Genomic DNA, 137,168 nt, shown 5'->3' on the forward strand with positions numbered 1-137,168 from the left:
CCTGAGCACTGAGCACCCAGGACCCTGAGTACTGAGCACTGAGCACCCCGAGTACTGAGCACCGAGCACCCCGAGCACTGAGCACCAAGCACCCCGAGCACCGAGCACCCTGAGTACTGAGCACCCAGCACCCTGAGCACTGAGCACCCAGCACCCTGAGCACTGAGCACCCAGCACCCTGAGCACTGAGCACCCAGCAACCTGAGTACTGAGCACCGAGCACCCCGAGCACTGAGCACCCAGAACCCTGAGCACTGAGCACCCTGAGTACTGAGCACTGAGCACCCTGAGTACTGAGCACTGAGCACCCTGAGTACTGAGCACCCAGCACCCTGAGTCCTGAACACCCAGCACCCTGAGCAATTATCACCCTGAGTACTGAGCACCCAGCACCTTGAGCACTGAGCACCGAGCACCCCGAGCACTGAGCACCCAGCACCCGGAGTACTGAGCACCCAGCACCCTGAGTACTAAGCACCGAGCACCCTGAGTACTGAGCACCCAGCACCCTGAGCACTGAACACACAGCACCCTGAGTACTGAGCACCCCGAGCACTGAGCACCCAGCAGCCTGAGTACTGAGCACCAAGCACCCCGAGCACTGAGCACCCAGCACCCCGAGCACTGAGCAACCAGCACCCTGAGCACTGAGCACCCAGCACCCTGAGTACTGAGCACCCAGCACCCTGAGTACTGAGCACCAAGAACCCTGAGCACTGAGTACCCAGCACCCTGAGCACTGAGCACCCCGCACCCTGAGCACTGAGCACCCAGCACCCCGAGCACCAAGCACCCTGAGTACTGAGCACCCAGCACCATGAGCACTGAGAACCCAGGACCCTGAGCACTGAGCACCCAGCACACTGAGTACTGAGCACCAAGCACCCCGAGCACTGAGCACCCAGCACCCCGAGCACTGAGCACCCAGCACCCCGAGCACTGAGCACCCAGCACCCTGAGCACCGAGCACCCTGAGTACTGAGCACCCAGCACCCTGAGCACTGAGCACCCAGCACCCTGAGCACTGAGCACCCAGCAACCTGAGTACTGAGCACCGAGCACCCCGAGCACTGAGCACCCAGAACCCTGAGCACTGAGCACCCTTAGTACTGAGCACTGAGCACCCTGAGTACTGAACACTGAGCACCCTGAGTACTGAACACCCAGCACCCTGAGCAATGATCACCCTGAGTACTGAGCACCCAGCACCTTGAGCACTGAGCATGGAGCACCCCGAGCACTGAGCACCCAGCACCCGGAGTACTGAGCACCCAGTACCCTTAGTACTAAACACCGAGCACCCTGAGTACTGAGCACCCAGCACCCTGAGCACTGAACACACAGCACCCTGAGTACTGAGCACCAAGAACCCTGAGCACTGAGTACCCAGCACCCTGAGCACTGAGCACCCAGCAACCTGAGTACTGAGCACTGAGCACCCAGCACCCCGAGCACTGAGCACCCAGCACCCTGAGTACTGAGCACTGAGCACCCAGCACCCCGAGCACTGAGCACCCAGCACCCTGAGTACTGAGCACCCAGCACCCTGAGAACTGAGCACCCAGCACACTGAGTAATGAGCACCCAGCACCCTGAGCACTGATCACCCAGCACCCTGAGTACTGAGCACCGAGTACCCTGAGTACTGAGCACCCAGCACAACGAGGACTGAGCACCCAGCACCCTGAGTACTGAGCACCCAGCACCCTGAGCACTGAGCACCCAGCACTCCGAGCACTGAGCACCCAGCACCCTGTGTACTGAGCACTGAGTACCCAGTACCCCGAGCACTGAGACCCAGCACCCTGAGTACTGAGCACCGAGTACCCAGGGTGCTGGGTGCTCAGTACTCGGGGTGCTCGGTGCTCAGTACTCAGGGTGCTGTGTGCCCAGTACTCAGGGTGCTCTGTGCTCAGTACTCAGGGTGCTCGCTGCTCAGTACTCAGGGTGCTGGTTGTTCAGTGCTCAGGGTGCTGGGTGCTCAGTACTCAGGGTGCTGGGTGCTCAGTGCTCAGGGTGATCGGTGCCCAGTCCTCAGGGTGCTCAGTACTCAGGGTGCTGGGTGCTCAGTGCTCGGGTTGCTCAGTACTCAGGGTGCTGGGTGCTCAGTGCTCAGGGTGCTGGGTGCTCAGTGCTGAGGGTGCTGGGTGCTCTGTGATCAGGATGCTGGGTGCTCAGTGCTCAGTGCCCAGTACTCGGGGTGCTCGGTGCTCAGTACTCAGGGTGCTGGGTGCTCAGTGCTCGGGGTGCCCGGTGCTCAGTGCTCGGGGTGCTCGGTGCTCAGTACTCAGGGTGCTGGATGCTCAATACTCAGGGTGCTGGGTGCTCAGTGCTGGGTGCACATTGCTCGGGGTGCTGGGTGCTCAGTACTCAGGGTGCTGGGTGCTCAGTGCTCAGGGTGCTGGGTGCTCAGTGCTCAGGGTGCTGGGTGCTCAGTGCTCAGGGTGCTTGATGCTCAGTACTCAGGGTGCTCGGTGCTCAGTGCTTGGGGTGCTGGTTGCTCAGTACTCAGGGTGCTGGGTGCTCAGTGCTCAGGGTGCTGGGTGCTCAGTGCTCAGGGTGCTGGGTGCTCAGTACTCAGGGTGCTGGGTGCTCAGTGCTCAGGGTGCTGGGTGCTCAGTGCTCAGGGTGCTGGGTGCTCAGTACTCGGGATGCTGGGTGCTCAGTACTCAGTGTGCTCAGTGCTCAGTGCTTGGGGTGCTGGGTGCTCAGTACTCAGGGTGCTGGGTGCTCAGTGCTCAGGGTGCTGGGTGCTCAGTGCTCAGGGTGCTGGGTGCTCATTACTCAGTGCTCAGGATGCTGGGTGCTCAGTGCTCGGGCTGCTGGGTGCTCAGTGCTCAGGGTGCTGGGTGCTCAGTACTCAGGTTGCTGGGTTCTCAGTACTCAGGGTGCTGGGTGCACAGTGCTAGGGGTACTGGGTGCTCAATGCTCGGGGTCTGGGTGCTCAGTACTCAGGGTGCTGGGTGCTCAGTACTCAGGGTGCTGGGTGCTCAGTGCTCAGGGTGCTGGGTGCTGAGTGCTCTGGGTGCTGGGTGCTCAGTGCTCAGGGTGCTGGGTGCTCAGAGCTCAGGGTGCTGGGTGCTCAGTGCTCGGGGTGCTGGGTGCTGAGTGCTCAGGGTGCTGTGTGCTCAGTGCTCGGGGTGCTCGGTGCTCAGTGCTCTGGGTCCTGGGTGCTCAGTGCTTGTGGTGCTGGGTGCTTAGTACTCAGGGTGCTCAGTGCTCAGTACACAGGGTGCTGGGTGCTCAGTACTCAGGGTGCTCAGTGCTCATGGAGCTCGGTGCTCAGTACTCAGGGTGCTGGGTGCTCAGTACTCAGGGTGCTGGGTGCTCATTCTCGGGGTGATGGGTGCTCAGTGCTCGGGGTGCAGGGAGCTCAGTACTCATGGTACTGGGGGCTCAGTACTCAGGGTGCTGGGTGCTCAGTACTCAGGGTGCTCGGTTCTCAGTACTCAGGGTGCTGGTTGCTCATTCTCAGGGTGCTGGGTGCTCAGTGCTCGGGGTGCTGGGTGCTCAGTACTCAGGGTGCTGGGGGCTCAGTACTCAGGGTCCTGGGTGCTCAGTACTCAGGGTGATCTGTTCTCAGTACTCAGGGTGCTGGGTGCTCAGTGCTCGGGGTGCTGGGTGCTCAGTACTCAGGTTGCTGGGGGCTCAGTACTCAGGGTGCTGGGTGCTCAGTACTCAGGGTGATCTGTTCTCAGTACTCAGGGTGCTGGGTGCTCAGTGCTCGGGGTGCTGGGTGCTCAGTACTCGGGGTGCTCAGTGCTCAGTACTCAGGGTGCTGGGTGCTCAGTACTCAGGGTGCTGGGTGCTCAGTGCTCGGGGTGCTCGGTGCTCAGTACTCAGGGTGCTGGGTGCTCAGTGCTCAGGGTGCTGGGTGCTCAGTGCTCGGTGTCCTCGGTGCTCAGTGCTCAGGGTGCTGGGTGCTCAGTGCTCGGGGTGCTGGGTGCTCAGTGCTCGGGGTGCTGGGTGCTCAGTACTCAGGGTGCTGGGTGCTCAGTGCTCGGGGTGCTGGGTGCTCAGTGCTCGGGGTGCTGGGTGCTCAGTACTCTGCGTGCTGGGTGCTCAGTACTCAGGGTGCTGGGTGCTCAGTGCTCAGGGTGCTGGGTGCTCAGTGCTCAGGGTGCTGGGTGCTCAGTGATCGGTGTGCTGGGTGCTCATTACTCAGGGTTCTCAGTGCTCATGGAGCTCGGTGCTCAGTACTCAGGGTGCTGGGTGCTCAGTACTCAGTGCTCGGGTTCCTGGGTGCTCCGTGCTCGGGGTGCTGGGTGCTCAGTACTCAGGGTGCTGGGTGCTCAGTACTCAGGGTGCTGGGTGCTCAGTGCTCGGGGTGCAGGGTGCTCAGTACTCAGGGTACTGGGCGCTCAGTACTCAGGGTGCTGGGTGCTCAGTACTCAGGGTGATCTGTTCTCAGTACTCAGGGTGCTGGGTGCTCAGTGCTCGGGGTGCTGGGTGCTCAGTACTCAGGGTGCTGGGGGCTCAGTACTCAGGGTGCTGGGTGCTCAGTACTCAGGGTGATCTGTTCTCAGTACTCAGGGTGCTGGCTGCTCAGTGCTCGGGGTGCTGGGTACTCAGTACTCGGGGTGCTCAGTGCTCAGTACTCAGGGTGCTGGGTGCTCAGTACTCAGGGTGCTGGGTGCTCAGTGCTCGGGGTGCTCGGTGCTCAGTACTCAGGGTGCTGGGTGCTCAGTGCTCAGGGTGCTGGGTGCTCAGTGCTCGGGGTCCTCGGTGCTCAGTGCTCAGGGTGCTGGGTGCTCAGTGCTCGGGGTGCTGGGTGCTCAGTGCTCGGGGTGCTGGGTGCTCAGTACTCAGGGTGCTGGGTGCTCCGTGCTCGGTGTGCTGGGTGCTCAGTGCTCGGGGTGCTGGGTGCTCAGTACTCAGCGTGCTGGGTGCTCAGTACTCAGGGTGCTGGGTGCTCAGTGCTCAGGGTGCTGGGTGCTCATTGCTCAGGGTGCTGGGTGCTCAGTGATCGGTGTGCTGGGTGCTCATTACTCAGGGTTCTCAGTGCTCATGGAGCTCGGTGCTCAGTACTCAGGGTGCTGGGTGCTCAGTACTCAGTGCTCGGGGTCCTGGGTGCTCCGTGCTCGGGGTGCTGGGTGCTCAGTACTCAGGGTGCTGGGTGCTCAGTACTCAGGGTGCTGGGTGCTCAGTGCTCGGGGTGCAGGGTGCTCAGTACTCAGGGTACTGGGCGCTCAGTACTCAGGGTGCTGGGTGCTCAGTACTCAGGGTGTTCGGTTCTCAGTACTCAGGGTGCTGGGTGCTCATTCTCAGGGTGGTGGGTGCTCAGTGCTCGGGGTGCTGGGTGCTCATTACTCTGGGTGCTGGGTGCTCAGTACTCAGGGTGCTGGGTGCTCAGTACTCAGGGTGATCTGTTCTCAGTACTCAGGGTTCTCGGTGCTCAGTGCTCGGGGTGCTGGGTGCTCAGTACTCGGGGTGCTCAGTGCTCAGTACTCAGGGTGCTGGGTGCTCAGTACTCAGGGTGCTGGGTGCTCAGTGCTCGGGGTGCTCGGTGCTCAGTACTCGGGGTGCTTGGTGCTCAGTACTCGGGGTGCTGGATGCTCAGTGCTCAGGGTGCTGGGTGCTCAGTGCTCGGGGTGCTGGGTGCTCAGTACTCAGGGTGCTGGGGGCTCAGTACTCAGGGTGCTCAGTGCTCATGGAGCTCGGTGCTCAGTACTCAGGGTGCTGGGTGCTCAGTACTCAGGGTGCTGGGTGCTCATTCTCGGGGTGATGGGTGCTCAGTGCTCGGGGTGCAGGGTGCTCAGTACTCAGGGTGATGGGTGCTCAGTACTCAGGGTGCTGGGTGCTCAGTACTCAGCGTGCTTTGTGCTCAGTGCTCAGGGTGCTGATTGCTCAGTACTCAGGGTGCTGGGTGCTCAGTACTCAGGGTGCTGGGTGCTCAGTACTCAGGGTGCTGGGTGCTCAGTGCTCGGGGTGCTCGGTGATCAGTACTCAGGGTGCTGAGTGCTCAGTACTCAGGGTGCTGGGTGCTCAGTACTCAGGGTGCTGGGTGCTCTGTGCTCGGGGTGCTGGGTGCTCTGTGCTCAGGGTGCTGGCTGCTCAGTGCTCAGGGTGCTGGGTGCTCAGTACTCAGGGTGCTCGGTGCTCAGTACTCAGGGTGCTGGGTGCTCAGTGCTCAGGGTGCTGGGTGCTCAGTACTCAGGGTGCTGGGTGCTCAGTGCTCAGGGTCCTTGGTGCTCAGTACTCAGGGTGCTCAGTGCTCAGTACTCAGCGTGCTTTGTGCTCAGTGCTCAGGGTGCTGGGTGCTCAGTACTCAGGGTGCTGGGTGCTCAGTACTCACGGTGCTGGGTGCTCAGTACTCAGGGCACTGGGTGCTCGGTGCTCGGGGTGCTGGGTGCTCAGTGCTGAGGGTGCTCAGCGCTCTGGGAGCTCGGTGCTCAGTACTCAGGGTGCTGGGTGCTCAGTACTCAGTGCTCGGGGTCCTGGGTGCTCCGTGCTTGGGGTGCTGGGTGCTCAGCGCTCTGGGTGCTTAGTGCTCAGTACTCAGGGTGCTCAGTGCTCGGGGTGCTGGGTGCTCAGTACTCAGGGTGCTGGGTGCTCAGTACTCAGGGTGCTGGGTGCTCAGTGATCAGGGTGCTGGGTGCTCAGTACTCGCGGTGCTCGGTGCTCAGTACTCAGGGTGCTGGGTGCTCAGTACTCAGGATGCTGGGTGCTCAGTACTCAGGGTGCTCGGTGCTCAGGACTCAGGGTGCTGGGTGCTCAGTGCTCAGGGTGCTGGGTGCTAAGTACTCAGGGTGCTGGGTGCTCAGTACTCAGGGTGCTGGGTGCTCAGTGCTCAGGGTGCTGGGTGCTCAGTACTCAGGGTGCTGGGTGCTCAGTGCTCAGGGTGCTGGGTGCTCAGTACTCAGGGTGCTCAGTACTCAGGGTGCTGGGTGCTCAGTACTCAGGGTGCTCAGTATTCAGGGTGCTGGGTGCTCAGTGCTCGGGGTGCTGGGTGCTCAGTAATCAGGGTGCTCAGTACTCAGGGTGCTGGGTGCTCAGTGCTCGGGTTGCTGGGTGCTCAGTGCTCAGGGTGATCGGTGCTCAGTACTCAGGATGCTGGGTGCTCAGTACTCAGGGTGCTGGGTGCTCAGTCCTCAGGGTGCTCAGTGCTGAGGGTGCTGGGTGCTCAGTGCTCGGGGTGCTTGGTGCTCAGTACTCAGGGTGCTCAGCGCTCAGTGCTCGGGGTGCTGGGTGCTCAGTACTCGGGCTGCTCGGTGCTCAGTACTCAGGGTGCTGGGTCCTCAGTACTCAGGATGCTGGGTGCTCAGTACTCAGGGTGCTGGGTGCTCAGTACTCAGGGTGCTGGGTGCTCAGTACTCAGGATGCTGGGTGCTCAGTACTCAGGGTGCTGAGTGCTCAGTACTCAGGGTGCTGGGTGCTCAGTACTCAGGGTGCTGGGTGCTCAGTGCTCGGGGTGCTGGGTGCTCAGTGCGCAGGGTGCTCAGTACTCAGTACTCAGGGTGCTGATTGTTCAGTGCTTGGGGTGCTGGGTGCTCAGTGCTGAGGGTCCTGGGTGCTCAGTGCTCAGGGTGATGGGTGCTCAGTGCTCAGGGTGCTCAGTACTCAGGGTGCTGGGTGCTCAGTGCTCGGGTTGCTCGGTGCTCAGTGCTCAGGGTGCTGGGTGCTCAGTACTCAGGGTGCTGGGTGCTCAGTGCTCAGGGTGATCGGTGCTCAGTCCTCAGGGTGCTCAGTACTCAGGGTGCTGGGTGCTCAGTGCTCGGGGTGCTGGGTGCTCAGTGCTGAGGGTCCTGGGTGCTCAGTACTCAGGGTGCTCAGTGCTCGGGGAGCTCGGTGCTCAGTAATCAGGGTGCTGGGTGCTCAGTAATCAGTGCTCGGGGTCCTGGGTGCTCCGTGCTTGGGGTGCTGGGTGCTCAGCGCTCTGGGTGCTTTGTGCTCAGTACTCAGGGTTCTGGGTGCTCATTGCTGAGGGTCCTGGGTGCTCAGTACTCAGGGTGCTCAGTACTCAGTACTCAGGGTGCTGGGTGTTCAGTGCTTGGGGTGCTGGGTGCTCAGTGCTCAGGGTGCTGGGCGCTCAGTGCTCGGGGTGCTGGGTGCTCAGTACTCAGGGTGCTGGGTGCTCAGTACTCAGGGTGCTGGGTGCTCAGTGCTCAGGGTGCTGGGTGCTCAGTACTCGGGGTGCTCGGTGCTCAGTACTCAGGGTGCTGGGTGCTCAGTACTCAGGGTGCTGGGTGCTCAGTACTCAGGGTGCTCGGTGCTCAGTACTCAGGGTGCTGGGTGCTCAGTGCTCAGGGTGCTGGGTGCTAAGTACTCAGGGTGCTGGGAGCTCAGTACTCAGGGTGCTGGGTGCTCACTGCTCAGGGTGCTGGGTGCTCAGTACTCAGGGTGCTGGGTGCTCAGTGCTCGGGGTGCTGGGTGCTCAGTGCTGAGGGTGCTGGGTGCTCACTGCTCAGGGTGCTGGGTGCTCAGTACTCAGGGTGCTGGGTGCTCAGTACTCAGGGTGCTGGGTGCTCAGTGCTCGGGGTGCTGGGTGCTCAGTACTCAGGGTGCTCAGTACTCAGGGTGCTGGGTGCTCAGTGCTTGGGTTGCTGGGTGCTCAGTGCTCAGGGTGATCGGTGCTCAGTACTCAGGATGCTGGGTGCTCAGTACTCAGGGTGCTGGGTGCTCAGTCCTCAGGGTGCTCAGTGCTCACGGTGCTGGGTGCTCAGTCCTCGGGGTGCTCGGTGCTCAGTACTCAGGTTGCTGAGTGCTCAGTACTCAGGGTGCTGGGTGCTCAGTACTCACGGTGCTGGGTGCTCAGTGCTCGGGGTGCTGGGTGCTCTGTGCTCAGGGTGCTGGCTGCTCAGTGCTCAGGGTGCTGGGTGCTCAGTACTCAGGGTGCTCGGTGCTCAGTACTCAGGGTGCTGGGTGCTCAGTGCTCAGGGTGCTGGGTGCTCAGTACTCAGGGTGCTGGGTGCTCAGTGCTCAGGGTCCTTGGTGCTCAGTACTCAGGGTGCTCAGTGCTCAGTACTCCGCGTGCTTTGTGCTCAGTGCTCAGGGTGCTGGGTGCTCAGTACTCAGGGTGCTGGGTGCTCAGTACTCACGGTGCTGGGTGCTCAGTACTCAGGGCACTGGGTGCTCGGTGCTCGGGGTGCTGGGTGCTCAGTGCTGAGGGTGCTCAGTGCTCTGGGAGCTCGGTGCTCAGTACTCAGGGTGCTGGGTGCTCAGTACTCAGTGCTCGGGGTCCTGGGTGCTCCGTGCTTGGGGTGCTGGGTGCTCAGCGCTCTGGGTGCTTAGTGCTCAGTACTCAGGGTGCTCAGTGCTCGGGGTGCTGGGTGCTCAGTACTCAGGGTGCTGGGTGCTCAGTACTCAGGGTGCTGGGTGCTCAGTGCTCAGGGTGCTGGGTGCTCAGTACTCGGGGTGCTCGGTGCTCAGTACTCAGGGTGCTGGGTGCTCAGTACTCAGGATGCTGGGTGCTCAGTACTCAGGGTGCTCGGTGCTCAGTACTCAGGGTGCTGGGTGCTCAGTGCTCAGGGTGCTGGGTGCTAAGTACTCAGGGTGCTGGGTGCTCAGTACTCAGGGTGCTGGGTGCTCAGTGCTCAGGGTGCTGGGTGCTCAGTACTCAGGGTGCTGGGTGCTCAGTGCTCAGGGTGCTGGGTGCTCAGTACTCAGGGTGCTCAGTACTCAGGGTGCTGGGTGCTCAGTACTCAGGGTGCTCAGTATTCAGGGTGCTGGGTGCTCAGTGCTCGGGGTGCTGGGTGCTCAGTAATCAGGGTGCTCAGTACTCAGGGTGCTGGGTGCTCAGTGCTCGGGTTGCTGGGTGCTCAGTGCTCAGGGTGATCGGTGCTCAGTACTCAGGATGCTGGGTGCTCAGTACTCAGGGTGCTGGGAGCTCAGTCCTCAGGGTGCTCAGTGCTGAGGGTGCTGGGTGCTCAGTGCTCGGGGTGCTTGGTGCTCAGTACTCAGGGTGCTCAGCGCTCAGTGCTCGGGGTGCTGGGTGCTCAGTACTCGGGCTGCTCGGTGCTCAGTACTCAGGGTGCTGGGTCCTCAGTACTCAGGATGCTGGGTGCTCAGTACTCAGGGTGCTGGGTGCTCAGTACTCAGGGTGCTGGGTGCTCAGTACTCAGGATGCTGGGTGCTCAGTACTCAGGGTGCTGAGTGCTCAGTACTCAGGGTGCTGGGTGCTCAGTACTCAGGGTGCTGGGTGCTCAGTGCTCGGGGTGCTGGGTGCTCAGTGCGCAGGGTGCTCAGTACTCAGTACTCAGGGTGCTGATTGTTCAGTGCTTGGGGTGCTGGGTGCTCAGTGCTGAGGGTCCTGGGTGCTCAGTGCTCAGGGTGCTGGGTGCTCAGTGCTCAGGGTGCTCAGTACTCAGGGTGCTGGGTGCTCAGTGCTTGGGTTGCTCGGTGCTCAGTGCTCAGGGTGCTGGGTGCTCAGTACTCAGGGTGCTGGGTGCTCAGTGCTCAGGGTGATCGGTGCTCAGTCCTCAGGGTGCTCAGTACTCAGGGTGCTGGGTGCTCAGTGCTCGGGGTGCTGGGTGCTCAGTGCTGAGGGTCCTGGGTGCTCAGTACTCAGGGTGCTCAGTGCTCGGGGAGCTCGGTGCTCAGTAATCAGGGTGCTGGGTGCTCAGTAATCAGTGCTCGGGGTCCTGGGTGCTCCGTGCTTGGGGTGCTGGGTGCTCAGCGCTCTGGGTGCTTTGTGCTCAGTACTCAGGGTTCTGGGTGCTCATTGCTGAGGGTCCTGGGTGCTCAGTACTCAGGGTGCTCAGTACTCAGTACTCAGGGTGCTGGGTGTTCAGTGCTTGGGGTGCTGGGTGCTCAGTGCTCAGGGTGCTGGGCGCTCAGTGCTCGGGGTGCTGGGTGCTCAGTACTCAGGGTGCTGGGTGCTCAGTACTCAGGGTGCTGGGTGCTCAGTGCTCAGGGTGCTGGGTGCTCAGTACTCGGGGTGCTCGGTGCTCAGTACTCAGGGTGCTGGGTGCTCAGTACTCAGGGTGCTGGGTGCTCAGTACTCAGGGTGCTCGGTGCTCAGTACTCAGGGTGCTGGGTGCTCAGTGCTCAGGGTGCTGGGTGCTAAGTACTCAGGGTGCTGGGAGCTCAGTACTCAGGGTGCTGGGTGCTCACTGCTCAGGGTGCTGGGTGCTCAGTACTCAGGGTGCTGGGTGCTCAGTGCTCGGGGTGCTGGGTGCTCAGTGCTGAGGGTGCTGGGTGCTCACTGCTCAGGGTGCTGGGTGCTCAGTACTCAGGGTGCTGGGTGCTCAGTACTCAGGGTGCTGGGTGCTCAGTGCTCGGGGTGCTGGGTGCTCAGTACTCAGGGTGCTCAGTACTCAGGGTGCTGGGTGCTCAGTGCTTGGGTTGCTGGGTGCTCAGTGCTCAGGGTGATCGGTGCTCAGTACTCAGGATGCTGGGTGCTCAGTACTCAGGGTGCTGGGTGCTCAGTCCTCAGGGTGCTCAGTGCTCAGGGTGCTGGGTGCTCAGTCCTCGGGGTGCTCGGTGCTCAGTACTCAGGTTGCTGAGTGCTCAGTACTCAGGGTGCTGGGTGCTCAGTACTCACGGTGCTGGGTGCTCAGTGCTCGGGGTGCTGGGTGCTCAGTGCTCAGGGTGCTGGCTGCTCAGTGCTCAGGGTGCTCGGTGCTCAGTACTCAGGGTGCTGGGTGCTCAGTACTCAGTGCTAGGGGTCCTGGGTGCTCCGTGCTTGGGGTGCTGGGTGCTCAGCGCTCTGGGTGCTTAGTGCTCAGTACTCAGGGTGCTCAGTGCTCGGGGTGCTGGGTGCTCAGTACTCGGGATGCTGGGTGCTCAGTACTCTGGGTGCTGGGTGCTCAGTGCTCAGGGTGCTGGGTGCTCAGTGCTCAGGGTGATCGGTGCTCAGTACTCAGGTTGCTGGGTGCTCAGTGCTCAGGGTGCTGGGTGCTCAGTCCTCAGGGTGCTCAGTGCTCAGGGTGCTGGGTGCTCAGTGCTCGGGGTGCTCGGCGCTCAGTACTCAGGGTGCTGAGTGCTCAGTACTCAGGGTGCTGGGTGCTCAGTACTCAGGGTGCTGGGTGCTCAGGACTCAGGGGGCTGGGTGCTCAGTGCTCAGGGTACTGGGTGCTCAGTACTCAGGGTGCTCGGTGCTCAGTACTCAGGGTTCTCAGTGCTCAGTGTTCACGGTGCTGGGTGCTCAGTACTCAGGGTGCTGGGTGCTCAGTACTCAGGGTGCTGGGTGCTCAGGACTCAGGGGGCTGGGTGCTCAGTGCTCAGGGTGCTGGGTGCTCAGTACTCAGGGTGCTCGGTGCTCAGTACTCAGGGTTCTCAGTGCTCAGTGCTCAGGGTGCTGGGTGCTCAGTGCTCGGGGTGTTTGGTGCTCAGTGCTCGGGGTGCTTGGTGCTCAGTGCTCAGTGCTCAGGGTGCTGGGTGCTCAGTGCTCAGTGCTCAGGGTGCTGGGTGCTCAGTCCTCGGGGTGGTCGGTGCTCAGTACTCAGGGTGCTGAGTGCTCAGTACTCAGGGTGCTGGGTGCTCATTACTCACGGTGCTGGGTGCTCAGTGCTCGGGGTGCTGGGTGCTCAGTGCTCAGGGTGCTGGCTGCTCAGTGCTCAGGGTGCTGGGTGCACAGTACTCAGGGTGCTCGGTGCTCAGTACTCAGGGTGCTCAGCGCTCAGTACTCAGCGTCCTGGGTGCTCAGTGCTCAGGGTCCTTGGTGCTCAGTACTCATGGTGCTCAGTGCTCAGTACTCAGCGTGCTTTGTGCTCAGTGCTCAGGGTGCTCGGTGCTCAGTACTCAGGGTGCTGGGTGCTCAGTACTCAGGGTGCTGGGTGCTCAGTACTCAGGGTGCTCGGTGCTCAGTACTCAGGGTGCTGGGTTCTCAGTGCTCAGGGTGCTGGGTGCTAAGTACTCAGGGTGCTGGGTGCTCAGTACTCAGGGTGCTGGGTGCTCAGTGCTCAGGGTGCTGGGTGCTCAGTATTCAGGGTGCTGGGTGCTCAGTACTCAGGGTGCTCAGTACTCAGGGTGCTGGGTGCTCAGTACTCAGGGTGCTCAGTACTCAGGGTGCTGGGTGCTCAGTGCTCGGGGTGCTGGGTGCTCAGTACACAGGGTGCTCAGTACTCAGGGTGCTGGGTGCTCAGTGCTCGGGTTGCTGGGTGCTCTGTGCTCAGGGTGATCGGTGCTCAGTACTCAGGATGCTGGGTGCTCAGTACTCAGGGTGCTGGGTGCTCAGTCCTCAGGGTGCTCAGTGCTCAGGGTGCTGGGTGCTCAGTGCTCGGGGTGCTCGGTGCTCAGTACTCAGGGTGCTGAGTGATCAGTACTCAGGGTGCTGGGTGCTCAGTACTCAGGGTGCTGGGTGCTCAGTGCTCGGGGTGCTGGGTGCTCTGTGCTCAGGGTGCTGGCTGCTCAGTGCTCAGGGTGCTGGGTGCTCAGTACTCAGGGTACTCGGTGCTCAGTACTCAGGGTGCTGTGTGCTCAGTGCTCAGGGTGCTGGGTGCTCAGTACTCAGGGTGCTGGGTGCTCAGTGCTCAGGGTCCTTGGTGCTCAGTACTCAGGGTGCTCAGTGCTCAGTACTCAGCGTGCTTTGTGCTCAGTACTCAGGGTGCTGGGTGCTCAGTACTCAGGGTGCTGGGTGCTCAGTACTCACGGTGCTGGGTGCTCAGTACTCAGGGCGCTGGGTGCTCGGTGCTCGGGGTGCTGGGTGCTCATTGCTGAGGGTGCTGGGTGCTCTGTGATCGGGGTGCTGGGTGCTCAGTACTCAGGGTGCTCAGTGCTCTGGTAGCTCGGTGCTCAGTACTCAGGGTGCTGGGTGCTCAGTACTCAGTGCTCAGGGTCCTGGGTGCTCCGTGCTTGGGGTGCTGGGTGCTCAGCGCTCTGGGTGCTTAGTGCTCAGTACTCAGGGTGCTCAGTGCTCGGGGTGCTGGGTGCTCAGTACTCAGGGTGCTGGGTGCTCAGTACTCAGGGTGCTGGGTGCTCAGTTCTCAGGGTGCTGGGTGCTCAGTACTCGGGGTGCTCGGTGCTCAGTACTCAGGGTGCTGGGTGCTCAGTACTCGGGATGCTGGGTGCTCAGTACTCAGGGTGCTCGATGCTCAGTACTCAGGGTGCTGGGTGCTCAGTGCTCAGGGTGCTGGGTGCTAAGTACTCAGGGTGCTGGGTGCTCAGTACTCAGGGTGCTGTGTGCTCAGTGCTCAGGGTGCTGGGTGCTCAGTACTCAGGGTGCTGGGTGCTCAGTGCTCAGGGTGCTGGGTGCTCAGTACTCAGGGTGCTCAGTATTCAGGGTGCTGGGTGCTCAGTACTCAGGGTGCTCAGTATTCAGGGTGCTGGGTGCTCAGTGCTCGGGGTGCTGGGTGCTCAGTACTCAGGGTGCTCAGTACTCAGGGTGCTGGGTGCTCAGTGCTCGGGTTGCTGGGTGCTCAGTGCTCAGGGTGATCGGTGCTCAGTACTCAGGATGCTGGGTGCTCAGTACTCAAGGTGCTGGGTGCTCAGTCCTAAGGGTGCTCAGTGCTGAGGGTGCTGGGTGCTCAGTGCTCGGGGTGCTCGGTGCTCAGTACTCAGGGTGCTGAGTGCTCAGTACTCAGGGTGCTGGGTGCTCAGTACTCAGGGTGCTGGGTGCTCAGTGCTCGGGGTGCTGGGTGCTCAGTGCTCAGGGTGCTGGCTGCTCAGTGCTCAGGGTTCTGGGTGCTCAGTACTCATGGTGCTTGGTGCTCAGTACTCAGGGTGCTCAGTGCTCGGGGTGCTGGGTGCTCAGTACTCGGGCTGCTCGGTGATCAGTACTCAGGGTGCTGAGTGCTCAGTACTCAGGGTGCTGGGTGCTCAGTACTCAGGGTGCTGGGTGATCAGTGCTCGGGGTGCTGGGTGCTCAGTGCTCAGGGTGCTCAGTACTCAGTACTCAGGGTGCTGGGTGTTCAGTGCTTGCGATGCTGGGTGCTCAGTGCTGAGCGTCCTGGGTGCTCAGTGCTCAGGGTGCTGGGTGCTCAGTGCTCGGGTTGCTCGGTGCTCAGTGCTCAGGGTGCTGGGTGCTCAGTACTCAGGGTGCTGGGTGCTCAGTGCTCAGGGTGATCGGTGCTCAGTCCTCAGGGTGCTCAGTACTCAGGGTGCTGGGTGCTCAGTGCTCGGCGTGCTGGGTGCTCAGTGCTGAGGGTCCTGGGTGCTCAGTACGCAGGGTGCTCAGTGCTCGGGGAGCTCGGTTCTCACTAATCAGGGTGCTGGGTGCTCAGTAATCAGTGCTCGGGTTCCTGGGTGCTCCGTGCTTGGGGTGCTGGGTGCTCAGCGCTCTGGGTGCTTTGTGCTCAGTACTCAGGGTGCTGGGTGCTCAGTGCTGAGGGTCCTGGGTGCTCAGTACTCAGGGTGCTCAGTACTCAGTACTCAGGGTGCTGGGTGTTCAGTGCTTGGGGTGCTGGGTGCTCAGTGCTCAGGGTGCTGGGCGCTCAGTGCTCGGGGTGCTGGGTGCTCAGTACTCAGGGTGCTGGGTGCTCAGTACTCAGGGTGCTGGGTGCTCAGTGCTCAGGGTGCTGGGTGCTCAGTACTCGGGGTGCTCGGTGCTCAGTACTCAGTGTGCTGGGTGCTCAGTACTCAGGGTGCTGGGTGCGCAGTACTCAGGGTGCTCGGTGCTCAGTACTCAGGGTGCTGGGTGCTCAGTGCTCAGGGTGCTGGGTGCTAAGTACTCAGGGTGCTGGGAGCTCAGTACTCAGGGTGCTGGGTGCTCACTGCTCAGGATGCTGGGTGCTCAGTACTCAGGGTGCTAGGTGCTCAGTGCTCGGGGTGCTGGGTGCTCAGTGCTGAGGGTGCTGGGTGCTCACTGCTCAGGGTGCTGGGTGCTCAGTACTCAGGGTGTTGGGTGCTCAGTACTCAGGGTGCTGGGTGCTCAGTGCTCGGGGTGCTGGGTGCTCAGTACTCAGGGTGCTCAGTACTCAGGGTGCTGGGTGCTCAGTGCTTGGGTTGCTGGGTGCTCAGTGCTCAGGGTGATCGGTGCTCAGTACTCAGGATGCTGGGTGCTCAGTACTCAGGGTGCTGGGTGCTCAGTCCTCAGGGTGCTCAGTGCTCACGGTGCTGGGTGCTCAGTCCTCGGGGTGCTCGGTGCTCAGTACTCAGGGTGCTGAGTGCTCAGTACTCAGGGTGCTGGGTGCTCAGTACTCACGGTGCTGGGTGCTCAGTGCTCGGGGTGCTGGGTGCTCAGTGCTCAGGGTGCTGGCTGCTCAGTGCTCAGGGTGCTGGGTGCTCAGTACTCAGGGTGCTCGGTGCTCAGTACTCAGGGTGCTCAGCGCTCAGTACTCAGCGTGCTGGGTTCTCAGCGCTCAGGGTCCTTGGTGCTGAGTACTCAGGGTGCTCAGTGCTCAGTACTCAGCGTGCTTTGTGCTCAGTGCTCAGGGTGCTGGGTGCTCAGTACTCAGGGTGCTGGGTGCTCAGTGCTCAGGGTGCTGGGTGCTCAGTACTCGGGGTGCTCGGTGCTCAGTACTCAGGGTGCTGGGTGCTCAGTACTCAGGATGCTGGGTGCTCAGTACTCAGGGTGCTCGGTTCTCAGTACTCAGGGTGCTGGGTGCTCAGTGCTCAGGGTGCTGGGTGCTAAGTACTCAGGGTGCTGGTTGCTCAGTACTCAGGGTGCTGGGTGCTCAGTGCTCAGGGTGCTGGGTGCTCAGTACTCAGGGTGCTGGGTGCTCAGTGCTCAGGGTGCTGGGTGCTCAGTACTCAGGGTGCTCAGTACTCAGGGTGCTGGGGGCTCAGTACTCAGGGTGCTCAGTATTCAGGGTGCTGGGTGCTCAGTGCTCGGGTTGCTGGGTGCTCAGTACTCAGGGTGCTCAGTACTCAGGGTGCTGGGTGCTCAGTGCTCGGGTTGCTGGGTGCTCAGTGCTCAGGGTGATCGGTGCTCAGTACTCAGGATGCTGGGTGCTCAGTACTCAGGGTGCTGGGTGTTCAGTCCTCAGGGTGCTCAGTGCTGAGGGTGCTGGGTGCTCAGTGCTCGGGGTGCTCGGTGCTCAGTACTCAGGGTGCTGAGTGCTCAGTACTCAGGGTGCTGGGTGCTCAGTACTCAGGGTGCTGGGTGCTCAGTGCTCGGGGTGCTGGGTGCTCAGTGCTCAGGGTGCTGGCTGCTCAGTGCTCAGGGTTCTGGGTGCTCAGTACTCATGGTGCTTGGTGCTCAGTACTCAGGGTGCTCAGCGCTCAGTGCTCGGGGTGCTGGGTGCTCAGTACTCGGGCTGCTCGGTGCTCAGTACTCAGGGTGCTGGGTCCTCAGTACTCAGGATGCTGGGTGCTCAGTACTCAGGGTGCTGGGTGCTCAGTACTCAGGATGCTGGGTGCTCAGTACTCAGGGTGCTGAGTGCTCAGTACTCAGGGTGCTGGGTGCTCAGTACTCAGGGTGCTGGGTGATCAGTGCTCGGGGTGCTGGGTGCTCAGTGCTCAGGGTGCTCAGTACTCAGTACTCAGGGTGCTGGGTGTTCAGTGCTTGGGGTGCTGGGTGCTCAGTGCTGAGGGTCCTGGGTGCTCAGTGCTCAGGGTGCTGGGTGCTCAGTGCTCGGGTTGCTCGGTGCTCAGTGCTCAGGGTGCTGGGTGCTCAGTACTCAGGGTGCTGGGTGCTCAGTGCTCAGGGTGATCGGTGCTCAGTCCTCAGGGTGCTCAGTACTCAGGGTGCTGGGTGCTCAGTGCTCGGGGTGCTGGGTGCTCAGTGCTGAGGGTCCTGGGTGCTCAGTACTCAGGGTGCTCAGTGCTCGCGGAGCTCGGTGCTTAGTAATCAGGGTGCTGGGTGCTCAGTAATCAGTGCTCGGGGTCCTGGGTGCTCCGTGCTTGGGGTGCTGGGTGCTCAGCGCTCTGGGTGCTTTGTGCTCAGTACTCAGGGTGCTGGGTGCTCAGTGCTGAGGGTCCTGGGTGCTCAGTACTCAGGGTGCTCAGTACTCAGTACTCAGGGTGCTGGGTGTTCAGTGCTTGGGGTGCTGGGTGCTCAGTGCTCAGGGTGCTGGGCGCTCAGTGCTCGGGGTGCTGGGTGCGCAGTACTCAGGGTGCTGGGTGCTCAGTACTCAGGGTGCTGGGTGCTCAGTGCTCAGGGTGCTGGGTGCTCAGTACTCGGGGTGCTCGGTGCTCAGTACTCAGGGTGCTGGGTGCTCAGTACTCAGGGTGCTGGGTGCTCAGTACTCAGGGTGCTGGGTGCTCAGTACTCAGGGTGCTGGGTGCTCAGTGCTCGGGGTGCTGCGTGCTCAGTGCTCAGGGTGCTGGCTGCTCAGTGCTCAGGGTTCTGGGTGCTCAGTACTCATGGTGCTTGGTGCTCAGTACTCAGGGTGCTCAGCGCTCAGTGCTCGGGGTGCTGGGTGCTCAGTACTCGGGCTGCTCGGTGCTCAGTACTCAGGGTGCTGGGTCCTCAGTACTCAGGATGCTGGGTGCTCAGTACTCAGGGTGCTGGGTGCTCAGTACTCAGGGTGCTGGGTGCTCAGTACTCAGGATGCTGGGTGCTTAGTACTCAGGGTGCTGAGTGCTCAGTACTCAGGGTGCTGGGTGCTCAGTACTCAGGGTGCTGGGTGATCAGTGCTCGGGGTGCTGGGTGCTCAGTGCTCAGGGTGCTCAGTACTCAGTACTCAGGGTGCTGGGTGTTCAGTGCTTGGGGTGCTGGGTGCTCAGTGCTGAGGGTCCTGGGTGCTCAGTGCTCAGGGTGCTGGGTGCTCAGTGCTCGGGTTGCTCGGTGCTCAGTGCTCAGGGTGCTGGGTGCTCAGTACTCAGGGTGCTGGGTGCTCAGTGCTCAGGGTGATCGGTGCTCAGTCCTCAGGGTGCTCAGTACTCAGGGTGCTGGGTGCTCAGTGCTCGGGGTGCTGGGTGCTCAGTGCTGAGGGTCCTGGGTGCTCAGTACTCAGGGTGCTCAGTGCTCGGGGAGCTCGGTGCTCAGTAATCAGGGTGCTGGGTGCTCAGTAATCAGTGCTCGGGGTCCTGGGTGCTCCGTGCTTGGGGTGCTGGGTGCTCAGCGCTCTGGGTGCTTTGTGCTCAGTACTCAGGGTGCTGGGTGCTCAGTGCTGAGGGTCCTGGGTGCTCAGTACTCAGGGTGCTCAGTACTCAGTACTCAGGGTGCTGGGTGTTCAGTGCTTGGGGTGCTGGGTGCTCAGTGCTCAGGGTGCTGGGCGCTCAGTGCTCGGGGTGCTGGGTGCTCAGTACTCAGGGTGCTGGGTGCTCAGTACTCAGGGTGCTGGGTGCTCAGTGCTCAGGGTGCTGGGTGCTCAGTACTTGGGGTGCTCGGTGCTCAGTACTCAGGGTGCTGGGTGCTCAGTACTCAGGGTGCTGGGTGCTCAGTACTCAGGGTGCTCGGTGCTCAGTACTCAGGGTGCTGGGTGCTCAGTGCTCAGGGTGCTGCGTGCTCAGTGCTCAGGGTGCTGGCTGCTCAGTGCTCAGGGTTCTGGGTGCTCAGTACTCATGGTGCTTGGTGCTCAGTACTCAGGGTGCTCAGCGCTCAGTGCTCGGGGTGCTGGGTGCTCAGTACTCGGGCTGCTCGGTGCTCAGTACTCAGGGTGCTGGGTCCTCAGTACTCAGGATGCTGGGTGCTCAGTACTCAGGGTGCTGGGTGCTCAGTACTCAGGGTGCTGGGTGCTCAGTACTCAGGATGCTGGGTGCTCAGTACTCAGGGTGCTGAGTGCTCAGTACTCAGGGTGCTGGGTGCTCAGTACTCAGGGTGCTGGGTGATCAGTGCTCGGGGTGCTGGGTGCTCAGTGCTCAGGGTGCTCAGTACTCAGTACTCAGGGTGCTGGGTGTTCAGTGCTTGGGGTGCTGGGTGCTCAGTGCTGAGGGTCCTGGGTGCTCAGTGCTCAGGGTGCTGGGTGCTCAGTGCTCGGGTTGCTCGGTGCTCAGTGCTCAGGGTGCTGGGTGCTCAGTACTCAGGGTGCTGGGTGCTCAGTGCTCAGGGTGATCGGTGCTCAGTCCTCAGGGTGCTCAGTACTCAGGGTGCTGGGTGCTCAGTGCTCGGGGTGCTGGGTGCTCAGTGCTGAGGGTCCTGGGTGCTCAGTACTCAGGGTGCTCAGTGCTCGGGGAGCTCGGTGCTCAGTAATCAGGGTGCTGGGTGCTCAGTAATCAGTGCTCGGGGTCCTGGGTGCTCCGTGCTTGGGGTGCTGGGTGCTCAGCGCTCTGGGTGCTTTGTGCTCAGTACTCAGGGTGCTGGGTGCTCAGTGCTGAGGGTCCTGGGTGCTCAGTACTCAGGGTGCTCAGTACTCAGTACTCAGGGTGCTGGGTGTTCAGTGCTTGGGGTGCTGGGTGCTCAGTGCTCAGGGTGCTGGGCGCTCAGTGCTCGGGGTGCTGGGTGCTCAGTACTCAGGGTGCTGGGTGCTCAGTACTCAGGGTGCTGGGTGCTCAGTGCTCAGGGTGCTGGGTGCTCAGTACTCGGGGTGCTCGGTGCTCAGTACTCAGGGTGCTGGGTGCTCAGTACTCAGGGTGCTGGGTGCTCAGTACTCAGGGTGCTCGGTGCTCAGTACTCAGGGTGCTGGGTGCTCAGTGCTCAGGGTGCTGGGTGCTAAGTACTCAGGGTGCTGGGAGCTCAGTACTCAGGGTGCTGGGTGCTCACTGCTCAGGGTGCTGGGTGCTCAGTACTCAGGGTGCTGGGTGCTCAGTGCTCGGGGTGCTGGGTGCTCAGTGCTGAGGGTGCTGGGTGCTCACTGCTCAGGGTGCTGGGTGCTCAGTACTCAGGGTGCTGGGTGCTCAGTACTCAGGGTGCTGGGTGCTCAGTGCTCGGGGTGCTGGGTGCTCAGTACTCAGGGTGTTCCGTACTCAGGGTGCTGGGTGCTCAGTGCTTGGGTTGCTGGGTGCTCAGTGCTCAGGGTGATCGGTGCTCAGTACTCAGGATGCTGGGTGCTCAGTACTCAGGGTGCTGGGTGCTCAGTCCTCAGGGTGCTCAGTGCTCAGGGTGCTGGGTGCTCAGTCCTCGGGGTGCTCGGTGCTCAGTACTCAGGGTGCTGAGTGCTCAGTACTCAGGGTGCTGGGTGCTCAGTAATCACGGTGCTGGGTGCTCAGTGCTCGGGGTGCTGGGTGCTCAGTGCTCAGGGTGCTGGCTGCTCAGTGCTCAGGGTGCTGGGTGCTCAGTACTCAGGGTGCTCGGTGCTCAGTACTCAGGGTGCTCAGCGCTCAGTACTCAGCGTGCTGGGTTCTCAGTGCTCAGGGTCCTTGGTGCTCAGTACTCAGGGTGCTCAGTGCTCAGTACTCAGCGTGCTTTGTGCTCAGTGCTCAGGGTGCTCGGTGCTCAGTACTCAGGGTGCTGGGTGCTCAGTACTCAGGGTGCTGGGTGCTCAGTACTCAGGGTGCTCGGTGCTCAGTACTCAGGGTGCTGGGTGCTCAGTGCTCAGTGTGCTGGGTGCTAAGTACTCAGGGTGCTGGGTGCTCAGTACTCAGGGTGCTGGGTGCTCAGTGCTCAGGGTGCTGGGTGCTCAGTACTCAGGGTGCTGGGTGCTCAGTGCTCAGGGTGCTGGGTGCTCAGTACTCAGGGTGCTCAGTACTCAGGGTGCTGGGTGCTCAGTACTCAGGGTGCTCAGTACTCAGGGTGCTGGGTGCTCAGTGCTCGGGGTGCTGGGTGCTCAGTACTCAGGGTGCTCAGTACTCAGGGTGCTCAGTACTCAGGGTGCTGGGTGCTCAGTGCTCGGGTTGCTGGGTGCTCTGTGCTCAGGGTGATCGGTGCTCAGTACTCAGGATGCTGGGTGCTCAGTACTCAGGGTGCTGGGTGCTCAGTCCTCAGGGTGCTCAGTGCTCAGGGTGCTGGGTGCTCAGTGCTCGGGGTGCTCGGTGCTCAGTACTCAGGGTGCTGAGTGCTCAGTACTCAGGGTGCTGGGTGCTCAGTACTCAGGGTGCTGGGTGCTCAGTGCTCGGGGTGCTGGGTGCTCAGTGCTCAGGGTGCTGGGTGCTCAGTACTCAGGGTGCTCGGTGCTCAGTACTCAGGGTGCTCAGCGCTCAGTACTCAGCGTGCTGGGTGCTCAGCGCTCAGGGTCCTTAGTGCTCAGTACTCAGGGTGCTCAGTGCTTAGTACTCAGCGTGCTTTGTGCTCAGTGCTCAGGGTGCTGGGTGCTCAGTACTCAGGGTGCTGGGTGCTCAGTACTCACGGTGCTGGGTGCTCAGTACTCAGGGCGCTGGGTGCTCGGTGCTCGGGGTGCTTTGTGCTCAGTGCTGAGGGTGCTGGGTGCTCCGTGTTCGGGGTGCTGGGTGCTCAGTACTCAGGGTGCTCAGTGCTCTGGGAGCTCGGTGCTCAGTAATCAGGGTGCTGGGTGCTCAGTACTCAGTGCTCGGGGTCCTGGGTGCTCCGTGCTTGGGGTGCTGTGTGCTCAGTGCTCAGGGTGCTGGGTGCTCAGTACTCGGGGTGCTCGGTGCTCAGTACTCAGGGTGCTGGGTGCTCAGTACTCAGGATGCTGGGTGCTCAGTACTCAGGGTGCTCGGTGCTCAGTACTCAGGGTGCTGGGTGCTCAGTGCTCAGGGTGCTGGGTGCTAAGTACTCAGGGTGCTGGGTGCTCAGTACTCAGGGTGCTGGGTGCTCAGTGCTCAGGGTGCTGGGTGCTCAGTACTCAGGGTGCTGGGTGCTCAGTGCTCAGGGTGCTGGGTGCTCAGTACTCAGGGTGCTGGGTGCTCAGTACTCAGGGTGCTTAGTACTCAGGGTGCTGGGTGCTCAGTGCTCGGTGTGCTGGGTGCTCAGTACTCAGGGTTCTCAGTACTCAGGGTGCTGGGTGCTCAGTGCTCGGGTTGCTGGGTGCTCAGTGCTCAGGGTGATTGGTGCTCAGTACTCAGGATGCTGGGTGCACAGTACTCAGGGTGCTGGGTGCTCAGTCCTCAGGGTGCTCAGTGCTGAGGGTGCTGGGTGCTCAGTGCTCGGGGTGCTCGGTGCTCAGTACTCAGGGTGCTGGGTCCTCAGTACTCAGGATGCTGGGTGCTCAGTACTCAGGGTGCTGGGTGCTCAGTACTCAGGGTGCTGGGTGCTCAGTACTCAGGATGCTGGGTGCTCAGTACTCAGGGTGCTGAGTGCTCAGTACTCAGGTTGCTGGGTGCTCTGTACTCAGGGTGCTGGGTGCTCAGTGCTCGGGGTGCTGGGTGCTCAATGCTCAGGGTGCTCAGTACTCAGTACTCAGGGTGCTGGGTGTTCAGTGCTTGGGGTGCTGGGTGCTCAGTGCTCAGGGTGCTGGGCGCTCAATGCTCGGGGTGCTGGGTGCTCAGTACTCGGGCTGCTCGGTGCTCAGTACTCAGGGTGCGGGGTGCTCAGTACTCAGGGTGCTGGGTGCTCAGTACACAGGGTGCTGGGTGCTCAGTACTCAGGGTGCTGGGTGCTCAGTACTCAGGGTGCTGGGTGCTCAGTGCTCAGGGTGCTGGGTGCTCAGTACTCAGGGTGCTGGGTGCTCAGTACTCAGGGTGCTGGGTGCTCAGTGCTCAGGGTGCTGGGTGCTCAGTGCTCGGGTTGCTCGGTGCTCAGTGCTCAGGGAGCTGGGTGCTCAGTACTCAGGGTGCTGGGTGCTCAGTGCTCAGGGTGATCGGTGCTCAGTCCTCAGGGTGCTCAGTACTCAGGGTGCTGGGTGCTCAGTGCTCGGGGTGCTGGGTGCTCAGTGCTGAGGGTCCTGGGTGCTCAGTACTCAGGGTGCTCAGTGCTCAGGGAGCTCAGTGCTCAGTAATCAGGGTGCTGGGTGCTCTGTAATCAGTGCTCGGGGTCCTGGGTGCTCCGTGCTTGGGGTGCTGGGTGCTCAGCGCTCTGGGTGCTTTGTGCTCAGTACTCAGGGTGCTGGGTGCTCAGTTCTCGGGGTGCTCGGTGCTAAGTACTCAGGGTGCTGGGTGCTCAGTACTCAGGGTGCTGGGTGCTCAGTACTCAGGGTGCTGGCTGCTAAGTACTCAGGGTGCTGGGTGCTCAGTACTCAGGGTGCTGGGTGCTCACTGCTCAGGGTGCTGGGTGCTCAGTACTCAGGGTGCTGGGTGCTCAGTGCTCAGGGTGCTGGGTGCTCAGTACTCAGGGTGCTCAGTACTCAGGGTGCTGGGTGCTCAGTACTCAGGGTGCTCAGTACTCAGGGTGCTGGGTGCTCAGTGCTCGGGTTGCTGGGTGCTCAGTACTCAGGGTGCTCAGTACTCAGGGTGCTGGGTGCTCAATGCTCGGGTTGCTGGGTGATCAGTGCTCAGGGTGATCGGTGCTCAGTACTCAGGATGCTGGGTGCTCAGTACTCAGGGTGCTGGGTGCTCAGTCCTCAGGGTGCTCAGTGCTCAGGGTGCTAGGTGCTCAGTGCTCAGGGTGCTCAGTGCTCAGTACTCAGGGTGCTGGGTGCTCATTACTCAGGGTGCTGGGTGCTCAGTGCTCGGGGTGCTGGGTGCTCAGTACTCAGGGTGCTGGGTGCTCAGTGCTCAGGGTGCTTGGTGCTCAGTGCTCGGAGTGCTGGGTGCTCAGTACTCAGGGTGCTGGGTGCTCAGTACTCAGTGTGCTGGGTGCTCAGTACTCAGGGTGCTGGGTGCTCAGGGTGCTGGGTGCTCAGTACTCGGGGTGCTCGGTGCTCCGTACTCAGGGTGCTGGGTGCTCAGTACTCAGGGTGCTGGGTGCTCAGTACTCAGGGAGCTCGTTGCTCCGTACTCAGGGTGCTGGGTGCTCCGTGCTCAGGGTGCTGGGTGCTAAGTACTCAGGGTGCTGGGTGCTCAGTACTCAGGGTGCTGGGTGCTCAGTACTCAGGTTGCTCAGTACTCAGGGTGCTGGGTGCTCAGTACTCAGGGTGCTCAGTACTCAGGGTGCTGGGTGCTCAGTGCTCGGGGTGCTGGGTGCTCAGTACTCAGGGTGCTCAGTACTCAGGGTGCTGGGTGCTCAGTGCTCGGGTTGCTGGGTGCTCAGTGCTCAGGGTGATCAGTGCTCAGTACTCAGGATGCTGGGTGCTCAGTACTCAGGGTGCTGGGTGCTCAGTCCTCAGGGTGCTCAGTGCTCAGGGTGCTGGGTGCTCAGTGCTCGGGGTGCTTGGTGCTCAGTACTCAGGGTGCTGAGTGCTCAGTACTCAGGGTGCTGGGTGCTCAGTACTCAGGTTGCTGGGTGCTCAGTGCTCAGGGTGCTGGGTGCTCAGTGCTCAGGGTGCTGGCTGCTCAGTGCTCAGGGTGCTGGGTGCTCAGTACTCAGGGTGCTCGGTGCTCAGTACTCAGGGTGCTCAGCGCTCAGTACTCAGCGTGCTGGGTGCTCAGTGCTCAGGGTCCTTGGTGCTCAGTACTCAGGGTGCTCAGGACTCAGCGTGCTTTGTGCTCAGTGCTCAGGGTGCTGGGTGCTCAGTACTCAGGGTGCTGGGTGCTCAGTGCTCGCGGTGCTCGGTGCTCAGTACTCTTGGTGCTGGGTGCTCAGTACTCAGGGTGCTGGGTGCTCAGTGCTCAGGGTGCTGGGTGCTCAGTACTCAGGGTGCTCAGTACTCAGTACTCAGGGTGCTGGGTGCTCAGTGCTTGGGGTGCTGGGTGCTCAGTGGTCAGGGTGCTGGGCGCTCAGTGCTCGGGGTGCTGGGTGCTCAGGACTCGGGGTGCTCGGTGCTCAGTACTCAGGGTGCTGGGTGCTCAGTACTCAGGGTGCTGGGTGCTCAGTACTCAGGGTGCTGGGTGCTCAGTACTCAGGGTGCTGGGTGCTCAGTACTCAGGGTGCTGGGTGCTCAGTACTCAGGGTGCTGGGTGCTCAGTGCTCAGGGTGCTGGGTGCTCAGTACTCAGGGTGCTGGGTGCTCAGTACTCAGGGTGCTGGGTGCTCAGTACTCAGGGTGCTGGGTGCTCAGTGCTCAGGGTGATCGGTGCTCAGTCCTCAGGGTGCTCAGTACTCAGGGTGCTGGGTGCTCAGTGCTCGGGGTGCTGGGTGCTCAGTGCTGAGGGTGCTGGGTGCTCTGTGATCGGGGTCCTGGGTGCTCAGTACTCAGGGTGCTCAGTGCTCGGGGAGCTCGGTGCTCAGTAATCAGGGTGCTGGGTGCTCAGTACTCAGTGCTCGGGGTCCTGGGTGCTCCGTGCTTGGGGTGCTGGGTGCTCAGTGCTCAGGGAGCTGGGTGCTCAGTACTCAGGGTGCTGGGTGCTCAGTGCTCAGGGTGCTGTGTGCTCAGTACTCAGGGTGCTCAGTACTCAGGGTGCTGGGTGCTCAGTACTCAGGTTGCTCAGTACTCAGGGTGCTGGGTGCTAAGTGCTCGGGGTGCTGGGTGCTCAGTACTCAGGGTGCTCAGTACTCAGGGTGCTGGGTGCTCAGTGCTCGGGTTGCTGGGTGATCAGTGCTCAGGGTGATCGGTGTTCAGTACTCAGGATGCTGGGTGCTCAGTACTCAGGGTGCTGGGTGCTCAGTCCTCAGGGTGCTCAGTGCTCAGGGTGCTGGGTGCTCAGTGCTCAGGGTGCTCAGTGCTCAGTACTCAGGGTGCTGGGTGCTCATTACTCAGGGTGCTGGGTGCTCAGTGCTCGGGGTGCTGGGTGCTCAGTACTCAGGGTGCTGGGTGCTCAGTGCTCAGGGTGCTGGGTGCTCAGTGCTCGGAGTGCTGGGTGCTCAGTACTCAGGGTGCTGGGTGCTCAGTACTCAGGGTGCTGGGTGCTCAGTACTCAGGGTGCTGGGTGCTCAGTGCTCAGGGTGCTGGGTGCTCAGTACTCGGGGTGCTCGTTGCTCAGTACTCAGGGTGCTGGGTGCTCAGTACTCAGGGTGCTGGGTGCTCAGTACTCAGGGTGCTCGGTGCTCAGTACTCAGGGTGCTGGGTGCTCAGTGCTCAGCGTGCTGGGTGCTAAGTACTCAGGGTGCTGGGTGCTCAGTACTCAGGGTGCTGGGTGCTCAGTGCTCAGGGTGCTGGGTGCTCAGTACTCAGGGTGCTGGGTGCTCAGTGCTCAGGGTGCTGGGTGCTCAGTACTCAGGGTGCTCAGTACTCAGGGCGCTGGTTGCTCAGTACTCAGGGTGCTCAGTATACAGGGTGCAGGGTGCTCAGTGCTCGGGGTGCTGGGTGCTCAGTACTCAGGGTGCTCAGTACTCAGGGTGCTGTGTACTCAGTACTCAGGGTACTGGGTGCTCAGTACTCAGGGTGCTCGGTGCTCAGTACTCAGGGTGCTGGGTGCTCAGTGCTCAGGATGCTCGGTGCTCAGTACTCTTGGTGCTGGGTGCTCAGTACTCAGGGTGCTGGGTGCTCAGTACTCAGGGTGCTGGGTGCTCAGTACTCAGGGTGCTGGGTGCTCAGTACTCACGGTGCTGGGTGCTCAGTACTCAGGGTGCTGGGTGTTCAGTGCTCAGGGTGATCGGTGCTCAGTCCTCAGGGTGCTCAGTACTCAGGGTGCTGGGTGCTCAGTGCTCGGGGTGCTGGGTGCTCAGTGCTGAGAGTGCTGGGTGCTCTGTGATCGGGGTCCTGGGTGCTCAGTACTCAGGGTGCTCAGTGCTCGGGGAGCTCGGTGCTCAGTAATCAGGGTGCTGGGTGCTCAGTACTCAGTGCTCGGGGTCCTGGGTGCTCCGTGCTTGGGGTGCTGGGTGCTCAGTGCTCAGGGTGCTGGGTGCTCAGTACTCAGGGTGCTGGGTGCTCAGTGCTCAGGGTGCTGTGTGCTCAGTACTCAGGGTGCTCAGTACTCAGGGTGCTGGGTGCTCAGTACTCATGGTGCTCAGTACTCAGGGTGCTGGGTGCTAAGTGCTCGGGGTGCTGGGTGCTCAGTACTCAGGGTGCTCAGTACTCAGGGTGCTGGGTGCTCAGTGCTCGGGTTGCTGGGTGATCAGTGCTCAGGGTGATCGGTGCTCAGTACTCAGGATGCTGGGTGCTCAGTACTCAGGGTGCTGGGTGCTCAGTCCTCTGGGTGCTCAGTACTCAGGGTGCTGGGTGCTCAGTGCTCAGGGTGCTCAGTGCTCAGTACTCAGGGTGCTGGGTGCTCATTACTCAGGGTGCTGGGTGCTCAGTGCTCGGGGTGCTGGGTGCTCAGTTCTCAGGGTGCTGGGTGCTCAGTGCTCAGGGTGCTGGGTGCTCAGTGCTCGGAGTGCTGGGTGCTCAGTACTCAGGGTGCTGGGTGCTCAGTACTCAGGGTGCTGGGTGCTCAGTACTCAGGGTGCTGGGTGCTCAGTGCTCAGGGTGCTGGGTGCTCAGTGCTCAGGGTGCTGGGTACTCAGTACTCAGGGTGCTCAGTACTCAGGGTGCTGGGTGCTCAGTACTCAGGGTGCTCAGTACTCAGGGTGCTGGGTGCTCAGTGCTCGGGGTGCTGGGTGCTCAGTACTCAGGGTGCTCAGTACTCAGGGTGCTGGGTGCTCAGTGATCGGGATGCTGGGTGATCAGTGATCAGGGTGATCGGTGCTCAGTACTCAGGATGCTGGGTGCTCAGTACTCAGGGTGATGGGTGCTCAGTCCTCCGGGTGCTCAGTGCTCAGGGTGCTGGGTGCTCAGTGCTCAGGGTGCTCAGTGCTCAGTACTCAGGGTGCTGGGTGATCATTACTCAGGGTGCTGGGTGCTCAGTGCTCGGGGTGCTGGGTGCTCAGTACTCAGTGTGCTGGGTGCTCAGTGCTCAGGGTGCTGGGTGCTCAGTGCTCGGAATGCTGGGTGCTCAGTACTCAGGGTGCTGGGTGCTCAGTACTCAGGGTGCTGGGTGCTCAGTGCTCGGGGTGCTGGGTGCTCAGTACTCAGGGTGCTGAGTGCTCAGTACTCAGGGTGCTGGGGGCTCAGTATTCAGGGTGCTGGGTGCTCAGTGCTCGGGGTGCTGGGTGCTCAGTGCTCAGGGTGCTCAGTACTCAGTACTCAGGGTGCTGGGTGTTCAGTGCTTGGGGTGCTGGGTGCTCAGTGCTCAGGGTGCTGGGCGCTCAGTGCTCAGGGTGCTGGGTGCTCAGTACTCGGGCTGCTCGGTGCTCAGTACTCAGGGTGGTGGGTGCTCAGTACTCAGGGTGCTGGGTGCTCAGTACTCAGGGTGCTGGGTGCTCAGTACTCAGGGTGCTGGGTGCTCTGTACTCAGGGTGCTGGGTGCTCAGTGCTCAGGGTGCTGGGTGCTCAGTACTCAGGGTGCTGGGTGCTCAGTGCTCAGGGTGCTGGGTGCTCAGTTCTCGGGGTGCTCGGTGCTAAGTACTCAGGGTGCTGGGTGCTCAGTACTCAGGGTGCTGGGTGCTCAGTACTCAGGGTGCTGGCTGGTAAGTACTCAGGGTGCTGGGTGCTCAGTACTCAGGGTGCTGGGTGCTCAGTGCTCAGGGTGCTGGGTGCTCAGTACTCAGGGTGCTGGGTGCTCAGTGCTCAGGGTGCTGGGTGCTCAGTACTCAGGGTGCTCAGTACTCAGGGTGCTGGGTGCTCAGTACTCAGGGTGCTCAGTACTCAGGGTGCTGGGTGCTCAGTGCTCAGGGTGCTGGGTGCTCAGTACTCAGGGTGCTCAGTACTCAGGGTGCTGGGTGCTCAGTGCTCGGGTTGCTGGGTGATCAGTGCTCAGGGTGATCGGTGCTCAGTGCTCAGGGTGCTCAGTGCTCAGTACTCAGGGTGCTGGGTGCTCATTACTCAGGGTGCTGGGTGCTCTGTGCTCGGGGTGCTGGGTGCTCAGTACTCAGGGTGCTGGGTGCTCAGTGCTCAGGGTGCTGGGTGCTCAGTGGTCGGAGTGCTGGGTGCTCAGTACTCAGGGTGCTGGGTGCTCAGTACTCAGGGTGCTGGGTGCTCAGTACTCAGGGTGCTGGGTGCTCAGGGTGCTGGGTGCTCAGTACTCGGGGTGCTCGGTGCTCAGTACTCAGGGTGCTGGGTGCTCAGTACTCAGGGTGCTGGGTGCTCAGTACTCAGGGTGCTCGGTGCTCCGTACTCAGGGTGCTGGGTGCTCAGTGCTCGGAGTGCTGGGTGCTCAGTACTCAGGGTGCTGGGTGCTCAGTACTCAGGGTGCTGGGTGCTCAGTACTCAGGGTGCTGGGTGCTCAGTGCTCAGGGTGCTGGGTGCTCAGTGCTCAGGGTGCTGGGTACTCAGTACTCAGGGTGCTCAGTACTCAGGGTGCTGGGTGCTCAGTACTCAGGGTGCTCAGTACTCAGGGTGCTGGGTGCTCAGTGCTCGGGGTGCTGGGTGCTCAGTACTCAGGGTGCTCAGTACTCAGGGTGCTGGGTGCTCAGTGATCGGGATGCTGGGTGATCAGTGATCAGGGTGATCGGTGCTCAGTACTCAGGATGCTGGGTGCTCAGTACTCAGGGTGATGGGTGCTCAGTCCTCCGGGTGCTCAGTGCTCAGGGTGCTGGGTGCTCAGTGCTCAGGGTGCTCAGTGCTCAGTACTCAGGGTGCTGGGTGATCATTACTCAGGGTGCTGGGTGCTCAGTGCTCGGGGTGCTGGGTGCTCAGTACTCAGTGTGCTGGGTGCTCAGTGCTCAGGGTGCTGGGTGCTCAGTGCTCGGAATGCTGGGTGCTCAGTACTCAGGGTGCTGGGTGCTCAGTACTCAGGGTGCTGGGTGCTCAGTGCTCGGGGTGCTGGGTGCTCAGTACTCAGGGTGCTGAGTGCTCAGTACTCAGGGTGCTGGGTGCTCAGTATTCAGGGTGCTGGGTGCTCAGTGCTCGGGGTGCTGGGTGCTCAGTGCTCAGGGTGCTCAGTGCTCAGTACTCAGGGTGCTGGGTGTTCAGTGCTTGGGGTGCTGGGTGCTCAGTGCTCAGGGTGCTGGGCGCTCAGTGCTCAGGGTGCTGGGTGGTCAGTACTCGGGCTGCTCGGTGCTCAGTACTCAGGGTGGTGGGTGCTCAGTACTCAGGGTGCTGGGTGCTCAGTACTCAGGGTGCTGGGTGCTCAGTACTCAGGGTGCTGGGTGCTCTGTACTCAGGGTGCTGGGTGCTCAGTGCTCAGGGTGCTGGGTGCTCAGTACTCAGGGTGCTGGGTGCTCAGTGCTCAGGGTGCTGGGTGCTCAGTGCTCGGGTTGCTCGGTGCTCAGTGCTCAGGGTGCTGGGTGCTCAGTACTCAGGGTGCTGGGTGCTCAGTGCTCAGGGTGATCGGTGCTCAGTCCTCAGGGTGCTCAGTACTCAGGGTGCTGGGTGCTCAGTGCTCGGGGTGCTGGGTGCTCAGTGCTGAGGGTCCTGGGTGCTCAGTACTCAGGGTGCTCAGTGCTCGGGGAGCTCGGTGCTCAGTAATCAGGGTGCTGGGTGCTCAGTAATCAGTGCTTGGGGTCCTGGGTGCTCCGTGCTTGGGGTGCTGGGTGCTCAGCGCTCTGGGTGCTTAGTGCTCAGTACTCAGGGTGATGGGTGCTCAGTTCTCGGGGTGCTCGGTGCTAAGTACTCAGGGTGCTGGGTGCTCAGTACTCAGGGTGCTGGGTGCTCAGTACTCAGGGTGCTGGCTGGTAAGTACTCAGGGTGCTGGGTGCTCAGTACTCAGGGTGCTGGGTGCTCAGTGCTCAGGGTGCTGGGTGCTCAGTACTCAGGGTGCTGGGTGCTCAGTGCTCAGGGTGCTGGGTGCTCAGTACTCAGGGTGCTCAGTACTCAGGGTGCTGGGTGCTCAGTACTCAGGGTGCTCAGTACTCAGGGTGCTGGGTGCTCAGTGCTCGGGGTGTTGGGTGCTCAGTACTCAGGGTGCTCAGTACTCAGGGTGCTGGGTGCTCAGTGCTCGGGTTGCTGGGTGATCAGTGCTCAGGGTGATCGGTGCTCAGTACTCAGGATGCTGGGTGCTCAGTACTCAGGGTGCTGGGTGCTCAGTCCTCAGGGTGCTCAGTGCTCAGGGTGCTGGGTGCTCAGTGCTCAGGGTGCTCAGTGCTCAGTACTCAGGGTGCTGGGTGCTCATTACTCAGGGTGCTGGGTGCTCTGTGCTCGGGGTGCTGGGTGCTCAGTACTCAGGGTGCTGGGTGCTCAGTGCTCAGGGTGCTGGGTGCTCAGTGGTCGGAGTGCTGGGTGCTCAGTACTCAGGGTGCTGGGTGCTCAGTACTCAGGGTGCTGGGTGCTCAGTACTCAGGGTGCTGGGTGCTCAGGGTGCTGGGTGCTCAGTACTCGGGGTGCTCGGTGCTCAGTACTCAGGGTGCTGGGTGCTCAGTACTCAGGGTGCTGGGTGCTCAGTCCTCAGGGTGCTCAGTGCTCAGGGTGCTGGGTGCTCAGTGCTCAGGGTGCTCAGTGCTCAGTACTCAGGGTGCTGGGTGCTCATTACTCAGGGTGCTGGGTGCTCTGTGCTCGGGGTGCTGGGTGCTCAGTACTCAGGGTGCTGGGGGCTCAGTGCTCAGGGTGCTGGGTGCTCAGTGGTCGGAGTGCTGGGTGCTCAGTACTCAGGGTGCTGGGTGCTCAGTACTCAGGGTGCTGGGTGCTCAGTACTCAGGGTGCTGGGTGCTCAGGGTGCTGGGTGCTCAGTACTCGGGGTGCTCGGTGCTCAGTACTCAGGGTGCTGGGTGCTCAGTACTCAGGGTGCTGGGTGCTCAGTACTCAGGGTGCTCGGTGCTCCGTACTCAGGGTGCTGGGTGCTCAGTGCTCGGAGTGCTGGGTGCTCAGTACTCAGGGTGCTGGGTGCTCAGTACTCAGGGTGCTGGGTGCTCAGTACTCAGGGTGCTGGGTGCTCAGTGCTCAGGGTGCTTGGTGCTCAGTGCTCAGGGTGCTGGGTACTCAGTACTCAGGGTGCTCAGTACTCAGGGTGCTGGGTGCTCAGTACTCAGGGTGCTCAGTACTCAGGGTGCTGGGTGCTCAGTACTCAGGGTGCTCAGTACTCAGGGTGCTGGGTGCTCAGTGCTCGGGGTGCTGGGTGCTCAGTACTCAGGGTGCTCAGTACTCAGGGTGCTGGGTGCTCAGTGCTCGGGTTGCTGGGTGATCAGTGCTCAGGGTGATCGGTGCTCAGTACTCAGGATGCTGGGTGCTCAGTACTCAGGGTGCTGGGTGCTCAGTCCTCAGGGTGCTCAGTGCTCAGGGTGCTGGGTGCTCAGTGCTCAGGGTGCTCAGTGCTCAGTACTCAGGGTGCTGGGTGCTCATTACTCAGGGTGCTGGGTGCTCTGTGCTCGGGGTGCTGGGTGCTCAGTACTCAGGGTGCTGGGTGCTCAGTGCTCAGGGTGCTGGGTGCTCAGTGGTCGGAGTGCTGGGTGCTCAGTACTCAGGGTGCTGGGTGCTCAGTACTCAGGGTGCTGGGTGCTCAGGGTGCTGGGTGCTCAGTACTCGGGGTGCTCGGTGCTCAGTACTCAGGGTGCTGGGTGCTCAGTACTCAGGGTGCTGGGTGCTCAGTACTCAGGGTGCTCGGTGCTCCGTACTCAGGGTGCTGGGTGCTCAGTGCTCAGGGTGCTGGGTGCTAAGTACTCAGGGTGCTGGGTGCTCAGTACTCAGGGTGCTGTGTGCTCAGTGCTCAGGGTGCTGGGTGCTCAGTACTCAGGGTGCTGGGTGCTCAGTGCTCAGGGTGCTGGGTGCTCAGTACTCAGGGTGCTCAGTACTCAGGGTGCTGGGTGCTCAGTACTCAGGGTGCTCAGTACTCAGGGTGCTGGGTGCTCAGTGCTCGGGTTGCTGGGTGCTCAGTGCTCAGGGTGATCGGTGATCAGTACTCAGGATGCTGGGTGCTCAGTACTCAGGGTGCTGGGTGCTCAGTCCTCAGGGTGCTCAGTGCTCAGGGTGCTGGGGGCCCAGTGCTCGGGGTGCTCGGTGCTCAGTACTCAGGATGCTGGGTGCTCAGTACTCAGGGTGCTGGGTGCTCAGTACTCAGGGTGCTGGGTGCTCAGTGCTCGGGGTGCTGGGTGCTCAGTGCTCAGGGTGCTGGCTGCTCAGTGCTCTGGGTGCTGGGTGCTCAGTACTCAGGGTGCTCGGTGCTCAGTACTCAGGGTGCTCAGCGCTCAGTACTCAGCGTGCTGGGTGCTCAGTGCTCAGGGTCCTTGGTGCTCAGTACTCAGGGTGCTGGTTGCTCAGTATTCAGGGTGCTCAGTGCTCGGGGTGCTGGGTGCTCAGTACTCAGGGTGCTGGGTGCTCAGTACTCAGGGTGCTGGGTGCTCTGTACTCAGGGTGCTGGGTGCTCAGTGCTCAGGGTGCTGGGTGCTCAGTACTCAGTGTGCTGGGTGATCAGTACTCAGGGTGCTGGGTGCTCAGTGCTCAGGGTGCTGGGTGCTCAGTGCTTGGGTTGCTCGGTGCTCAGTGCTCAGGGTGCTGGGTGCTCAGTACTCAGGGTGCTGGGTGCTCAGTGCTCAGGGTGATCGGTGCTCAGTCCTCAGGGTGCTCAGTACTCAGGGTGCTGGGTGCTCAGTGCTCGGGGTGCTGGGTGCTCAGTGCTGAGGGTCCTGGGTGCTCAGTACTCAGGGTGCTCAGTGCTCGGGGAGCTCGGTGCTCAGTAATCAGGGTGCTGGGTGCTCAGTAATCAGTGCTTGGGGTCCTGGGTGCTCCGTGCTTGGGGTGCTGGGTGCTCAGCGCTCTGGGTGCTTAGTGCTCAGTACTCAGGGTGCTGGGTGCTCAGTTCTCGGGGTGCTCGGTGCTAAGTACTCAGGGTGCTGGGTGCTCAGTACTCAGGGTGCTGGGTGCTCAGTACTCAGGGTGCTGGCTGGTAAGTACTCAGGGTGCTGGGTGCTCAGTACTCAGGGTGCTGGGTGCTCAGTGCCCAGGGTGCTGGGTGCTCAGTACTCAGGGTGCTGGGTGCTCAGTGCTCAGGGTGCTGGGTGCTCAGTACTCAGGGTGCTCAGTACTCAGGGTGCTGGGTGCTCAGTACTCAGGGTGCTCAGTACTCAGGGTGCTGGGTGCTCAGTGCTCGGGGTGCTGGGTGCTCAGTACTCAGGGTGCTCAGTACTCAGGGTGCTGGGTGCTCAGTGCTCGGGTTGCTGGGTGATCAATGCTCAGGGTGATCGGTGCTCAGTACTCAGGGTGCTGGGTGCTCAGTACTCAGGGTGCTGGGTGCTCAGGGTGCTGGGTGCTCAGTACTCGGGGTGCTCGGTGCTCAGTACTCAGGGTGCTGGGTGCTCAGTACTCAGGGTGCTGGGTGCTCAGTCCTCAGGGTGCTCAGTGCTCAGGGTGCTGGGTGCTCAGTGCTCAGGGTGCTCAGTGCTCAGTACTCAGGGTGCTGGGTGCTCATTACTCAGGGTGCTGGGTGCTCAGTGCTCGGGGTGCTGGGTGCTCAGTACTCAGGGTGCTGGGTGCTCAGTGCTCAGGGTGCTGGGTGCTCAGTGCTCGGAGTGCTGGGTGCTCAGTACTCAGGGTGCTGGGTGCTCAGTACTCAGGGTGCTGGGTGCTCAGTACTCAGGGTGCTGGGTGCTCAGGGTGCTGGGTGCTCAGTACTCGGGGTGCTCGGTGCTCAGTACTCAGGGTGCTGGGTGCTCAGTACTCAGGGTGCTGGGTGCTCAGTAGTCAGGGTGCTCGGTGCTCCGTACTCAGGGTGCTGGGTGCTCAGTGCTCAGGGTGCTGGGTGCTAAGTACTCAGGGTGCTGGGTGCTCAGTACTCAGGGTGCTGGGTGCTCAGTGCTCAGGGTGCTGGGTGCTCAGTACTCAGGGTGCTGGGTGCTCAGTGCTCAGGGTGCTGGGTGCTCAGTACTCAGGGTGCTCAGTACTCAGGGTGCTGGGTGCTCAGTACTCAGGGTGCTCAGTACTCAGGGTGCTGGGTGCTCAGTGCTCGGGTTGCTGGGTGCTCAGTGCTCAGGGTGATCGGTGATCAGTACTCAGGATGCTGGGTGCTCAGTACTCACTGTGCTGGGTGCTCAGTCCTCAGGGTGCTCAGTGCTCAGGGTGCTGGGTGCCCAGTGCTCGGGGTGCTCGGTGCTCAGTACTCAGGGTGCTGAGTGCTCAGTACTCAGGGTGCTGGGTGCTCAGTACTCAGGGTGCTGGGTGCTCAGTGCTCGGGGTGCTGGGTGCTCAGTGCTCAGGGTGCTGGCTGCTCAGTGCTCTGGGTGCTGGGTGCTCAGTACTCAGGGTGCTCGGTGCTCAGTACTCAGGGTGCTCTGCGCTCAGTACTCAGCGTGCTGGGTGCTCAGTGCTCAGGGTCCTTGGTGCTCAGTACTCAGGGTGCTCAGTGCTCGGGGTGCTGGGTGCTCAGTACTCAGGATGCTGGGTGCTCAGTACTCAGGGTGCTGGGTGCTCATTCTCGGGGTGCTGGGTGCTCAGTGCTCGGGGTGCTGAGTGCTCAGTACTCGGGGTGCTGGGTGCTCAGTACTCAGGATGCTGGGTGCTCAGTACTCAGGGTGCTGGGTGCTCATTCTCGGGGTGCTGGCTGCTCAGTGCTCGGGGTGCTGAGTGCTCAGTACTCGGGGTGCTGGGTGCTCAGTACTCAGGATGCTGGCTGCTCAGTACTCAGGGTGCTGGGTGCTCATTCTCAGGGTGCTGGGTGCTCATTCTCGGGGTGCTGGGTGCTCAGTGCTCGGGGTGCTGGGTGCTCAGTGCTCAGGGTCCTCGGTGCACAGTACTCAGGGTGCTCAGTACTCAGCGTGCTTTGTGCTCACTGCTCAGGGTGCTGGGTGCTCAGTACTCAGGGTGCTGGGTGCTCAGTACTCACGGTGCTGGGTGCTCAGTACTCGGGTTGCTGGGTGCTCATTACTCAGGGTGCTGGGTGCTCAGTGCTCGGGGTGCTCACTGCTCAGAACTCTTGGTGCTGGGTGCTCAGTACTCAGGGTGCTGGGTGCTCAGTGCTCGGGGTGCTCGGTGCTCAGTACTTTTGGTGCTGGGTGCTCAGTACTCAGGGTGCTGGGTGCTCAGTGCTCGGGGTGCTCGGTGCTCAGTACTCAGGGTGCTCGGTGCTCAGTGCTCAGGATGCTGGGTGCTCAGTACTCAGGGTGCTGGGTGCTCATTCCTCAGGGTGCTCAGTGCTCAGGGTGCTGGGTGCTCAGTGCTCAGGGTGCTCAGTGCTCAGTACTCAGGGTGCTGGGTGCTCAGTGCTCAGGGTGCTGTGTGCTCAGTACTCAGGGTGCTGTGTGCTCAGTGCTCGGGGTGCTGGGTGCTCAGTGCTCAGGGTGCTGGGTGCTCAGTGCTCGGGGTGCTCGGTGCTCAGTACTCAGGGTGCTGGGTGCTCAGTACTCAGGGTGCTCGGTGCTCAGTACTCAGGGTGCTGGGTGCTCAGTGCTCAGGGTGCTCAGTACTCAGGGTGCTGGGTGCTCAGTACTCAGGGTGCTCAGTACTCAGGGTGCTGGGTGCTCAGTGCTCGGGGTGCTGGGTGCTCAGTACTCAGGGTGCTCAGTACTCAGGGTGCTGGGTGCTCAGTACTCAGGGTGCTGGGTGCTCAGTACTCAGGGTGCTCGGTGCTCAGTACTCAGGGTGCTGGGTGCTCAGTGCTCAGGATGCTCGGTGCTCAGTACTCTTGGTGCTGGGTGCTCAGTACTCAGGGTGCTGGGTGCTCAGTGCTCAGGGTGCTCGGTGCTCAGTACTCAGGGTGCTGGGTGCTCAGTGCTCAGGGTGCTGGGTGCTCAGTACTCAGGGTGCTCAGTACTCAGTACTCAGGGTGCTGGGTGCTCAGTGCTCGGGGTGCTGGGTGCTCAGTGCTCAGGGTGCTGGGCGCTCAGTGCTCCGGGTGCTGGGTGCTCAGTACTCAGGGTGCTGGGTGCTCAGTGCTCAGGGTGCTGGGTGCTCAGTACTCAGGGTGCTGGGTGCTCAGTGCTCAGGGTGCTGTGTGCTCAGTACTCAGGGTGCTCAGTACTCAGGGTGCTGGGTGCTCAGTACTCAGGGTGCTCAGTACTCAGGGTGCTGGGTGCTAAGTGCTCGGGGTGTTGGGTGCTCAGTACTCAGGGTGCTCAGTACTCAGGGTGCTGGGTGCTCAGTGCTCGGGTTGCTGGGTGATCAGTGCTCAGGGTGATCGGTGCTCAGTACTCAGGATGCTGGGTGCTCAGTACTCAGGGTGCTGGGTGCTCATTCCTCAGGGTGCTCAGTGCTCAGGGTGCTGGGTGCTCAGTGCTCAGGGTGCTCAGTGCTCAGTACTCAGGGTGCTGGGTGCTCATTACTCAGGGTGCTGGGTGCTCAGTGCTCGGGGTGCTGGGTGCTCAGTACTCAGGGTGCTGGGTGCTCAGTGCTCAGGGTGCTGGGTGCTCAGTGCTCGGAGTGCTGGGTGCTCAGTACTCAGGGTGCTGGGTGCTCAGTACTCAGGGTGCTGGGTTCTCAGTACTCAGGGTTCTGGGTGCTCAGTGCTCAGGGTGCTGGGTGCTCAGTACTCAGGGTGCTGGGTGCTCAGTGCTCAGGGTGCTGGATGCTCAGTACTCAGGGTGCTCAGTACTCAGGGTGCTGGGTGCTCAGTACTCAGGGTGCTCAGTACTCAGGGTGCTGGGTGCTCAGTGCTCGGGGTGCTGGGTGCTCAGTACTCAGGGTGCTCAGTACTCAGGGTGCTGGGTGCTCAGTACTCAGGGTGCTGGGTGCTCAGTACTCAGGGTGCTGGGTGCTCAGTACTCAGGGTGCTGGGTGCTCAGTACTCAGGGTGCTGGGTGCTCAGTGCTCAGGGTGCTTGATGCTCAGTACTCAGGGTGCTGGGTGCTCAGTGCTCAGGGTGATGGGTGCTCAGTGCTCAGGGTACTGGTTGCTCAGTACTCAGGGTGCTGGGTGTTCAGTACTCAGGGTGCTGGGTGCTCAGTACTCAGGGTGCTGGGTGCTCAGTGCTCAGGGTGCTGGGTGCTCAGTGCTCAGGGTGCTGGGTGCTCAGTACTCAGGGTGCTGGGTGCTCAGTACTCAGGGTGCTGGGTGCTCAGTGCTCAGTGCTCAGTACTCAGGGTGCTGGGTGCTCAGTACTCAGCGTGCTGGGTGCTCAGTGCTCAGGGTCCTCGGTGCTCAGTACTCATGGTGCTCAGTGCTCAGTACTCAGCGTGCTTTGTGCTCAGTGCTCAGGGTCCTGGGTGCTCACTGCTCAGGATGCTCGGTGCTCAGTACTCTTGGTGCTGGGTGCTCAGTACTCAGGGTGCTGGGTGCTCCGTGCTCGGGGTGCTCGGTGCTCAGTACTCAGGGTGCTGGGTGCTCAGTGCTCAGGGTGCTGGGTGCTCAGTACTCAGGGTGCTCAGTACTCAGTACTCAGGGTGCTGGGTGCTCAGTGCTTGGGGTGCTGGGTGCTCAGTGCTCAGGGTGCTGGGTGCTCAGTGCTCGGGGTGCAGGGTGCTCAGTACTCCGGATGCTCGGTGCTCAGTACTCAGGGTGCTGGGTGCTCAGTACTCAGGGTGCTGTGTGCTCAGTACTCAGGGTGCTGGGTGCTCAGTACTCAGGGTGCTGGGTGCTCAGTGCTCAGGGTGCTGTGTGCTCAGTACTCAGGGTGCTCAGTACTCAGGGTGCTGGGTGCTCAGTACTCAGGTTGCTCAGTACTCAGGGTGCTGGGTGCTAAGTGCTCGGGGTGCTGGGTGCTAAGTACTCAGGGTGCTCAGTACTCAGGGTGCTGGGTGCTCAGTGCTCGGGTTGCTGGGTGATCAGTGCTCAGGGTGATCGGTGTTCAGTACTCAGGATGCTGGGTGCTCAGTACTCAGGGTGCTGGGTGCTCAGTCCTCAGGGTGCTCAGTGCTCAGGGTGCTGGGTGCTCAGTGCTCAGGGTGCTCAGTGCTCAGTACTCAGGGTGCTGGGTGCTCATTACTCAGGGTGCTGGGTGCTCAGTGCTCGGGGTGCTGGGTGCTCAGTACTCAGGGTGCTGGGTGCTCAGTGCTCAGGGTGCTGGGTGCTCAGTGCTCGGAGTGCTGGGTGCTCAGTACTCAGGGTGCTGGGTGCTCAGTACTCAGGGTGCTGGGTGCTCAGTACTCAGGGTGCTGGGTGCTCAGTGCTCAGGGTGCTGGGTGCTCAGTACTCGGGGTGCTCGTTGCTCAGTACTCAGGGTGCTGGGTGCTCAGTACTCAGGGTGCTGGGTGCTCAGTACTCAGGGTGCTCGGTGCTCAGTACTCAGGGTGCTGGGTGCTCAGTGCTCAGCGTGCTGGGTGCTGAGTACTCAGGGTGCTGGGTGCTCAGTACTCAGGGTGCTGGGTGCTCAGTGCTCAGGGTGCTGGGTGCTCAGTACTCAGGGTGCTGGGTGCTCAGTGCTCAGGGTGCTGGGTGCTCAGTACTCAGGGTGCTCAGTACTCAGGGCGCTGGTTGCTCAGTACTCAGGGTGCTCAGTATACAGGGTGCTGGGTGCTCAGTGCTCGGGGTGCTGGGTGCTCAGTACTCAGGGTGCTCAGTACTCAGGGTGCTGTGTTCTCAGTACTCAGGGTGCTGGGTGCTCAGTACTCAGGGTGCTCGGTGCTCAGTACTCAGGGTGCTGGGTGCTCAGTGCTCAGGATGCTCGGTGCTCAGTACTCTTGGTGCTGGGTGCTCAGTACTCAGGGTGCTGGGTGCTCAGTACTCAGGGTGCTGGGTGCTCAGTACTCACGGTGCTGGGTGCTCAGTACTCAGGGTGCTGGGTGCTCAGTGCTCAGGGTGATCGGTGCTCAGTCCTCAGGGTGCTCAGTACTCAGGGTGCTGGGTGCTCAGTGCTCGGGGTGCTGGGTGCTCAGTGCTGAGAGTGCTGGGTGCTCTGTGATCGGGGTCCTGGGTGCTCAGTACTCAGGGTGCTCAGTGCTCGGGGAGCTCGGTGCTCAGTAATCAGGGTGCTGGGTGCTCAGTACTCAGTGCTCGGGGTCCTGGGTGCTCCGTGCTTGGGGTGCTGGGTGCTCAGTGCTCAGGGTGCTGGGTGCTCAGTACTCAGGGTGCTGGGTGCTCAGTGCTCAGGGTGCTGTGTGCTCAGTACTCAGGGTGCTCAGTACTCAGGGTGCTGGGTGCTCAGTACTCAGGGTGCTCAGTACTCAGGGTGCTGGGTGCTAAGTGCTCGGGGTGCTGGGTGCTCAGTACTCAGGGTGCTGGGTGCTCAGTACTCAGGGTGCTGGGTGCTCAGTGCTCAGGGTGCTGGGTGCTCAGTGCTTGGGTTGCTCTGTGCTCAGTGCTCAGGGTGCTGGGTGCTCAGTACTCAGGGTGCTGGGTGCTCAGTGCTCAGGGTGATCGGTGCTCAGTCCTCAGGGTGCTCAGTACTCAGGGTGCTGGGTGCTCAGTGCTCGGGGTGCTGGGTGCTCAGTGCTGAGGGTCCTGGGTGCTCAGTACTCAGGGTGCTCAGTGCTCGGGGAGCTCGGTGCTCAGTAATCAGGGTGCTGGGTGCTCAGTAATCAGTGCTTGGGGTCCTGGGTGCTCCGTGCTTGGGGTGCTGGGTGCTCAGCGCTCTGGGTGCTTAGTGCTCAGTACTCAGGGTGCTGGGTGCTCAGTTCTCGGGGTGCTCGGTGCTAAGTACTCAGGGTGCTGGGTGCTCAGTACTCAGGGTGCTGGGTGCTCAGTACTCAGGGTGCTGGCTGGTAAGTACTCAGGGTGCTGGGTGCTCAGTACTCAGGGTGCTGGGTGCTCAGTGCCCAGGGTGCTGGGTGCTCAGTACTCAGGGTGCTGGGTGCTCAGTGCTCAGGGTGCTGGGTGCTCAGTACTCAGGGTGCTCAGTACTCAGGGTGCTGGGTGCTCAGTACTCAGGGTGCTCAGTACTCAGGGTGCTGGGTGCTCAGTGCTCGGGGTGCTGGGTGCTCAGTACTCAGGGTGCTCAGTACTCAGGGTGCTGGGTGCTCAGTGCTCGGGTTGCTGGGTGATCAATGCTCAGGGTGATCGGTGCTCAGTACTCAGGGTGCTGGGTGCTCAGTACTCAGGGTGCTGGGTGCTCAGGGTGCTGGGTGCTCAGTACTCGGGGTGCTCGGTGCTCAGTACTCAGGGTGCTGGGTGCTCAGTACTCAGGGTGCTGGGTGCTCAGTCCTCAGGGTGCTCAGTGCTCAGGGTGCTGGGTGCTCAGTGCTCAGGGTGCTCAGTGCTCAGTACTCAGGGTGCTGGGTGCTCATTACTCAGGGTGCTGGGTGCTCAGTGCTCGGGGTGCTGGGTGCTCAGTACTCAGGGTGCTGGGTGCTCAGTGCTCAGGGTGCTGGGTGCTCAGTGCTCGGAGTGCTGGGTGCTCAGTACTCAGGGTGCTGGGTGCTCAGTACTCAGGGTGCTGGGTGCTCAGTACTCAGGGTGCTGGGTGCTCAGGGTGCTGGGTGCTCCGTACTCGGGGTGCTCGGTGCTCAGTACTCAGGGTGCTGGGTGCTCAGTACTCAGGGTGCTGGGTGCTCAGTACTCAGGGTGCTCAGTGCTCCGTACTCAGGGTGCTGGGTGCTCAGTGCTCAGGGTGCTGGGTGCTAAGTACTCAGGGTGCTGGGTGCTCAGTACTCAGGGTGCTGGGTGCTCAGTGCTCAGGGTGCTGGGTGCTCAGTACTCAGTGTGCTGGGTGCTCAGTGCTCAGGGTGCTGGGTGCTCAGTACTCAGGGTGCTCAGTACTCAGGGTGCTGGGTGCTCAGTACTCAGGGTGCTCAGTACTCAGGGTGCTGGGTGCTCAGTGCTCGGGTTGCTGGGTGCTCAGTGCTCAGGGTGATCGGTGATCAGTACTCAGGATGCTGGGTGCTCAGTACTCACTGTGCTGGGTGCTCAGTCCTCAGGGTGCTCAGTGCTCAGGGTGCTGGGTGCCCAGTGCTCGGGGTGCTCGGTGCTCAGTACTCAGGGTGCTGAGTGCTCAGTACTCAGGGTGCTGGGTGCTCAGTACTCAGGGTGCTGGGTGCTCAGTACTCGGGGTGCTGGGTGCTCAGTGCTCAGGGTGCTGGCTGCTCAGTGCTCTGGGTGCTGGGTGCTCAGTACTCAGGGTGCTCGGTGCTCAGTACTCAGGGTGCTCAGCGCTCAGTACTCAGCGTGCTGGGTGCTCAGTGCTCAGGGTCCTTGGTGCTCAGTACTCAGGGTGCTCAGTGCTCGGGGTGCTGGGTGCTCAGTACTCAGGATGCTGGGTGCTCAGTACTCAGGGTGCTGGGTGCTCATTCTCGGGGTGCTGGGTGCTCAGTGCTCGGGGTGCTGAGTGCTCAGTACTCGGGGTGCTGGGTGCTCAGTACTCAGGATGCTGGGTGCTCAGTACTCAGGGTGCTGGGTGCTCATTCTCGGGGTGCTGGCTGCTCAGTGCTCGGGGTGCTGAGTGCTCAGTACTCGGGGTGCTGGGTGCTCAGTACTCAGGATGCTGGGTGCTCAGTACTCAGGGTGCTGGGTGCTCATTCTCGGGGTGCTGGGTGCTCATTCTCGGGGTGCTGGGTGCTCAGTGCTCGGGGTGCTGGGTGCTCAGTGCTCAGGGTCCTCGGTGCACAGTACTCAGGGTGCTCAGTACTCAGCGTGCTTTGTGCTCAGTGCTCAGGGTGCTGGGTGCTCAGTACTCAGGGTGCTGGGTGCTCAGTACTCACGGTGCTGGGTGCTCAGTACTCGGGTTGCTGGGTGCTCATTACTCAGGGTGCTGGGTGCTCAGTGCTCGGGGTGCTCACTCCTCAGTACTCTTGGTGCTGGATGCTCAGTACTCAGGGTGCTGGGTGCTCAGTGCTCGGGGTGCTCGGTGCTCAGTACTTTTGGTGCTGGGTGCTCAGTACTCAGGGTGCTGGGTGCTCAGTGCTCGGGGTGCTCGGTGCTCAGTACTCAGGGTGCTCGGTGCTCAGTGCTCAGGATGCTGGGTGCTCAGTACTCAGGGTGCTGGGTGCTCATTCCTCAGGGTGCTCAGTGCTCAGGGTGCTGGGTGCTCAGTGCTCAGGGTGCTCAGTGCTCAGTACTCAGGGTGCTGGGTGCTCAGTGCTCAGGGTGCTGTGTGCTCAGTACTCAGGGTCCTGTGTGCTCAGTGCTCGGGGTGCTGGGTGCTCAGTGCTCAGGGTGCTGGGTGCTCAGTGCTCGGGGTGCTCGGTGCTCAGTACTCAGGGTGCTGGGTGCTCAGTACTCAGGGTGCTCGGTGCTCAGTACTCAGGGTGCTGGGTGCTCAGTGCTCAGGGTGCTCAGTACTCAGGGTGCTGGGTGCTCAGTACTCAGGGTGCTCAGTACTCAGGGTGCTGGGTGCTCAGTGCTCGGGGTGCTGGGTGCTCAGTACTCAGGGTGCTCAGTACTCAGGGTGCTGGGTGCTCAGTACTCAGGGTGCTGGGTGCTCAGTACTCAGGGTGCTCGGTGCTCAGTACTCAGGGTGCTGGGTGCTCAGTGCTCAGGATGCTCGGTGCTCAGTACTCTTGGTGCTGGGTGCTCAGTACTCAGGGTGCTGGGTGCTCAGTGCTCAGGGTGCTCGGTGCTCAGTACTCAGGGTGCTGGGTGCTCAGTGCTCAGGGTGCTGGGTGCTCAGTACTCAGGGTGCTCAGTACTCAGTACTCAGGGTGCTGGGTGCTCAGTGCTCGGGGTGCTGGGTGCTCAGTACTCAGGGTGCTCAGTACTCAGGGTGCTGTGTACTCAGTACTCAGGGTGCTGGGTGCTCAGTACTCAGGGTGCTCGGTGCTCAGTACTCAGGGTGCTGGGTGCTCAGTGCTCAGGATGCTCGGTGCTCAGTACTCTTGGTGCTGGGTGCTCAGTACTCAGGATGCTGGGTGCTCAGTAGTCAGGGTGCTGGGTGCTCAGTACTCAGGGTGCTGGGTGCTCAGTACTCACGGTGCTGGGTGCTCAGTACTCAGGGTGCTGGGTGCTCAGTGCTCAGGGTGATCGGTGCTCAGTCCTCAGGGTGCTCAGTACTCAGGGTGCTGGGTGCTCAGTGCTCGGGGTGCTGGGTGCTCAGTGCTGAGAGTGCTGGGTGCTCTGTGATCGGGGTCCTGGGTGCTCAGTACTCAGGGTGCTCAGTGCTCGGGGAGCTCGGTGCTCAGTAATCAGGGTGCTGGGTGCTCAGTACTCAGTGCTCGGGGTCCTGGGTGCTCCGTGCTTGGGGTGCTGGGTGCTCAGTGCTCAGGGTGCTCGGTGCTCAGTACTCAGGGTGCTGGGTGCTCAGTGCTCAGGGTGCTGTGTGCTCAGTACTCAGGGTGCTCAGTACTCAGGGTGCTGGGTGCTCAGTACTCAGGGTGCTCAGTACTCAGGGTGCTGGGTGCTAAGTGCTCGGGGTGCTGGGTGCTCAGTACTCAGGGTGCTGGGTGCTCAGTACTCAGGGTGCTGGGTGCTCAGTGCTCAGGGTGCTGGGTGCTCAGTGCTTGGGTTGCTCGGTGCTCAGTGCTCAGGGTGCTGGGTGCTCAGTACTCAGGGTGCTGGGTGCTCAGTGCTCAGGGTGATCGGTGCTCAGTCCTCAGGGTGCTCAGTACTCAGGGTGCTGGGTGCTCAGTGCTCGGGGTGCTGGGTGCTCAGTGCTGAGGGTCCTGGGTGCTCAGTACTCAGGGTGCTCAGTGCTCGGGGAGCTCGGTGCTCAGTAATCAGGGTGCTGGGTGCTCAGTAATCAGTGCTTGGGGTGCTGGGTGCTCAGCGCTCTGGGTGCTTAGTGCTCAGTACTCAGGGTGCTGGGTGCTCAGTTCTCGGGGTGCTCGGTGCTAAGTACTCAGGGTGCTGGGTGCTCAGTACTCAGGGTGCTGGGTGCTCAGTACTCAGGGTGCTGGCTGGTAAGTACTCAGGGTGCTGGGTGCTCAGTACTCAGGGTGCTGGGTGCTCAGTGCCCAGGGTGCTGGGTGCTCAGTACTCAGGGTGCTGGGTGCTCAGTGCTCAGGGTGCTGGGTGCTCAGTACTCAGGGTGCTCAGTACTCAGGGTGCTGGGTGCTCAGTACTCAGGGTGCTCAGTACTCAGGGTGCTGGGTGCTCAGTGCTCGGGGTGCTGGGTGCTCAGTACTCAGGGTGCTCAGTACTCAGGGTGCTGGGTGCTCAGTGCTCGGGTTGCTGGGTGATCAATGCTCAGGGTGATCGGTGCTCAGTACTCAGGGTGCTGGGTGCTCAGTACTCAGGGTGCTGGGTGCTCAGGGTGCTGGGTGCTCAGTACTCGGGGTGCTCGGTGCTCAGTACTCAGGGTGCTGGGTGCTCAGTACTCAGGGTGCTGGGTGCTCAGTCCTCAGGGTGCTCAGTGCTCAGGGTGCTGGGTGCTCAGTGCTCAGGGTGCTCAGTGCTCAGTACTCAGGGTGCTGGGTGCTCATTACTCAGGGTGCTGGGTGCTCAGTGCTCGGGGTGCTGGGTGCTCAGTACTCAGGGTGCTGGGTGCTCAGTGCTCAGGGTGCTGGGTGCTCAGTGCTCGGAGTGCTGGGTGCTCAGTACTCAGGGTGCTGGGTGCTCAGTACTCAGGGTGCTGGGTGCTCAGTACTCAGGGTGCTGGGTGCTCAGGGTGCTGGGTGCTCAGTACTCGGGGTGCTCGGTGCTCAGTACTCAGGGTGCTGGGTGCTCAGTACTCAGGGTGCTGAGTGCTCAGTACTCAGGGTGCTCGGTGCTCCGTACTCAGGGTGCTGGGTGCTCAGTGCTCAGGGTGCTGGGTGCTAAGTACTCAGGGTGCTGGGTGCTCAGTACTCAGGGTGCTGGGTGCTCAGTGCTCAGGGTGCTGGGTGCTCAGTACTCAGGGTGCTGGGTGCTCAGTGCTCAGGGTGCTGGGTGCTCAGTACTCAGGGTGCTCAGTACTCAGGGTGCTGGGTGCTCAGTACTCAGGGTGCTCAGTACTCAGGGTGCTGGGTGCTCAGTGCTCGGGTTGCTGGGTGCTCAGTGCTCAGGGTGATCGGTGATCAGTACTCAGGATGCTGGGTGCTCAGTACTCACTGTGCTGGGTGCTCAGTCCTCAGGGTGCTCAGTGCTCAGGGTGCTGGGTGCCCAGTGCTCGGGGTGCTCGGTGCTCAGTACTCAGGGTGCTGAGTGCTCAGTACTCAGGGTGCTGGGTGCTCAGTACTCAGGGTGCTGGGTGCTCAGTGCTCGGGGTGCTGGGTGCTCAGTGCTCAGGGTGCTGGCTGCTCAGTGCTCTGGGTGCTGGGTGCTCAGTACTCAGGGTGCTCGGTGCTCAGTACTCAGGGTGCTCAGCGCTCAGTACTCAGCGTGCTGGGTGCTCAGTGCTCAGGGTCCTTGGTGCTCAGTACTCAGGGTGCTCAATGCTCGGGGTGCTGGGTGCTCAGTACTCAGGATGCTGGGTGCTCAGTACTCAGGGTGCTGGGTGCTCATTCTCGGGGTGCTGGGTGCTCAGTGCTCGGGGTGCTGAGTGCTCAGTACTCGGGGTGCTGGGTGCTCAGTACTCAGGATGCTGGGTGCTCAGTACTCAGGGTGCTGGGTGCTCATTCTCGGGGTGCTGGCTGCTCAGTGCTCGGGGTGCTGAGTGCTCAGTACTCGGGGTGCTGGGTGCTCAGTACTCAGGATGCTGGGTGCTCAGTACTCAGGGTGCTGGGTGCTCATTCTCGGGGTGCTGGGTGCTCATTCTCGGGGTGCTGGGTGCTCAGTGCTCGGGGTGCTGGGTGCTCAGTGCTCAGGGTCCTCGGTGCACAGTACTCAGGGTGCTCAGTACTCAGCGTGCTTTGTGCTCAGTGCTCAGGGTGCTGGGTGCTCAGTACTCAGGGTGCTGGGTGCTCAGTACTCACGGTGCTGGGTGCTCAGTACTCGGGTTGCTGGGTGCTCATTACTCAGGGTGCTGGGTGCTCAGTGCTCGGGGTGCTCACTGCTCAGTACTCTTGGTGCTGGATGCTCAGTACTCAGGGTGCTGGGTGCTCAGTGCTCGGGGTGCTCGGTGCTCTGTACTTTTGGTGCTGGGTGCTCAGTACTCAGGGTGCTGGGTGCTCAGTGCTCGGGGTGCTCGGTGCTCAGTACTCAGGGTGCTCGGTGCTCAGTGCTCAGGATGCTGGGTGCTCAGTACTCAGGGTGCTGGGTGCTCATTCCTCAGGGTGCTCAGTGCTCAGGGTGCTGGGTGCTCAGTGCTCAGGGTGCTCAGTGCTCAGTACTCAGGGTGCTGGGTGCTCAGTGCTCAGGGTGCTGTGTGCTCAGTGCTCAGGGTGCTCAGTACTCAGGGTGCTGGGTGCTCAGTGCTCAGGGTGCTCAGTGCTCAGTACTCAGGGTGCTGGGTGCTCAGTACTCAGGGTGCTGGGTGCTCAGTGCTCAGGGTGCTCAGTACTCAGGGTGCTGGGTGCTCAGTACTCAGGGTGCTCAGTACTCAGGGTGCTGGGTGCTCAGTGCTCGGGGTGCTGGGTGCTCAGTACTCAGGGTGCTCAGTACTCAGGGTGCTGGGTGCTCAGTACTCAGGGTGCTGGGTGCTCAGTACTCAGGGTGCTCGGTGCTCAGTACTCAGGGTGCTGGGTGCTCAGTGCTCAGGATGCTCGGTGCTCAGTACTCTTGGTGCTCGGTGCTCAGTACTCAGGGTGCTGGGTGCTCAGTGCTCAGGGTGCTCGGTGCTCAGTACTCAGGGTGCTGGGTGCTCAGTGCTCAGGGTGCTGGGTGCTCAGTACTCAGGGTGCTCAGTACTCAGTACTCAGGGTGCTGGGTGCTCAGTGCTCGGGGTGCTGGGTGCTCAGTACTCAGGGTGCTCAGTACTCAGGGTGCTGTGTACTCAGTACTCAGGGTGCTGGGTGCTCAGTACTCAGGGTGCTCGGTGCTCAGTACTCAGGGTGCTGGGTTCTCAGTGCTCAGGATGCTCGGTGCTCAGTACTCTTGGTGCTGGGTGCTCAGTACTCAGGGTGCTGGGTGCTCAGTACTCAGGGTGCTGGGTGCTCAGTACTCAGGGTGCTGGGTGCTCAGTACTCACGGTGCTGGGTGCTCAGTACTCAGGGTGCTGGGTGCTCAGTGCTCAGGGTGATCGGTGCTCAGTCCTCAGGGTGCTCAGTACTCAGGGTGCTGGGTGCTCAGTGCTCGGGGTGCTGGGTGCTCAGTGCTGAGAGTGCTGGGTGCTCTGTGATCGGGGTCCTGGGTGCTCAGTACTCAGGGTGCTCAGTGCTCGGGGAGCTCGGTGCTCAGTAATCAGGGTGCTGGGTGCTCAGTACTCAGTGCTCGGGGTCCTGGGTGCTCCGTGCTTGGGGTGCTGGGTGCTCAGTGCTCAGGGTGCTGGGTGCTCAGTACTCAGGGTGCTGGGTGCTCAGTGCTCAGGGTGCTGTGTGCTCAGTACTCAGGGTGCTCAGTACTCAGGGTGCTGGGTGCTCAGTACTCAGGGTGCTCAGTACTCAGGGTGCTGGGTGCTAAGTGCTCGGGGTGCTGGGTGCTCAGTACTCAGGGTGCTGGGTGCTCAGTACTCAGGGTGCTGGGTGCTCAGTGCTCAGGGTGCTGGGTGCTCAGTGCTTGGGTTGCTCGGTGCTCAGTGCTCAGGGTGCTGGGTGCTCAGTACTCAGGGTGCTGGGTGCTCAGTGCTCAGGGTGATCGGTGCTCAGTCCTCAGGGTGCTCAGTACTCAGGGTGCTGGGTGCTCAGTGCTCGGGGTGCTGGGTGCTCAGTGCTGAGGGTCCTGGGTGCTCAGTACTCAGGGTGCTCAGTACTCAGGGTGCTGGGTGCTCAGTGCTCAGGGTGCTGGGTGCTCAGTGCTCAGGGTGATCGGTGCTCAGTCCTCAGGGTGCTCAGTACTCAGGGTGCTGGGTGCTCAGTGCTCAGGGTGCTGGGTGCTCAGTACTCGGGGTGCTCGGTGCTCAGTACTCAGGGTGCTGGGTGCTCAGTACTCAGGGTGCTGGGTGCTCAGTCCTCAGGGTGCTCAGTGCTCAGGGTGCTGGGTGCTCAGTGCTCAGGGTGCTCAGTGCTCAGTACTCAGGGTGCTGGGTGCTCATTACTCAGGGTGCTGGGTGCTCAGTGCTCGGGGTGCTGGGTGCTCAGTACTCAGGGTGCTGGGTGCTCAGTGCTCAGGGTGCTGGGTGCTCAGTGCTCGGAGTGCTGGGTGCTCAGTACTCAGGGTGCTGGGTGCTCAGTACTCAGGGTGCTGGGTGCTCAGTACTCAGGGTGCTGGGTGCTCAGGGTGCTGGGTGCTCAGTACTCGGGGTGCTCGGTGCTCAGTACTCAGGGTGCTGGGTGCTCAGTACTCAGGGTGCTGAGTGCTCAGTACTCAGGGTGCTCGGTGCTCCGTACTCAGGGTGCTGGGTGCTCAGTGCTCAGGGTGCTGGGTGCTAAGTACTCAGGGTGCTGGGTGCTCAGTACTCAGGGTGCTGGGTGCTCAGTGCTCAGGGTGCTGGGTGCTCAGTACTCAGGGTGCTGGGTGCTCAGTGCTCAGGGTGCTGGGTGCTCAGTACTCAGGGTGCTCAGTACTCAGGGTGCTGGGTGCTCAGTACTCAGGGTGCTCAGTAATCAGGGTGCTGGGTGCTCAGTGCTCGGGTTGCTGGGTGCTCAGTGCTCAGGGTGATCGGTGATCAGTACTCAGGATGCTGGGTGCTCAGTACTCACTGTGCTGGGTGCTCAGTCCTCAGGGTGCTCAGTGCTCAGGGTGCTGGGTGCCCAGTGCTCGGGGTGCTCGGTGCTCAGTACTCAGGGTGCTGAGTGCTCAGTACTCAGGGTGCTGGGTGCTCAGTACTCAGGGTGCTGGGTGCTCAGTGCTCGGGGTGCTGGGTGCTCAGTGCTCAGGGTGCTGGCTGCTCAGTGCTCTGGGTGCTGGGTGCTCAGTACTCAGGGTGCTCGGTGCTCAGTACTCAGGGTGCTCAGCGCTCAGTACTCAGCGTGCTGGGTGCTCAGTGCTCAGGGTCCTTGGTGCTCAGTACTCAGGGTGCTCAGTGCTCGGGGTGCTGGGTGCTCAGTACTCAGGATGCTGGGTGCTCAGTACTCAGGGTGCTGGGTGCTCATTCTCGGGGTGCTGGGTGCTCAGTGCTCGGGGTGCTGAGTGCTCAGTACTCGGGGTGCTGGGTGCTCAGTACTCAGGATGCTGGGTGCTCAGTACTCAGGGTGCTGGGTGCTCATTCTCGGGGTGCTGGCTGCTCAGTGCTCGGGGTGCTGAGTGCTCAGTACTCGGGGTGCTGGGTGCTCAGTACTCAGGATGCTGGGTGCTCAGTACTCAGGGTGCTGGGTGCTCATTCTCGGGGTGCTGGGTGCTCATTCTCGGGGTGCTGGGTGCTCAGTGCTCGGGGTGCTGGGTGCTCAGTGCTCAGGGTCCTCGGTGCACAGTACTCAGGGTGCTCAGTACTCAGCGTGCTTTGTGCTCAGTGCTCAGGGTGCTGGGTGCTCAGTACTCAGGGTGCTGGGTGCTCAGTACTCACGGTGCTGGGTGCTCAGTACTCGGGTTGCTGGGTGCTCATTACTCAGGGTGCTGGGTGCTCAGTGCTCGGGGTGCTCACTGCTCAGTACTCTTGGTGCTGGATGCTCAGTACTCAGGGTGCTGGGTGCTCAGTGCTCGGGGTGCTCGGTGCTCAGTACTTTTGGTGCTGGGTGCTCAGTACTCAGGGTGCTGGGTGCTCAGTGCTCGGGGTGCTCGGTGCTCAGTACTCAGGGTGCTCGGTGCTCAGTGCCCAGGATGCTGGGTGCTCAGTACTCAGGGTGCTGGGTGCTCATTCCTCAGGGTGCTCAGTGCTCAGGGTGCTGGGTGCTCAGTGCTCAGGGTGCTCAGTGCTCAGTACTCAGGGTGCTGGGTGCTCAGTGCTCAGGGTGCTGTGTGCTCAGTACTCAGGGTGCTGTGTGCTCAGTGCTCGGGGTGCTGGGTGCTCAGTGCTCAGGGTGCTGGGTGCTCAGTGCTCGGGGTGCTCGGTGCTCAGTACTCAGGGTGCTGGGTGCTCAGTACTCAGGGTGCTCGGTGCTCAGTACTCAGGGTGCTCAGTGCTCAGGGTGCTCAGTACTCAGGGTGCTGGGTGCTCAGTACTCAGGGTGCTCAGTACTCAGGGTGCTGGGTGCTCAGTGCTCGGGGTGCTGGGTGCTCAGTACTCAGGGTGCTCAGTACTCAGGGTGCTGGGTGCTCAGTACTCAGGGTGCTGGGTGCTCAGTACTCAGGGTGCTCGGTGCTCAGTACTCAGGGTGCTGGGTGCTCAGTGCTCAGGATGCTCGGTGCTCAGTACTCTTGGTGCTGGGTGCTCAGTACTCAGGGTGCTGGGTGCTCAGTGCTCAGGGTGCTCGGTGCTCAGTACTCAGGGTGCTGGGTGCTCAGTGCTCAGGGTGCTGGGTGCTCAGTACTCAGGGTGCTCAGTACTCAGGGTGCTGGGTGCTCAGTACTCAGGGTGCTCAGTACTCAGGGTGCTGGGTGCTCAGTGCTCGGGGTGCTGGGTGCTCAGTACTCAGGGTGCTCAGTACTCAGGGTGCTGGGTGCTCAGTGCTCGGGTTGCTGGGTGATCAATGCTCAGGGTGATCGGTGCTCAGTACTCAGGGTGCTGGGTGCTCAGTACTCAGGGTGCTGGGTGCTCAGGGTGCTGGGTGCTCAGTACTCGGGGTGCTCGGTGCTCAGAACTCAGGGTGCTGGGTGCTCAGTACTCAGGGTGCTGGGTGCTCAGTCCTCAGGGTGCTCAGTGCTCAGGGTGCTGGGTGCTCAGTGCTCAGGGTGCTCAGTGCTCAGTACTCAGGGTGCTGGGTGCTCATTACTCAGGGTGCTGGGTGCTCAGTGCTCGGGGTGCTGGGTGCTCAGTACTCAGGGTGCTGGGTGCTCAGTGCTCAGGGTGCTGGGTGCTCAGTGCTCGGAGTGCTGGGTGCTCAGTACTCAGGGTGCTGGGTGCTCAGTACTCAGGGTGCTGGGTGCTCAGTACTCAGGGTGCTGGGTGCTCAGGGTGCTGGGTGCTCAGTACTCGGGGTGCTCGGTGCTCAGTACTCAGGGTGCTGGGTGCTCAGTACTCAGGGTGCTGAGTGCTCAGTACTCAGGGTGCTCGGTGCTCCGTACTCAGGGTGCTGGGTGCTCAGTGCTCAGGGTGCTGGGTGCTAAGTACTCAGGGTGCTGGGTGCTCAGTACTCAGGGTGCTGGGTGCTCAGTGCTCAGGGTGCTGGGTGCTCAGTACTCAGGGTGCTGGGTGCTCAGTGCTCAGGGTGCTGGGTGCTCAGTACTCAGGGTGCTCAGTACTCAGGGTGCTGGGTGCTCAGTACTCAGGGTGCTCAGTAAGCAGGGTGCTGGGTGCTCAGTGCTCGGGTTGCTGGGTGCTCAGTGCTCAGGGTGATCGGTGATCAGTACTCAGGATGCTGGGTGCTCAGTACTCACTGTGCTGGGTGCTCAGTCCTCAGGGTGCTCAGTGCTCAGGGTGCTGGGTGCCCAGTGCTCGGGGTGCTCGGTGCTCAGTACTCAGGGTGCTGAGTGCTCAGTACTCAGGGTGCTGGGTGCTCAGTACTCAGGGTGCTGGGTGCTCAGTGCTCGGGGTGCTGGGTGCTCAGTGCTCAGGGTGCTGGCTGCTCAGTGCTCTGGGTGCTGGGTGCTCAGTACTCAGGGTGCTCGGTGCTCAGTACTCAGGGTGCTCAGCGCTCAGTACTCAGCGTGCTGGGTGCTCAGTGCTCAGGGTCCTTGGTGCTCAGTACTCAGGGTGCTCAGTGCTCGGGGTGCTGGGTGCTCAGTACTCAGGATGCTGGGTGCTCAGTACTCAGGGTGCTGGGTGCTCATTCTCGGGGTGCTGGGTGCTCAGTGCTCGGGGTGCTGAGTGCTCAGTACTCGGGGTGCTGGGTGCTCAGTACTCAGGATGCTGGGTGCTCAGTACTCAGGGTGCTGGGTGCTCATTCTCGGGGTGCTGGCTGCTCAGTGCTCGGGGTGCTGAGTGCTCAGTACTCGGGGTGCTGGGTGCTCAGTACTCAGGATGCTGGGTGCTCAGTACTCAGGGTGCTGGGTGCTCATTCTCGGGGTGCTGGGTGCTCATTCTCGGGGTGCTGGGTGCTCAGTGCTCGGGGTGCTGGGTGCTCAGTGCTCAGGGTCCTCGGTGCACAGTACTCAGGGTGCTCAGTACTCAGCGTGCTTTGTGCTCAGTGCTCAGGGTGCTGGGTGCTCAGTACTCAGGGTGCTGGGTGCTCAGTACTCACGGTGCTGGGTGCTCAGTACTCGGGTTGCTGGGTGCTCATTACTCAGGGTGCTGGGTGCTCAGTGCTCGGGGTGCTCACTGCTCAGTACTCTTGGTGCTGGATGCTCAGTACTCAGGGTGCTGGGTGCTCAGTGCTCGGGGTGCTCGGTGCTCAGTACTTTTGGTGCTGGGTTCTCAGTACTCAGGGTGCTGGGTGCTCAGTGCTCGGGGTGCTCGGTGCTCAGTACTCAGGGTGCTCGGTGCTCAGTGCTCAGGATGCTGGGTGCTCAGTACTCAGGGTGCTGGGTGCTCATTCCTCAGGGTGCTCAGTGCTCAGGGTGCTGGGTGCTCAGTGCTCAGGGTGCTCAGTGCTCAGTACTCAGGGTGCTGGGTGCTCAGTGCTCAGGGTGCTGTGTGCTCAGTACTCAGGGTGCTGTGTGCTCAGTGCTCGGGGTGCTGGGTGCTCAGTGCTCAGGGTGCTGGGTGCTCAGTGCTCGGGGTGCTCGGTGCTCAGTACTCAGGGTGCTGGGTGCTCAGTACTCAGGGTGCTCGGTGCTCAGTACTCAGGGTGCTGGGTGCTCAGTGCTCAGGGTGCTCAGTACTCAGGGTGCTGGGTGCTCAGTACTCAGGGTGCTCAGTACTCAGGGTGCTGGGTGCTCAGTGCTCGGGGTGCTGGGTGCTCAGTACTCAGGGTGCTCAGTACTCAGGGTGCTGGGTGCTCAGTACTCAGGGTGCTGGGTGCTCAGTACTCAGGGTGCTCGGTGCTCAGTACTCAGGGTGCTGGGTGCTCAGTGCTCAGGATGCTCGGTGCTCAGTACTCTTGGTGCTGGGTGCTCAGTACTCAGGGTGCTGGGTGCTCAGTGCTCAGGGTGCTCGGTGCTCAGTACTCAGGGTGCTGGGTGCTCAGTGCTCAGGGTGCTGGGTGCTCAGTACTCAGGGTGCTCAGTACTCAGTACTCAGGGTGCTGGGTGCTCAGTGCTCGGGGTGCTGGGTGCTCAGTGCTCAGGGTGCTGGGCGCTCAGTGCTCCGGGTGCTGGGTGCTCAGTACTCGGGGTGCTCGGTGCTCAGTACTCAGGCTGCTGGGTGCTCAGTACTCAGGGTGCTGGGTGCTCAGTACTCAGGGTGCTGGGTGCTCAGTACTCAGGGTGCTGGGTGCACAGTACTCAGTGTGCTGGGTGCTCAGTGTTCAGGGTGCTGGGTGCTCAGTGCTCGGGTTGCTCGGTGCTCAGTACTCAGGGTGCTGGGTGCTCAGTACTCAGGGTGCTGGGTGCTCAGTGCTCAGGGTGATCGGTGCTCAGTCCTCAGGGTGCTCAGTATTCAGGGTGCTGGGTGCTCAGTGCTCGGGGTGCTGGGTGCTCAGTGCTGAGGGTGCTGGGTGCTCTGTGATCGGGGTCCTGGGTGCTCAGTACTCAGGGTGCTCAGTGCTCGGGGAGCTCGGTGCTCAGTAATCAGGGTGCTGGGTGCTCAGTACTCAGTGCTCGGGGTCCTGGGTGCTCCGTGCTTGGGGTGCTGGGTGCTCAGCGCTCTGGGTGCTTAGTGCTCAGTACTCAGGGTGCTGGGTGCTCAGTACTCGGGGTGCTCGGTGCTCAGTACTCAGGGTGCTGGGTGCTCAGTACTCAGGGTGCTAGGTGCTCAGTACTCAGGGTGCTCGGTGCTCAGTACTCAGGGTGCTGGGTGCTCAGTGCTCAGGGTGCTGGGTGCTAAGTACTCAGGGTTCTGGGTGCTCAGTACTCAGGGTGCTGGGTGCTCAGTGCTCAGGGTGCTGGGTGCTCAGTACTCAGGGTGCTGGGTGCTCAGTGCTCAGGGTGCTGTGTGCTCAGTACTCAGGGTGCTCAGTACTCAGGGTGCTGGGTGCTCAGTACTCAGGGTGCTCAGTACTCAGGGTGCTGGGTGCTAAGTGCTCGGGGTGTTGGGTGCTCAGTACTCAGGGTGCTCAGTACTCAGGGTGCTGGGTGCTCAGTGCTCGGGTTGCTGGGTGATCAGTGCTCAGGGTGATCGGTGCTCAGTACTCAGGATGCTGGGTGCTCAGTACTCAGGGTGCTGGGTGCTCATTCCTCAGGGTGCTCAGTGCTCAGGGTGCTGGGTGCTCAGTGCTCAGGGTGCTCAGTGCTCAGTACTCAGGGTGCTGGGTGCTCATTACTCAGGGTGCTGGGTGCTCAGTGCTCGGGGTGCTGGGTGCTCAGTACTCAGGGTGCTGGGTGCTCAGTGCTCAGGGTGCTGGGTGCTCAGTGCTCGGAGTGCTGGGTGCTCAGTACTCAGGGTGCTGGGTGCTCAGTACTCAGGGTGCTGGGTTCTCAGTACTCAGGGTGCTGGGTGCTCAGTGCTCATGGTGCTGGGTGCTCAGAACTCAGGGTGCTGGGTGCTCAATGCTCAGGGTGCTCGGTGCTCAGTACTCAGGGTGCTCAGTACTCAGGGTGCTGGGTGCTCAGTACTCAGGGTGCTCAGTACTCAGGGTGCTGGGTGCTCAGTGCTCGGGGTGCTGGGTGCTCAGTACTCAGGGTGCTCAGTACTCAGGGTGCTGGGTGCTCAGTACTCAGGGTGCTGGGTGCTCAGTACTCAGGGTGCTGGGTGCTCAGTACTCAGGGTGCTGGGTGCTCAGTACTCAGGGTGCTGGGTGCTCAGTGCTCAGGGTGCTTGATGCTCAGTACTCAGGGTGCTGGGTGCTCAGTGCTCAGGGTGATGGGTGCTCAGTGCTCAGGGTACTGGTTGCTCAGTACTCAGGGTGCTGGGTGTTCAGTACTCAGGGTGCTGGGTGCTCAGTACTCAGGGTGCTGGGTGCTCAGTGCTCAGGGTGCTGGGTGCTCAGTGCTCAGGGTGCTGGGTGCTCAGTACTCAGGGTGCTGGGTGCTCAGTACTCAGGGTGCTGGGTGCTCAGTGCTCAGTGCTCAGTACTCAGGGTGCTGGGTGCTCAGTACTCAGCGTGCTGGGTGCTCAGTGCTCAGGGTCCTCGGTGCTCAGTACTCATGGTGCTCAGTGCTCAGTACTCAGCGTGCTTTGTGCTCAGTGCTCAGGGTCCTGGGTGCTCACTGCTCAGGATGCTCGGTGCTCAGTACTCTTGGTGCTGGGTGCTCAGTACTCAGGGTGCTGGGTGCTCCGTGCTCGGGGTGCTCGGTGCTCAGTACTCAGGGTGCTGGGTGCTCAGTGCTCAGGGTGCTGGGTGCTCAGTACTCAGGGTGCTCAGTACTCAGTACTCAGGGTGCTGGGTGCTCAGTGCTTGGGGTGCTGGGTGCTCAGTGCTCAGGGTGCTGGGTGCTCAGTGCTCGGGGTGCAGGGTGCTCAGTACTCCGGATGCTCGGTGCTCAGTACTCAGGGTGCTGGGTGCTCAGTACTCAGGGTGCTGGGTGCTCAGTACTCAGGGTGCTGGGTGCTCAGTACTCAGGGTGCTGGGTGCTCAGTGCTCAGGGTGCTGTGTGCTCAGTACTCAGGGTGCTCAGTACTCAGGGTGCTGGGTGCTCAGTACTCAGGTTGCTCAGTACTCAGGGTGCTGGGTGCTAAGTGCTCGGGGTGCTGGGTGCTCAGTACTCAGGGTGCTCAGTACTCAGGGTGCTGGGTGCTCAGTGCTCGGGTTGCTGGGTGATCAGTGCTCAGGGTGATCGGTGTTCAGTACTCAGGATGCTGGGTGCTCAGTACTCAGGGTGCTGGGTGCTCAGTCCTCAGGGTGCTCAGTGCTCAGGGTGCTGGGTGTTCAGTGCTCAGGGTGCTCAGTGCTCAGTACTCAGGGTGCTGGGTGCTCATTACTCAGGGTGCTGGGTGCTCAGTGCTCGGGGTGCTGGGTGCTCAGTACTCAGGGTGCTGGGTGCTCAGTGCTCAGGGTGCTGGGTGCTCAGTGCTCGGAGTGCTGGGTGCTCAGTACTCAGGGTGCTGGGTGCTCAGTACTCAGGGTGCTGGGTGCTCAGTACTCAGGGTGCTGGGTGCTCAGTGCTCAGGGTGCTGGGTGCTCAGTACTCGGGGTGCTCGTTGCTCAGTACTCAGGGTGCTGGGTGCTCAGTACTCAGGGTGCTGGGTGCTCAGTACTCAGGGTGCTCGGTGCTCAGTACTCAGGGTGCTGGGTGCTCAGTGCTCAGCGTGCTGGGTGCTGAGTACTCAGGGTGCTGGGTGCTCAGTACTCAGGGTGCTGGGTGCTCAGTGCTCAGGGTGCTGGGTGCTCAGTACTCAGGGTGCTGGGTGCTCAGTGCTCAGGGTGCTGGGTGCTCAGTACTCAGGGTGCTCAGTACTCAGGGCGCTGGTTGCTCAGTACTCAGGGTGCTCAGTATACAGGGTGCTGGGTGCTCAGTGCTCGGGGTGCTGGGTGCTCAGTACTCAGGGTGCTCAGTACTCAGGGTGCTGTGTACTCAGTACTCAGGGTGCTGGGTGCTCAGTACTCAGGGTGCTCGGTGCTCAGTACTCAGGGTGCTGGGTGCTCAGTGCTCAGGATGCTCGGTGCTCAGTACTCTTGGTGCTGGGTGCTCAGTACTCAGGGTGCTGGGTGCTCAGTACTCAGGGTGCTGTGTGCTCAGTACTCAGGGTGCTGGGTGCTCAGTACTCACGGTGCTGGGTGCTCAGTACTCAGGGTGCTGGGTGCTCAGTGCTCAGGGTGATCGGTGCTCAGTCCTCAGGGTGCTCAGTACTCAGGGTGCTGGGTGCTCAGTGCTCGGGGTGCTGGGTGCTCAGTGCTGAGAGTGCTGGGTGCTCTGTGATCTGGGTCCTGGGTGCTCAGTACTCAGGGTGCTCAGTGCTCGGGGAGCTCGGTGCTCAGTAATCAGGGTGCTGGGTGCTCAGTACTCAGTGCTCGGGGTCCTGGGTGCTCCGTGCTTGGGGTGCTGGGTGCTCAGTGCTCAGGGTGCTGGGTGCTCAGTACTCAGGGTGCTGGGTGCTCAGTGATCGGGATGCTGGGTGATCAGTGATCAGGGTGATCGGTGCTCAGTACTCAGGATGCTGGGTGCTCAGTACTCAGGGTGATGGGTGCTCAGTCCTCCGGGTGCTCAGTGCTCAGGGTGCTGGGTGCTCAGTGCTCAGGGTGCTCAGTGCTCAGTACTCAGGGTGCTGGGTGATCATTACTCAGGGTGCTGGGTGCTCAGTGCTCGGGGTGCTGGGTGCTCAGTACTCAGTGTGCTGGGTGCTCAGTGCTCAGGGTGCTGGGTGCTCAGTGCTCGGAATGCTGGGTGCTCAGTACTCAGGGTGCTGGGTGCTCAGTACTCAGCGTGCTTTGTGCTCAGTGCTCAGGGTCCTGGGTGCTCACTGCTCAGGATGCTCGGTGCTCAGTACTCTTGGTGCTGGGTGCTCAGTACTCAGGGTGCTGGGTGCTCCGTGCTCGGGGTGCTCGGTGCTCAGTACTCAGGGTGCTGGGTGCTCAGTGCTCAGGGTGCTGGGTGCTCAGTACTCAGGGTGCTCAGTACTCAGTACTCAGGGTGCTGGGTGCTCAGTGCTTGGGGTGCTGGGTGCTCAGTGCTCAGGGTGCTGGGTGCTCAGTGCTCGGGGTGCAGGATGCTCAGTACTCCGGATGCTCGGTGCTCAGTACTCAGGGTGCTGGGTGCTCAGTACTCAGGGTGCTGGGTGCTCAGTACTCAGGGTGCTGGGTGCTCAGTACTCAGGGTGCTGGGTGCTCAGTGCTCAGGGTGCTGTGTGCTCAGTACTCAGGGTGCTCAGTACTCAGGGTGCTGGGTGCTCAGTACTCAGGTTGCTCAGTACTCAGGGTGCTGGGTGCTAAGTGCTCGGGGTGCTGGGTGCTCAGTACTCAGGGTGCTCAGTACTCAGGGTGCTGGGTGCTCAGTGCTCGGGTTGCTGGGTGATCAGTGCTCAGGGTGATCGGTGTTCAGTACTCAGGATGCTGGGTGCTCAGTACTCAGGGTGCTGGGTGCTCAGTCCTCAGGGTGCTCAGTGCTCAGGGTGCTGGGTGCTCAGTGCTCAGGGTGCTCAGTGCTCAGTACTCAGGGTGCTGGGTGCTCATTACTCAGGGTGCTGGGTGCTCAGTGCTCGGGGTGCTGGGTGCTCAGTACTCAGGGTGCTGGGTGCTCAGTGCTCAGGGTGCTGGGTGCTCAGTGCTCGGAGTGCTGGGTGCTCAGTACTCAGGGTGCTGGGTGCTCAGTACTCAGGGTGCTGGGTGCTCAGTACTCAGGGTGCTGGGTGCTCAGTGCTCAGGGTGCTGGGTGCTCAGTACTCGGGGTGCTCGTTGCTCAGTACTCAGGGTGCTGGGTGCTCAGTACTCAGGGTGCTGGGTGCTCAGTACTCAGGGTGCTCGGTGCTCAGTACTCAGGGTGCTGGGTGCTCAGTGCTCAGCGTGCTGGGTGCTGAGTACTCAGGGTGCTGGGTGCTCAGTACTCAGGGTGCTGGGTGCTCAGTGCTCAGGGTGCTGGGTGCTCAGTACTCAGGGTGCTGGGTGCTCAGTGCTCAGGGTGCTGGGTGCTCAGTACTCAGGGTGCTCAGTACTCAGGGCGCTGGTTGCTCAGTACTCAGGGTGCTCAGTATACAGGGTGCTGGGTGCTCAGTGCTCGGGGTGCTGGGTGCTCAGTACTCAGGGTGCTCAGTACTCAGGGTGCTGTGTACTCAGTACTCAGGGTGCTGGGTGCTCAGTACTCAGGGTGCTCGGTGCTCAGTACTCAGGGTGCTGGGTGCTCAGTGCTCAGGATGCTCGGTGCTCAGTACTCTTGGTGCTGGGTGCTCAGTACTCAGGGTGCTGGGTGCTCAGTACTCAGGGTGCTGTGTGCTCAGTACTCAGGGTGCTGGGTGCTCAGTACTCACGGTGCTGGGTGCTCAGTACTCAGGGTGCTGGGTGCTCAGTGCTCAGGGTGATCGGTGCTCAGTCCTCAGGGTGCTCAGCACTCAGGGTGCTGGGTGCTCAGTGCTCGGGGTGCTGGGTGCTCAGTGCTGAGAGTGCTGGGTGCTCTGTGATCGGGGTCCTGGGTGCTCAGTACTCAGGGTGCTCAGTGCTCGGGGAGCTCGGTGCTCAGTAATCAGGGTGCTGGGTGCTCAGTACTCAGTGCTCGGGGTCCTGGGTGCTCCGTGCTTGGGGTGCTGGGTGCTCAGTGCTCAGGGTGCTGGGTGCTCAGTACTCAGGGTGCTGGGTGCTCAGTGCTCAGGGTGCTGTGTGCTCAGTAATCAGGGTGCTCAGTACTCAGGGTGCTGGGTGCTCAGTACTCAGGGTGCTCAGTACTCAGGGTGCTGGGTGCTAAGTGCTCGGGGTGCTGGGTGCTCAGTACTCAGGGTGCTCAGTACTCAGGGTGCTGGGTGCTCAGTGCTCGGGTTGCTGGGTGATCAGTGCTCAGGGTGATCGGTGCTCAGTACTCAGGATGCTGGGTGCTCAGTACTCAGGGTGCTGGGTGCTCAGTCCTCTGGGTGCTCAGTACTCAGGGTGCTGGGTGCTCAGTGCTCAGGGTGCTCAGTGCTCAGTACTCAGGGTGCTGGGTGCTCATTACTCAGGGTGCTGGGTGCTCAGTGCTCGGGGTGCTGGGTGCTCAGTACTCAGGGTGCTGGGTGCTCAGTGCTCAGGGTGCTGGGTGCTCAGTGCTCGGAGTGCTGGGTGCTCAGTACTCAGGGTGCTGGGTGCTCAGTACTCAGGGTGCTGGGTGCTCAGTACTCAGGGTGCTGGGTGCTCAGTGCTCAGGGTGCTGGGTGCTCAGTGCTCAGGGTGCTGGGTACTCAGTACTCAGGGTGCTCAGTACTCAGGGTGCTGGGTGCTCAGTACTCAGGGTGCTCAGTACTCAGGGTGCTGGGTGCTCAGTGCTCGGGGTGCTGGGTGCTCAGTACTCAGGGTGCTCAGTACTCAGGGTGCTGGGTGCTCAGTGATCGGGATGCTGGGTGATCAGTGATCAGGGTGATCGGTGCTCAGTACTCAGGATGCTGGGTGCTCAGTACTCAGGGTGATGGGTGCTCAGTCCTCCGGGTGCTCAGTGCTCAGGGTGCTGGGTGCTCAGTGCTCAGGGTGCTCAGTGCTCAGTACTCAGGGTGCTGGGTGCTCAGTACTCAGGGTGCTGGGTGCTCAGTGCTCGGGGTGCTGGGTGCTCAGTACTCAGGGTGCTGAGTGCTCAGTACTCAGGGTGCTGGGTGCTCAGTATTCAGGGTGCTGGGTGCTCAGTGCTCGGGGTGCTGGGTGCTCAGTGCTCAGGGTGCTCAGTACTCAGTACTCAGGGTGCTGGGTGTTCAGTGCTTGGGGTGCTGGGTGCTCAGTGCTCAGGGTGCTGGGCGCTCAGTGCTCAGGGTGCTGGGTGCTCAGTACTCGGGCTGCTCGGTGCTCAGTACTCAGGGTGGTGGGTGCTCAGTACTCAGGGTGCTGGGTGCTCAGTACTCAGGGTGCTGGGTGCTCAGTACTCAGGGTGCTGGGTGCTCTGTACTCAGGGTGCTGGGTGCTCAGTGCTCAGGGTGCTGGGTGCTCAGTACTCAGGGTGCTGGGTGCTCAGTGCTCAGGGTGCTGGGTGCTCAGTGCTCGGGTTGCTCGGTGCTCAGTGCCCAGGGTGCTGGGTGCTCAGTACTCAGGGTGCTGGGTGCTCAGTGCTCAGGGTGATCGGTGCTCAGTCCTCAGGGTGCTCAGTACTCAGGGTGCTGGGTGCTCAGTGCTCGGGGTGCTGGGTGCTCAGTGCTGAGGGTCCTGGGTGCTCAGTACTCAGGGTGCTCAGTGCTCGGGGAGCTCGGTGCTCAGTAATCAGGGTGCTGGGTGCTCAGTAATCAGTGCTTGGGGTCCTGGGTGCTCCGTGCTTGGGGTGCTGGGTGCTCAGCGCTCTGGGTGCTTAGTGCTCAGTACTCAGGGTGCTGGTTGCTCAGTTCTCGGGGTGCTCGGTGCTAAGTACTCAGGGTGCTGGGTGCTCAGTACTCAGGGTGCTGGGTGCTCAGTACTCAGGGTGCTGGCTGGTAAGTACTCAGGGTGCTGGGTGCTCAGTACTCAGGGTGCTGGGTGCTCAGTGCTCAGGGTGCTGGGTGCTCAGTACTCAGGGTGCTGGGTGCTCAGTGCTCAGGGTGCTGGGTGCTCAGTACTCAGGGTGCTCAGTACTCAGGGTGCTGGGTGCTCAGTACTCAGGGTGCTCAGTACTCAGGGTGCTGGGTACTCAGTGCTCGGGGTGCTGGGTGCTCAGTACTCAGGGTGCTCAGTACTCAGGGTGCTGGGTGCTCAGTGCTCGGGTTGCTGGGTGATCAGTGCTCAGGGTGATCGGTGCTCAGTACTCAGGATGCTGGGTGCTCAGTACTCAGGGTGCTGGGTGCTCAGTCCTCAGGGTGCTCAGTGCTCAGGGTGCTGGGTGCTCAGTGCTCAGGGTGCTCAGTGCTCAGTACTCAGGGTGCTGGGTGCTCATTACTCAGGGTGCTGGGTGCTCTGTGCTCGGGGTGCTGGGTGCTCAGTACTCAGGGTGCTGGGTGCTCAGTGCTCAGGGTGCTGGGTGCTCAGTGGTCGGAGTGCTGGGTGCTCAGTACTCAGGGTGCTGGGTGCTCAGTACTCAGGGTGCTGGGTGCTCAGTGCTCAGGGTGCTGGGTGCTCAGTACTCAGGGTGCTGGGTGCTCAGTGCTCAGGGTGCTGGGTGCTCAGTACTCAGGGTGCTCAGTACTCAGGGTGCTGGGTGCTCAGTACTCAGGGTGCTCAGTACTCAGGGTGCTGGGTGCTCAGTGCTCGGGTTGCTGGGTGCTCAGTGCTCAGGGTGATCGGTGATCAGTACTCAGGATGCTGGGTGCTCAGTACTCAGGGTGCTGGGTGCTCAGTCCTCAGGGTGCTCAGTGCTCAGGGTGCTGGGGGCCCAGTGCTCGGGGTGCTCGGTGCTCAGTACTCAGGGTGCTGGGTGCTCAGTACTCAGGGTGCTGGGTGCTCAGTACTCAGGGTGCTGGGTGCTCAGTGCTCGGGGTGCTGGGTGCTCAGTGCTCAGGGTGCTGTCTGCTCAGTGCTCTGGGTGCTGGGTGCTCAGTACTCAGGGTGCTCGGTGCTCAGTACTCAGGGTGCTCAGCGCTCAGTACTCAGCGTGCTGGGTGCTCAGTGCTCAGGGTCCTTGGTGCTCAGTACTCAGTGTGCTGGGTGCTCAGTATTCAGGGTGCTCAGTGCTCGGGGTGCTGGGTGCTCAGTACTCAGGGTGCTGGGTGCTCAGTACTCAGGGTGCTGGGTGCTCTGTACTCAGGGTACTGGGTGCTCAGTGCTCAGGGTGCTGGGTGCTCAGTACTCAGGGTGCTGGGTGCTCAGTACTCAGTGTGCTGGGTGCTCAGTGCTCAGGGTGCTGGGTGCTCAGTGCTTGGGTTGCTCGGTGCTCAGTGCTCAGGGTGCTGGCTGCTCAGTACTCAGGGTGCTGGGTGCTCAGTGCTCAGGGTGATCGGTGCTCAGTCCTCAGGGTGCTCAGTACTCAGGGTGCTGGGTGCTCAGTGCTCGGGGTGCTGGGTGCTCAGTGCTGAGGGTCCTGGGTGCTCAGTACTCAGGGTGCTCAGTGCTCGGGGAGCTCGGTGCTCAGTAATCAGGGTGCTGGGTGCTCAGTAATCAGTGCTTGGGGTCCTGGGTGCTCCGTGCTTGGGGTGCTGGGTGCTCAGCGCTCTGGGTGCTTAGTGCTCAGTACTCAGGGTGCTGGGTGCTCAGTTCTCGGGGTGCTCGGTGCTAAGTACTCAGGGTGCTGGGTGCTCAGTACTCAGGGTGCTGGGTGCTCAGTACTCAGGGTGCTGGCTGGTAAGTACTCAGGGTGCTGGGTGCTCAGTACTCAGGGTGCTGGGTGCTCAGTGCCCAGGGTGCTGGGTGCTCAGTACTCAGGGTGCTGGGTGCTCAGTGCTCAGGGTGCTGGGTGCTCAGTACTCAGGGTGCTCAGTACTCAGGGTGCTGGGTGCTCAGTACTCAGGGTGCTCAGTATTCAGGGTGCTGGGTGCTCAGTGCTCGGGGTGCTGGGTGCTCAGTACTCAGGGTGCTCAGTACTCAGGGTGCTGGGTGCTCAGTGCTCGGGTTGCTGGGTGATCAATGCTCAGGGTGATCGGTGCTCAGTATTCAGGGTGCTGGGTGCTCAGTACTCAGGGTGCTGGGTGCTCAGGGTGCTGGGTGCTCAGTACTCGGGGTGCTCGGTGCTCAGTACTCAGGGTGCTGGGTGCTCAGTACTCAGGGTGCTGGGTGCTCAGTCCTCAGGGTGCTCAGTGCTCAGGGTGCTGGGTGCTCAGTGCTCAGGGTGCTCAGTGCTCAGTACTCAGGGTGCTGGGTGCTCATTACTCAGGGTGCTGGGTGCTCAGTGCTCGGGGTGCTGGGTGCTCAGTACTCAGGGTGCTGGGTGCTCAGTGCTCAGGGTGCTGGGTGCTCAGTGCTCGGAGTGCTGGGTGCTCAGTTCTCAGGGTGCTGGGTGCTCAGTACTCAGGGTGCTGGGTGCTCAGTACTCAGGGTGCTGGGTGCTCAGGGTGCTGGGTGCTCAGTACTCGGGGTGCTCGGTGCTCAGTACTCAGGGTGCTGGGTGCTCAGTACTCAGGGTGCTGGGTGCTCAGTACTCAGGGTGCTCGGTGCTCCGTACTCAGGGTGCTGGGTGCTCAGTGCTCAGGGTGCTGGGTGCTAAGTACTCAGGGTGCTGGGTGCTCAGTACTCAGGGTGCTGGGTGCTCAGTGCTCAGGGTGCTGGGTGCTCAGTACTCAGGGTGCTGGGTGCTCAGTGCTCAGGGTGCTGGGTGCTCAGTACTCAGGGTGCTCAGTACTCAGGGTGCTGGGTGCTCAGTACTCAGGGTGCTCAGTACTCAGGGTGCTGGGTGCTCAGTGCTCGGGTTGCTGGGTGCTCAGTGCTCAGGGTGATCGGTGATCAGTACTCAGGATGCTGGGTGCTCAGTACTCACTGTGCTGGGTGCTCAGTCCTCAGGGTGCTCAGTGCTCAGGGTGCTGGGTGCCCAGTGCTCGGGGTGCTCGGTGCTCAGTACTCAGGGTGCTGAGTGCTCAGTACTCAGGGTGCTGGGTGCTCAGTACTCAGGGTGCTGGGTGCTCAGTGCTCGGGGTGCTGGGTGCTCAGTGCTCAGGGTGCTGGCTGCTCAGTGCTCTGGGTGCTGGGTGCTCAGTACTCAGGGTGCTCGGTGCTCAGTACTCAGGGTGCTCAGCGCTCAGTACTCAGCGTGCTGGGTGCTCAGTGCTCAGGGTCCTTGGTGCTCAGTACTCAGGGTGCTCAGTGCTCGGGGTGCTGGGTGCTCAGTACTCAGGATGCTGGGTGCTCAGTACTCAGGGTGCTGGGTGCTCATTCTCGGGGTGCTGGGTGCTCAGTGCTCGGGGTGCTGAGTGCTCAGTACTCGGGGTGCTGGGTGCTCAGTACTCAGGATGCTGGGTGCTCAGTACTCAGGGTGCTGGGTGCTCATTCTCGGGGTGCTGGCTGCTCAGTGCTCGGGGTGCTGAGTGCTCAGTACTCGGGGTGCTGGGTGCTCAGTACTCAGGATGCTGGGTGCTCAGTACTCAGGGTGCTGGGTGCTCATTCTCGGGGTGCTGGGTGCTCATTCTCGGGGTGCTGGGTGCTCAGTGCTCGGGGTGCTGGGTGCTCAGTGCTCAGGGTCCTCGGTGCACAGTACTCAGGGTGCTCAGTACTCAGCGTGCTTTGTGCTCAGTGCTCAGGGTGCTGGGTGCTCAGTACTCAGGGTGCTGGGTGCTCAGTACTCACGGTGCTGGGTGCTCAGTACTCGGGTTGCTGGGTGCTCATTACTCAGGGTGCTGGGTGCTCAGTGCTCGGGGTGCTCACTGCTCAGTACTCTTGGTGCTGGGTGCTCAGTACTCAGGGTGCTGGGTGCTCAGTGCTCGGGGTGCTCGGTGCTCAGTACTTTTGGTGCTGGGTGCTCAGTACTCAGGGTGCTGGGTGCTCAGTGCTCGGGGTGCTCGGTGCTCAGTACTCATGGTGCTCGGTGCTCAGTGCTCAGGATGCTGGGTGCTCAGTACTCAGGGTGCTGGGTGCTCATTCCTCAGGGTGCTCAGTGCTCAGGGTGCTGGGTGCTCAGTGCTCAGGGTGCTCAGTGCTCAGTACTCAGGGTGCTGGGTGCTCAGTGCTCAGGGTGCTGTGTGCTCAGTACTCAGGGTGCTGTGTGCTCAGTGCTCGGGGTGCTGGGTGCTCAGTGCTCAGGGTGCTGGGTGCTCAGTGCTCGGGGTGCTCGGTGCTCAGTACTCAGGGTGCTGGGTGCTCAGTACTCAGGGTGCTCGGTGCTCAGTACTCAGGGTGCTGGGTGATCAGTGCTCAGGGTGCTCAGTACTCAGGGTGCTGGGTGCTCAGTACTCAGGGTGCTCAGTACTCAGGGTGCTGGGTGCTCAGTGCTCGGGGTGCTGGGTGCTCAGTACTCAGGGTGCTCAGTACTCAGGGTGCTGGGTGCTCAGTACTCAGGGTGCTGGGTGCTCAGTACTCAGGGTGCTCGGTGCTCAGTACTCAGGGTGCTGGGTGCTCAGTGCTCAGGATGCTCGGTGCTCAGTACTCTTGGTGCTGGGTGCTCAGTACTCAGGGTGCTGGGTGCTCAGTGCTCAGGGTGCTCGGTGCTCAGTACTCAGGGTGCTGGGTGCTCAGTGCTCAGGGTGCTGGGTGCTCAGTACTCAGGGTGCTCAGTACTCAGTACTCAGGGTGCTGGGTGCTCAGTGCTCGGGGTGCTGGGTGCTCAGTGCTCAGGGTGCTGGGCGCTCAGTGCTCCGGGTGCTGGGTGCTCAGTACTCGGGGTGCTCGGTGCTCAGTACTCAGGCTGCTGGGTGCTCAGTACTCAGGGTGCTGGGTGCTCAGTACTCAGGGTGCTGGGTGCTCAGTACTCAGGGTGCTGGGTGCACAGTACTCAGGGTGCTGGGTGCTCAGTGCTCAGGGTGCTGGGTGCTCAGTGCTCGGGTTGCTCGGTGCTCAGTACTCAGGGTGCTGGGTGCTCAGTACTCAGGGTGCTGGGTGCTCAGTGCTCAGGGTGATCGGTGCTCAGTCCTCAGGGTGCTCAGTATTCAGGGTGCTGGGTGCTCAGTGCTCGGGGTGCTGGGTGCTCAGTGCTGAGGGTGCTGGGTGCTCTGTGATCGGGGTCCTGGGTGCTCAGTACTCAGGGTGCTCAGTGCTCGGGGAGCTCGGTGCTCAGTAATCAGGGTGCTGGGTGCTCAGTACTCAGTGCTCGGGGTCCTGGGTGCTCCGTGCTTGGGGTGCTGGGTGCTCAGCGCTCTGGGTGCTTAGTGCTCAGTACTCAGGGTGCTGGGTGCTCAGTACTCGGGGTGCTCGGTGCTCAGTACTCAGGGTGCTGGGTGCTCAGTACTCAGGGTGCTAGGTGCTCAGTACTCAGGGTGCTCGGTGCTCAGTACTCAGGGTGCTGGGTGCTCAGTGCTCAGGGTGCTGGGTGCTAAGTACTCAGGGTTCTGGGTGCTCAGTACTCAGGGTGCTGGGTGCTCAGTGCTCAGGGTGCTGGGTGCTCAGTACTCAGGGTGCTGGGTGCTCAGTGCTCAGGGTGCTGTGTGCTCAGTACTCAGGGTGCTCAGTACTCAGGGTGCTGGGTGCTCAGTACTCAGGGTGCTCAGTACTCAGGGTGCTGGGTGCTAAGTGCTCGGGGTGTTGGGTGCTCAGTACTCAGGGTGCTCAGTACTCAGGGTGCTGGGTGCTCAGTGCTCGGGTTGCTGGGTGATCAGTGCTCAGGGTGATCGGTGCTCAGTACTCAGGATGCTGGGTGCTCAGTACTCAGGGTGCTGGGTGCTCATTCCTCAGGGTGCTCAGTGCTCAGGGTGCTGGGTGCTCAGTGCTCAGGGTGCTCAGTGCTTAGTACTCAGGGTGCTGGGTGCTCATTACTCAGGGTGCTGGGTGCTCAGTGCTCGGGGTGCTGGGTGCTCAGTACTCAGGGTGCTGGGTGCTCAGTGCTCAGGGTGCTGGGTGCTCAGTGCTCGGAGTGCTGGGTGCTCAGTACTCAGGGTGCTGGGTGCTCAGTACTCAGGGTGCTGGGTTCTCAGTACTCAGGGTGCTGGGTGCTCAGTGCTCAGGGTGCTGGGTGCTCAGTACTCGGTGTGCTCGTTGCTCAGTACTCAGGGTGCTGGGTGCTCAGTGCTCAGGGTGCTGGGTACTCAGTACTCAGGGTGCTCGGTGCTCAGTACTCAGGGTGCTGGGTGCTCAGTGCTCAGCGTGCTGGGTGCTAAGTACTCAGGGTGCTGGGTGCTCAGTACTCAGGGTGCTGGGTGCTCAGTGCTCAGGGTGCTGGGTGCTCAGTACTCAGGGTGCTGGGTGCTCAGTGCTCAGGGTGCTGGGTGCTCAGTACTCAGGGTGCTCAGTACTCAGGGTGCTGGGTGCTCAGTACTCAGGGTGCTCAGTACTCAGGGTGCTGGGTGCTCAGTGCTCGGGGTGCTGGGTGCTCAGTACTCAGGGTGCTCAGTACTCAGGGTGCTGGGTGCTCAGTACTCAGGGTGCTGGGTGCTCAGTACTCAGGGTGCTGGGTGCTCAGTACTCAGGGTGCTGGGTGCTCAGTACTCAGGGTGCTGGCTGCTCAGTGCTCAGGGTGCTTGATGCTCAGTACTCAGGGTGCTGGGTGCTCAGTGCTCAGGGTGATGGGTGCTCAGTGCTCAGGGTACTGGTTGCTCAGTACTCAGGGTGCTGGGTGTTCAGTACTCAGGGTGCTGGGTGCTCAGTACTCAGGGTGCTGGGTGCTCAGTGCTCAGGGTGCTGGGTGCTCAGTGCTCAGGGTGCTGGGTGCTCAGTACTCAGGGTGCTGGGTGCTCAGTACTCAGGGTGCTGGGTGCTCAGTGCTCAGTGCTCAGTACTCAGGGTGCTGGGTGCTCAGTACTCAGCGTGCTGGGTGCTCAGTGCTCAGGGTCCTCGGTGCTCAGTACTCATGGTGCTCAGTGCTCAGTACTCAGCGTGCTTTTTGCTCAGTGCTCAGGGTCCTGGGTGCTCACTGCTCAGGATGCTCGGTGCTCAGTACTCTTGGTGCTGGGTGCTCAGTACTCAGGGTGCTGGGTGCTCCGTGCTCGGGGTGCTCGGTGCTCAGTACTCAGGGTGCTGGGTGCTCAGTGCTCAGGGTGCTGGGTGCTCAGTACTCAGGGTGCTCAGTACTCAGTACTCAGGGTGCTGGGTGCTCAGTGCTTGGGGTGCTGGGTGCTCAGTGCTCAGGGTGCTGGGTGCTCAGTGCTCGGGGTGCAGGGTGCTCAGTACTCCGGATGCTCGGTGCTCAGTACTCAGGGTGCTGGGTGCTCAGTACTCAGGGTGCTGGGTGCTCAGTACTCAGGGTGCTCGGTGCTCAGTACTCAGGGTGCTGGGTGCTCAGTGCTCAGGGTGCTGGGTGCTAAGTACTCAGTGTGCTGGGTGCTCAGTACTCAGGGTGCTGGGTGCTCAGTGGTCAGGATGCTGGGTGCTCAGTACTCAGGGTGCTGGGTGCTCAGTGCTAAGTGTGCTGGGTGCTCAGTACTCAGTGTGCTCAGTACTCAGGGTGCTGGGTGCTCAGTACTCAGGGTGCTCAGTACTCAGGGTGCTGGGTGCTCAGTGCTCGGGGTGCTGGGTGCTCAGTACTCAGGGTGCTCAGTACTCAGGGTGCTGGGTGCTCAGTGCTTGGGGTGCTGGGTGCTCAGTGCTCAGGGTGCTGGGTGCTCAGTGCTCAGGGTGCTGGGTGCTCAGTACTCGGGGTGCTCGGTGCTCAGTACTCAGGGTGCTGGGTGCTCAGTACTCAGGGTGCTGGGTGCTCAGTACTCAGGGTGCTCGGTGCTAAGTACTCAGGGTGCTGGGTGCTCAGTACTCAGGGTGCTGGGTGCTCAGTACTCAGGGTGCTGGGTGCTCAGTACTCACTGTGCTTGGTGCTCAGTACTCGGGGTGCTGGGTGCTCATTACTCAGGGTGTTGGGTGCTCAGTGCTCGGGGTGCACGGTGCTCAGTACTCTTGGTGCAGGGTGCTCAGTACTCAGGGTACTGGGTGCTCAGTGCTCGGGGTGCTCGGTGCTCAGTGCTCAGGATGCTCGGTGCTCAGTACTCTTGGTGCTGGGTGCTCAGTACTCAGGGTGCTGGGTGCTCCGTGCTTGGGGTGCTCGGTGCTCAGTACTCAGGGTGCTGAGTGCTCAGTGCTCAGGGTGCTCAGTGCTGAGGGTGCTGGGTGCTCAGTGCTCTGGGTGCTCGGTGCTCAGTACTCAGGGTGCTGAGTGCTCAGTATTCAGGGTGCTGGGTGCTCAGTACTCAGGGTGCTGGGTGCTCAGTGCTCGGGGTGCTGGGTGCTCAGTGCTCAGGGTGCTGGCTGCTCAGTGCTCAGGGTGCTGGGTGCTCAGTACTCAGGGTGCTGGGTGCTCAGTACTCACGGTGCTGGGTGCTCAGTACTCGGGGTGCTGGGTGCTCATTTCTCAGGGTGCTGGGTGCTCAGTGCTCGGGGTGCTCGGTGCTCAGTACTCTTGGTGCTGGGTGCTCAGTACTCAGGGTGCTGGGTGCTCAGTGCTCGGGGTGCTCGGTGCTCAGTGCTCAGGATGCTCGGTGCTCAGTACTCTTGGTGCTGGGTGCTCAGTACTCAGGGTGCTGGGTGCTCAGTACTCAGGGTGCTGGGTGCTCAGTGCTCAGGGTGCTGGGTGCTCAGTACTCAGGGTGCTGGGTGCTCAGTACTCAGGGTGCTGGGTGCTCAGTGCTCGGGTTGCTCAGTGCTCAGTACTCAGGGTGCTGGGTGCTCAGTACTCAGGGTGCTGGGTGCTCAGTGCTCAGGGTGATCGGTGCTCAGTCCTCAGGGTGCTCAGTACTCAGGGTGCTGGGTGCTCAGTGCTCGGGGTGCTGGGTGCTCAGTGCTGAGGGTGCTGGGTGCTCTGTGATCGGGGTCCTGGGTGCTCACTACTCAGGGTGCTCAGTGCTCGGGGAGCTCGGTGCTCAGTAATCAGGGTGCTGGGTGCTCAGTACTCAGTGCTCGGGGTCCTGGGTGCTCCGTGCTTGGGGTGCTGGGTGCTCAGCGCTCTGGGTGCTTAGTGCTCAGTACTCAGGGTGCTGGGTGCTCAGTACTCGGGGTGCTCAGTGCTCAGTACTCAGGGTGCTGGGTGCTCAGTACTCAGGGTGCTGGGTGCTCAGGGTGCTGGGTGCTAAGTACTCAGGGTGCTGGGTGCTCAGTACTCAGGGTGCTGGGTGCTCAGTGCTCAGGGTGCTGGGTGCTCAGTACTCAGGGTGCTGGGTGCTCAGTGCTCAGGGTGCTGGGTGCTCATTACTCAGGGTGCTCAGTACTCAGGGTGCTGGGTGCTCAGTACTCAGGGTGCTCAGTACTCAGGGTGCTGGGTGCTCAGTGCTCAGGGGTGCTGGGTGCTCAGTACTCAGGGTGCTCAGTACTCAGGGTGCTGGGTGCTCAGTGCTCGGGTTGCTGGGTGATCAGTGCTCAGGGTGATCGGTGCTCAGTACTCAGGATGCTGGGTGCTCAGTACTCAGGGTGCTGGGTGCTCAGTCCTCAGGGTGCTCAGTACTCAGGGTGCTGGGTGCTCAGTGCTCAGGGTGCACAGTGCTCAGTACTCAGGGTGCTGGGTGCTCATTCCTCAGGGTGCTGGGTGCTCAGTGCTCGGGGTGCTGGGTGCTCAGTACTCAGGGTGCTGGGTGCTCAGTGCTCAGGGTGCTGGGTGCTCAGTGCTCGGAATGCTGGGTGCTCAGTACTCAGGGTGCTGGGTGCTCAGTACTCAGGGTGCTGGGTGCTCAGTGCTCGGGGTGCTGGGTGCTCAGTGCTCAGGGTGCTGGGTGCTCTGTACTTAGGGTGCTGGGTGCTCAGTGCTCGGGGTGCTCGGTGCTCAGTACTCAAGGTGCTGGGTGCTCAGTGCTCACGGTGCTGGGTGCTCTGTCCTCGGGGTGCTCGGAGCTCAGTGCTCAGTGTGCTGGGTGCTCAGTACTCAGGGTGCTCGGTGCTCAGTACTAAGGGTGCTCAGTGCTCAGTACTCAGGGTGCTCAGTGCTCAGTGCTTGGGGTGCTGGGTGCTCAGTGCTCGGGGTGCTGGGTGCTCAGTACTCAGGGTGCTGGGTGCTCAGTGCTCAGGGTGCTGGGTGCTCAGTGCTCAGGGTGCTGGGTGCTCAGTACTCAGTGCTCAGGATGCTGGGTGCTCAGTGCTCAGGGTGCTCAGTGCTCAGTGCTCAGTACTCAGGGTGCTGGATGCTCAGTACTCAGGGTGCTGGGTGCTCAGTGCTCGGGGTGTCCGGTGTTCAATGCTCGGGGTGCTCGGTGCTCAGTACTCAGGGTGCTGGGTGCTCAGTACTCAGGGTGCTGGGTGCTCAGTGCTGGGTGCTCAGTGCTCGGGGTGCTGGGTGCTCAGTGCTCAGGGTGCTGGGTGCTCAGTACTCAGGGTGCTGGGTGCTCAGTGCTCGGGGTGCTGGGTGCTCAGTGCTCAGGGTGCTGGGTGCTCTGTACTTAGGGTGCTGGGTGCTCAGTGCTCGGGGTGCTCGGTGCTCAGTACTCAAGGTGCTGGGTGCTCAGTGCTCACGGTGCTGGGTGCTCTGTCCTCGGGGTGCTCGGAGCTCAGTGCTCAGGGTGCTGGGTGCTCAGTACTCAGGGTGCTCGGTGCTCAGTACTAAGGGTGCTCAGTGCTCAGTACTCAGGGTGCTCAGTGCTCAGTGCTTGGGGTGCTGGGTGCTCAGTGCTCGGGGTGCTGGGTGCTCAGTACTCAGGGTGCTGGGTGCTCAGTGCTCAGGGTGCTGGGTGCTCAGTGCTCAGGGTGCTGGGTGCTCAGTACTCAGTGCTCAGGATGCTGGGTGCTCAGTGCTCAGGGTGCTCAGTGCTCAGTGCTCAGTACTCAGGGTGCTGGATGCTCAGTACTCAGGGTGCTGGGTGCTCAGTGCTCGGGGTGTCCGGTGTTCAATGCTCGGGGTGCTCGGTGCTCAGTACTCAGGGTGCTGGGTGCTCAGTACTCAGGGTGCTGGGTGCTCAGTGCTGGGTGCTCAGTGCTCGGGGTGCTGGGTGCTCAGTGCTCAGGGTGCTGGGTGCTCAGTACTCAGGGTGCTCGGTGCTCAGTACACAGGGTGCTGGGTGCTCAGTGTTCGGGGTGCTGGGTGCTCAGTACTCAGGGTGCTGGGTGCTCAGTGCTCGGGGTGCTCGATGCTCAGTACGTTGGGTGCTCAGTACTCAGGGTGCTGGGTGCTCAGTGCTCAGGGTGCTGGGTGCTCAGTGCTCAGGGTGCTGTGTGCTCAGTACTCAGGGTGCTCAGTACTCAGGGTGCTGGGAGCTCAGTACTCAGGGTGCTCAGTACTCAGGGTGCTGGGTGCTAAGTGCTCGGGGTGCTGGGTGCTCAGTACTCAGGGTGCTCAGTACTCAGGGTGCTGGGTGCTCAGTGCTCGGGTTGCTGGGTGATCAGTGCTCAGGGTGATCGGTGCTCAGTACTCAGGATGCTGGGTGCTCAGTACTCAGGGTGCTGGGTGCTCATTCCTCAGGGTGCTCAGTGCTCAGGGTGCTGGGTGCTCAGTGCTCAGGGTGCTCAGTGCTCAGTACTCAGGGTGCTGGGTGCTCATTACTCAGGGTGCTGTGTGCTCAGTGCTCGGGGTGCTGGGTGCTCAGTACTCAGGGTGCTGGGTGCTCAGTGCTCAGGGTGCTGGGTGCTCAGTGCTCGGAGTGCTGGGTGCTCAGTACTCAGGGTGCTGGGTGCTCAGTACTCAGGGTGCTGGGTTCTCAGTACTCAGGGTGCTGGGTGCTCAGTGCTCAGGGTGCTGGGTGCTCAGTACTCGGGGTGCTCATTGCTCAGTACTCAGGGTGCTGGGTGCTCAGTGCTCGGGGTGCAGGGTGCTCAGTACTCCGGATGCTCGGTGCTCAGTACTCAGGGTGCTGGGTGCTCAGTACTCAGGGTGCTGGGTGCTCAGTACTCAGGGTGCTCGGTGCTCAGTACTCAGGGAGCTGGGTGCTCAGTGCTCAGGGTGCTGGTGCTAATTACTCAGTGTGCTTTGTGCTCAGTACTCAGGGTGCTGGGTGCTCAGTGGTCAGGATGCTGGGTGCTCAGTACTCAGGGTGCTGGGTGCTCAGTGCTAAGTGTGCTGGGTGCTCAGTACTCAGTGTGCTCAGTACTCAGGGTGCTGGGTGCTCAGTACTCAGGGTGCTCAGTACTCAGGGTGCTGGGTGCTCAGTGCTCGGGGTGCTGGGTGCTCAGTACTCAGGGTGCTCAGTACTCAGGGTGCTGGGTGCTCAGTGCTTGGGGTGCTGGGTGCTCAGTGCTCAGGGTGCTGGGTGCTCAGTGCTCAGGGTGCTGGGTGCTCAGTACTCGGGGTGCTCGGTGCTCAGTACTCAGGGTGCTGGGTGCTCAGTACTCAGGGTGCTGGGTGCTCAGTACTCAGGGTGCTCGGTGCTAAGTACTCAGGGTGCTGGGTGCTCAGTACTCAGGGTGCTGGGTGCTCAGTACTCACTGTGCTTGGTGCTCAGTACTCGGGGTGCTGGGTGCTCATTACTCAGGGTGTTGGGTGCTCAGTGCTCGGGGTGCACGGTGCTCAGTACTCTTGGTGCAGGGTGCTCAGTACTCAGGGTACTGGGTGCTCAGTGCTCGGGGTGCTCGGTGCTCAGTGCTCAGGATGCTCGGTGCTCAGTACTCTTGGTGCTGGGTGCTCAGTACTCAGGGTGCTGGGTGCTCCGTGCTTGGGGTGCTCGGTGCTCAGTACTCAGGGTGCTGAGTGCTCAGTGCTCAGGGTGCTCAGTGCTGAGGGTGCTGGGTGCTCAGTGCTCTGGGTGCTCGGTGCTCAGTACTCAGGGTGCTGAGTGCTCAGTACTCAGGGTGCTGGGTGCTCAGTACTCAGGGTGCTGGGTGCTCAGTGCTCGGGGTGCTGGGTGCTCAGTGCTCAGGGTGCTGGCTGCTCAGTGCTCAGGGTGCTGTGTGCTCAGTACTCAGGGTGCTGGGTGCTCAGTACTCACGGTGCTGGGTGCTCAGTACTCGGGGTGCTGGGTGCTCATTTCTCAGGGTGCTGGGTGCTCAGTGCTCGGGGTGCTCGGTGCTCAGTACTCTTGGTGCTGGGTGCTCAGTACTCAGGGTGCTGGGTGCTCAGTGCTCGGGGTGCTCGGTGCTCAGTGCTCAGGATGCTCGGTGCTCAGTACTCTTGGTGCTGGGTGCTCAGTACTCAGGGTGCTGGGTGCTCAGTACTCAGGGTGCTGGGTGCTCAGTGCTCAGGGTGCTGGGTGCTCAGTACTCAGGGTGCTGGGTGCTCAGTACTCAGGGTGCTGGGTGCTCAGTGCTCGGGTTGCTCGGTGCTCAGTACTCAGGGTGCTGGGTGCTCAGTACTCAGGGTGCTGGGTGCTCAGTGCTCAGGGTGATCGGTGCTCAGTCCTCAGGGTGCTCAGTACTCAGGGTGCTGGGTGCTCAGTGCTCGGGGTGCTGGGTGCTCAGTGCTGAGGGTGCTGGGTGCTCTGTGATCGGGGTCCTGGGTGCTCAGTACTCAGGGTGCTCAGTGCTCGGGGAGCTCGGTGCTCAGTAATCAGGGTGCTGGGTGCTCAGTACTCAGTGCTCGGGGTCCTGGGTGCTCCGTGCTTGGGGTGCTGGGTGCTCAGCGCTCTGGGTGCTTAGTGCTCAGTACTCAGGGTGCTGGGTGCTCAGTACTCGGGGTGCTCGGTGCTCAGTACTCAGGGTGCTGGGTGCTCAGTACTCAGGGTGCTGGGTGCTCAGTGCTCAGGGTGCTGGGTGCTAAGTACTCAGGGTGCTGGGTGCTCAGTACTCAGGGTGCTGGGTGCTCAGTGCTCAGGGTGCTGGGTGCTCAGTACTCAGGGTGCTGGGTGCTCAGTTCTCAGGGTGCTGGGTGCTCATTACTCAGGGTGCTCAGTACTCAGGGTGCTGGGTGCTCAGTACTCAGGGTGCTCAGTACTCAGGGTGCTGGGTGCTCAGTGCTCGGGGGTGCTGGGTGCTCAGTACTCAGGGTGCTCAGTACTCAGGGTGCTGGGTGCTCAGTGCTCGGGTTGCTGGGTGATCAGTGCTCAGGGTGATCGGTGCTCAGTACTCAGGATGCTGGGTGCTCAGTACACAGGGTGCTGGGTGCTCAGTCCTCAGGGTGCTCAGTGCTCAGGGTGCTGGGTGCTCAGTGCTCAGGGTGCTCAGTGCTCAGTACTCAGGGTGCTGGGTGCTCATTCCTCAGGGTGCTGGGTGCTCAGTGCTCGGGGTGCTGGGTGCTCAGTACTCAGGGTGCTGGGTGCTCAGTGCTCAGGGTGCTGGGTGCTCAGTGCTCGGAATGCTGGGTGCTCAGTACTCAGGGTGCTGGGTGCTCAGTACTCAGGGTGCTGGGTGCTCAGTGCTCGGGGTGCTGGGTGCTCAGTGCTCAGGGTGCTGGGTGCTCAGTACTCAGGGTGCTCGGTGCTCAGTACTAAGGGTGCTCAGTGCTCAGTACTCAGGGTGCTCAGTGCTCAGTGCTTGGGGTGCTGGGTGCTCAGTGCTCGGGGTGCTGGGTGCTCAGTACTCAGGGTGCTGGGTGCTCAGTGCTCAGGGTGCTGGGTGCTCAGTGCTCAGGGTGCTGGGTGCTCAGTACTCAGTGCTCAGGATGCTGGGTGCTCAGTGCTCAGGGTGCTCAGTGCTCAGTGCTCAGTACTCAGGGTGCTGGATGCTCAGTACTCAGGGTGCTGGGTGCTCAGTGCTCGGGGTGTCCGGTGTTCAATGCTCGGGGTGCTCGGTGCTCAGTACTCAGGGTGCTGGGTGCTCAGTACTCAGGGTGCTGGGTGCTCAGTGCTGGGTGCTCAGTGCTCGGGGTGCTGGGTGCTCAGTGCTCGGGGTGCTGGGTGCTCAGTACTCAGGGTGCTCGGTGCTCAGTACTCAGGGTGCTGGGTGCTCAGTGCTCGGGGTGCTGGGTGCTCAGTACACAGGGTGCTGGGTGCTCAGTGCTCGGGGTGCTCGATGCTCAGTACGTTGGGTGCTCAGTACTCAGGGTGCTGGGTGCTCAGTGCTCAGGGTGCTGGGTGCTCAGTGCTCAGGGTGCTGTGTGCTCAGTACTCAGGGTGCTCAGTACTCAGGGTGCTGGGAGCTCAGTACTCAGGGTGCTCAGTACTCAGGGTGCTGGGTGCTAAGTGCTCGGGGTGCTGGGTGCTCAGTACTCAGGGTGCTCAGTACTCAGGGTGCTGGGTGCTCAGTACTCAGGGTGCTGGGTGCTCAGTGCTCAGGGTGCTGGGTGCTCAGTACTCAGGGTGCTCAGTACTCAGGGTGCTGGGTGCTCAGTACTCAGGGTGCTCAGTACTCTGGGTGCTGGGTGCTCAGTGCTCGGGGTGCTGGGTGCTCAGTACTCAGGGTGCTCAGTACTCAGGGTGCTGGGTGCTCAGTACTCAGGGTGCTCGGTGCTCAGTACTCAGGGTGCTGGGTGCTCAGTGCTCGGGGTGCTGGGTGCTCAGTGCTCAGGGTGCTGGCTGCTCAGTGCTCAGGGTGCTGGGTGCTCAGTACTCGGGGTGCTGGGTGCTCATTTCTCAGGGTGCTGGGTGCTCAGTGCTCGGGGTGCTCGGTGCTCAGTACTCTTGGTGCTGGGTGCTCAGTACTCAGGGTGCTGGGTGCTCAGTGCTCGGGGTGCTCGGTGCTCAGTGCTCAGGATGCTCGGTGCTCAGTACTCTTGGTGCTGGGTGCTCAGTACTCAGGGTGCTGGGTGCTCAGTGCTCAGGGTGCTCGGTGCTCATTACTCAGGGTGCTGGGTGCTCAGTGCTCAGGGTGCTGGGTGCTCAGTACTCAGGGTGCTCAGTACTCAGTACTCAGGGTGCTGGGTGCTCAGTGCTTGGGGTGCTAGGTGCTCAGTGCTCAGGGTGCTGGGCGCTCAGTGCTCCGGGTGCTGGGTGCTCAGTACTCGGTGTGCTCGGTGCTCAGTACTCAGGGTGCTGGGTGCTCAGTACTCAGGGTTCTGGGTGCTCAGTACTCAGGGTGCTGGGTGCTCAGTACTCAGGGTGCTGGGTGCTCAGTGCTCAGGGTGCTGGGTGCTCAGTACTCAGGGTGCTGGGTGCTCAGTACTCAGGGTGCTGGGTGCTCAGTGCTCGGGTTGCTCGGTGCTCAGTACTCAGGGTGCTGGGTGCTCAGTACTCAGGGTGCTGGGTGCTCAGTGCTCAGGGTGATCGGTGCTCAGTCCTCAGGGTGCTCAGTACTCAGGGTGCTGGGTGCTCAGTGCTCGGGGTGCTGGGTGCTCAGTGCTGAGGGTGCTGGGTGCTCTGTGATCGGGGTCCTGGGTGCTCAGTACTCAGGGTGCTCAGTGCTCGGGGAGCTCGGTGCTCAGTAATCAGGGTGCTGGGTGCTCAGTACTCAGTGCTCGGGGTCCTGGGTGCTACGTGCTTGGGGTGCTGGGTGCTAAGTACTCAGGGTGCTGGGTGCTCAGTACTCAGGGTGCTGGGTGCTCAGTGCTCAGGGTGCTGGGTGCTCAGTACTCAGGGTGCTGGGTGCTCAGTGCTCAGGGTGCTGGGTGCTCATTACTCAGGGTGCTCAGTACTCAGGGTGCTGGGTGCTCAGTACTCAGGGTGCTGGGTGCTCAGTCCTCAGGGTGCTCAGTGCTCAGGGTGCTGGGTACTCAGTGCTCAGGGTGCTCAGTGCTCAGTACTCAGGGTGCTGGGTGCTCATTCCTCAGGGTGCTGGGTGCTCAGTGCTCGGAGTGCTGGGTGCTCAGTACTCAGGGTGCTGGGTGCTCAGTGCTCAGGGTGCTGGCTGCTCAGTGCTCGGAATGCTGGGTGCTCAGTACTCAGGGTGCTGGGTGCTCAGTACTCAGGGTGCTGGGTGCTCAGTGCTCGGGGCGCTGGGTGCTCAGTGCTCAGGGTGCTGGGTGCTCAGTACTTAGGGTGCTGGGTGCTCAGTGCTCGGGGTGCTCGGTGCTCAGTACTCAAGGTACTGGGTGCTCAGTGCTCACGGTGCTGGGTGCTCTGTCCTCGGGGTGCTCGGAGCTCAGTGCTCAGGGTGCTGGGTGCTCAGTACTCAGGGTGCTCGGTGCTCAGTACTAAGGGTGCTCAGTGCTCAGTACTCAGGGTGCTCAGTGCTCAGTGCTTGGGGTGCTGGGTGCTCAGTGCTCGGGGTGCTGGGTGCTCAGTACTCAGGGTGCTGGGTGCTCAGTGCTCAGGGTGCTGGGTGCTCAGTGCTCAGGGTGCTGGGTGCTCAGTACTCAGTGCTCAGGATGCTGGGTGCTCAGTGCTCAGGGTGCTCAGTGCTCAGTGCATAGTACTCAGGGTGCTGGATGCTCAGTACTCAGGGTGCTGGGTGCTCAGTGCTCGGGGTGTCCGGTGTTCAATGCTCGGGGTGCTCGGTGCTCAGTACTCAGGGTGCTGGGTGCTCAGTACTCAGGGTGCTGGGTGCTCAGTGCTGGGTGCTCAGTGCTCGGGGTGCTGGGTGCTCAGTGCTCGGGGTGCTGGGTGCTCAGTACTCAGGGTGCTCGGTGCTCAGTACTCAGGGTGCTGGGTGCTCAGTGCTCGGGGTGCTGGGTGCTCAGTACTCAGGGTGCTGGGTGCTCAGTGCTCGGGGTGCTCGATGCTCAGTACGTTGGGTGCTCAGTACTCAGGGTGTTGGGTGCTCAGTGCTCAGGGTGCTGGGTGCTCAGTGCTCAGGGTGCTGGGTGCTCAGTGCTCAGGGTGATGGGTGCTCAGTGCTCGGGGTGCTGGGTGCTCAGTACTCAGGGTGCTCGGTGCTCAGTACTCAGGGTGCTGGATGCTCAGTGCTCGGGGTGCTGGGTGCTCAGTGCTCAGGGTGCTGGGTGCTCAGTACTTAGGGTGCTGTGTGCTCAGTGCTCGGGGTGCTCGGTGCTCAGTACTCAAGGTGCTGGGTGCTCAGTGCTCACGGTGCTGGGTGCTCAGTCCTCGGGGTGCTCCGTGCTCAGTGCTCAGGGTACTGGTTGCTCAGTACTCAGGGTGCTCGGTGCTCAGTACTAAGGGTGCTCAGTGCTCAGTACTCAGGGTGCTCAGTGCTCAGTGCTCGGGGTGCTGGGTGCTCAGTGCTCAGGGTGCTCAGTGCTCAGTGCTCAGTACTCAGGGTGCTGGGTGCTCAGTACTCAGGGTGCTGGGTGCTCAGTGCTCAGTGCTCAGTAGTCAGGGTGCTGGGTGCTCAGTACTCAGCGTGCTGGGTGCTCAGTGCTCAGGGTCCTCGGTGCTCAGAACTCATGGTGCTCAGTGCTCAGTACTCAGCGTGCTTTGTGCTCAGTGCTCAGGGTCCTGGGTGCTCAGTGCTCAGGATGCTCGGTGCTCAGTACTCTTGGTGCTGGGTGCTCAGTACTCAGGGTGCTGGGTGCTCCGTGCTCGGGGTGCTCGGTGCTCAGTACTCAGGGTGCTGGGTGCTCAGTGCTCAGGGTGCTGGGTGCTCAGTACTCAGGGTGCTCAGTACTCAGTACTCAGGTTGCTGGGTGCTCAGTGCTTGGGGTGCTGGGTGCTCAGTGCTCAGGGTGCTGGGTGCTCAGTGCTCGGGGTGCAGGGTGCTCAGTACTCCGGACGCTCGGTGCTCAGTACTCAGGGTGCTGGGTGCTCAGTACTCAGGGTGCTGGGTGCTCAGTACTCAGGGTGCTCGGTGCTCAGTACTCAGGGTGCTGGGTGCTCAGTGCTCAGGGTGCTGGGTGCTAAGTACTCAGTGTGCTGGGTGCTCAGTACTCAGGGTGCTGGGTGCTCAGTGCTCAGGATGCTGGGTGCTCAGTACTCAGGGTGCTGTGTGCTCAGTGCTAAGGGTGCTGGGTGCTCAGTACTCAGGGTGCTCAGTACTCAGGGTGCTGGGTGCTCAGTACTCAGGGTGCTCAGTACTCAGGGTGCTGGGTGCTCAGTGCTCGGGGTGCTGGGTGCTCAGTACTCAGGGTGCTCAGTAGTCAGGGTGCTGGGTGCTCAGTGCTTGGGGTGCTGGGTGCTCAGTGCTCAGGGTGCTGGGTGCTCATTGCTCAGGGTGCTGGGTGCTCAGTACTCAGGGTGCTGGGTGCTCAGTACTCAGGGTGCTCAGTGCTCGGGTTGCTGGGTGCTCAGTACTCAGGGTGCTGGGTGCTCAGTACTCAGGGTGCTGGGTGATCATTCTCGGGGTGCTGGGTGCTCAGTGCTCGGGGTGCTGTTTGCTCAGTACTCGGGGTGCTGGGTGCTCAGTGCTCAGCGTGCTGGGTGCTCAGTACTCAGGGTGCTCGGTTCTCAGTACTCAGGCTGCTGGGTGCTCATTCTCGGGGTGCTGGGTGCTCAGTGCTCGGGGTGCTGGGTGCTCAGTGCTCGGGGTGCTGGGTGCTCAGTCCTCAGGGTGCTGGGTGCTCAGTACTCAGGGTGCTGGGTGCTCAGTGCTCGGGGTGCTCGGTGCTCAGTACTCAGGGTGCTGGGTGCTCAGTACTCAGGGTGCTGGGTGCTCAGTGCTCGGGGTGCTGGGTGCTCAGTGCTCAGGGCGCTGGCTGCTCAGTGCTCAGGTTGCTGGGTGCTCAGTACTCAGGGGGCTCGGTGCTCAGTACTCAGGGTGCTCAGCGCTCAGTACTCAGCGTGGTGGGTGCTCAGTGCTCAGGGTCCTTGGTGCTCAGAACTCAGGGTGCTCAGTGCTCAGTTCTCAGCGTGCTTTGTGCTCAGTGCTCAGGGGGCTGGGTGCTCAGTACTCAGGGTGCTGGGTGCTCAGTGCTCAGGGTGCTGGGTGCTCAGTGCTCAGGGTGCTGGGTGCTCAGTGCTCAGGGTGATGGGTGCTCAGTGCTCGGGGTGCTGGGTGCTCAGTACTCAGGGTGCTCGGTGCTCAGTACTCAGGGTGCTGGGTGCTCAGTGCTCGGGGTGCTGGGTGCTCAGTGCTCAGGGTGCTGGGTGCTCAGTACTTAGGGTGCTGTGTGCTCAGTGCTCGGGGTGCTCGGTGCTCAGTACTCAAGGTGCTGGGTGCTCAGTGCTCACGGTGCTGGGTGCTCAGTCCTCGGGGTGCTCCGTGCTCAGTGCTCAGGGTACTGGTTGCTCAGTACTCAGGGTGCTCGGTGCTCAGTACTAAGGGTGCTCAGTGCTCAGTACTCAGGGTGCTCAGTGCTCAGTGCTCGGGGTGCTGGGTGCTCAGTGCTCAGGGTGCTCAGTGCTCAGTGCTCAGTACTCAGGGTGCTGGGTGCTCAGTACTCAGGGTGCTGGGTGCTCAGTGCTCAGTGCTCAGTAGTCAGGGTGCTGGGTGCTCAGTACTCAGCGTGCTGGGTGCTCAGTGCTCAGGGTCCTCGGTGCTCAGAACTCATGGTGCTCAGTGCTCAGTACTCAGCGTGCTTTGTGCTCAGTGCTCAGGGTCCTGGGTGCTCAGTGCTCAGGATGCTCGGTGCTCAGTACTCTTGGTGCTGGGTGCTCAGTACTCAGGGTGCTGGGTGCTCCGTGCTCGGGGTGCTCGGTGCTCAGTACTCAGGGTGCTGGGTGCTCAGTGCTCAGGGTGCTGGGTGCTCAGTACTCAGGGTGCTCAGTACTCAGTACTCAGGGTGCTGGGTGCTCAATGCTTGGGGTGCTGGGTGCTCAGTGCTCAGGGTGCTGGGTGCTCAGTGCTCGGGGTGCAGGGTGCTCAGTACTCCGGATGCTCGGTGCTCAGTACTCAGGGTGCTGGGTGCTCAGTACTCAGGGTGCTGGGTGCTCAGTACTCAGGGTGCTCGGTGCTCAGTACTCAGGGTGCTGGGTGCTCAGTGCTCAGGGTGCTGGGTGCTAAGTACTCAGTGTGCTGGGTGCTCAGTACTCAGGGTGCTGGGTGCTCAGTGCTCAGGATGCTGGGTGCTCAGTACTCAGGGTGCTGTGTGCTCAGTGCTAAGGGTGCTGGGTGCTCAGTACTCAGGGTGCTCAGTACTCAGGGTGCTGGGTGCTCAGTACTCAGGGTGCTCAGTACTCAGGGTGCTGGGTGCTCAGTGCTCGGGGTGCTGGGTGCTCAGTACTCAGGGTGCTCAGTAGTCAGGGTGCTGGGTGCTCAGTGCTTGGGGTGCTGGGTGCTCAGTGCTCAGGGTGCTGGGTGCTCAGTACTTAGGGTGCTGTGTGCTCAGTGCTCGGGGTGCTCGGTGCTCAGTACTCAAGGTGCTGGGTGCTCAGTGCTCACGGTGCTGGGTGCTCAGTCCTCGGGGTGCTCCGTGCTCAGTGCTCAGGGTACTGGTTGCTCAGTACTCAGGGTGCTCGGTGCTCAGTACTAAGGGTGCTCAGTGCTCAGTACTCAGGGTGCTCAGTGCTCAGTGCTCGGGGTGCTGGGTGCTCAGTGCTCAGGGTGCTCAGTGCTCAGTGCTCAGTACTCAGGGTGCTGGGTGCTCAGTACTCAGGGTGCTGGGTGCTCAGTGCTCAGTGCTCAGTAGTCAGGGTGCTGGGTGCTCAGTACTCAGCGTGCTGGGTGCTCAGTGCTCAGGGTCCTCGGTGCTCAGAACTCATGGTGCTCAGTGCTCAGTACTCAGCGTGCTTTGTGCTCAGTGCTCAGGGTCCTGGGTGCTCAGTGCTCAGGATGCTCGGTGCTCAGTACTCTTGGTGCTGGGTGCTCAGTACTCAGGGTGCTGGGTGCTCCGTGCTCGGGGTGCTCGGTGCTCAGTACTCAGGGTGCTGGGTGCTCAGTGCTCAGGGTGCTGGGTGCTCAGTACTCAGGGTGCTCAGTACTCAGTACTCAGGTTGCTGGGTGCTCAGTGCTTGGGGTGCTGGGTGCTCAGTGCTCAGGGTGCTGGGTGCTCAGTTCTCGGGGTGCAGGGTGCTCAGTACTCCGGACGCTCGGTGCTCAGTACTCAGGGTGCTGGGTGCTCAGTACTCAGGGTGCTGGGTGCTCAGTACTCAGGGTGCTCGGTGCTCAGTACTCAGGGTGCTGGGTGCTCAGTGCTCAGGGTGCTGGGTGCTAAGTACTCAGTGTGCTGGGTGCTCAGTACTCAGGGTGCTGAGTGCTCAGTGCTCAGGATGCTGGGTGCTCAGTACTCAGGGTGCTGTGTGCTCAGTGCTAAGGGTGCTGGGTGCTCAGTACTCAGGGTGCTCAGTACTCAGGGTGCTGGGTGCTCAGTACTCAGGGTGCTCAGTACTCAGGGTGCTGGGTGCTCAGTGCTCGGGGTGCTGGGTGCTCAGTACTCAGGGTGCTCAGTAGTCAGGGTGCTGGGTGCTCAGTGCTTGGGGTGCTGGGTGCTCAGTGCTCAGGGTGCTGGGTGCTCAGTGCTCAGGGTGCTGGGTGCTCAGTACTCAGGGTGCTGGGTGCTCAGTACTCAGGGTGCTCAGTGCTCGGGGTGCTGGGTGCTCAGTACTCAGGGTGCTGGGTGCTCAGTACTCAGGGTGCTGGGTGATCATTCTCGGGGTGCTGGGTGCTCAGTGCTCGGGGTGCTGTTTGCTCAGTACTCGGGGTGCTGGGTGCTCAGTGCTCAGCGTGCTGGGTGCTCAGTACTCAGGGTGCTCGGTTCTCAGTACTCAGGCTGCTGGGTGCTCATTCTCGGGGTGCTGGGTGCTCAGTGCTCGGGGTGCTGGGTGCTCAGTGCTCGGGGTGCTGGGTGCTCAGTCCTCAGGGTGCTGGGTGCTCAGTACTCAGGGTGCTGGGTGCTCAGTGCTCGGGGTGCTCGGTGCTCAGTACTCAGGGTGCTGGGTGCTCAGTACTCAGGGTGCTGGGTGCTCAGTGCTCGGGGTGCTGGGTGCTCAGTGCTCAGGGCGCTGGCTGCTCAGTGCTCAGGTTGCTGGGTGCTCAGTACTCAGGGGGCTCGGTGCTCAGTACTCAGGGTGCTCAGCGCTCAGTACTCAGCGTGGTGGGTGCTCAGTGCTCAGGGTCCTTGGTGCTCAGAACTCAGGGTGCTCAGTGCTCAGTTCTCAGCGTGCTTTGTGCTCAGTGCTCAGGGGGCTGGGTGCTCAGTACTCAGGGTGCTGGGTGCTCAGTGCTCAGGGTGCTGGGTGCTCAGTGCTCAGGGTGCTGGGTGCTCAGTGCTCAGGGTGATGGGTGCTCAGTGCTCGGGGTGCTGGGTGCTCAGTACTCAGGGTGCTCGGTGCTCAGTACTCAGGGTGCTGGGTGCTCAGTGCTCGGGGTGCTGGGTGCTCAGTGCTCAGGGTGCTGGGTGCTCAGTACTTAGGGTGCTGTGTGCTCAGTGCTCGGGGAGCTCGGTGCTCAGTACTCAAGGTGCTGGGTGCTCAGTGCTCACGGTGCTGGGTGCTCAGTCCTCGGGGTGCTCCGTGCTCAGTGCTCAGGGTACTGGTTGCTCAGTACTCAGGGTGCTCGGTGCTCAGTACTAAGGGTGCTCAGTGCTCAGTACTCAGGGTGCTCAGTGCTCAGTGCTCGGGGTGCTGGGTGCTCAGTGCTCAGGGTGCTCAGTGCTCAGTGCTCAGTACTCAGGGTGCTGGGTGCTCAGTACTCAGGGTGCTGGGTGCTCAGTGCTCAGTGCTCAGTAGTCAGGGTGCTGGGTGCTCAGTACTCAGCGTGCTGGGTGCTCAGTGCTCAGGGTCCTCGGTGCTCAGAACTCATGGTGCTCAGTGCTCAGTACTCAGCGTGCTTTGTGCTCAGTGCTCAGGGTCCTGGGTGCTCAGTGCTCAGGATGCTCGGTGCTCAGTACTCTTGGTGCTGGGTGCTCAGTACTCAGGGTGCTGGGTGCTCCGTGCTCGGGGTGCTCGGTGCTCAGTACTCAGGGTGCTGGGTGCTCAGTGCTCAGGGTGCTGGGTGCTCAGTACTCAGGGTGCTCAGTACTCAGTACTCAGGGTGCTGGGTGCTCAATGCTTGGGGTGCTGGGTGCTCAGTGCTCAGGGTGCTGGGTGCTCAGTGCTCGGGGTGCAGGGTGCTCAGTACTCCGGATGCTCGGTGCTCAGTACTCAGGGTGCTGGGTGCTCAGTACTCAGGGTGCTGGGTGCTCAGTACTCAGGGTGCTCGGTGCTCAGTACTCAGGGTGCTGGGTGCTCAGTGCTCAGGGTGCTGGGTGCTAAGTACTCAGTGTGCTGGGTGCTCAGTACTCAGGGTGCTGGGTGCTCAGTGCTCAGGATGCTGGGTGCTCAGTACTCAGGGTGCTGTGTGCTCAGTGCTAAGGGTGCTGGGTGCTCAGTACTCAGGGTGCTCAGTACTCAGGGTGCTGGGTGCTCAGTACTCAGGGTGCTCAGTACTCAGGGTGCTGGGTGCTCAGTGCTCGGGGTGCTGGGTGCTCAGTACTCAGGGTGCTCAGTAGTCAGGGTGCTGGGTGCTCAGTGCTTGGGGTGCTGGGTGCTCAGTGCTCAGGGTGCTGGGTGCTCAGTGCTCAGGGTGCTGGGTGCTCAGTACTCAGGGTGCTGGGTGCTCAGTACTCAGGGTGCTCAGTGCTCGGGGTGCTGGGTGCTCAGTACTCAGGGTGCTGGGTGCTCAGTACTCAGGGTGCTGGGTGATCATTCTCGGGGTGCTGGGTGCTCAGTGCTCGGGGTGCTGTTTGCTCAGTACTCGGGGTGCTGGGTGCTCAGTGCTCAGCGTGCTGGGTGCTCAGTACTCAGGGTGCTCGGTTCTCAGTACTCAGGCTGCTGGGTGCTCATTCTCGGGGTGCTGGGTGCTCAGTGCTCGGGGTTCTGGGTGCTCAGTGCTCGGGGTGCTGGGTGCTCAGTCCTCAGGGTGCTGGGTGCTCAGTACTCAGGGTGCTGGGTGCTCAGTGCTCGGGGTGCTCGGTGCTCAGTACTCAGGGTGCTAGGTGCTCAGTACTCAGGGTGCTGGGTGCTCAGTGCTCGGGGTGCTGGGTGCTCAGTGCTCAGGGCGCTGGCTGCTCAGTGCTCAGGTTGCTGGGTGCTCAGTACTCAGGGGGCCCGGTGCTCAGTACTCAGGGTGCTCAGCGCTCAGTACTCAGCGTGGTGGGTGCTCAGTGCTCAGGGTCCTTGGTGCTCAGAACTCAGGGTGCTCAGTGCTCAGTTCTCAGCGTGCTTTGTGCTCAGTGCTCAGGGGGCTCGGTGCTCAGTACTCAGGGTGCTGGGTGCTCAGTACTCACGGTGCTGGTTGCTCAGTACTCGGGGTGCTGGGTGCTCATTACTCAGGGTGCTGGGTGCTCAGTGCTCGGGGTGCTCGGTGCTCAGTACTCTTGGTGCTGGGTGCTCAGTAATCAGGGTGCTGGGTGCTCAGTGCTCAGGCGGCTCAGTTCTCAGTGCTCAGTACTCAGGGTGCTGGGTTCTCAGTACTCAGCGTGCTGTGTACTAAGTGCTCAGGGTGCTGGGTGCTCAGTACTCAGGGTGCTCAGTGCTCAGTGCTTGGGGTGCTGGGTGCTGAGTGCTCAGGGTACTGGGTGCTCAGTGCTCGGGGTGCAGGGTGCTCAGTGCTCGGGGTGCTGGGTGCTCAGTGCTCAGGATGCTGGGTGCTCAGTACTTAGGGTGCTGGGTGCTCAGTGCTCAGGGTGCTCAGTGCTCAGTACTCAAGGTGCTGGCTGCTCAGTGCTCACGGTGCTGGGTGCTCAGTCCTCGGGGTGCTCCGTGCTCAGTGCTCAGGGTGCTGGGTGCTCAGTACTCAGGGTGCTCGGTGCTCAGTACTAAGGGTGCTCAGTGCTCAGTACTCAGGGTGCTCAGTGCTCAGTGCTCGGGGTGCTGGGTGCTCAGTGCTCGGGGTGCTGGGTGCTCAGTACTCGGGGTGCTGGGTGCTCAGTACGCAGGGTGCTGGGTGCTCAGTGCTCGGGGTGCTTGGTGCTCAGTACGTTGGGTGCTCAGTGCTCAGGGTGCTGGGTGCTCAGTGCTCAGGGTGCTGGGTGCTCAGTGCTCAGGGTGCTGGGTGCTCAGTACTCAGGGTGCTGGGTGCTCAGTGCTCAGGGTGCTGGGTGCTCAGTGCTCAGGGTGCTGGGTGCTCAGTACTCAGGGTGCTCGGTGCTCAGTACTCAGGGTACTGGGTGCTCAGTGCTCAGGGTACTGGGTGCTCAGTACTCAGGGTGCTGGGTGCACAGTGCTCAGGGTGCTGGGTGCTCAGTACTCAGGGTGCTGGGTGCTCAGTGCTCAGGGTGATCGGTGCTCAGTACTCAGGGTGCTCAGTACTCAGGGTGCTGGGTGCTCAGTGCTCAGCCTGCTGGGTGCTCAGTACTCAGGGTGCTCGGATCTCAGTACTCAGGGTGCTGGGTGCTCATTCTCGGGGTGCTGGGAGCTCAGTGCTCGGGGTGCTGGTTGCTCAGTGCTCGGGGTGCTGGGTGCTCAGTACTCAGGGTGCTGGGTGCTCAGTACTCAGGGTGCTGGGTGCTCAGTGCTCGGGGTGCTCGGTGCTCAGTACTCAGGGTGCTGGGTGCTCAGTACTCGTGGTGCTGGGTGCTCAGTGCTCAGGGTGCTGGGTGCTCAGTGCTCGGGGTGCTGGGTGCTCAGTGCTCAGGGTGCTGGCTGCTAAGTGCTCAGGGTGCTGGGTGCTCAGTACTCAGGGTGCTCGGTGCTCAGTACTCAGGGTGCTCAGCGCTCAGTACTCAGCGTGCTGGGTGCTCAGTGCTCAGGTTCCTTGGTGCTCAGTTCTCAGGGTGCTCAGTGCTCAGTACTCAGTGTGCTTTGTGCTCAGTGCTCATGGTGCTGGGTGCTCAGTACTCAGGGTGCTGGGTGCTCAGGACTCGGGGTGATGGGTGCTCATTACTCAGGGTGCTGGGTGCTCAGTGCTCGGGGTGCTCGGTGCTCATTACTCAGGGTGCTGGGTGCTCAGTGCTCGGGGTGCTCGGTGCTCAGTACTCAGGGGGCTGGGTGCTCAGTGCTCAGGGGGCTGGGTGCTCAGTGCTCGGGGTGCTGGGTGCTCAGTGCTCGGGGTGCTGGGTGCTCAGTAAACAGTGTCCTGGGTGCTCAGTGCTCGGGGTGCTGGGTGCTCAGTACTCAGGGTGCTGGGTGCTCAGTGCTCGGGGTGCTCGGTGCTCAGTACTCAGGGTGCTGGGTGCTCAGTACTCGGGGTGCTGGGTGCTCAGTGCTCAGGATGCTGGGTGCTCAGTACTCAGCGTGCTGGGTGCTCAGTCCTCAGGGAGCTGGGTGCTCCGTGCTCAGGGTGCTGGGTACTCAGTGCTCGGGGAGCTCGGTGCTCAGTACTCAGGGTGCTGGGTGCTCAGTACTCAGTGCTCGGGGTCCTGGGTGCTCCGTGCTCGGGGTGCTGGGTGCTCAGTGCTCAGGGTGATTGGTGCTCAGTACTCAGGGTGCTGTGTGCTCAGTGCACAGGGTGCTGGGTGCTCAGTCCTCAAGGTGCTCAGTACTCAGGGTGCTCGGTGCTCAGTGCTCAGTACTCAGGGTGCTCAGTACTCAGGGTGCTGGGTGCTCAGTGCTCGGGGTGCTGGGTGATCAGTACTCAGGGTGCTGGGCGCTCAGTGCTCAGGGTGCTGGGTGCTCAGTCCTCAGGGTGCTCAGTGCTCAGGGTGCTGGGTGCTCAGTGCTCGGGGTGCTCGGTGCTCAGTACTCAGGGTACTGGGTGCTCAGTGCTCAGGGTACTGGGTGCTCAGTGCTCAGGGTGCTGGGTGCTCAGTCCTCAGGGTGCTCAGTGCTCAGGGTGCTGGGTGCTCAGTACTCAGGGTGCTGCGTGCTCAGTGCTCAGGGTTATGGGTGCTCAGTACTCAGGGTGCTGGGTGCTCAGTGCTCAGGGTGATCGGTGCTCCGTACTCAGGGTGCTCTGTACTCAGCGTGCTGGGTGCTCAGGGCTTGGGGTGCTGGGTTCTCAGTACTCAGTGTGCTGCATGCTCAGTGCTCGGGGTGCTGGGTGCTCAGTGCTCAGGGTGCTGGGTGCTCAGTGCTCAGGGTGCTGGGTGCTCAGTACTCTGGGTGTTGGATGCTCAGTACTCAGGCTGCTGGGTGCTCAGTGCTCGGGGTGCTGGGTGCTCAGTGCTCAGGGTGCTGGGTGCTCAGTGCTCATGGTGCTGGGTGCTCAGTACTCAGGGTTCTGGGTGCTCAGTGCTCGAGGTGCTCGGTGCTCAGTACTCAAGGTGCTGGGTGCTCAGTGCTAAGGGTGCTGGGTGCTCAGTCCTCGGGGTGCTCCGTGCTCAGGGTGCTGGGTGCTCAGTGCTCCGGGTGCTCGGTGCTCAGTACTCAGGGTGCTGAGTGCTCAGTACTCAGGGTGCCGGGTGCTCAGTACTCAGGGTGCTGGGTGCTCAGTGCTCGGGGTGCTGGGTGCTCAGTGCACAGGGTGCTCAGTGCTCAGTACTCAGGGTTCTGGGTGCTCAGTACTCAGGGTGCTCGGTGCTCAGTGCTCAGCGTGCTGGGTGCTCAGTACTCAGGGTGCTGGGTGCTCAGTGCTCAGGGTGCTGGGTGCTCAGTGCTCAGGGTGCTGGGTGCTCAGTACTCAGGGTGCTGGGTGCTCAGTGCTCGGGGTGCTGGGTGCTCAGTGCTCAGGGTGCTCAGTGCTCAGTACTCAGGGTGCTCGGTGCTCAGTGCACAGGGTGCTCAGTGCTCAGTGCTCGGGGTGCTGTGTGCTCAGTGCTCGGGTTGCTGGGTGCTCAGTGCTCAGTGTGCTGGTTGCTCAGTACTCAGTGTGCTCAGTGCTCAGGGTGCTGGGTGCTCAGTACTCAGGGTGCTCGGTGCTCAGTGTTTGGGGTGCTGGGTGCTCAGTACTCAGGGTGCTGGGTTCTCAGTGCTCAGGGTGCTGGGTGCTCAGTGCTCAGTGTGCTGGGTGCTCAGTACTCAATGCTCAGGATGCTGGGTGCTCAGTGCTCAGGGTGCTGGGTGCTCAGTGCTCAGGGTGCTCAGTGCTCAGTACTCAGGGTGCTGGGTGCTCAGTACTCAGGGTGCTGGGTGCTCAGTGCTCGGGGTGCCCGGTGCTCAGTGCTCGGGGTGCTCGGTGCTCAGTTCTCAGGGTGCTGTGTGCTCAGTACTCAGGGTGCTGGGTGCTCAGTGCTGGGTGCTCAGTACTCTGGGTGCTGGGTGCTCAGTGCTCGGGGTGCTGGGTGATCAGTACTCAGGGTGCTCGGTGCTCAGTACTCAGGGTGCTGGGTGCTCAGAGCTCGGTGTGCTGGGTGCTCAGTACTGAGGGTGCTGGGTGCTCAGTGCTCGGAGTGCTCGGTGCTCAGTACGTTGGGTGCTCAGTACTCAGGGTGCTGGGTGCTCAGTGCTCAGGGTGCTGGGTGCTCAGGGCTCAGGGTGCTGTGTGCTCAGTGCTCAGGGTGCTGGGTGCTCAGTGCTCAGGGTGCTTGATGCTCAGTACTCATTGTGCTGGGTGCTCAGTGCTCAGGGTGCTCGGTGCTCAGATCTCAGGGTGCTCGGTGCTCATTGTTTGGGGTGCTGGGTGCTCAGTACTCAGGGTGCTGGGTGCTCAGTGCTCGAGGTGCTGGGTGCTCAGTGCTCAGGGTGCTGGGTGCTCAGTGCTCATGGTGCTGGGTGCTCAGTACTCAGGGTGCTGGGTGCTCAGTGCTCGAGGTGCTCGGTGCTCAGTACTCAAGGTGCTGGGTGCTCAGTGCTCAGGGTGCTGGGTTCTCAGTCCTCGGGGTGCTCCGTGCTCAGGGTGCTGGGTGCTCAGTGCTCGGGGTGCTCGGTGCTCAGTACTCATGGTGCTGAGTGCTCAGTACTCAGGGTGCTGGGTGCTCAGTGCTCAGGGTGCTGGGTGCTCAGTACTCAGGGTGCTGGGTGCTCAGTGCTCAGGGTGCTGGGTGCTCAGTGCTCGGGGTGCTGGGTGCTCAGTACTCAGGGTGCTGGGTGCTCAGTGCTCGGGGTGCTGGGTGCTCAGTGCTCAGTACTCAGGGTGCTGGGTGCTCAGTGCTCGGGGTGCTCGGTGCTCAGTACTCATGGTGCTGGTTGCTCAGTACTCGGGGTGCTGGGTGCTCAGTGCTCAGGGTGCTGGGTGCTCAGTGCTCGGTGTGCTGGGTGCTCAGTAAACAGGGTCCTGGGTGCTCAGTGCTCGGGGTGCTGGGTGCTCAGTGCTCAGTACTCAGGGTGCTGGGTGCTCAGTGCTCGGGGTGCTGGGTGCTCAGTACTCAGCGTGCTGGGTGCTCAGTACTCAGGGAGCTGGGTGCTCAGTGCTCCGGGTGCTGGGTACTCAGTGCTCAGGGTGCTGGTTGATCAGTGATCGGGGTGCTGGGTGCTCAGTACTCAGGGTGCTCAGTGCTCGGGGAGCTCGGTGCTCAGTACTCAGGGTGCTGGGTGCTCAGTACTCAGTGCTCACGGTCCTGGGTGCTCCGTGCTCGGGGTGCTGGGTGCTCAGGGCTCAGGGTGATTGGTGCTCAGTACTCAGGGTGCTGGGTGCTCAGTGCACAGGGTGTGGGTGCTCAGTCCTCAAGGTGCTCAGTACTCAGGGTGCTCGGTGCTCAGTGCTCAGTACTCAGGGTGCTCAGTACTCAGGGTGCTGGGTGCTCAGTGCTCGGGGTGCTGGGTGCTCAGTACTCAGGGTGCTGGGTGCTCAGTGCTCAGGGTGCTCAGTGCTCAGTACTCAGGGTGCTCGGTGCTCAGTGCACAGGGTGGTCAGTGCTAAGTGCTCGGGGTGCTGTGTGCTCAGTGCTCGGGGTGCTGGGTGCTCAGTGCTCAGGGTGCTGGTTGCTCAGTACTCAGTGTGCTCAGTGCTCAGGGTGCTGGGTGCTCAGAACTCAGGGTGCTGGGTGCTCAGTACTCAGGGTGCTTGGTGCTCAGTACTCAGGGTGCTGGGTGCTCAGTGCTCAGGGTGCTCGGTGCTCAGTACTCATGGTGCTGGGTGCTCATTCTCGGGGTGCTGGGAGCTCAGTACTCAGGTTGCTCAGTACTCTGGGTACTCGGTGCTCAGTACTCATGGTGCTGGGTGCTCTGTACTCAGGGTGCTCGGTGCTCAGTTTACAGGGTGCTCGGTGCTCAGTGTTTGTGGTCCTGGGTGCTCAGTACTCAGGGTGCTGGGTGCTCAGTGCTCAGGGTGCTGGGTGCTCAGTGCTCAGGGTGCTATGTGCTCAGTACTCAGTGCTCAGGATGCTGGGTGCTCAGTGCTCAGGGTGCTGGGTGCTCAGTGCTCAGGGTGCTAAGTGCTCAGTACTCAGGGTGCTGGGTGCTCAGTACTCAGGGTGCTGGGTGCTCAGTGCTCGGGGTGCCCAGTGCTCAGTGCTGGGGGTGCTCGGTGCTCAGTTCTCAGGGTGCTCGGTGCTCAGTACTCATGGTGCTGGGTGCTCAGTGCTGGGTGCTCGGTACTCTGGGTGCTGGGTGCTCAGTGCTCGGGGTGCTGGGTGATCAGTACTCAGGGTGCTCGGTGCTCAGTACTCAGGGTGCTGGGTGCTCAGTGCTCGGGGTGCTCGGTGCTCAGTACGTTGGGTGCTCAGTACTCAGGGTGCTGGGTGCTCAGTGCTCAGGGTGCTGGGTGCTCAGGGCTCAGGGTGCTGTGTGCTCAGTGCTCAGGGTGCTGGGTGCTCAGTGCTCAGGGTGCTTGATGCTCAGTACTCATTGTGCTGGGTGCTCAGTGCTCAGGGTGCTCGGTGCTCAGATCTCAGGGTGCTCGGTGCTCATTGTTTGGGGTGCTGGGTGCTCAGTACTCAGGGTGCTGGGTGCTCAGTGCTCAGGGTACTGGGTGCTCAGTGCTCAGGGTGCTGGGTGCTCAGTACTCAGGATGCTGGGTGCTCAGTGCTCGGGGTGCCCGGTGCTCAGTGCTCGGGGTGCTCAGTGCTCAGTTCTCAGGGTGCTGGGTGCTCAGTACTCAGGGTGCTGGGTGCTCAGTGCTGGGTGCTCAGTACTCAGGGTGCTGGGTGCTCAGTGCTGGGTGCTCAGTGCTCAGGGTGATCGGTGCTCAGTACTCAGGGTGCTCAGTACTCAGGGTGCTGGGTGCTCAGGGCTCGGGTTGCTGGGTTCTCAGTACTCAGTGTGCTGCATGCTCAGTGCTCGGGGTGCTGGGTGCTCAGTGCTCAGGGTGCTGGGTGCTCAGTGCTCAGGGTGCTGGGTGCTCAGTACTCTGGGAATTGGATGCTCAGTACTCAGGGTGCTGGGTGCTCAGTGCTCGGGGTGCTGGGTGCTCAGTGCTCAGGGTGCTGGGTGCTCAGTGCTCATGGTGCTGGGTGCTCAGTACTCAGGGTGCTGGGTGCTCAGTGCTCGAGGTGCTCGGTGCTCAGTACTCAAGGTGCTGGGTGCTCAGTGCTCAGTGTGCTGGGTGCTCAGTCCACGGGGTGCTCCGTGCTCAGGGTGCTGGGTGCTCAGTGCTCGGGGTCCTCGGTGCTCAGTACTCAGGGTGCTGAGTGCTCAGTACTCAGGGTGCCGGGTGCTCAGTACTCAGGGTGCTGGGTGCTCAGTGCTCGGGGTGCTGGGTGCTCAGTGCTCAGGGTGCTCAGTGCTCAGTACTCAGGGTGCTGGGTGCTCAGTACTCAGGGTGCTGGGTGCTCAGTGCTCAGGGCGCTGGGTGCTCAGTACTCAGGGTGCTGGGTGCTCAGTGCTCAGGGTGCTGGGTGCTCAGTGCTCGGGGTGCTGGGTGCTCAGTACTCAGGGTGCTGGGTGCTCAGTGCTCGGGGTGCTGGGTGCTCAGTGCTCAGGGTGCTGGGTGCTCAGTACTTAGGGTGCTGGGTGCTCAGTGCCCGGGGTGCTCGGTGCTCAGTACTCAAGGTGCTGGTTGCTCAGTGCTAACGGTGCTGGGTGCTCAGTCCTCGGGGTGCTCCGTGCTCAGTGCTCAGGGTGCTTGGTGCTCAGTAATCAGGGTGCTCGGTGCTCAGTACTAAGGGTGCTCAGTGCTCAGTACTCAGGGTGCTCAGTGCTCGGGGTGCTGGGTGCTCAGTGCTCGGGGTGCTGGGTGCTCAGTACTCAGGGTGCTGGGTGCTCAGTGCTCAGTACTCAGCGTGCTGGGTGCTCAGTGCTCGGGGTGCTGGGTCCTCAGTGCTCAGGGTGCTTGGTGCTCAGTACTCAGGGTGCTGGGTGCTCAGTGCTCGTGCTGCTGGGTCCTCAGTGCTCAGGGTGCTGGGTGCTCAGTACTCAGGGTGCTGGGTGCTCAATGCTCAGGGTGCTCAGTGGTCAGTACTCAGGGTGCTCGGTGCTCAGTGCACAGGGTGCTCAGTGCTCAGTGCTCGGGGTGCTGTGTGCTCAGTGCTCGGGGTGCTGGGTGCTCAGTGCTCAGGGTGCTGGTTGCTCAGTACTCAGGGTGCTCAGTGCTCAGGGTGCTGGGTGCTCAGTGCTCGGGGTGCTCGGTGCTCAGTACTCAGGGTACTGGGTGCTCAGTGCTCAGGGTACTGGGTGCTCAGTGCTCAGGGTGCTGGGTGCTCAGTCCTCAGGGTGCTCAGTGCTCAGGGTGCTGGGTGCTCAGTACTCAGGGTGCTGCGTGCTCAGTGCTCAGGGTTATGGGTGCTCAGTACTCAGGGTGCTGGGTGCTCAGTGCTCAGGGTGATCGGTGCTCCGTACTCAGGGTGCTCTGTACTCAGCGTGCTGGGTGCTCAGGGCTTGGGGTGCTGGGTTCTCAGTACTCAGTGTGCTGCATGCTCAGTGCTCGGGGTGCTGGGTGCTCAGTGCTCAGGGTGCTGGGTGCTCAGTGCTCAGGGTGCTGGGTGCTCAGTACTCTGGGTGTTGGATGCTCAGTACTCAGGCTGCTGGGTGCTCAGTGCTCGGGGTGCTGGGTGCTCAGTGCTCAGGGTGCTGGGTGCTCAGTGCTCATGGTGCTGGGTGCTCAGTACTCAGGGTTCTGGGTGCTCAGTGCTCGAGGTGCTCGGTGCTCAGTACTCAAGGTGCTGGGTGCTCAGTGCTAAGGGTGCTCGGTGCTCAGTACTCAGGGTGCTGAGTGCTCAGTACTCAGGGTGCCGGGTGCTCAGTACTCAGGGTGCTGGGTGCTCAGTGCTCGGGGTGCTGGGTGCTCAGTGCACAGGGTGCTCAGTGCTCAGTACTCAGGGTTCTGGGTGCTCAGTACTCAGGGTGCTCGGTGCTCAGTGCTCAGCGTGCTGGGTGCTCAGTACTCAGGGTGCTGGGTGCTCAGTGCTCAGGGTGCTGGGTGCTCAGTGCTCAGGGTGCTGGGTGCTCAGTACTCAGGGTGCTGGGTGCTCAGTGCTCGGGGTGCTGGGTGCTCAGTGCTCAGGGTGCTCAGTGCTCAGTACTCAGGGTGCTCGGTGCTCAGTGCACAGGGTGCTCAGTGCTCAGTGCTCGGGGTGCTGTGTGCTCAGTGCTCGGGTTGCTGGGTGCTCAGTGCTCAGTGTGCTGGTTGCTCAGTACTCAGTGTGCTCAGTGCTCAGGGTGCTGGGTGCTCAGTACTCAGGGTGCTCGGTGCTCAGTGTTTGGGGTGCTGGGTGCTCAGTACTCAGGGTGCTGGGTTCTCAGTGCTCAGGGTGCTGGGTGCTCAGTGCTCAGGGTGCTGGGTGCTCAGTACTCAATGCTCAGGATGCTGGGTGCTCAGTGCTCAGGGTGCTGGGTGCTCAGTGCTCAGGGTGCTCAGTGCTCAGTACTCAGGGTGCTGGGTGCTCAGTACTCAGGGTGCTGGGTGCTCAGTGCTCGGGGTGCCCGGTGCTCAGTGCTCGGGGTGCTCGGTGCTCAGTTCTCAGGGTGCTGTGTGCTCAGTACTCAGGGTGCTGGGTGCTCAGTGCTGGGTGCTCAGTACTCTGGGTGCTGGGTGCTCAGTGCTCGGGGTGCTGGGTGATCAGTACTCAGGGTGCTCGGTGCTCAGTACTCAGGGTGCTGGGTGCTCAGAGCTCGGTGTGCTGGGTGCTCAGTACTCAGGGTGCTGGGTGCTCAGTGCTCGGAGTGCTCGGTGCTCAGTACGTTGGGTGCTCAGTACTCAGGGTGCTGGGTGCTCAGTGCTCAGGGTGCTGGGTGCTCAGGGCTCAGGGTGCTGTGTGCTCAGTGCTCAGGGTGCTGGGTGCTCAGTGCTCAGGGTGCTTGATGCTCAGTACTCATTGTGCTGGGTTCTCAGTGCTCAGGGTGCTCGGTGCTCAGATCTCAGGGTGCTCGGTGCTCATTGTTTGGGGTGCTGGGTGCTCAGTACTCAGGGTGCTGGGTGCTCAGTGCTCGAGGTGCTGGGTGCTCAGTGCTCAGGGTGCTGGGTGCTCAGTGCTCATGGTGCTGGGTGCTCAGTACTCAGGGTGCTGGGTGCTCAGTGCTCGAGGTGCTCGGTGCTCAGTACTCAAGGTGCTGGGTGCTCAGTGCTCAGGGTGCTGGGTTCTCAGTCCTCGGGGTGCTCCGTGCTCAGGGTGCTGGGTGCTCAGTGCTCGGGGTGCTGGGTGCTCAGTGTTCAGGGTGCTCAGTGCTCAGTACTCAGGGTGCTGGGTGCTCAGTACTCAGGGTGCTGGGTGCTCAGTGCTCAGGGTGCTGGGTGCTCAGTACTCAGGGTGCTGGGTGCTCAGTGCTCAGGGTGCTGGGTGCTCAGTGCTCGGGGTGCTGGGTGCTCAGTACTCAGGGTGCTGGGTGCTCAGTGCTCGGGGTGCTGGGTGCTCAGTGCTCAGTACTCAGGGTGCTGGGTGCTCAGTGCTCGGGGTGCTCGGTGCTCAGTACTCATGGTGCTGGTTGCTCAGTACTCGGGGTGCTGGGTGCTCAGTGCTCAGGGTGCTGGGTGCTCAGTGCTCGGTGTGCTGGGTGCTCAGTAAACAGGGTCCTGGGTGCTCAGTGCTCGGGGTGCTGGGTGCTCAGTGCTCAGTACTCAGGGTGCTGGGTGCTCAGTGCTCGGGGTGCTGGGTGCTCAGTACTCAGCGTGCTGGGTGCTCAGTACTCAGGGAGCTGGGTGCTCAGTGCTCCGGGTGCTGGGTACTCAGTGCTCAGGGTGCTGGTTGCTCAGTGATCGGGGTGCTGGGTGCTCAGTACTCAGGGTGCTCAGTGCTCGGGGAGCTCGGTGCTCAGTACTCAGGGTGCTGGGTGCTCAGTACTCAGTGCTCAAGGTCCTGGGTGCTCCGTGCTCGGGGTGCTGGGTGCTCAGGGCTCAGGGTGATTGGTGCTCAGTACTCAGGGTGCTGGGTGCTCAGTGCACAGGGTGTGGGTGCTCAGTCCTCAAGGTGCTCAGTACTCAGGGTGCTCGGTGCTCAGTGCTCAGTACTCAGGGTGCTCAGTACTCAGGGTGCTGGGTGCTCAGTGCTCGGGGTGCTGGGTGCTCAGTACTCAGGGTGCTGGGTGCTCAGTGCTCAGGGTGCTCAGTGCTCAGTACTCAGGGTGCTCGGTGCTCAGTGCACAGGGTGGTCAGTGCTAAGTGCTCGGGGTGCTGTGTGCTCAGTGCTCGGGGTGCTGGGTGCTCAGTGCTCAGGGTGCTGGTTGCTCAGTACTCAGTGTGCTCAGTGCTCAGGGTGCTGGGTGCTCAGAACTCAGGGTGCTGGGTGCTCAGTACTCAGGGTGCTTGGTGCTCAGTACTCAGGGTGCTGGGTGCTCAGTGCTCAGGGTGCTCGGTGCTCAGTACTCATGGTGCTGGGTGCTCATTCTCGGGGTGCTGGGAGCTCAGTACTCAGGTTGCTCAGTACTCTGGGTACTCGGTGCTCAGTACTCATGGTGCTGGGTGCTCTGTACTCAGGGTGCTCGGTGCTCAGTTTACAGGGTGCTCGGTGCTCAGTGTTTGTGGTGCTGGGTGCTCAGTACTCAGGGTGCTGGGTGCTCAGTGCTCAGGGTGCTGGGTGCTCAGTGCTCAGGGTGCTATGTGCTCAGTACTCAGTGCTCAGGATGCTGGGTGCTCAGTGCTCAGGGTGCTGGGTGCTCAGTGCTCAGGGTGCTAAGTGCTCAGTACTCAGGGTGCTGGGTGCTCAGTACTCAGGGTGCTGGGTGCTCAGTGCTCGGGGTGCCCAGTGCTCAGTGCTGGGGGTGCTCGGTGCTCAGTTCTCAGGGTGCTCGGTGCTCAGTACTCATGGTGCTGGGTGCTCAGTGCTGGGTGCTCGGTACTCTGGGTGCTGGGTGCTCAGTGCTCGGGGTGCTGGGTGATCAGTACTCAGGGTGCTCGGTGCTCAGTACTCAGGGTGCTGGGTGCTCAGTGCTCGGGGTGCTCGGTGCTCAGTACGTTGGGTGCTCAGTACTCAGGGTGCTGGGTGCTCAGTGCTCAGGGTGCTGGGTGCTCAGGGCTCAGGGTGCTGTGTGCTCAGTGCTCAGGGTGCTGGGTGCTCAGTGCTCAGGGTGCTTGATGCTCAGTACTCATTGTGCTGGGTGCTCAGTGCTCAGGGTGCTCGGTGCTCAGATCTCAGGGTGCTCGGTGCTCATTGTTTGGGGTGCTGGGTGCTCAGTACTCAGGGTGCTGGGTGCTCAGTGCTCAGGGTACTGGGTGCTCAGTGCTCAGGGTGCTGGGTGCTCAGTACTCAGGATGCTGGGTGCTCAGTGCTCGGGGTGCCCGGTGCTCAGTGCTCGGGGTGCTCAGTGCTCAGTTCTCAGGGTGCTGGGTGCTCAGTACTCAGGGTGCTGGGTGCTCAGTGCTGGGTGCTCAGTACTCAGGGTGCTGGGTGCTCAGTGCTGGGTGCTCAGTGCTCAGGGTGATCGGTGCTCAGTACTCAGGGTGCTCAGTACTCAGGGTGCTGGGTGCTCAGGGCTCGGGTTGCTGGGTTCTCAGTACTCAGTGTGCTGCATGCTCAGTGCTCGGGGTGCTGGGTGCTCAGTGCTCAGGGTGCTGGGTGCTCAGTGCTCAGGGTGCTGGGTGCTCAGTACTCTGGGAATTGGATGCTCAGTACTCAGGTAGCTGGGTGCTCAGTGCTCGGGGTGCTGGGTGCTCAGTGCTCAGGGTGCTGGGTGCTCAGTGCTCATGGTGCTGGGTGCTCAGTACTCAGGGTGCTGGGTGCTCAGTGCTCGAGGTGCTCGGTGCTCAGTACTCAAGGTGCTGGGTGCTCAGTGCTCAGTGTGCTGGGTGCTCAGTCCACGGGGTGCTCCGTGCTCAGGGTGCTGGGTGCTCAGTGCTCGGGGTCCTCGGTGCTCAGTACTCAGGGTGCTGAGTGCTCAGTACTCAGGGTGCCGGGTGCTCAGTACTCAGGGTGCTGGGTGCTCAGTGCTCGGGGTGCTGGGTGCTCAGTGCTCAGGGTGCTCAGTGCTCAGTACTCAGGGTGCTGGGTGCTCAGTACTCAGGGTGCTGGGTGCTCAGTGCTCAGGGCGCTGGGTGCTCAGTACTCAGGGTGCTGGGTGCTCAGTGCTCAGGGTGCTGGGTGCTCAGTGCTCGGGGTGCTGGGTGCTCAGTACTCAGGGTGCTGGGTGCTCAGTGCTCGGGGTGCTGGGTGCTCAGTGCTCAGGGTGCTGGGTGCTCAGTACTTAGGGTGCTGGGTGCTCAGTGCCCGGGGTGCTCGGTGCTCAGTACTCAAGGTGCTGGTTGCTCAGTGCTAACGGTGCTGGGTGCTCAGTCCTCGGGGTGCTCCGTGCTCAGTGCTCAGGGTGCTTGGTGCTCAGTAATCAGGGTGCTCGGTGCTCAGTACTAAGGGTTCTCAGTGCTCAGTACTCAGGGTGCTCAGTGCTCGGGGTGCTGGGTGCTCAGTGCTCGGGGTGCTGGGTGCTCAGTACTCAGGGTGCTGGGTGCTCAGTGCTCAGTACTCAGCGTGCTGGGTGCTCAGTGCTCGGGGTGCTGGGTCCTCAGTGCTCAGGGTGCTTGGTGCTCAGTACTCAGGGTGCTGGGTGCTCAGTGCTCGTGCTGCTGGGTCCTCAGTGCTCAGGGTGCTGGGTGCTCAGTACTCAGGGTGCTGGGTGCTCAATGCTCAGGGTGCTCAGTGGTCAGTACTCAGGGTGCTCGGTGCTCAGTGCACAGGGTGCTCAGTGCTCAGTGCTCGGGGTGCTGTGTGCTCAGTGCTCGGGGTGCTGGGTGCTCAGTGCTCAGGGTGCTGGTTGCTCAGTACTCAGTGTGCTCAGTGCTCAGGGTGCTGGGTGCTCAGAACTCAGGGTGCTGGGTGCTCAGTACTCAGGGTGCTTGGTGCTCAGTACTCAGGGTGCTGGGTGCTCAGTGCTCAGGGTGCTCGGTGCTCAGTACTCATGGTGCTGGGTGCTCATTCTCGGGGTGCTGGGTGCTCAGTACTCAGGGTGCTCAGTACTCTGGGTACTCGGTGCTCAGTACTCATGGTGCTGGGTGCTCTGTACTCAGGGTGCTCGGTGCTCAGTTCTCAGGGTGCTCGGTGCTCAGTGTTTGGGGTGCTGGGTGCTCAGTACTCAGGGTGCTGGGTGCTCAGTGCTCAGGGTGCTGGGTGCTCAGTGCCCAGGGTGCTGGGTGCTCAGTACTCAGTGCTCAGGATGCTGGGTGCTCAGTGCTCAGGGTGCTGGGTGCTCAGTGCTCAGGGTGCTCAGAGCTCAGTACTCAGGGTGCTGGGTGCTCAGTACTCAGGGTGCTGGGTGCTCAGTGCTCGGGGTGCCCGGTGCTCAGTTCTCGGGGTGCTCGGTGCTCAGTTCTCAGGGTGCTGGGTGCTCAGTACTCAGGGTGCTGGGTGCTCAGTGCTGGGTGCTCAGTACTCTGGGTGCTGGGTGCTCAGTGCTCGGGGTGCTGGGTGATCAGTACGCAGGGTGCTCGGTGCTCAGTACTCAGGGTGCTGGGTGCTCAGTGCTCGGTGTGCTGGGTGCTCAGTACTCAGGGTGCTGGGTGCTCAGTGCTCGGGGTGCTGGGTGCTCAGTGCTCAGGGTGCTGGTTGCTCAGTACTCAGTGTGCTCAGTGCTCAGGGTGCTGGGTGCTCAGAACTCAGGGTGCTGGGTGCTCAGTACTCAGGGTGCTTGGTGCTCAGTACTCAGGGTGCTGGGTGCTCAGTGCTCAGGGTGCTCGGTGCTCAGTACTCATGGTGCTGGGTGCTCATTCTCGGGGTGCTGGGAGCTCAGTACTCAGGTTGCTCAGTACTCTGGGTACTCGGTGCTCAGTACTCATGGTGCTGGGTGCTCTGTACTCAGGGTGCTCGGTGCTCAGTTTACAGGGTGCTCGGTGCTCAGTGTTTGTGGTGCTGGGTGCTCAGTACTCAGGGTGCTGGGTGCTCAGTGCTCAGGGTGCTGGGTGCTCAGTGCTCAGGGTGCTAAGTGCTCAGTACTCAGGGTGCTGGGTGCTCAGTACTCAGGGTGCTGGGTGCTCAGTGCTCGGGGTGCCCAGTGCTCAGTGCTGGGGGTGCTCGGTGCTCAGTTCTCAGGGTGCTCGGTGCTCAGTACTCATGGTGCTGGGTGCTCAGTGCTGGGTGCTCGGTACTCTGGGTGCTGGGTGCTCAGTGCTCGGGGTGCTGGGTGATCAGTACTCAGGGTGCTCGGTGCTCAGTACTCAGGGTGCTGGGTGCTCAGTGCTCGGGGTGCTCGGTGCTCAGTACGTTGGGTGCTCAGTACTCAGGGTGCTGGGTGCTCAGTGCTCAGGGTGCTGGGTGCTCAGGGCTCAGGGTGCTGTGTGCTCAGTGCTCAGGGTGCTGGGTGCTCAGTGCTCAGGGTGCTTGATGCTCAGTACTCATTGTGCTGGGTGCTCAGTGCTCAGGGTGCTCGGTGCTCAGATCTCAGGGTGCTCGGTGCTCATTGTTTGGGGTGCTGGGTGCTCAGTACTCAGGGTGCTGGGTGCTCAGTGCTCAGGGTACTGGGTGCTCAGTGCTCAGGGTGCTGGGTGCTCAGTACTCAGTGCTCAGGATGCTGGGTGCTCAGTGCTCAGGGTGCTGGGTGCTCAGTGCTCAGGGTGATCAGTGCTCAGTACTCAGGGTGCTGGGTGCTCAGTACTCAGGGTGCTGGGTGCTCAGTGCTCGGGGTGCCCGGTGCTCAGTGCTCGGGGTGCTCGGTGCTCAGTTCTCAGGGTGCTGGGTGCTCAGTACTCAGGGTGCTGGGTGCTCAGTGCTGGGTGCTCAGTACTCAGGGTGCTGGGTGCTCAGTGCTGGGTGCTCAGTGCTCAGGGTGATCGGTGTCTCAGTACTCAGGGTGCTCAGTACTCAGGGTGCTGGGTGCTCAGGGCTCGGGTTGCTGGGTTCTCAGTACTCAGTGTGCTGCATGCTCAGTGCTCGGGGTGCTGGGTGCTCAGTGCTCAGGGTGCTGGGTGCTCAGTGCTCAGGGTGCTGGGTGCTCAGTACTCTGGGAATTGGATGCTCAGTACTCAGGGTGCTGGGTGCTCAGTGCTCGGGGTGCTGGGTGCTCAGTGCTCAGGGTGCTGGGTGCTCAGTGCTCATGGTGCTGGGTGCTCAGTACTCAGGGTGCTGGGTGCTCAGTGCTCGAGGTGCTCGGTGCTCAGTACTCAAGGTGCTGGGTGCTCAGTGCTCAGTGTGCTGGGTGCTCAGTCCACGGGGTGCTCCGTGCTCAGGGTGCTGGGTGCTCAGTGCTCGGGGTCCTCGGTGCTCAGTACTCAGGGTGCTGAGTGCTCAGTACTCAGGGTGCCGGGTGCTCAGTACTCAGGGTGCTGGGTGCTCAGTGCTCGGGGTGCTGGGTGCTCAGTGCTCAGGGTGCTCAGTGCTCAGTACTCAGGGTGCTGGGTGCTCAGTACTCAGGGTGCTGGGTGCTCAGTGCTCAGGGCGTTGGGTGCTCAGTACTCAGGGTGCTGGGTGCTCCGTGCTCAGGGTGCTGGGTGCTCAGTGCTCGGGGTGCTGGGTGCTCAGTACTCAGGGTGCTGGGTGCTCAGTGCTCGGGGCGCTGGGTGCTCAGTGCTCAGGGTGCTGGGTGCTCAGTACTTAGGGTGCTGGGTGCTCAGTGCCCGGGGTGCTCGGTGCTCAGTACTCAAGGTGCTGGTTGCTCAGTGCTAACGGTGCTGGGTGCTCAGTCCTCGGGGTGCTCCGTGCTCAGTGCTCAGGGTGCTTGGTGCTCAGTAATCAGGGTGCTCGGTGCTCAGTACTAAGGGTGCTCAGTGCTCAGTACTCAGGGTGCTCAGTGCTCGGGGTGCTGGGTGCTCAGTGCTCGGGGTGCTGGGTGCTCAGTACTCAGGGTGCTGGGTGCTCAGTGCTCAGTACTCAGCGTGCTGGGTGCTCAGTGCTCGGGGTGCTGGGTCCTCAGTGCTCAGGGTGCTGGGTGCTCAGTACTCAGGGTGCTGGGTGCTCAGTGCTCGTGCTGCTGGGTCCTCAGTGCTCAGGGTGCTGGGTGCTCAGTACTCAGGGTGCTGGGTGCTCAATGCTCAGGGTGCTCAGTGGTCAGTACTCAGGGTGCTCGGTGCTCAGTGCACAGGGTGCTCAGTGCTCAGTGCTCGGGGTGCTGTGTGCTCAGTGCTCGGGGTGCTGGGTGCTCAGTGCTCAGGGTGCTGGTTGCTCAGTACTCAGTGTGCTCAGTGCTCAGGGTGCTGGGTGCTCAGAACTCAGGGTGCTGGGTGCTCAGTACTCAGGGTGCTTGGTGCTCATTACTCAGGATGCTGGGTGCTCAGTGCTCAGGGTGCTCGGTGCTCAGTACTCATGGTGCTGTGTGCTCATTCTCGGGGTGCTGGGTGCTCAGTACTCAGGGTGCTCAGTACTCTGGGTACTCGGTGCTCAGTACTCATGGTGCTGGGTGCTCTGTACTCAGGGTGCTCGGTGCTCAGTTCTCAGGGTGCTCGGTGCTCAGTGTTTGGGGTGCTGGGTGCTCAGTACTCAGGGTGCTGGGTGCTCAGTGCTCAGGGTGCTGGGTGCTCAGTGCCCAGGGTGCTGGGTGCTCAGTACTCAGTGCTCAGGATGCTGGGTGCTCAGTGCTCAGGGTGCTGGGTGCTCAGTGCTCAGGGTGCTCAGAGCTCAGTACTCAGGGTGCTGGGTGCTCAGTACTCAGGGTGCTGGGTGCTCAGTGCTCGGGGTGCCCGGTGCTCAGTTCTCGGGGTGCTCGGTGCTCAGTTCTCAGGGTGCTGGGTGCTCAGTACTCAGGGTTCTGGGTGCTCAGTGCTGGGTGCTCAGTACTCTGGGTGCTGGGTGCTCAGTGCTTGGGGTGCTGGGTGATCAGTACGCAGGGTGCTCGGTGCTCAGTACTCAGGGTGCTGGGTGCTCAGTGCTCGGTGTGCTGGGTGCTCAGTACTCAGGGTGCTGGGTGCTCAGTGCTCGGGGTGCTGGGTGCTCAGGGCTCAGGGTGCTGTGTGCTCAGTGCTCAGGGTGCTGGGTGCTCAGTGCTCAGGGTGCTTGATGCTCAATACTCATTGTGCTGGGTGCTCAGTGCTCAGGGTGCTCGGTGCTCAGATCTCAGGGTGCTGGGTGCTCAGTGCTCAGGGTGCTGGGTGCTCAGGGCTCAGGGTGCTGTGTGCTCAGTGCTCAGGGTGCTGGGTGCTCAGTGCTCAGGGTGCTTGATGCTCAGTACTCATTGTGCTGGGTGCTCAGTGCTCAGGGTGCTCGGTGCTCAGATCTCAGGGTGCTCGGTGCTCATTGTTTGGGGTGCTGGGTGCTCAGTACTCAGGGTGCTGGGTGCTCAGTGCTCAGGGTACTGGGTGCTCAGTGCTCAGGGTGCTGGGTGCTCTGTACTCAGTGCTCAGGATGCTGGGTGCTCAGTGATCAGGGTGCTGGGTGCTCAGTGCTCAGGGTGCTCAGTGCTCAGTACTCAGGGTGCTGGGTGCTCAGTACTCAGGGTGCTGGGTGCTCAGTGCTCGGGGTGCTCGGTGCTCAGTTCTCAGGGTGCTGGGTGCTCAGTACTCAGGGTGCTGGGTGCTCAGTGCTGGGTGCTCAGTACTCAGGGTGAGGACCGAGCACCCTGAGTACTAAGCACCCAGCACCCTGAGTACTGAGCACCCAGCACCCTGAGCACTGAGCACCCAGCACGTTGAGTACTGAGCACCCAGCACCCTGAGCACTGAGCACCCAGCACCCTGAGTACTGAGCATCCAGCACCCCGAGCACTGAGCACCCAGCACCCTGAGTACTGAGCACTGAGGACCCAGCACCCCGAGCACTGATCACCCAGCTCCCTGTGTACTGAGCACTGAGTACCCAGCACCCCGAGCACTGAGCACCCAGCACCCTGAGCACTGAGCACCCTGAGTACTGAGCACCCAGCACCCTGAGCACTGAGCACCCAGCACCCCGAGCACTGAGCACCCAGCACCCAGAGCACTTAGCACTGAGCAAACTGAGTACTGAGCACTGAGCACCCTGAGCACTGAGCACCGAACACCCTGAGTACTGAGCACTGAGCACCCTGAGCACTGAGCACCCTGCACCCTGAGTACTGAGCACCCAGCACCCTGAGCACTGAGGACCGAGCACCCTGAGTACTAAGCACTCAGCACCCTGAGTACTGAGCACCGAGCACCCTGAGCACTGAGCACCCAGCACGCTGATTACTGAGCACTGAGCACCCTGAGTACTGAGCACCCAGCACCCTGAGTACTGAGCACCAAGCACCCCGAGCACTGAGCACCCAGCACCCTGAGTACTGAGCACCGAGCACCCTGAGTACTGAGCACCCAGCAACCTGAGTACTGAGCACCCAGCGTACTGAGCACCGAGCACCCAGCACCCTGAGTACTGAGCACCCAGCACCCTGAGCACTGAGCACCCAGCACCCTGAGTACTGAGCACTGAGCACACCGAGTACTGAGCACCGAGCACCCCGAGCACTGAGCACCCAGCACCCCGAGCACCGAGCACCCTGAGTACTGAGCACCCAGCACCCTGAGCACTGAGCACCCAGCACCCTGAGCACTGAGCACCCAGCACCCTGAGCACTGAGCACCCAGCACCCTGAGTACTGAGCACCGAGCACCCCGAGCACTGAGCACCCAGCACCCTGAGCACCGAGCACCCTGAGTACTGAGCACCCAGCACACTGAGTACTGAGCACCCAGCACCCTGAGTACTGAGCACCCAGCACCCAGAGCAATGAGAACCCTGAGTACTGAGCACCCAGCACCCTGAGTACTGAGCACCCAGCACCCTGAGCACTGAACACACAGCACCCCGAGCACTGAGCACCCAGCACCCCGAGCACTGAGCACCCAGCAACCCGAGCACTGAGCACCCAGCACCATGAGTACTGAGCAGCCAGCACCCTGAGTACTGAGCACCCAGCACCCCGACACCCAGCACACTGAGCACTGAGCACCCAGCACCCTGAGCACTGAGCACCCAGCACCCTGAGCACTGAGCACCCAGCACCCTGAGCACTGACCACCCAGCACCCTGAGCACTGAGCACCCAGCACCCTGAGTACTGAGCACACAACGTACTGAGCACCGAGCACCCTGAGCTCTGAGCACCGAGCACCGCGAGCACTGAGTACCCACCACCCCGAGCACTGAGCACCCAGCACCCCGAGCACTGAGCACCCAGAACCCCGAGCACTGAGCACCGAGCACCCCGAGCACTGAGCACCCAGCACCGCGAGCACTGAGCACCCAGCACCCTGAGCACTGAGCACCCAGCACCCTGAGTACTGAGCACCCTGAGTACTGAGCACCGATCACCCTGAGCACTGAGCTCCCAGCACCCTGAGTACTGAGCACCCAGCACCCTGAGCATTGAGCACCCAGCACCCTGAGTACTGAGCACCCAGCACCCTGAGCACTGAGCACTGAGCACCCTGAGTACTGAGCACCCAGCACCCCGAGCACTGAGCACCCAGCACCCCGAGAATGAGCACCCAGCACCCCGAGTACTGAGCACCGAGCACCCTGAGCACTGAGTACCCAGCACCCTGAGCACTGAGCACCCAGCACCCTGAGTACTGAGCACCCAGCACCCCGAGCACTGAGCACCCAGCACCCCGAGCACTGAGCACCCAGCACCCCGAGAATGAGCACCCAGCACCCCGAGCACTGAGCACCCAGCACCCCGAGAATGAGCACCCAGCACCTCGAGCACTGAGCACCGAGCACCCCGAGCACTGAGCACCCAGCACCCCGAGCACTGAGCACCCAGCACCCCGAGCACTGAGCACCCAGCACCCCGAGCACTGAGCACCGAGCACCCCGAGCACTGAGCACCCAGCACCGCGAGCACTGAGCACCCAGCACCCCGAGCACAGAGCACCCAGCACCCTGAGTACTGAGCACCCAGCACCCTGAGTACTGAGCACCCAGCACCCTGAGCACTGAGTACCCAGCACCCTGAGCACTGAGCACCCAGCACCCTGAGCACTGAGCACACAGCACCCTGAGCACTGAGCACCCAGCACCCTGAGTACTGAGCACTGAGCACCCAGCACCCCGAGCACTGAGCACCCAGCACCCTGAGTACTGAGCACTGAGCACCCAGCACCCCGAGCACTGAGCACCCAGCACCCTGACTACTGAGCACCCAGCACCCCGAGTACTGAGCACCCAGCACCCTGAGTACTGAACACCCAGCACCCTGAGCACTGAGCACTGAGCACCGTGAGCACTGAGTACTGAGCACTGAGCACCCCGAGCACTGAGCACCCAGCACCCGGAGTACTGAGCACCCAGCACCCTGAGTACTAAGCACAGAGCACCCTGAGTACTGAGCACCCAGCACCCCGAGCACTGAGCACCCAGCACCCTGAGCACTGAGCACCCAGCACCCCGAACACTGAGCACCCAGCACCCTGAGTACTGAGCACCCAGCACCCTGAGCACTGAGCACCCAGCACCCTGAGCACTGATCACCCAGCACCCTGAGCACTGAGCACCCAGCACCCTGAGTACTGAGCACCCAGCACCCTGAGTACTGAGCACTCAGCACCCTGAGTACTGAGCACCGAGATCCCTGAGCACTGAGCACCCAGCACCCTGAGCACTGAGCACCCTGAGGACTGAGCACCCAGCACCCTGAGCACTGAGCACCCAGCACCCTGAGTACTGAGCACCGATCTCCCTGAGAACTGAGCACCCAGCACCCCGAGCACTGAGCACCCAGCACCCTGAGTACTGAGCACCCAGCACCCTGAGCACTGAGCACCCAGCACCCTGAGTACTGAGCACCCTGAGTACTGAGCACCGATCACCCTGTGCACTGAGCTCCCAGCACCCTGAGTACTGAGCTCCCAGCACCCTGAGCATTGAGCACCCAGCACCCTGAGTACTGAGCACCCAGCACCCTGAGCACTGAGCACCCAGCACCCTGAGTACTGAGCACCCAGCACCCTGAGCACTGAGCACTGAGCACCCTGAGTACTGAGCACCCAGCACCCCAAGCACTGAGCACCCAGCACCCCGAGAATGAGCACCCAGCACCCCGAGTACTGAGCACCGAGCACCCTGAGCACTGAGTACCCAGCACCCTGAGCACTGAGCACCCAGCACCCTGAGTACTGAGCACCCAGCACCCCGAGCACTGAGCACCCAGCACCCCGAGCACTGAGCACCCAGCACCCTGAGTACTGAGCACCGATCACCCTGAGCACTGAGCACCCAGCACCCCGAGCACTGAGCACCCAGCACCCTGAGTACTGAGCACCAAGCACCCTGAGCACTGAGCACCAAGCACACTGAGCACTGAGCACCCAGCACCCTGAGTACTGAGCACCCTGAGTACTGAGCACCGATCACCCTGAGCACTGAGCTCCCATCACCCTGAGTACTGAGCACCCAGCACCCTGAGTACTGAGCACCAAGCACCCTGAGCACTGAGCACCCAGCACCCTGAGTACTGAGCACCCTGAGGACTGAGCACCAAGCACCCTGAGCACTGAGCACCCAGCACACTGAGTACTGAGCACCGATCACCCTGAGCACTGAGCACCCAGCACCCCGAGCACTGAGCACCCAGCACCCTGAGTACTGAGCACCAAGCACCCTGAGCACTGAGCACCCAGCACCCTGAGTACTGAGCACCCTGAGTACTGAGCACCGATCACCCTGAGCACTGAGCTCCCATCACCCTGAGTACTGAGCACCCAGCACCCTGAGCACTGAGCACACAACACCCTGAGTACTGAGCACCCAGCACCCTGAGCACTGAGCACCCAGCACCCTGAGTACTGAGCACCCAGCACCCTGAGCACTGAGCACCCAGCACCCTGAGTACTGAGCACCCAGCACCCCGAGCACTGAGCACCCAGCACCCCGAGAATGAGCACCCAGCACCCCGAGTACTGAGCACCGAGCACACTGAGCACTGAGTACCAAGCACCCTGAGCACTGAGCACCCAGCACCCTGAGTACTGAGCACCCAGAACCCTGAGTACTGAGCACCCAGCACCCTGAGCACTGAGCACTGAGCACACCGAGTACTGAGCACCCAGCACCCTGAGCACTGAGCACCCAGCACCCTGAGTACTGAGCACCCAGCACCCTGAGTACTGAACACCCAGCACCCTGAGCACTGAGCACTGAGCACCCTGAGCACTGAGTACTGAGCAGCGAGCACCCCGAGCACTGAGCACCCAGCACCCTGAGTACTGAGCACCGAGCACCCTGAGTACTGAGCACCAAGCACCCTGAGTACTCAGCACCCAGCGTACTGAGCACCGAGCACCCCGAGCATTGAGCACCCAGCACCCTGAGTACTAAGCACCCAGCAACCTGAGTACAGAGCACCCAGCACCCTGAGTACTGAGCACCCAGCGTACTGAGCACCGAGCACACCGAGCACTGAGCACCCAGCACCCTGAGTATTGAGCACCCAGCACCCCAAGCACTGAGCAGCCAGCACCCTGAGTACTGAGCACCGAGCACCCTGAGTACTGAGCACCCAGCACCCTGAGTACTGAGCACCCAGCGTACTGAGCAATGAGCACCCAGCCCCCTGAGTACAGAGCACCCAGCACACTGAGCACTGAGCACCCAGCACCCTGAGTACTGCGCACTGAGCACCCCGAGTACTGAGCACCGGGCACCCCGAGCACTAAGCACCCAGCACCCTGAGCACCGAGCAACCAGCCCCCTGAGCACTGAGCAGCCAGCACCCTGAGCACTGAGCACCCAGTACCCTGAGCACTGAGCACCCAGCACCCTGAGCACTGAGCACCCAGCACCCTGAGCACTGAGCACCCAGCACCCTGAGCACTGAGCACCCAGCACCCTGAGTACTGAGCACACAACGTACTGAGCACCGAGCACCCTGAGCTCTGAGCACCGAGCATCCCGAGCACTGAGCACCCAGCACCCCGAGCACTGAGCACCCAGCACCCCGAGCACTGAGCACCCAGCACCCCGAGCACTGAGCACCCAGCACCCCGAGCACTGAGCACCCAGCACGCTGAGTACTGAGCACCCAGCACCCTGAGTACTGAGCACCCAGCACCCTGAGCACTGAGCACCCAGCACCCTGAGTACTGAGCACCCAGCACCCCAAGCACAGAGCACCCTGAGTACTGAGCACCCAGCACCCCAAGCACTGAGCACCCTGAGTACTGTGCACCCAGCACCCTGATTAATGAGCACCCAGCACCTCGAGTACTGAGCACCCAGCACGCTAAGTACTGAGCACCCAACGTACTGAGCACCGCGCACCCTGAGCACTGAGCACCCAGCACCCTGAGCACTGAGCACCCAGCACCCTGAGTACTGAGCACTGAGCACCGAGCACCCCGAGCACTGAGCACCCAGCACCCTGAGTACTGAGCAACCAGCACCCCGAGCACTGAGCACCCAGCACCCTGAGTACTGAGCACCGAGCACCCAGAGTACTGAGCACCCAGCACCCTGAGTACTGAGCACCCAGCGTACTGAGCACCGAGCACCCCGAGCACTGAGCACCCAGCACCCAGAGTACTGAGCACCCAGCACCCTGAGTACTGAGCTCCCTGCACCCTGAGTACTGAGCACCCAGAGTACTGAGCACAGAGCACACCGAGCACTGAGCACCCAGCACCCTGAGTACTGAGCACCCAGCACCCCGAGCACTGAGCACCCAGCACCCTGAGTACTGAGCACCGAGCACCCTGAGTACTGAGCACCAAGCACCCTGAGTACTCAGCACCCAGCGTACTGAGCACCGAGCACCCCGAGCACTGAGCACCCAGCACCCTGAGTACTAAGCACCCAGCAACCTGAGTACTGAGCACCCAGCACCCTGAGTACTGAGCACCCAGCGTACTGAGCACCGAGCACACCGAGCACTGAGCACCCAGCACCCTGAGTATTGAGCACCCAGCACCCCGAGCACTGAGCACCCAGCACCCTGAGTACTGAGCACCGAGCACCCTGAGTACTGAGCACCCAGCACCCTGAGTACTGAGCACCCAGCGTACTGAGCAACGAGCACCCAGCCCCCTGAGTACAGAGCACCCAGCACACTGAGCAATGAGCACCCAGCACCCTGAGTACTGCGCACTGAGCACCCCGAGTACTGAGCACCGGGCACCCCGAGCACTAAGCACCCAGCACACTGAGCACCGAGCAACCAGCCCCCTGAGCACTGAGCAGCCAGCACCCTGAGCACTGAGCACCCAGTACCCTGAGCACTGAGCACCCAGCACCCTGAGCACTGAGCACGCAGCACCCTGAGCACTGAGCACCCAGCACCCTGAGCACTGAGCACCCAGCACCCTGTGTACTGAGCACACAACGTACTGAGCACCGAGCACCCTGAGCTCTGAGCACCGAGCATCCCGAGCACTGAGCACCCAGCACCCCGAGCACTGAGCACCGAGCACCCCGAGCACTGAGCACCCAGCACCACGAGCACTGAGCACCCAGCACCCCGAGCACTGAGCACCCAGCACGCTGAGTACTGAGCACCCAGCACCCTGAGGACTGAGCACCCAGCACCCTGAGCACTGAGCACCCAGCACCCTGAGTACTGAGCACCCAGCACCCCAAGCACAGAGCACTCTGAGTACTGAGCACCCAGCACCCCAAGCACTGAGCACCCTGAGTACTGAGCACCCAGCACCCTGATTAATGAGCACCCAGCACCACGAGTACTGAGCACCCAGCACGCTAAGTACTGAGCACCCAACGTACTGAGCACCGAGCACCCTGATCACTGAGCACCCAGCACCCTGAGTACTGAGCACCCAGCACCCTGAGCAATGAGCACCCTGAGTACTGAGCACCCAGCACCTTGAGCACTGAGCACCGAGCACCCCGAGCACTGAGCACCCAGCACCCGGAATACTGAGCACCCAGCACCCTGTGTACTAAGCACCGAGCACCCTGAGTACTGAGCACCCAGCACCCTGAGCACTGAACACACAGCACCCTGAGTTCTGAGCACCTCGAGCACTGAGCACCCAGCACCCTGAGTACTGAGCACCGAGCACCCCGAGCACTGAGCACCCAGCACCCCGAGCACAGAGCACCCAGCACCCTGAGTACTGAGCACCCAGCACCCTGAGTACTGAGCACCCAGCACCCTGAGCACTGAGTACAGAGCACCCTGAGCACTGAGCACCCAGCACCCTGAGCACTGAGCACACAGCACCCTCAGTACTGAGCACTGAGCACCCAGCACCCCGAGCACTGAGCACCCAGCACCCTGAGTACTGAGCACTGAGCACCCAGCACCCCGAGCACTGAGCACCCAGCACCCTGAGTACTGAGCACTGAGCACCCAGCACCCCGAGCACTGAGCACCCAGCACCCTGAGCACTGAGTACCCATCACCCGAGTACTGAGCACCCAGCACCCTGAGTACTGAGCACCCAGCACCCCCAGTACTGAGCACCCAGCACCCTGAGTACTGAACACCCAGCACCCTGAGCACTGAGCACTGAGCACCCTGAGCACTGAGTACTGAGCACCTAGCACCCCGAACACTGAGCACCCAGCACCCGGAGTACTGAGCACCGAGCACCCCGAGCACTGAGCACCCAGCACCACGAGCACTGAGCACCCAGCACCCCGAGCACTGAGCACCCAGCACCCTGAGCACTGAGCACCCAGCACCCTGAGTACTGAGCACTGAGCACCCAGCACCCGGAGCACTGAGCACCCAGCACCCTGAGTACTGAGCACTGAGCACCCAGCACCCCGAGCACTGAGCACCCAGCACCCTGAGCACTGAGCACCCAGCACCCGAGTACTGAGCACCCAGCACCCTGAGTACTGAGCACCCAGCACCTTGAGTACTGAGCACCCAGCACCCCGAGTACTGAGCACCCAGCACCTTGAGTACTGAGCACCCAGCACCCTGAGCACTGAGCACCCAGCACCCCGAGCACTGAGCACCCAGCACCCTGAGCACTGAGCACCCAGCACCCTGAGCACTGAGCACCCAGCACCCTGAGCACTGAGCACCCAGCACCCTGAGTAGTGAGCACCCAACGTACTGAGCACCGAGCACCCCGAGCACTGAGCACCCAGCACCCTGAGTACTGAGCACCAAGCACCCTGAGTACTGAGCACCCAGCACCCTGAGCACTGAACACACAGCACCCTGAGTACTGAGCACCCCGAGCACTGAGCACCCAGCACCCTGAGTACTGAGCACCGAGCACCCCGAGCACTGAGCACTCAGCACACCGAGCACTGAGCAGCCAGCACCCTGAGCACTGAGCACACAGTACCCTGAGCACTGAGCACCCAGCACCCTGAGCACTGAGCACGCAGCACCCTGAGCACTGAGCACCCAGCACCCTGAGCACTGAGCACCCAGCACCCTGTGTACTGAGCACACAACGTACTGAGCACCGAGCACCCTGAGCTCTGAGCACCGAGCATCCCGAGCACTGAGCACCCAGCACCCCGAGCACTGAGCACCGAGCACCCCGAGCACTGAGCACCCAGCACCACGAGCACTGAGCACCCAGCACCCCGAGCACTGAGCACCCAGCACGCTGAGTACTGAGCACCCAGCACCCTGAGTACTGAGCACCCAGCACCCTGAGCACTGAGCACCCAGCACCCTGAGTACTGAGCACCCAGCACCCCAAGCACAGAGCACTCTGAGTACTGAGCACCCAGCACCCCAAGCACTGAGCACCCTGAGTACTGAGCACCCAGCACCCTGATTAATGAGCACCCAGCACCACGAGTACTGAGCACCCAGCACACTAAGTACTGAGCACCCAACGTACTGAGCACCGAGCACCCTGATCACTGAGCACCCAGCACCCTGAGTACTGAGCACCCAGCACCCTGAGCAATGAGCACCCTGAGTACTGAGCACCCAGCACCTTGAGCACTGAGCACCGAGCACCCCGAGCACTGAGCACCCAGCACCCGGAATACTGAGCACCCAGCACCCTGTGTACTAAGCACCGAGCACCCTGAGTACTGAGCACCCAGCACCCTGAGCACTGAACACACAGCACCCTGAGTTCTGAGCACCTCGAGCACTGAGCACCCAGCACCCTGAGTACTGAGCACCGAGCACCCCGAGCACTGAGCACCCAGCACCCCGAGCACAGAGCACCCAGCACCCTGAGTACTGAGCACCCAGCACCCTGAGTACTGAGCACCCAGCACCCTGAGCACTGAGTACCCAGCACCCTGAGCACTGAGCACCCAGCACCCTGAGCACTGAGCACACAGCACCCTCAGTACTGAGCACTGAGCACCCAGCACCCCGAGCACTGAGCACCCAGCACCCTGAGTACTGAGCACTGAGCACCCAGCACCCCGAGCACTGAGCACCCAGCACCCTGAGCACTGAGTACCCATCACCCGAGTACTGAGCACCCAGCACCCTGAGTACTGAGCACCCAGCACCCTGAGTACTGAGCACCCAGCACCCCCAGTACTGAGCACCCAGCACCCTGAGTACTGAACACCCAGCACCCTGAGCACTGAGCACTGAGCACCCTGAGCACTGAGTACTGAGCACTTAGCACCCCGAGCACTGAGCACCCAGCACCCGGAGTACTGAGCACCGAGCACCCCGAGCACTGAGCACCCAGCACCACGAGCACTGAGCACCCAGCACCCCGAGCACTGAGCACCCAGCACCCTGAGCACTGAGCACCCAGCACCCTGAGTACTGAGCACTGAGCACCCAGCACCCGGAGCACTGAGCACCCAGCACCCTGAGTACTGAGCACTGAGCACCCAGCACCCCGAGCACTGAGCACCCAGCACCCTGAGCACTGAGCACCCAGCACCCGAGTACTGAGCACCCAGCACCCTGAGTACTGAGCACCCAGCACCTTGAGTACTGAGCACCCAGCACCCCGAGTACTGAGCACCCAGCACCTTGAGTACTGAGCACCCAGCACCCTGAGCACTGAGCACCCAGCACCCCGAGCACTGAGCACCCAGCACCCTGAGCACTGAGCACCCAGCACCCTGAGCACTGAGCACCCAGCACCCTGAGCACTGAGCACCCAGCACCCTGAGTAGTGAGCACCCAACGTACTGAGCACCGAGCACCCCGAGCACTGAGCACCCAGCACCCTGAGTACTGAGCACCAAGCACCCTGAGTACTGAGCACCGAGCACCCTGAGCACTGAACACACAGCACCCTGAGTACTGAGCACCCCGAGCACTGAGCACCCAGCACCCTGAGTACTGAGCACCGAGCACCCCGAGCACTGAGCACTCAGCACACCGAGCACTGAGCACCCAGCACCCTGAGTACTGAGCACCCAGCACCCTGAGTACTGAGCACCCAGCACCCCGAGCACTGAGTAGGCAGCACCCTGAGCACTGAGCACCCAGCACCCTGAGCACTGAGCGCCCAGCGCCCTGAGCACTGAGCACCCAGCACCCTGAGTACTGAACACTGAGCACCCAGCACCCCGAGCACTGAGAACCCAGCACCCTGAGTACTGAGCACTGAGCACAGAGCAACCCGAGCACTGAGCACCCAGCACCCTGAGAACTGAGTACCCAGCACCCTGAGCACTGAGCACCCAGCACCCCGAGCACTGCGCACCCAGCACCCTGAGTACTGAGCACCCAGCGTACTGAGCAATGAGCACCCAGCCCCCTGAGTACAGAGCACCCAGCACACTGAGCAATGAGCACCCAGCACCCTGAGTACTGAGCACCGAGCACCCCGAGCACTGAGCACCCAGCACCCTGAGTACTGAGCACCGAGCACCCCGAGCACTGAGCACCCAGCTCCCCGAGCACTGAGCACCCAGCGCCCCGAGTACTGAGCACCCAGCGCCCCGAGCACTGAGCACCCAGAACCCCGAGCACTGAGCACCCAGCACCCCGAGCACTGAGCACCCAGCACCCCGAGCAATGAGCACCCAGCACCCTGAGTACTGAGCTCCCAGCACCCTGAGCAATGAGCACCCTGAGTACTGAGCACCCAGCACCTTGAGCACTGAGCACCGAGCACCCCGAGCACTGAGCACCCAGCACCCGGAATACTGAGCACCCAGCACCCTGTGTACTAAGCACCGAGCACCCTGAGTACTGAGCACCCAGCACCCTGAGCACTGAACACACAGCACCCTGAGTTCTGAGCACCTCGAGCACTGAGCACCCAGCACCCTGAGTACTGAGCACCGAGCACCCCGAGCACTGAGCACCCAGCACCCCGAGCACAGAGCACCCAGCACCCTGAGTACTGAGCACCCAGCACCCTGAGTACTGAGCACCCAGCACCCTGAGCACTGAGTACAGAGCACCCTGAGCACTGAGCACCCAGCACCCTGAGCACTGAGCACACAGCACCCTCAGTACTGAGCACTGAGCACCCAGCACCCCGAGCACTGAGCACCCAGCACCCTGAGTACTGAGCACTGAGCACCCAGCACCCCGAGCACTGAGCAACCAGCACCCTGAGCACTGAGTACCCATCACCCGAGTACTGAGCACCCAGCACCCTGAGTACTGAGCACCCAGCACCCTGAGTACTGAGCACCCAGCACCCCCAGTACTGAGCACCCAGCACCCTGAGTACTGAACACCCAGCACCCTGAGCACTGAGCACTGAGCACCCTGAGCACTGAGTACTGAGCACCTAGCACCCCGAGCACTGAGCACCCAGCACCCGGAGTACTGAGCACCGAGCACCCCGAGCACTGAGCACCCAGCACCACGAGCACTGAGCACCCAGCACCCCGAGCACTGAGCACCCAGCACCCTGAGCACTGAGCACCCAGCACCCTGAGTACTGAGCACTGAGCACCCAGCACCCGGAGCACTGAGCACCCAGCACCCTGAGTACTGAGCACTGAGCACCCAGCACCCCGAGCACTGAGCACCCAGCACCCTGAGCACTGAGCACCCAGCACCCGAGTACTGAGCACCCAGCACCCTGAGTACTGAGCACCCAGCACCTTGAGTACTGAGCACCCAGCACCCCGAGTACTGAGCACCCAGCACCTTGAGTACTGAGCACCCAGCACCCTGAGCACTGAGCACCCAGCACCCCGAGCACTGAGCACCCAGCACCCTGAGCACTGAGCACCCAGCACCCTGAGCACTGAGCACCCAGCACCCTGAGCACTGAGCACCCAGCACCCTGAGTAGTGAGCACCCAACGTACTGAGCACCGAGCACCCCGAGCACTGAGCACCCAGCACCCTGAGTACTGAGCACCAAGCACCCTGAGTACTGAGCACCCAGCACCCTGAGCACTGAACACACAGCACCCTGAGTACTGAGCACCCCGAGCACTGAGCACCCAGCACCCTGAGTACTGAGCACCGAGCACCCCGAGCACTGAGCACTCAGCACACCGAGCACTGAGCAGCCAGCACCCTGAGCACTGAGCACACAGTACCCTGAGCACTGAGCACCCAGCACCCTGAGCACTGAGCACGCAGCACCCTGAGCACTGAGCACCCAGCACCCTGAGCACTGAGCACCCAGCACCCTGTGTACTGAGCACACAACGTACTGAGCACCGAGCACCCTGAGCTCTGAGCACCGAGCATCCCGAGCACTGAGCACCCAGCACCCCGAGCACTGAGCACCGAGCACCCCGAGCACTGAGCACCCAGCACCACGAGCACTGAGCACCCAGCACCCCGAGCACTGAGCACCCAGCACGCTGAGTACTGAGCACCCAGCACCCTGAGTACTGAGCACCCAGCACCCTGAGCACTGAGCACCCAGCACCCTGAGTACTGAGCACCCAGCACCCCAAGCACAGAGCACTCTGAGTACTGAGCACCCAGCACCCCAAGCACTGAGCACCCTGAGTACTGAGCACCCAGCACCCTGATTAATGAGCACCCAGCACCACGAGTACTGAGCACCCAGCACACTAAGTACTGAGCACCCAACGTACTGAGCACCGAGCACCCTGATCACTGAGCACCCAGCACCCTGAGTACTGAGCACCCAGCACCCTGAGCAATGAGCACCCTGAGTACTGAGCACCCAGCACCTTGAGCACTGAGCACCGAGCACCCCGAGCACTGAGCACCCAGCACCCGGAATACTGAGCACCCAGCACCCTGTGTACTAAGCACCGAGCACCCCGAGCACTGAGCACCCAGCACCACGAGCACTGAGCACCCAGCACCCCGAGCACTGAGCACCCAGCACCCTGAGCACTGAGCACCCAGCACCCTGAGTACTGAGCACTGAGCACCCAGCACCCGGAGCACTGAGCACCCAGCACCCTGAGTACTGAGCACTGAGCACCCAGCACCCCGAGCACTGAGCACCCAGCACCCTGAGCACTGAGCACCCAGCACCCGAGTACTGAGCACCCAGCACCCTGAGTACTGACCACCCAGCACCTTGAGTACTGAGCACCCAGCACCCCGAGTACTGAGCACCCAGCACCTTGAGTACTGAGCACCCAGCACCCTGAGCACTGAGCACCCAGCACCCCGAGCACTGAGCACCCAGCACCCTGAGCACTGAGCACCCAGCACCCTGAGCACTGAGCACCCAGCACCCTGAGCACTGAGCACCCAGCACCCTGAGTAGTGAGCACCCAACGTACTGAGCACCGAGCACCCCGAGCACTGAGCACCCAGCACCCTGAGTACTGAGCACCAAGCACCCTGAGTACTGAGCACCGAGCACCCTGAGCACTGAACACACAGCACCCTGAGTACTGAGCACCCCGAGCACTGAGCACCCAGCACCCTGAGTACTGAGCACCGAGCACCCCGAGCACTGAGCACTCAGCACACCGAGCACTGAGCACCCAGCACCCTGAGTACTGAGCACCCAGCACCCTGAGTACTGAGCACCCAGCACCCCGAGCACTGAGTAGGCAGCACCCTGAGCACTGAGCACACAGCACCCTGAGCACTGAGCGCCCAGCGCCCTGAGCACTGAGCACCCAGCACCCTGAGTACTGAACACTGAGCACCCAGCACCCCGAGCACTGAGAACCCAGCACCCTGAGTACTGAGCACTGAGCACCCAGCACCCTGAGAACTGAGTACCCAGCACCCTGAGCACTGAGCACCCAGCACCCCGAGCACTGCGCACCCAGCACCCTGAGTACTGAGCACCCAGCGTACTGAGCAATGAGCACCCAGCCCCCTGAGTACAGAGCACCCAGCACACTGAGCAATGAGCACCCAGCACCCTGAGTACTGAGCACCGAGCACCCCGAGCACTGAGCACCCAGCACCCTGAGTACTGAGCACCGAGCACCCCGAGCACTGAGCACCCAGCTCCCCGAGCACTGAGCACCCAGCGCCCCGAGTACTGAGCACCCAGCGCCCCGAGCACTGAGCACCCAGAACCCCGAGCACTGAGCACCCAGCACCCCGAGCACTGAGCACCCAGCACCCCGAGCAATGAGCACCCAGCACCCTGAGTACTGAGCACCAAGCACCCCGAGTACTGAGCACCCAGCAACGTGAGCACCGAGCCGCAAGCACACTGAGCACTGAGCACCCAGCACCCTGAGCACTGAGCACCCAGCACCCTGAGTACTGAGCACTGAGCACCCCGAGTACTGAGCATCAAGCACACCGAGCACTGAGCACCGAGCACCCCGAGCACTGAGCACCCAGCACCCCGAGCACTGAGCACCCAGCACACCGAGCACTGAGCACCCAGCACCCTGAGCAATGAGCACCCTGAGTACTGAGCACCCAGCACCTTGAGCACTGAGCACCGAGCACCCCGAGCACTGAGCACCCAGCACCCGGAATACTGAGCACCCAGCACCCTGTGTACTAAGCACCGAGCACCCTGAGTACTGAGCACCCAGCACCCTGAGCACTGAACACACAGCACCCTGAGTTCTGAGCACCTCGAGCACTGAGCACCCAGCACCCTGAGTACTGAGCACCGAGCACCCCGAGCACTGAGCACCCAGCACCCCGAGCACAGAGCACCCAGCACCCTGAGTACTGAGCACCCAGCACCCTGAGTACTGAGCACCCAGCACCCTGAGCACTGAGTACCCAGCACCCTGAGCACTGAGCACCCAGCACCCTGAGCACTGAGCACACAGCACCCTCAGTACTGAGCACTGAGCACCCAGCACCCCGAGCACTGAGCACCCAGCACCCTGAGTACTGAGCACTGAGCACCCAGCACCCCGAGCACTGAGCACCCAGCACCCTGAGCACTGAGTACCCATCACCCGAGTACTGAGCACCCAGCACCCTGAGTACTGAGCACCCAGCACCCTGAGTACTGAGCACCCAGCACCCCCAGTACTGAGCACCCAGCACCCTGAGTACTGAACACCCAGCACCCTGAGCACTGAGCACTGAGCACCCTGAGCACTGAGTACTGAGCACCGAGCACCCCGATCACTGAGCACCCAGCACCCGGAGTACTGAGCACCGAGCACCCCGAGCACTGAGCACCCAGCACCACGAGCACTGAGCACCCAGCACCCCGAGCACTGAGCACCCAGCACCCTGAGCACTGAGCACCCAGCACCCTGAGTACTGAGCACTGAGCACCCAGCACCCGGAGCACTGAGCACCCAGCACCCTGAGTACTGAGCACTGAGCACCCAGCACCCCGAGCACTGAGCACCCAGCACCCTGAGCACTGAGCACCCAGCACCCGAGTACTGAGCACCCAGCACCCTGAGTACTGAGCACCCAGCACCTTGAGTACTGAGCACCCAGCACCCCGAGTACTGAGCACCCAGCACCTTGAGTACTGAGCACCCAGCACCCTGAGCACTGAGCACCCAGCACCCCGAGCACTGAGCACCCAGCACCCTGAGCACTGAGCACCCAGCACCCTGAGCACTGAGCACCCAGCACCCTGAGCACTGAGCACCCAGCACCCTGAGTAGTGAGCACCCAACGTACTGAGCACCGAGCACCCCGAGCACTGAGCACCCAGCACCCTGAGTACTGAGCACCAAGCACCCTGAGTACTGAGCACCCAGCACCCTGAGCACTGAACACACAGCACCCTGAGTACTGAGCACCCCGAGCACTGAGCACCCAGCACCCTGAGTACTGAGCACCGAGCACCCCGAGCACTGAGCACTCAGCACACCGAGCACTGAGCACCCAGCACCCTGAGTACTGAGCACCCAGCACCCTGAGTACTGAGCACCCAGCACCCCGAGCACTGAGTAGGCAGCACCCTGAGCACTGAGCACCCAGCACCCTGAGCACTGAGCGCCCAGCACCCTGAGCACTGAGCACCCAGCACCCTGAGTACTGAACACTGAGCACCCAGCACCCCGAGCACTGAGCACCCAGCACCCTGAGTACTGAGCACTGAGCACAGAGCACCCCGAGCACTGAGCACCCAGCACCCTGAGAACTGAGTACCCAGCACCCTGAGCACTGAGCACCCAGCACCCCGAGCACTGCGCACCCAGCACCCTGAGTACTGAGCACCCAGCGTACGGAGCAATGAGCACCCAGCCCCCTGAGTACAGAGCACCCAGCACACTGAGCAATGAGCACCCAGCACCCTGAGTACTGAGCACCGAGCACCCCGAGCACTGAGCACCCAGCACCCTGAGTACTGAGCACCGAGCACCCCGAGCACTGAGCACCCAGCACCCCGAGCACTGAGCACCCAGCGCCCCGAGTACTGAGCACCCAGCGCCCCGAGCACTGAGCACCCAGAACCCCGAGCACTGAGCACCCAGCACCCCGAGCACTGAGCACCCAGCACCCCGAGCAATGAGCACCCAGCACCCTGAGTACTGAGCACCAAGCACCCCGAGTACTGAGCACCCAGCAACGTGAGCACCGAGCCGCAAGCACACCGAGCACTGAGCACCCAGCACCCTGAGCACTGAGCACCCAGCACCCTGAGTACTGAGCACTGAGCACCCCGAGTACTGAGCATCAAGCACACCGAGCACTGAGCACCGAGCACCCCGAGCACTGAGCACCCAGCACCCCGAGCACTGAGCACCCAGCACACCGAGCACTGAGCACCCAGCACCCTGAGCACTGAGCACCAAGCACACTGAGCACTGAGCAGCCAGCACCCCGAGCATTGAGCACCCAGCACCCCGAGCACTGAGCACCCAGCACCCCGAGCACTGAGCACCCAGCACCCTGAGTACTGAGCAAACAGCACCCTGAGTACTGAGCACCCAGCACCCTGAGCACTGAGCACCCAGCACCCTGAGTACTGAGCACCCAACACCCCAAGCACTGAGCACCCTGAGAACTGAGCACCGAGCACCCTGAGTACTGAGCAGCCAGCACCCTGAGTACTGAGCACCCAGCGTACTGAGCACCGAGAACCCAGCACCCTGAGTACTGAGCTCCCAGCACCCTGAGCACTGAGCACCCAGCACCCTGAGTACTGAGCACCGAGCACCCCGAGTACTGAGCACCCAGCACCCCGAGCACTGAGCACCCAGCACCCCGAGCACTGAGCACCCAGCACCCTGAGCACTGAGCACCCAGCACCCCGAGCACTGAGCACCCAGCACCCCGAGCACCGAGCACCCTGAGTACTAAGCACCGAGCACCCTGAGCACTGAGCACCCAGCACCCTGAGCACTGAGCACCCAGCACCCTGAGTACTGAGCACCCAGCACCCCAAGCACAGAGCACTCTGAGTACTGAGCACCCAGCACCCCAAGCACTGAGCACCCTGAGTACTGAGCACCCAGCACCCTGATTAATGAGCACCCAGCACCACGAGTACTGAGCACCCAGCACGCTAAGTACTGAGCACCCAACGTACTGAGCACCGAGCACCCTGATCACTGAGCACCCAGCACCCTGAGTACTGAGCACCCAGCACCCTGAGCAATGAGCACCCTGAGTACTGAGCACCCAGCACCTTGAGCACTGAGCACCGAGCACCCCGAGCACTGAGCACCCAGCACCCGGAATACTGAGCACCCAGCACCCTGTGTACTAAGCACCGAGCACCCTGAGTACTGAGCACCCAGCACCCTGAGCACTGAACACACAGCACCCTGAGTTCTGAGCACCTCGAGCACTGAGCACCCAGCACCCTGAGTACTGAGCACCGAGCACCCCGAGCACTGAGCACCCAGCACCCCGAGCACAGAGCACCCAGCACCCTGAGTACTGAGCACCCAGCACCCTGAGTACTGAGCACCCAGCACCCTGAGCACTGAGTACCCAGCACCCTGAGCACTGAGCACCCAGCACCCTGAGCACTGAGCACACAGCACCCTCAGTACTGAGCACTGAGCACCCAGCACCCCGAGCACTGAGCACCCAGCACCCTGAGTACTGAGCACTGAGCACCCAGCACCCCGAGCACTGAGCACCCAGCACCCTGAGCACTGAGTACCCATCACCCGAGTACTGAGCACCCAGCACCCTGAGTACTGAGCACCCAGCACCCTGAGTACTGAGCACCCAGCACCCCCAGTACTGAGCACGCAGCACCCTGAGTACTGAACACCCAGCACCCTGAGCACTGAGCACTGAGCACCCTGAGCACTGAGTACTGAGCACCGAGCACCCCGAGCACTGAGCACCCAGCACCCGGAGTACTGAGCACCGAGCACCCCGAGCACTGAGCACCCAGCACCACGAGCACTGAGCACCCAGCACCCCGAGCACTGAGCACCCAGCACCCTGAGCACTGAGCACCCAGCACCCTGAGTACTGAGCACTGAGCACCCAGCACCCGGAGCACTGAGCACCCAGCACCCTGAGTACTGAGCACTGAGCACCCAGCACCCCGAGCACTGAGCACCCAGCACCCTGAGCACTGAGCACCCAGCACCCGAGTACTGAGCACCCAGCACCCCGAGTACTGAGCACCCAGCACCTTGAGTACTGAGCACCCAGCACCCCGAGTACTGAGCACCCAGCACCCTGAGTACTGAGCACCCAGCACCCTGAGCACTGAGCACGCAGCACCCCGAGCACTGAGCACCCAGCACCCTGAGCACTGAGCACCCAGCACCCTGAGCACTGAGCACCCAGCACCCTGAGCACTGAGCACCCAGCACCCTGAGTAGTGAGCACCCAACGTACTGAGCACCGAGCACCCCGAGCACTGAGCACCCAGCACCCTGAGTACTGAGCACCAAGCACCCTGAGTACTGAGCACCCAGCACCCTGAGCACTGAACACACAGCACCCTGAGTACTGAGCACCCCGAGCACTGAGCACCCAGCACCCTGAGTACTGAGCACCGAGCACCCCGAGCACTGAGCACCCAGCACACTGAGCACTGAGCACCCAGCACCCTGAGTACTGAGCACCCAGCACCCTGAGTACTGAGCACCCAGCACCCCGAGCACTGAGTAGGCAGCACCCTGAGCACTGAGCACCCAGCACCCTGAGCACTGAGCGCCCAGCACCCTGAGCACTGAGCACCCAGCACCCTGAGTACTGAACACTGAGCACCCAGCACCCCGAGCACTGAGCACCCAGCACCCTGAGTACTGAGCACTGAGCACAGAGCACCCCGAGCACTGAGCACCCAGTAACCTGAGAACTGAGTACCCAGCACCCTGAGCACTGAGCACCCAGCACCCCGAGCACTGCGCACCCAGCACCCTGAGTACTGAGCACCCAGCGTACTGAGCAATGAGCACCCAGCCCCCTGAGTACAGAGCACCCAGCACACTGAGCAATGATCACCCTGCACCCTGAGTACTGAGCACCGAGCACCCCGAGCACTGAGCACCCAGCACCCTGAGTACTGAGCACCGAGCACCCCGAGCACTGAGCACCCAGCACCCCGAGCACTGAGCACCCAGCGCCCCGAGTACTGAGCACCCAGCGCCCCGAGCACTGAGCACCCAGAACCCCGAGCACTGAGCACCCAGCAACCCGAGCACTGAGCACCCAGCACCCCGAGCAATGAGCACCCAGCACCCTGAGTACTGAGCACCAAGCACCCCGAGTACTGAGCACCCAGCAACGTGAGCACCGAGCCGCAAGCACACCGAGCACTGAGCACCCAGCACCCTGAGCACTGAGCACCCAGCACCCTGAGTACTGAGCAGCCAGCACCCTGAGTACTGAGCACCCAGCGTACTGAGCACCGAGAACCCAGCACCCTGAGTACTGAGCTCCCAGCACCCTGAGCACTGAGCACCCAGCACCCTGAGTACTGAGCACCGAGCACCCCGAGTACTGAGCACCCAGCACCCCGAGCACTGAGCACCCAGCACCCCGAGCACTGAGCACCCAGCACCCCGAGCACTGAGCACCCAGCACCCCGAGCACTGAGCACCCAGCACCCCGAGCACTGAGCACCCAGCACCCCGAGCACCGAGCACCCTGAGTACTAAGCACCGAGCACCCTGAGCACTGAGCACCCAGCACCCTGAGCACTGAGCACCCAGCACCCTGAGTACTGAGCACATGGCACGGCGAGCACTGAGCACCCACCCCCCTGAGTACTGAGCACCCAGCACGGTGAGCACTGAGCACCGCGCACCCTGAGCACTGAGCACCCAGCACCCTGAGGACTGAGCACCCAGCACCCCGAGCACTGAGCACCCAGCACCCTGAGCACTGAGCACCCTGAGTACTGAGCAATGAGCACCCTGAGTACTGAGCACTGAGCACCCTGAGTACTGAGCACCCAGCACCCTGAGTACTGAGCACCCAGCACCCCGAGCACTGAGTACCAAGCACCCTGAGCACTGAGTACCCAGCACACTGAGTACTGAGCACTGAGCACACAGAACCCCGAGCACTGAGCACCCAGCACCCTGAGTACTGAGCACTGAGCACCCAGCACCCCTAGCACTGAGCACCCAGCACCCTGAGTACTGAGCACCCAGCACCCTGAGCACTGAGCACCCAGCACCCTGAGTAGTGAGCACCCAACGTACTGAGCACCGAGCACCCCGAGCACTGAGCACCCAGCACCCTGAGTACTGAGCACCGAGCACCCCGAGCACTGAGCACCCAGCACCCTGAGTACTGAGCTCCGAGCACCCCGAGCACTGAGCACCCAGCGCCCCGAGCACTGAGCACACAGCGCCCCGAGCACTGAGCACCCAGAACCCCGAGCACTGAGCACCCAGCACCCCGAGCACTGAGCACCCAGCACCCTGAGCAATGAGCACCCAGCACCCTGAGTACTGAGCACCCAGCACCCCGAGTACTGAGCACCCAGCAACGTGAGCACCGAGCCGCAAGCAAACCGAGCACTGAGCACCCAGCACCCTGAGCACTGAGCACCCAGCACCCTGAGCACTGAGCACTGAGCACCCCGAGTACTGAGCACCCGGCACCCCGAGCACTGAGCACCGAGCACCCCGAGCACTGAGCACCCAGCACCCCGAGCACTGAGCACCCAGCACCCTGAGCACTGAGCACCAAGCACCCTGAGCACTGAGCAGCCAGCACCCCGAGCACTGAGCACCCAGCACCCCGAGCACTGAGCACCCAGCACCCCGAGCACTGAGCAGCCAGCACCCTGAGTCCTGAGCACCCAGCACCCTGAGTACTGGGCACCCAGCACCCTGAGCACTGAGCACCCAGCACCCTGAGTACTGAGCACTGAGAACCCTGAGTACTGAGCACCGAGCACCCTGAGTACTGACCACCCAGCACCCTGATCACTGAGCATGGAGCACCCCGAGGACTGAGTACCCAGCACCCTGAGCACTGAGCACCCAGCACCTTGAGTACAGAGCACCGAGCGCCACGAGCACTGAGCACTGAACACCCTGAGTACTGAGCACCCAGCACCCTGAGCACTGAGCACCCAGCAGCCTGAGCACTGAGCACGCAGCACCCCGAGCACTGAGCACCCAGCACCCTGAGTACTGAGCACAGAGCACCCTGAGCACTGAGAACCCAGCAACCTGAGTACTGAGCACCCAGCACCCTGAGTACTGAGCAACCAGCACCCTGAGCACTGAGCACTGAGCACCCAGCACCCTGAGCACTGAGCACTGAGCACCCAGAACCACAGCCCTGAGCACCCAGCACCCCGAGCACTGAGCACCCAGCACCCTGAGCACTGAGCACCCAGCACCCTGAACACTGAGCACCCAGCACCCTGAGTACTGAGCACCCAGCACCCTGAATACTGAGCACCCAGAACCCTGAGTACTGAGCACTCAGCACCCTGAGTACTGAGCACCGAGCACCCCGAGCACTGAGCACCCAGCACCCTGAGCACTGAGCACCCGGAGGACTGAGCACCCTGCACCCTGAGCACTGAGCACCGATCACCCTGAGCACTGAGCACCCAGCACCCCGAGCACTGAGCACCCAGCACCCTGAGTACTGAGCACCCAGCACCCCGAGTACTGAGCACCCAGCACCCTGAGTACTGAGCACCCAGCACCCCGAGCACTGAGCACCCAGCACCCTGAGTACTGAGCACCCTGAGTACTGAGCACTGAGCACCGAGCACCCTGAGAACTGAGCACCCTGAGGACTGAGCACCCAGCACCCTGAGCACTGAGCACGCAGCACCCTGAGTACTGAGCACTGATCACCCTGAGCACTGAGCACCCAGCACGCCGAGCACTGAGCACCCAGCACCCTGAGTACTGAGCACCCAGCACCCTGAGCACTGAGCACAGAGCACCCTGAGTACTGAACACCCAGCACCCTGAGCACTGAGCACTGAGCACCCAGCACCCTGAGCACTGAGCACTGAGCACCCAGCACCCCGAGAACTGAGCTCCCAGCACCCTGAGCACCCAGCACCCTGAGCACTGAGCACCCTGAGCACTGAGCACCCTGAGCACTGAGCACTGAGCACCCAGCACCCTGAGTACTGAGCACCCAACACTCTGAGCACTGAGCACCCAGCACGCTGAGTACTGAGCACTGAGCACACAGCACCCTGAGTACTGAGCACCCAGCACCCCGAGCACTGAGCACCCAGAGCCCTGAGCACTGAGCACCCAGCACCCCGAGCACTGAGCACTGAGCACACTGAGCACTGAGCACCCAGCACCCCGAGTACTGAGCACTGAGCACCCTGAGTACTGAGCACCCAGCACGCTGAGCACTGAGCACCGAGCACCCTGCGTACTGAACACCCAGCACCCTGAGCACTGAGCACTGAGCACCCAGCACCCTGAGCACTGAGCACCCAGCACCCCGAGCACTGAGCACCCAGGACCCTGAGCACCCAGCACCCTGAGCACTGAGCACCCTGAGCACTGAGCACCCTGAGCACTGAGCACTGAGCACCCAGCACCCTGAGTACTGAGCACCCAACACTCTGAGCACTGAGCACCCAGCACGCTGAGTACTGAGCACTAAGCACACAGCACCCTGAGTACTGAGCACCCAGCACCCCGAGCACTGAGCACCCAGCGCCCCGAGCACTGAGCACCCAGCACCCCGAGCACTGAGCACTGAGCACACTGAGCACTGAGCACCCAGCACCCTGAGCACTGAGCACCCAGCACCTTGAGTACTGAGCACCGAGCACCTCGAGCACTAAGCACCCAGCACCCTGAGTACTGAGCACCCAGCACCCTGAGCATTGAGCACCCAGCACCCTGAGCACTGAGCACCCAGCACCCCGAGCACGGAGCACCCAGCACCATGAATACTGAGCACCCAACACCCAGAGTACTGAGCACCCAGCACCCTGAGCACTGAGCACCCAGCACCCTGAGTACTGAGCACCCAGCACCCTGAGTACTGAACACCCAGCACCCTGAGCACTGAGCACTGAGCACCCTGAGCACTGAGTACTGAGTACTGAGCACCCTGAGCACTGAGCACCCAGCACCCCGAGTACTGAGCACCCAGCACCCTGAGCACTGAGCACCCAGCACCCTGAGTACTGAGCACTGAGAACCCTGAGTACTGAGCACCGAGCACCCTGAGTACTGAGCACCCAGCACCCTGATCACTGAGCACGGAGCACCCCGAGGACTGAGTACCCAGCACCCTGAGCACTGAGCACGCAGCACCCCGAGCACTGAGCACCCAGCACCCTGAGTACTGAGCACCCAGCACCCTGAGCACTGAGCACCCAGCACCCTGAGCACTGAGCACGCAGCACCCCGAGCACTGAGCACCCAGCACCCTGAGTACTGAGCACAGAGCGCCCTGAGCACTGAGAACCCAGCACCCTGAGTACTGAGCACCCAGCACGCTGAGTACTGAGCACTCAGGACCCTGAGTACTGAGCACCGAGCACCCCGAGCACTGAGCACCCAGCACCCTGAGCACTGAGCACCCGGAGGACTGAGCACCCAGCACACTGAGCACTGAGCACCGATCACCCTGAGCACTGAGCACCCAGCACCACGAGCACTGAGCACCGAGCACCCTGAGTACTGAGCACCCAGCATCCCGAGTACTGAGCACGCAGCACCCTGAGTACTGAGCACCCAGCACCCCGAGCACTGAGCACCCAGCACCCTGAGTACTGAGCACCCTGAGTACTGAGCACTGAGCACCGAGCACCCTGAGAACTGAGCACGCTGAGGACTGAGCACCCAGCACCCTGAGCACTGAGCACCCAGCACCCTGAGTAATGAGCACTGATCACCCTGAGCACTGAGCACCCAGCACCCCGAGCACTGAGCACCCAGCACCCTGAGTACTGAGCACCCAGCACCCTGAGCACAGAGCACCAAGCACCCTGAGTACTGAGCACCCAGCACCCTGATCACTGAGCACGGAGCACCCCGAGGACTGAGTACCCAGCACCCTGAGCACTGAGCACCCAGCACCTTGAGTACAGAGCACCGAGCGCCCCGAGCACTGAGCACCCAGCACCCTGAGTACTGAGCACCCAGCACCCTGAGCACTGAGCACAAAGCACCCTGAGCACTGAGCACGCAGCACCCCGAGCACTGAGCACCCAGCACCCTGAGTACTGAGCACAGAGCACCCTGAGCACTGAGAACCCAGCACGCTGAGTACTGAGCACTCAGCACCCTGAGTACTGAGCACCGAGCACCCCGAGCACTGAGCACCCAGCACCCTGAGCACTGAGCACCCGGAGGACTGAGCACCCAGCACACTGAGCACTGAGCACCGATCACCCTGAGCACTGAGCACCCAGCACCCCGAGCACTGAGCACCGAGCACCCTGAGTACTGAGCACCCAGCACCCCAAGTACTGAGCACCCAGCACCCTGAGTACTGAGCACCCAGCACCCCGAGCACTGAGCACCCAGCACCCTGAGTACTGAGCACCCTGAGTACTGAGCACCCTGAGTACTGAGCACTGAGCACCGAGCACCCTGAGAACTGAGCACGCTGAGGACTGAGCACCCAGCACCCTGAGCACTGAGCACCCAGCACCCTGAGTACTGAGCACTGATCACCCTGAGCACTGAGCACCCAGCACCCTGAGTACTGAGCACCCAGCACCCTGAGCACTGAGCACCCAGCACCCTGTGCACTGAGCACCCAGCACCCCGAGCACGGAGCAGCCAGCACCATGAATACTGAGCACCCAACACCCAGAGTACTGAGCACCCAGCACCCTGAGCACTGAGCACCCAGCACCCTGAGTACTGAGCACCCAGCACCCTGAGTACTGAACACCCAGCACCCTGAGCACTGAGCACTGAGCACCCTGAGCACTGAGTACTGAGTACTGAGCACCTTGAGCACTGAGCACCCAGCACCCCGAGTTCTGAGCACCCAGCACCCTGAGCACTGAGCACCCAGCACCCTGAGTACTGAGCACTGAGAACCCTGAGTACTGAGCACCGAGCACCCTGAGTACTGAGCACCCAGCACCCTGATCACTGAGCACGGAGCACCCCGAGGACTGAGTACCCAGCACCCTGAGCACTGAGCACCCAGCACCTTGAGTACAGAGCACCGAGCGCCCCGAGCACTGAGCACCCAGCACCCTGAGTACTGAGCACCCAGCACCCTGAGCACTGAGCACCCAGCACCCTGAGCACTGAGCACGCAGCACCCCGAGCACTGAGCACCCAGCACCCTGAGTACTGAGCACAGAGCACCCTGAGCACTGAGAACCCAGCACCCTGAGTACTGAGCACCCAGCACGCTGAGTACTGAGCACTCAGCACCCTGAGTACTGAGCACCGAGCACCCCGAGCACTGAGCACCCAGCACCCTGAGCACTGAGCACCCGGAGGACTGAGCACCCAGCACACTGAGCACTGAGCACCGATCACCCTGAGCACTGAGCACCCAGCACCCCGAGCACTGAGCACCCAGCACCCTGAGTACTGAGCACCCAGCACCCCGAGTACTGAGCACCCAGCACCCTGAGTACTGAGCACCCAGCACCCCGAGCACTGAGCACCCAGCACCCTGAGTACTGAGCACCCTGAGTACTGAGCACTGAGCACCGAGCACCCTGAGAACTGAGCACGCTGAGGACTGAGCACCCAGCACCCTGAGCACTGAGCACCCAGCACCCTGAGTACTGAGCACTGATCACCCTGAGGACTGAGCACCCAGCACCCCGAGGACAGAGCACCCAGCACCCTGAGTACTGAGCACCCTGCACCCTGAGCACTGAGCACCGAGCACCCTGAGTACTGAACACCCAGCACACTGAGCACTGAGCACTGAGCACCCAGCACCCTGAGCACTGAGCACTGAGCACCCAGCACCCCGAGCACTGAGCACCCAGCACCCTGAGCACCCAGGACCCTGAGCACTGAGCACCCTGAGCACTGAGCACCCTGAGCACTGAGCACTGAGCACCCAGCACCCTGAGTACTGAGCACCCAACACTCTGAGCACTGAGCACCCAGCACCCTGAGCACTGAGCACGCAGCACCCCGAGCAATGAGCACCCAGCACCCTGAGTACTGAGCACAGAGCACCCTGAGCACTGAGAACCCAGCACCCTGAGTACTGAGCACCCAGCACGCTGAGTACTGAGCACTCAGCACCCTGAGTACTGAGCACCGAGCACTCCGAGCACTGAGCACCCAGCACCCTGAGCACTGAGCACCCGGAGGACTGAGCACCCAGCACACTGAGCACTGAGCACCGATCACCCTGAGCACTGAGCACCCAGCACCCCGAGCACTGAGCACCGAGCACCCTGAGTACTGAGCACCCAGCACCCCAAGTACTGAGCACCCAGCACCCTGAGTACTGAGCACCCAGCACCCCGAGCACTGAGCACCCAGCACCCTGAGTACTGAGCACCCTGAGTACTGAGCACTGAGCACCGAGCACCCTGAGAACTGAGCACGCTGAGGACTGAGCACCCAGCACCCTGAGCACTGAGCACCCAGCACCCTGAGTACTGAGCACTGATCACCCTGAGCACTGAGCACCCAGCACCCCGAGCACTGAGCACCCAGCACCCTGAGTACTGAGCACCCAGCACCCTGAGCACTGAGCACCGAGCACCCTGAGTACTGAGCACCCAGCACCCTGATCACTGAGCACGGAGCACCCCGAGGACTGAGTACCCAGCACCCTGAGCACTGAGCACCCAGCACCTTGAGTACAGAGCACCGAGCGCCCCGAGCACTGAGCACCCAGCACCCTGAGTACTGAGCACCCAGCACCCTGAGCACTGAGCACCCAGCACCCTGAGCACTGAGCACGCAGCACCCCGAGCACTGAGCACCCAGCATCCTGAGTACTGAGCACAGAGCACCCTGAGCACTGAGAACCCAGCACCCTGAGTACTGAGCACCCAGCACCCTGAGTACTGAGCACTCAGCACCCTGAGTACTGAGCCTCGAGCACCCCGAGCACTGAGCACCCAGCACCCTGAGCACTGAGCACCCGGAGGACTGAGCACCCAGCACACTGTGCACTGAGCACCGATCACCCTGAGCACTGAGCACCCAGCACCCCGAGCACTGAGCACCCAGCACCCTGAGTACTGAGCACCCAGCACCCCGAGTACTGAGCACCCAGCACCCTGAGTGCTGAGCACCCAGCACCGCGAGCACTGAGCATCCAGCACCCTGAGTACTGAGCACCCTGAGTACTGAGCACTGAGCACCGAGCACCCTGAGAACTGAGCACGCTGAGGACTGAGCACCCAGCACCCTGAGCACTGAGCACCCAGCACCCTGAGCACTGAGCACCCAGCACCCTGAGCACTGAGCACCCTGAGCACTGAGCACCCTGAGCACTGAGCACTGAGCACCCAGCACCCTGAGTACTGAGCACCCAACACTCTGAGCACTGAGCACCCAGCACGCTGAGTACTGAGCACTGAGCACACAGCACCCTGAGTACTGAGCACCCAGCACCCCGAGCACTGAGCACCCAGAGCCCTGAGCACTGAGCACCCAGCACCCCGAGCACTGAGCACTGAGCACACTGAGCACTGAGCACCCAGCACCCCGAGTACTGAGCACTGAGCACCCTGAGTACTGAGCACCCAGCACGCTGAGCACTGAGCACCGAGCACCCTGCGTACTGAACACCCAGCACCCTGAGCACTGAGCACTGAGCACCCAGCACCCTGAGCACTGAGCACTGAGCACCCAGCACCCCGAGCACTGAGCACCCAGGACCCTGAGCACCCAGCACCCTGAGCACTGAGCACCCTGAGCACTGAGCACCCTGAGCACTGAGCTCTGAGCACCCAGCACCCTGAGTACTGAGCACCCAACACTCTGAGCACTGAGCACCCAGCACGCTGAGTACTGAGCACTAAGCACACAGCACCCTGAGTACTGAGCACCCAGCACCCCGAGCACTGAGCACCCAGCGCCCCGAGCACTGAGCACCCAGCACCCCGAGCACTGAGCACTGAGCACACTGAGCACTGAGCACCCAGCACCCTGAGCACTGAGCACCCAGCACCTTGAGTACTGAGCACCGAGCACCTCGAGCACTAAGCACCCAGCACCCTGAGTACTGAGCACCCAGCACCCTGAGCACTGAGCACCCAGCACCCTGTGCACTGAGCACCCAGCACCCCGAGCACGGAGCACCCAGCACCATGAATACTGAGCACCCAACACCCAGAGTACTGAGCACCCAGCACCCTGAGCACTGAGCACCCAGCACCCTGAGTACTGAGCACCCAGCACCCTGAGTACTGAACACCCAGCACCCTGAGCACTGAGCACTGAGAACCCTGAGCACTGAGTACTGAGTACTGAGCACCCTGAGCACTGAGCACCCAGCACCCCGAGTTCTGAGCACCCAGCACCCTGAGCACTGAGCACCCAGCACCCTGAGTACTGAGCACTGAGAACCCTGAGTACTGAGCACCGAGCACCCTGAGTACTGAGCCCCCAGCACCCTGATCACTGAGCACGGAGCACCCCGAGGACTGAGTACCCAGCACCCTGAGCACTGAGCACCCAGCAACTTGAGTACAGAGCACCGAGCGCCCCGAGCACTGAGCACCCAGCACCCTGAGTACTGAGCACCCAGCACCCTGAGCACTGAGCACCCAGCACCCTGAGCACTGAGCACGCAGCACCCCGAGCACTGAGCACCCAGCACCCTGAGTACTGAGCACAGAGCACCCTGAGCACTGAGAACCCAGCACCCTGAGTACTGAGCACCCAGCACGCTGAGTACTGAGCACTCAGCACCCTGAGCACTGAGCACCCGGAGGACTGAGCACCCAGCACACTGAGCACTGAGCACCGATCACCCTGAGCACTGAGCACCCAGCACCCCGAGCACTGAACACCGAGCACCCTGAGTACTGAGCACCCAGCACCCCGAGTACTGAGCACCCAGCACCCTGAGTACTGAGCACCCAGCACCCCGAGCACTGAGCACCCAGCACCCTGAGTACTGAGCACCCTGAGTACTGAGCACTGAGCACCGAGCACCCTGAGAACTGAGCACGCTGAGGACTGAGCACCCAGCACCCTGAGCACTGAGCACCCAGCACCCTGAGTACTGAGCACTGATCACCCTGAGCACTGAGCACCCAGCACCCCGAGCACTGAGCACCCAGCACCCTGAGTACTGAGCACCCAGCACCCTGAGCACTGAGCACCGAGCACCCTGAGTACTGAGCACCCAGCACCCTGATCACTGAGCACGTAGCACCCCTAGGACTGAGTACCCAGCACCCTGAGCACTGAGCACCCAGCACCTTGAGTACAGAGCACCGAGCGCCCCGAGCACTGAGCACCCAGCACCCTGAGTACTGAGCACCCAGCACCCTGAGCACTGAGCACCCAGCACCCCGAGCACTGAGCACCCAGCACCCTGAGTACTGAGCACAGAGCACCCTGAGCACTGAGAACCCAGCACCCTGAGTACTGAGCACCCAGAACCCTGAGTACTGAGCACTCAGCACCCTGAGTATTGAGCACCGAGCACCCCGAGCACTGAGCACCCAGCACCCTGAGCACTGAGCACCCGGAGGACTGAGCACCCAGCACACTGAGCACTGAGCACCGATCACCCTGAGCACTGAGCACCCAGCACGTCGAGCACTGAGCACCCAGCACCCTGAGTACTGAGCACCCAGCACCCCGAGTACTGAGCACCCAGCACCCTGAGTACTGAGCACCCAGCACCCCGAGCACTGAGCACCCAGCACCCTGAGTACTGAGCACCCTGAGTACTGAGCACTGAGCACCGAGCACCCTGAGAACTGAGCACGCTGAGGACTGAGCACCCAGCACCCTGAGCACTGAGCACCCAGCACCCTGAGTACTGAGCACTGATCACCCTGAGGACTGAGCACCCAGCACCCCGAGCACTGAGCACCCAGCACCCTGAGTACTGAGCACCCTGCACCCTGAGCACTGAGCACCGATCACCCTGAGTACTGAACACCCAGAACCCTGAGCACTGAGCACTGAGCACCCAGCACCCTGAGTACTGAGCACTGAGCACCCAGCACCCCGAGCACTGAGCACCCAGCACCCTGAGCACCCAGGACCCTGAGCACTGAGCACCCTGAGCACTGAGCACCCTGAGCACTGAGCACTGAGCACCCAGCACCCTGAGTACTGAGCACCCAACACTCTGAGCACTGAGCACCCAGCACCCTGAGCACTGAGCACGCAGCACCCCGAGCACTGAGCACCCAGCACCCTGAGTACTGAGCACAGAGCACCCTGAGCACTGAGAACCCAGCACCCTGAGTACTGAGCACCCAGCACGCTGAGTACTGAGCACTCAGCACCCTGAGTACTGAGCACCGAGCACCCCGAGCACTGAGCACCCAGCACCCTGAGCACTGAGCACCCGGAGGACTGAGCACCCAGCACACTGAGCACTGAGCACCGATCACCCTGAGCACTGAGCACCCAGCACCCCGAGCACTGAGCACCGAGCACCCTGAGTACTGAGCACCCAGCACCCCGAGTACTGAGCACCCAGCACCCTGAGTACTGAGCAGCCAGCACCCCGAGCACTGAGCACCCAGCACCCTGAGTACTGAGCACCCTGAGTACTGAGCACTGAGCACCGAGCACCCTGAGAACTGAGCACGCTGAGGACTGAGCACCCAGCACCCTGAGCACTGAGCACCCAGCACCCTGAGTACTGAGCACTGATCACCCTGAGCACTGAGCACCCAGCACCCCGAGCACTGAGCACCCAGCACCCTGAGTACTGAGCACCCAGCACCCTGAGCACTGAGCACCGAGCACCCTGAGTACTGAGCACCCAGCACCCTGATCACTGAGCACGGAGCACCCCGAGGACTGAGTACCCAGCACCCTGAGCACTGAGCACCCAGCACCTTGAGTACAGAGCACCGAGCGCCCCGAGCACTGAGCACCCAGCACCCTGAGTACTGAGCACCCAGCACCCTGAGCACTGAGCACCCAGCACCCTGAGCACTGAGCACGCAGCACCCCGAGCACTGAGCACCCAGCACCCTGAGTACTGAGCACAGAGCACCCTGAGCACTGAGAACCCAGCACCCTGAGTACTGAGCACCCAGCACCCTGAGTACTGAGCACTCAGCACCCTGAGTACTGAGCACCGAGCACCCCGAGCACTGAGCACCCAGCACCCTGAGCACTGAGCACCCGGAGGACTGAGCA

This window comes from Microtus oregoni, unplaced genomic scaffold (assembly GCF_018167655.1).
Source record: "Microtus oregoni isolate MIOR12 unplaced genomic scaffold, Mior012 000051F_ref0000332, whole genome shotgun sequence".
Taxonomy (NCBI): domain Eukaryota; kingdom Metazoa; phylum Chordata; class Mammalia; order Rodentia; family Cricetidae; genus Microtus; species Microtus oregoni.